A 136,513-nucleotide genomic window follows, 5' to 3' on the forward strand; every position below is an offset into this window, starting at 1 on the left:
TATTTATTTATTGTTGTAAATCAAATGTTCAGTACATAATCTTTGACATGAACTTCATGAACTTGCAGTGGCGGTTTTAGGGGTGGGGCCACAGGGGCACTGGTCCCACCTCTGATTTGAATGGCCCCAGAAGTGCCCCTGTTCCAATTTTAGCACAAAGCATGTTAAAGATGCACAATGTAGGCTTGATGGCCAAAAATGGTACTGTAACTAGATCAAAATACAGGTAGCCCCCAGGTTACGACGTACTTGACTTACGTGATTTCGAATGTTAGTCTCGTTTGTTTTTTCTTTCTTTTTCTATAATGTTGACTTTTGTTGTTTGATGCTTGCTTTTATCTTAGCACAGGAAGCGTATAGCAGGTCGTACGAATGGTACGCGAGTAAGAGTGCATTTACACACAAAGAGCAACGTATTTGCACACACGAAGAAGAGTGCATGGGCACACATGAGGAAGAACACATTTGCTCCCACAAAGAAACCGTGCAGCCGAGTGAGAGAGAGAGGGGAAAGATTACAGCTGAAATTATTGGTTGTGAAGCATCCATAGAGAGAACACCTGAATATAACACCTTTTGTACTGGTTATTGTGTGTTTTCAATTGTGGTCGAATACATGAGGCGAATTTATGTGAATGTTTTTGATGATGTGCGGACGCTAACTGATACATGCTAATCGTTTGTGTGGATTATTATTGCGGTATCAGCAGGTAGTTATAAACGCAACTCTGAATTGCTGTCATTGAAGATGAATTGATTTAATTTAATTTTCATTTTAGATTAATTCCGTAAGTGTTGATGTCATGAGCAGTTGAATAAAGTCAGCAAATCACAAGGTCTAGCTAGGACTTCGTTCCAACATCTTGGCGAGGACAGTACAAAGATGTACAATACATGTTTTTGGATAGTTGTTTTGAGATGGGGGTACTTAGGGGTATTAAAGGGTTAATTACGACTTACGCGGAAATTCGGGTTACGCCGCCAGCATAGGAACGGAACGGAACATGTTACCCGGGGACTACCTGTATTGACTAGCACAAAATGCCCTCCCCGTTCGGGTTGCCAGAATACCGCTTCACATTGGAGAACCTCCAGGAAAAGAAGTGGCAAGCGACGAGTTCTCTGCAGAAGGTATATCTTTTTTTTAATTTTCATGCAAGATGTTTTCAATGTAATAATGGTGTAGCGGATTATGTCGTTGAGTCTCGTAGCTCGCTGAGTAAAGTTCGTGTTGCCGTGTTCGGCCGCTCGTGTCTCATCACTCTGTTAACTCTGGAGTTGCTGTGCCGGAAACGCGCTCGACAACAAAGTTATCCCCCCGGAACACAACATGCCCCACACAAGTTCCCGAGGTGAATTCTGTTAAGAAGTCGTGGTCACTACAATGGCACCATTTAGTAATGATACGAGGTCCAAGTTAATTTATGTCAACGTGACCGAAGTGAGGGAGGTAGGGCTACTTTTCTCAGTGTAGAATTACACTGGCAGAAGAAATATATCATTTGGTAATGCATTGGCAGCATTCACAAAGAAGATTTAATTCCTCCAACCAGTTAAATTTCCATTACCGACTCAATATATACACTCATAAACACTTTAGCTTTGCCCCGGTCAGTGGCTCCACATGCTAAATAACGTAGCACAACCACGCCAAATGAATGCAGATCCTTGTTTTGCTTGAGTGGTAGACATAATCCAGACAGTTTGTCAAAGTTGGCACAGCCTTTGTTTGTGTAATTGCAGCAAAAGGCGGACATACACCATATTAATTTTTGAAAATGTTTTTAAGGTGTCTCCATTATTTTGTCCAACCCCTGTACATCGCAATACAGTATATCGCAAACTCCCAAAAATCACAATGTAAGTTTTTTCCAATATTGTTCTTGCCTGGCACGGCCAGACTGTTCTCCCTGTGTTTTTCAAACACTGAGAGTATAGTCTGGGACCCAGCCCATTAACGGCCTCTCAGGCAAGTACAAAATCAATCGACAAATCAGATTCGTTTATTTGCGTGACATGTTCTTAACGAGCAACGTCACTCTTCCGCGTCGGAAGTCGTCTCCACAACAACACAGATGGCGAACAGGAGAGCCGAGAATATGTTCCAGTCCACGGTAAAATCAGTTTTAAATTACCAAAAACACATCGACACAAGTCATTGACAACAGTCTGTCTCGCGCTAGCCATGTTGAATAAACTCCGCTCTCCTTGTATGTTTACTTCCACGTGCAAGTCCCTCGTCCCGCCCGTCGCTGATTGGTCCACTCCGCTGTCTGTTTGCTGTGGCTTGCTCCGCTCTGGAAATTTTATCTGCTTAATGGTGGCCAGACTCAATAGCTGGAAAAGCGTTGAGTCTGGAGTACCAGGCTAATATTGTTCAGCCCTAATATGGTTCAAATTTTCAACATTCGCATTACAAAAGACACAATTATTTACATCAAAACCAAATATCAGTCTTTAAGAAATCCTTTGTTGGATAAATTTCGTTCAAGATTTTGAATTGAACTTCTTTTGCTTTGGGAGGCATCGGAAATGACACATACAGTATATGGCGAAAAACACACCGGGGACTTGAAGCTCCGCTCTGAGACCCCCACTTTAGCCAACTTTCAAAATTGTCCGATATGCATGTGTGATACATCATTGTAAAGCTTAAAATCTCAATTTTCTGGGGGAAGAAAATTTTTGAACAGGAGGGCATATAAAAAAATGTTTTTAAACAGCAAAAGCCTATCTGGAGGTGAGAGGACGCGACAGCAGAATTACAGATGCCATGACTTTAACGAGATATGATCGAGTACTTACCTTGTTTCGATCCAAAAACTCCTTGTATAATGTATCACTGAGTGTCAAGACACAGCTGTGAATGGCCACAGCTGGATTTTTGGGGGATTTTATGGGTGAAACATGGTAACATAACAAGGGTCGCGATGCAGAAATCGCAGACATCGAGGAGTAATTGAGATTTTCTTTTTCATATATTTACCCTTTGAAACATTTTTTTTTTTCAATTTTTCTTTGTTTGGATCGATTATTTATCATCTAACATACCGGAGAAATTGCGACGGTTGCCAAAAAAAAAAAAAAAAAAATACAATTAAGCAATAGTTATGAGGTAGAGATCTGTGACTTTTTTACAGACGCCACTTTTTTCATTGTGACATAATTTGTTTAAAAGTTTAAAATATGTGAGTGAATAATTTTTTAAAGTCTTTTTTTTTTAAACAAAAAATGAGACATCAATTGATGATTCTAAGCTAAAAAAGACAGACATTTTGAATAATAAATATAATTGCTGAGCTTCTTTTTATGGCTGGGTTGAAACGAAAGCGGTTGAGCAACGTCTGTAAACGGGGGATTTCAGGGTAAAACGGACAAATTGAAAATAGTTCGGGGACTTCATGCGCCACGAATCTGCTATGGCAGCATATAGACATATTGTTCTATCAAACACAACAGTTGTTTTGGCTTTAAATACAGCAGTTTCTTTTAAAGAGGGTGCAAGAGCAGAACCTGCTTTTTCAGCCTTGTCTGTGATTTCAGCCATATATTGCGTATATTTTTTAACATACGAAAGAGTATGTTTGTCCCTCTGCAGTTTCCGTCCCGGGCCATAGTGACGTAGTGGTCTGGGTCCACCATATTGTCTCTGATACAGCAGAAATCTCACATCAGAACGTACATACCGGCGACGGTCTGAAATCTGACCATTTGGATTGACAACTCATCTTCAAGGGAAACATTTCGTTCGTCTCACTGACCACGGGGGTAAATATCTCAAATATATTGCTGATGATATAATATAGTGTACAGTGATGGCTAAAACAAATTAGCTTCACCGATTGCTAAAGCTAAGATACTAACGTCAAGGGTCCGCCCAACACGGATGAGTTAGCTGCACTCTCTGCTAGCAGTAAATCCAGCCAACTACGGCAAACATTTCGCAGTCCATTATATTGTTTTTTTCTGTACGAATAGTCTTAGCAAACAGCAGAAAATAAAGCAACATTAAAACCAAACACACGGAGGAGATGATGCAGTAGATTGGTTTTTAATTCAATATTGATTTTCTCATTGACTGACTCCGTGGATGTTGTCCAATTTTTGGTGATGAACATACAGCACCTAATTGTTTGTTGTCTGAAATGATGATTTTGAGATTAAGTATACATGCAAACGACATTGTTTTAACGTAATAGGTCATGATTCTGATTCATATAGGCTAAGCTTGTCAAGTATTATATGTAACTGCAGGCAAAGGGCCATTATAATATGACAACACATTTCCTATCATTTGCCAAATAATATCATAGTCCTTGAATGACATGAGACATCCCAGAATCAAATGTGTTCAACTAGGGAATGGGGTCGACAACGTTTTCCACACAGAGCCATTTGGACCGGTTTCTCACACGAAAAAATGTACTGTGAGCAACTATACAACTTCTTAGTAAAACAAGAAAATTGTATTTCTCCAGAAATTGCAATGGTAGCTTTGCTGTGATGGTTACTATACCAGGTCACTTCCTGTTGATTTTGAGGCAACTCGGACTTTCTGTAAGTATCTGGTCACTTTTTGTTGATATTAGAGCATTTGGGGTCACTTCCTGTACATATTGGGTAATTTCGTGTTGACATAGGGATTTCAGGGTCGGACCCTAATTTGCCCCAATGGGTTGGCAGCGCCTTGCATGGCAGCAGCACTATTGGTGTGTGAATGTGTGCGTGAAAGGGTAAATATGTGCTAATGTAAAGTGTGTAAGGCGTGTAATGTAAGGCATGGTAAACATGTAGATGAATGTGATATATAAGTGATCTCTATTTACCATCCTGTTGATTTTGAGGCATTCCAGGGTCGCATCCCGTTGATTTTGAGGAATTACAGGTTCACATCCTGTAAATATTGGATCACTTCCTGTCGATTTTCACGCATTTTGGGGTAGCTTCCTATTGATATCGGGTCACTTAAGTTGGAAATCAATAGGAGTGAACGGTGCTTGTGCCACTGAACTGAATGGGGAATACGGCCATTGGAAATGAATGGGAAATTTTGGTCATTAGTAATGAATGGGTATGTTTGGGCAATTTTCTTTCTAATTTTAATTTTTTTTTTTTTTTAGTAAAACCGATAAAATTTTTGTGCCCCTTAGCGTCCTGAATTTTTGTACAAATTTTGTTAAATAAGTTTGAAATGATGTGATTTGGACAAAAACTGTAGGACAAATAGCGTTTTAAATGTCACTTTTTTGTCAAAAAACAGCCTTTCTGGGAGAACAATCTATTTGGGGTATCAAACAAAAGACAGCCCGCGTCGCATGACAATTCTGGTTGTTTTGGTATATGAACGGTGTCTTTTGGTCAAATAGTTTTGGCTGGGTGGTGTGCCGAAGAAATGCCATTGAGGGGGAAAAAAGGAATTTTATAGATCAAGGGTCCGCAACCTGCGGCTCCAGGTGGCTCTTTTATCTTTTTGCTCTGGGTCTTTGTGTCGATAGCAGTTAATTTTCAGTGCCATTGACAATGCTGGATGCCCAATAATCCTTCCCATGTGAATTTTAATGCATTTGTCACTAGTAGACATCCAATCTATTTGGAGTGGGTGAGTGGCCTCCCACTTCAAATGGATTGGACGTCTAAAAAACTATCAATGGCAGGGACTGAGTCTATCGTGGATGCTTTGACACAAGAAATAAGCTAGTTATAACTTCATTTTAACGGCAATGCATTGACTTTGATGGGAATGTCGCTCCTACCAACATGGCCACCCTGAAGCCATGCTGGTATGGGCGGTGAAAGGGCTTTTCATGCGTCTAGCCGTCTACCATGAATTGAAATGAGTTTATCACTAGTAGACTTCCAATCAATTTCAAATGAATTGGATATCTTTCACTTAGGATGGCAAACAATGAGTAACCAGTAGAGTTTTCAAACCTACAGTAATTGTAAATTTGATAATACAAAAAAAATAAACTATTTGGCCCTCAAAGGCAAACTATAGATAAACACAAAATTGTGTGTTTTTTTGTTGTTGTTGCAGTTCATTAAACGTTAGATGTCAAAGGGCTCTTGTGGCTCCTGGTATTTTATTTTTTGGTGGAAGATGCTCAAAATGGCTCTTTGAGTATCTAAGGTTGCTGACCCGGTATTGACAGTAGCTTTTGTATTACATGCAAAGCTATCATCAAAAACACTACAGGTAGTCCTCGGGTTATGAACGAGTTCTGTTCCTATGCTGGCGACGTAAACCGAATTTCCGCGTAAATTGGAATTAACTCTTTGAATACCCCAAAATAACTATCCAAAAAGTACCTAAGTATTGTTTTTTTAGTTAGTGATGGAGAATACACTGCCCTCTGGTAGTAGCGTTAGGTCTGGACCTACCACCTTATATGACTGAGAAGCAGACTCAGAAGTCCGACTGCATAAAGGATAGCTGCGCTCTGGTTTGGCCCACATAAGGCTGTAAGTTGTTTCAGCTAATATGTTTGTGTATACATTTGTAATGAAGTTTACAGCTACAGTTTGTGGAGTTACGTGTGAGCGATTTGCTAAGAGAATTGTAAAAACGTTAGCATTCGTAGCATTTAAAACAGCCAAATTAGGCTATATTTCCTACTAAATTTACACATTGATCAGACTCTATAGACATTGAAACACCAATTGTTTTGGGTCACGTGTTTTATTTTTAAAATGCGTGTGGTCGTTTAAAAAGCACAATTGCCTTGTTTGTTATCTGTAAAGCTGAACAACTTAACATATAGTGAGGACAGAACACATCTTATTAATAAAGTAAAAAATAAGAAATAAGATACTGTTAGGTACAATAAGGAACACTTTATGACCCCCCCCCCCAGGGGACTAGCTGTATATGGTTGTATTGTTTGTTTTGCTTGCATTTATGCTAAACACGAACATGGTTTAGCAGGCCAAAAAAACATTCTGTCTTCTTATTAAGTTTTTGGAGAAAACAAAATTTCACTTCTCCATGCAACAAATTACCCAAAATGTAACATTCAAATGTAATAAATTGAAAGCGCAAGCTTTGACGTTAAAAAAAGGTAAACCACAGTCAGCAGACACACCTACAGCGTCTGAGACCTGACTGCAACCTTATTTTGTTCCATTTCGAAACTTATAATTAGTGACAATGTGACAATACATCTAATGGTGATAGCTCGATAATTTGCATCCCAAAAGGTTATCGATCGACTCGTGCCAAGAATCAATGTGTCGTTTTAAAAAGGAACCAACAGGTTGCTGCCAAAAATTTCTGCTAGAATAGTGTCTGTTAACCCATTGGCTGCCATGGACCACGCTAGACGTCCAGCTCATTTTAACCGGGAGGGTTGCGAATGACTATGGGTCACTTCCTGTTTATTATGAGAACATCCCAGGTCACTTCCTGTTAATTAACTTAAAATCAACAGGAAGCAACCCGTAAATGCCCCCAAATCAACAGGCAGTGATTAAAAAATTACCCAAAATGTTCTCATTGACGGTCATAAACGTCCATTCTATTTCAACTGGGAGGGATTGGCACGCACCCTCCCACTTCAAACAGGTTGGAAGTCTATTAGTGATAAACCCATTTCAATTCACAGCAGAAGGATGAAAAGAGCTTGTTTTTCTATTTATTAGTTGTATTGTGGGATATTTTAGGATTTCCTTACCCATGTATGTATGATAATTGTTGCATCGTCACATCGTGAGATAATTGTTATCGCGAGGCTTATATCGCAAATTGTATTGTATCGTGAGGTGCCCAGAGGTTCCCGTAACCACCAAACACTGCCACGTTGCAGGCTATCGACACATAAAATAAGAAAATGTCACGAATTGTGAAAAAATAAACTGTTACGCAATTTGGGCTCATGCTCGTCTCGTCACAAGAAAACTGGCATTCGTCACGTTATGTTTTAGTCTCCCAGCTCATTTTCGTCTCGTCATCGTCATTAAAAAAAAAAAAAAAATTGTTGGTCGATGAAATGTTTTCGTTCTGGTCATCGTTGAGATAAACAGCGATGAAATATTTTGATTAGATACTACCTCGTCATAGCACTCAGTTTTTATTCACGAATTGTTCATCATGTCTACTTTTTTAATACGGTTTGTACAATGTCTGGGGGTCGCTGTCAATCACAAGAATTAATAAAGTACAACTAGCAGTAGTAGTTGCAGTGAGAGGCTCAGCTAGATGAGGAAATAACAAAAGCACAAATCATGAGTAAATAATGATTTTTTTTTTTCTTTCAAGCAACGACCACCTGCCCCTGGTGCCCCCTCCCTTGTCCTCTAGTAACCCCTTCCCCATTCCCCTTCCCTTTTTCAATCAAACCCTACATCCCCAACCCTCCCTTAAACCCATCCTTTTCGGCTGCTGAGAGAACCCTCCACCCACTCTGCCAAGCTGTCGGACATGTCAGGACCTGTGCCAAGCCGGGCCAGGGTGTACAATGAGGTCAACACTCACCGGCCGAGGGAGTACTGGGACTACGAATCCCACGTAGTGGAATGGGGGTAAAGTGCTTGTTGTTGATTTCATTGCATTTTTTGCATTTTGCGTTCAGATTTTCAACCCTTTATGATCTATTCGCAGCAACCAAGATGACTTTCAGCTGGTGCGAAAGCTAGGCCGTGGCAAGTATAGTGAAGTCTTTGAGGCAATCAACATCACCAATAATGAGAAGATTGTCGTGAAGATCCTCAAGGTAAATAAATCCAGAAAAAGATGTTGATCATTGATTTTAGCTACCCCTGTTGTTTGGGATTCTGAACATTTAAAGCAACTCTTGGTAACTTTTCAACCTTGATAAAATACTTTCATAAAATTTGCTGTCGACTAACAAGTACCGGTAGTTGAATGACACCTTTTTTATATCCTGACGGGGTCTGTATCGCTTTCACCGGCACTAATTAACTTTGAGGAGGGTTGCAGGAACCATTCCAAACAGAAAAACTAAAAATGTGCTGACTGCTTTACGGCATACGTCACTTCCCCAGATGGCAGAGCAACAAAAGAGACAAAAAGTTTTGTCCGAGGAGACAAAAAAAAGAAAAAGGGATGTTATCAGGATAAAAGGACACTCAAGAATAAACTCGCTCATGGGGGGGTCGGAGGCTCGGTGGGGGAATGCGGTACAAAATCAAATGTTTCAACATCGTCATATAGGATTTTTTGCCACAGCTGGATTCATTACCTCATGGAAAATGGTCTTCCTAGGTCTTCCTTAAGGCAAAACACTACCGTTTTTGTCCACCTGCGTCGCTTAAATTAAAGTGTTGTTTTAAGTCAAAATAAAATACAGTAGTGTGCAAATGTTTGGTCACCATTTTTCATGTCGCTACTTAAAAAAATATCTGTTTGTGCTCACGTGTGGTGCTACTTCACATTGTAAATAAATATACAGGTGGTCCCCGGGTTACGACGTACCTGACTTACATGATATCAACTTTACAACGCAGGAGTCTCGTCCGTCATCTTTCCTCCATTTTTTTTTTTTTAACAATGTTGACTTTTGTTTTGTGAGTCATGCTTTTATTTTGGTGTAGAGCAGGTAGTACTTCCGCATGCAAGTAAGAGAGCATGTACACATGAAGAAGAACGTATTTGCACACACAATGAAGAGTGCATTTGCTAACACAAAGTCGTGTGAGAGAGAGGAAAGATTACAGCTGCATGCCTGCGCGCACATTTGTTGCATCCACAAAGGCAACACCTGTATATAACATCTTTTTATTTTGCGTTTTCAATTGTGGTTGAATACTTGGCGCAAGTATGAGATTGTTTCTTATGTTGTGCGGATACTAACTGATACATGCTAATCATTTGTGTAGATTTTTATTGCTGTATCAGCAACTAGTTATAAACGTAACTTTAAATTGCTGTTATTAAAGATGAAACTCATTTAATTTCATTTTTTATTTTAGTTTTATTCTGTAAGTGTTGATGTCATGAGCAGCTAGCTGAACAAAGTTGGCGAACCACATGAACGTCTGACATCGTCATTCCGGAGTTGAGCTTGCTAGGACTTAGCTCCAACATCTTGGCGAGGACACTACAATGATGTATAAATACATGATTTGGATCGCTATTTTGAGATTTAGAGGGTATTTAGGGGTACTTAAAGGGTTGATTCTGACTTAAGCAGAAATTCGGGTTACCTCGCCAGTGTAGGAACGGAACTCGTTCGTAACCTGGGGGACTACCTATATAGCGAAGTTTAACAATCAGCAATGATCGTATTTCTGGTATTTTGTTTTTGTGTGAACATATGCTCGACATTGTTAACAGCACACTACTATATTACCGTATTTTTCGCACTATAAGGCGCACCTATAAGCCTTATATTTTCTCAAAAGCCGAAAGTGCCCCTTATAATCGACCCACTTAATATATGGACCAATATTAGTTAATTTTTATAGTTTTAAAATAGGCCATTCATTGAAGGTGCCCCTTATATTCCGTTGATTTTTATAGAGCAGAAAATACTGTAATTGCCAGACTTTCTGGTCTGAAGTAGAGGTCGACCGATATGGGATTTTCAATGCTGCTACCGGTGTCTAAGAATATTTTCAGCTGATTGCCGATATCCAAAGCCTATTCTGTAAACCGATATTTGAGGCCTATATAATTTTTTTAAAGGCACGTAGATTATGAAAGGCAGTTTTAAAAAAAAGTTGGTGTAGTAAAAGCCTACACCATAGCGACGAGAGTGCCACCTCTATCTTTACAATGTGACTGCCATTACCACTCCCATCTTAAATGGATTGGACGTGTGTCACTGGCAAAGGCAGCTATTAACTGTTTTGTTTTGCAATACTGATGCTATTTAATTGTTAAATATAGATGATAGTCTTTCTTTCCCCATTAAGTGACATCTAAGTAATATTACACAACATGCATTCTTATAAAATGCATGTAAACTATTATAATTAACCAGTCTGTCTATACTACCATTATTAAACAAGATGTACAGTGCCTTGCAAAAGTATTCGGCCCCCTTGAATCTTGCAACCTTTCGCCACATTTCAGGCTTCAAACATAAAGATATGAAATTTAATTTTTTTGTCAAGAATCAACAACAAGTGGGACACAATCGTGAAGTGGAACAACATTTATTGGATAATTTAAACTTTTTAACAAATAAAAAACTGAAAAGTGAGGCGTGCAATATTATTCAGCCCCTTTACTTTCAGTGCAGCTAACTCACTCCAGAAGTTCAGTGAGGATCTCTGAATGATCCAATGTTGTCCTAAATGACCGGTGATGATAAATAGAATCCACCTGTGTGTAATCAAGTCTCCGTATAAATGCACCTGCTCTGTGATAGTCTCAGGGTTCTGTTTAAAGTGCAGAGAGCATTATGAAAACCAAGGAACACACCAGGCAGGTCCGAGATACTGTTGTGGAGAAGTTTAAAGCCGGATTTGGATACAAAAAGATTTCCCAAGCTTTAAACATCTCAAGGAGCACTGTGCAAGCCATCATATTGAAATGGAAGGAGCATCAGACCACTGCAAATCTACCAAGACCCGGCCGTCCTTCCAAACTTTCTTCTCAAACAAGGAGAAAACTGATCAGAGATGCAGCCAAGAGGCCCATGATCACTCTGGATGAACTGCAGAGATCTACAGCTGAAGTGGGAGAGTCTGTCCATAGGACAGCAATCAGTCGTACACTGCACAAATCTGGCCTTTATGGAAGAGTGGCAAGAAGAAAGCCATTTCTCAAAGATATCCATAAAAAGTCTCGTTTAAAGAAAGCCATTTCTCAAAGATATCCATAAAAAGTCTCATTTAAAGTTTGCCACAAGCCACCTGGGAGACACACCAAACATGTGGAAGAAGGTGCTCTGGTCAGATGAAACCAAAATTGAACTTTTTGGCCACAATGCAAAACGATATATTTGGCGTAAAGGCAACACAGCTCATCACCCTGAACACACCATCCCCACTGTCAAACATGGTGGTGGCAGCATAATGGTTTGGGCCTGCTTTTCTTCAGCAGGGACAGGGAAGATGGTTAAAATTGACGGGAAGATGGATGCAGCCAAATACAGGAACATTCTGGAAGAAAACCTGTTGGTATCTGCACAAGACCTGAGACTGGGACGGAGATTAATCTTCCAACAGGACAATGATCCAAAACATAAAGCCAAATCTACAATGGAATGGTTAAAAAATAAACGTATCCAGGTGTTAGAATGGCCAAGTCAAAGGCCAGACCTGAATCCAATCGAGAATCTGTGGAAAGAGCTGAAGACTGCTGTTCACAAACACTCTCCATCCAACCTCACTGAGCTCGAGCTGTTTTGCAAGGAAGAATGGGCAAGAATGTCAGTCTCTCGATGTGCAAAACTGATAGAAACATACCCCAAGCGACTTGCAGCTGTAATTGGAGCAAAAGGTGGCGCTACAAAGTATTAACGCAAGGGGGCCGAATAATATTGCACGCCCCACTTTTCTGTTTTTTATTTGTTAAAAAAGTTTAAATTATCCAATAAATGTTGTTCCACTTCACGATTGTGTCCCACTTGTTGTTGATTCTTGACAAAAAATTAAAATTTTATATCTTTATGTTTGAAGCCTGAAATGTGGCGAAAGGTTGCAAGGTTCAAGGGGGCCGAATACTTTTGCAAGGCACTGTATGTAACCTTCATTTCACCAGCTAGCCATGCTAAGCCATTGCTAACGCGAATGCTCTGCTAATGGGCTCCTACCGTCAGTCAGCCGCAGCCGCAGTTGCCATGCAGTTGCCTGGTCAAATTTTTTTTTAATCGGACGATATTGGAAAACAGTCCTTAGATCGGCCGGCCTCTAGTCTGAATGCCATGTCTCCTTGCTGCAATGTTATGGTTTCATCTTAAAGTCATATTTTCATGGACAATTGTAGCAGCTAAACAGAGAATCCCACAAAACCATGTTGACTGTCCTTGAGCCTTCTCGCGAGTTGTCAATCCCATGAGAGTTACTAGGGATGTCTCCGGCTTGATCACATGATCGGAAATTGGGCCGGATCACGTCATTTTTTGAAGATCGGAATCGGGTGAAATAGATCGGGGGGGTTTTCAATGTATTTTTAAGTATTAACCCAGTTGCTGCCATTAATAGCGATAGACGCACGATCAGTTTTGATTAGAGGTTTTGGCAGTGATCGTTTGATCAGATTGGATTGATTGGAACTTTATCATCGTCAATGGCAGTGTATGAATTTAGGGCTACAAGTAACGAAATAATCCAGAGATACGATTAGAGATGTCTCCGATCTGATCATGTGATCAGAAATCAGGCCTGATCACGTCATTTTTAGAAGATCAGAGTCAAGTGAAAAAGTTTGGGTTTTTAAGAATACATTTTTTTTATTTAGGGCAACAGAATGAATTAGAATGTCGTTTAAAAAAAGTGTGTTTTTTACTATGCAACATTTTTGGAAGATGGTGGAAAAAGAAAGTGGAAAGATTTCTTTTTAATGGCTACAAAGCAACAAAATAATCAAGATGGACAATGATATTGTCAGAAGAAACAAAAACATGTAACAAATTATTAAATGGATGAATTGTCTTCGTATCTGATCGGTACGCGGTATCGGCAGATCGTCAAAATCTGGTGACTCCTACTCTGGTGCAAAAATATGTGATCGGGACCCTACTGATTACTCCTGTTTTTTTTTTTTTTTTCAATGCAACCATTTTATCAAATTTATTTACTATTGATATTGATCACATGTCTATCATGACGTGTAGTTGACTTGCGTAGCTACGACTTGCATGACGTATTAGGGTTTTCATGAATGCACTTGACTATGTTTGACTAGTCAGTGTGGATTGAATGTGATTTTTTTTTTTTCCATTGACCAAACCGTTATCCGAATCGGGGACAACATGTCATGCATGCCAAACCGAGGCATGTAATCTGTACAGACCATGGATTACTTTGTCATCCATTAGGCCACATTTTAGCTGTAGTTTGATTCCACAAACATTCACTAAATTTATGTCCCATCAGCCTGTGAAGAAAAAGAAAATAAAGCGGGAGATCAAGATTTTGGAGAATCTACGAGGAGGCCCTAATATCATCTCCCTTATAGACATTGTGAAGGACCCTGTGGTGAGTGTACAATTTTTGATGAATTACAAATGGCACAGTAAGAGTCAAATCAATTATACTGTGGACCTATTATCTTGTCACCATGTATTGGTGCTGATGCTGCTCATTTTTACACTTAGATTTCTTTTTTAAAAAAAAATGCAATTATTGACAAACTACAATAGCTCCCAGGTCCCTTTGCCATCACATAGCCACGCCTTAGTGAAATGTATTAATTCACTGGACGAAGTTCCAGGCAATAGCTTTATGTTCTCGGTGTCTTTTTGAGCTCCTCAACCTGTTATGTTTAAAGTGATTGGAGTAATGGAGGACTGCAACTGCCTAATGAAAGGTCTTTCTAAAACCAGATAGAAAATAAATGGATAAATATCTTGATTAATTGCAAAATAATGCTTTTATTATTTTTTTCCCTGCTATTCTTTAATCCAGCTCAGCAGATTGGACATGCAGACTGGTAAATCTCAGTGTCTTTGTAGGTTGGAACAGTTTTGCGGATATTGAGGCAAATCAGGCTATTATTTTGCTTGTGGGTTCATACGGTTCCGCTAAAATTTGCCAAAAACCTAACCCTATTTCTAATGGAAGAAATTCCCATTCATTTCCAATGGCCTTATTTGCAATTCATTTCAATGGTACAAAAACTTCCATTCACGTCTACTAATTTCCAACCCAGACCAGAAAAAATCTACATTGTCACACCCAAAAACATATCTCTATTAGTGGTTGTGATCTTTAACCAAAACTTCCCATTAAAACCCATTTACCTTCAACTGGCCATGCCACTGGCTTTCATGTATAACCATTCCAATGACGGCCATAAACATTCATGCCAATGAGGCCCATGTTTGTCAATTCCATTGACAGCCATGTACTGTATGTCGAGGCCATTGATGCCGATGAACGTCAATTCTATCAACGGGGTGACCCAAAATGCCCCTTAATCAACAGGAAGTGACCCCAAAATGCCTCTATCAACAGGTGACCCGATATAACAGGAAGTGACCCCAAAATGCCTCTATCAACAAGCGACCCGATATACCAACTATCAGAGCAAAGCTGCCATTGAAATTTCTCCATAAATTGCATTTTTTAGTGTGATGTAAATCACTTTGTGCTGAAATTTGACTTGCCTTGTTTTTCAGTCTCGTACACCTGCCTTGGTTTTTGAACATGTTAACAACACTGACTTCAAGGTGAGGAATTTATTTTAATTAGTGATATATTGCTCTAGTTCAGTCCTTCTCAATTAGTGGGGTGCAAGGTGATGCCGGGGGGCGAATGTGACCTCGGGGAAAAACTTTTTTTGCTGTACTAAATTAAAGTGTAATTGCACATCTGCTCATTGGGTGGCAGTAGCGCTCTCATTATTTAGTAGAGTAGAGTTTTAGCAGTATTTTATAACCAAACGAGCAAAGAGCAGCCGATAAGTGCTTTGACGAGGAAAAATGGCGAAACTTATGTAGCGTTTGACTTCACTTTTAATACAGCTTTAAATGCAGCAGACCATAATGTTTACTTTGTCAAAAATGTTCACAACGGACATTATGATGCCAAATCAATTAAGACGTAACTTAAAGACATTAGACCCCAATCACATAGATAAGGCACTTGATTTTTTTTTTCTGCGAAAACATGCCGAATATTGCCAATAATCGTCCCGCTTTGTGAGTGTTGCATCAGTAAACCAGCAAGCACTGTTAGCTTTATATAAGGTGGCATACCAAGTTGCTCAGTGCAAAATAACCCCACCATAGCACAGCTGATACTGCCTGCAGCAAAATTAAATACTGTCCCTCTGTCCAATGACACTGCTTTTTTTGCCCTATTATTTTTTTTCTCTGACAAATTGTTTGCCATATTGGCATATTGTACTCTGAGTTAATGTTGCTAATACATTAGAAATTATTATCTGATGATATTCGATTTTTTTCAGTATCAAATGGTAAAAAAAAATGTACCTTAAGAGTATATGTTTACAGTTTTGAAGTGACTTTTTATTTTTTAATTCGGTCATATTGATGCACTTTGTCTTTTCTGGTACAAACAAAACAATTTTAATAAAGTTATACTTTATTGTAAGTTGATCCATATGACTTTTTCCTTTAATTTTAACAAGGACACAATGTTGTGCAGAGGTGTACTTTCATAATAAGTACAGTGACAGCAGAGAGTTGGGGGGGGAGGGGGGCGCGAAACGTTTTTGTCTTCCTATGGGGCGTAATAGAAAATAATTGAGAAGCACTGCTCTAGTCATACAGTCATTAACCTGTTTTATATGAGTGGCACTGATGACTTTGTTTTGATTCCCAGCAATTGTACCAAACTTTGACCGATTATGACATCCGGTTCTATATGTATGAGATCCTTAAGGTGAGTGAACCTTAAATTGTCTGCTCCAAACAAACCTCTAGGCTCTGTTTTCTTTCTAGATGATCCGTTGTGAAAATTGATTTGTAGCTCTTTTCAATAGGCCCTGGACTATTGTCACAGTATGGGAATCATGCATAGAGATGTCAAGCCACATAATGTGATGATTGATCATGAGCACCGCAAGGTGAGTTCTTAAACACCTTGCAACCGATGTATTTCTTAGAATATTTTTTTGAGGGGGGGGGTCCTGAAAAGTTGGTAATGGATCGTTTTGCAGGTGCAAGGCTTCCATTGGGTTTCCCACAGTTCCTTGAAAATTCTTAAAAGGCATTGGATTATTTTCAAAATAAGCCTTAATTGGCATTAACATGTCTAAAATCCAATTTTCAAAAATTGTAAAAATGTGAACACATAACTACAATCAGTTACTTAAACAAATTGTGTTTATCATCCTAAATATGATTACTTGTCACCATACTCAAGTTTCAAGTGCACTGAAAAGTCACTATCATTGCACTGCTAATGCCACAAGATTGTCACATGAATCTCATTAAGTAAAAATGTTCTCAGACATCTGTCTCATTCTAAGTACTGCATATGAAATATTTGCAGTTACATTATATTATATTTTTGCATTGTTACATCAAGATCTATGCACAAACTGTCATTTGCACACATCATATCAAGTCAGCCATCTGCCGCATCCTCTGAGTACTTTAAATTGTCATATATGCACTGTTATATTACCACTACATCTCCACTTGCTGCTAGTCACTTATTCACTATAATCCCAATCGGTGTACACTTTAAACTGTGTTTTCATATTGGCCATATTGTACTTTAAAAAAAAAAAAAAAAATTATGTGGTGCAATTTAGGGTGAAGCTTTAAATCTCATTGTATTCTGTGCCATGACAATAAAGGCTTTGTATTTTGTTTTATTTTATTCTATTCTAGTCTACATTTAAAACTAGGGCTGTCAAACGATTAAAAATTTTAATCGAGTTAATCACAGCTTAAAAATTAATTAATTGTAATTAGCGGTTTGCCGATCCGCAAAGACAATCGACAACTGGGTCGTCATGTCAAATAATCCAGGCTAGTTATGTGTGATTTTCCGCTTCGAAGACTTTGAAACATCACTCGGTTCGGGTTAGCATGTCGGCTAGCTGTCACGTCTTCTGGTTTGTTTACATTCTCCGAAGCTGGGGAAGGGAAATGAGTGACATAAGCCGATTTAGGTGTCATAAAATATCGTTCGGGAGGTGCGACAGTAAAGGTGAAGCGAACAGTTTTGACCATTATGGAGTAATTTTGCCATGTTGTCCTGAATAAATGCATTTTTATTATTTCATATTCCATTCAGCACAAGACTGTTATTTGTCATGACCATGCCATTTATTTAGCATAAAAAAAAAAAAACTTGGATAAAAAGAAAATCCTGTAAAAATATTGAAGTAAAGAGACAGAAACAATGACATCTCATTGTATTCTGTGCCATGACAATAAAGGCTTTGTATTTTGTTTTATTTTATTCTATTCTAGTCTACATTTAAAACTAGGGCTGTCAAACGATTAAAATTTTTAATCGAGTTAATCACAGCTTAAAAATTAATTAATTGTAATTAGCGGTTTGCCGATCCGCAAAGACAATCGACAACTGGGTCGTCATGTCAAATAATCCAGGCTAGTTATGTGTGATTTTCCGCTTCGAAGACTTTGAAACATCACTCGGTTCGGGTTAGCATGTCGGCTAGCTGTCACGTCTTCTGGTTTGTTTACACTCTCCGAAGCTGGGGAAGGGAAATGAGTGACATAAGCCGATTTAGGTGTCATAAAATATCGTTCGGGAGGTGCGACAGTAAAGGTGAAGCGAACAGTTTTGACCATTATGGAGTAATTTTGCCATGTTGTCCTGAATAAATGCATTTTTATTATTTCATATTCCATTCAGCACAAGACTGTTATTTGTCATGACCATGCCATTTATTTAGCATAAAAAAAAAACTTGGATAAAAAGAAAATCCTGTAAAAATATTGAAGTAAAGAGACAGAAACAATGACATTTTGCCGCTCTCTTCGTCGCGTTTTCCTCGTTGTGAATAGTTCCCTCTCGACGGGCTGACTGGTCCTTCTCAAGCCCTTTATATAGCTATTGGGGAAAAATACTTGGATAAAAACAATATCCTGTAAAAATATTGGAGTAGAGAGACTGAAACAATGACATTTTGCGGCACTCTTCGTTGCGTTTTCCTCGTTCTGAATAATTCCCCCTCAATTGGCTGAATAGTAAAACCGATGAGCCCAGTCTACCGCTGACGTCATCCACCTGTTGGGGACGCTAAAGCCCTATAATGGTAGGCGTGGCTAACCGGCAGATTAAAAGACTAATTTCTCGTCATCTGCGCTTTGCTGAATTGTTGTATATAGTCGAATCGTCTCAAAATATGATTCTAATTCACATAATAATGCCATTTAAGACTTTTTTTCTCGTGTCGTATGCTTTTTAAGTGTTTTGTAGACGAGCAGTAGTATTTTATAGTCTATCCTTTGACTCACTGGAAGCCAGTGTAGCGATTTTTAAAGGGATCCACGGATAGAATGACTTGCAGTTCTATAAAGATTAATGTTATAGTAATTTTATATTAAAACCCCCTCTTAATGTTTTCATTTTCATAAAATTTGTAAAATTTTCAATCAAAAGTAGAGTTAATATAATAATAAGAATAAGAATAACAACAATAAGAATAGAGTGACCAAAGTCTGAGTAAGTTTTATGTGTATTTTGCATAGCTATTTTGATTGGCAATGCCAATTCTCTTTGCATAGTTGTTTAACTGTGTGAGAATAGGGCCTCATTAATACAGATTGAAGTGGCTTTCTTTTTGTGAATTTTTTTTTTTTTTTTTTGAGAGATAGGAATATTATTTTTGTTGCGCTTTTACTAAATGATACTTATGTTTGTTGTGAAGGAGTTGCCGAAGCTTTTTCCAATAAACGGCGCGGTCCAATGAACGCCTGTGTCCACTCGCCTTTATAACATACATATCTCTGTACATATCTTACCCAAAATACAACAAGAGACACATAATTGCCACTAAAAGAAAGTAAACTTACAGAAATATGTGTGGAGCACAAATAGCACTGCAACAGCCTAAACGTCTCACAACTACTAATTCTCCCACTAGTAGGAGGAATAACATTAGTATGGAACGGCGCTGCCCCCAAGCGGCTGGTGGCATTCTCTTCACTCTCAATGTGCATAAACGGCGTCGTTGTAATCTGTTTGAGGCAATGCGTGAGCGATCATTCCGTGCATGTGTTAATTGCGTCAAATATTTTAACGTGATTAATTAAAAAATTAATTACCGTCCGTTAACGCGATAAATTTGACAGTCTATTTAAAACTCATCCTATCTATGGTTTCTGGGAGCGATATGGCGCCAATTTTGTTGGTTCTTATGAGATCTCACACAAGCGTAACTGAACAGTTGCTGTCAAAAATTATGTGAGAATCATGTCATGATTTTTCTGTACTGGTAGATGACAACATTAATTTAGACAGTTTGTTGTAGCAGCCTAAGTTGAAGTAGCCGACAGATTACTGACCTCTGGCAACCTGGATGCAGACACAGAACTGAACACACAGAATCAACTTTTACAGGCTGACAATCGGGTTTTTAAGATGGCAAAATATATTGACAATAATACAGAAAATCTGTCTGTCATGATAGTTGAAAGCAGAGGTCAAGTCTATGCAGAGGTTTACATAAACTGTGCAAAAAGACAACACTTTTTTCTCAGTGTCTTGAGTTGGTTCAGAATTAACCTCTCCTGTTGCAGATCATTTAGAAATACCAAAATTAATTTATTTTGCTAAGTGGCACAATAATTAGAGAATATTTTAGATAATTTGTAAAATCGCTTTCTTCAAGGTCTAAAATTTTCATCTTTTTCCTTTGTATTTGGCAGCGATGCCTTTCAACTGCATGACTTGGTCAGTACTCTGCTGGAATTCTGACTGATGTAACTAAGTTTGTTGTTTGCCTTGTTATCACACGCCTGTTCAGATCCCGGCTTTGTAATGGCCACACCAAGACACTGACTTTGTTGTCCTTAAGTGACTTGAAGACTCATTCAGCGTTTAGCTTCCTTTTTGGTCATCGTAAAGGTCCTGAAACAGGACAGTTTTTTTTCTGATTTAACTTCAGTTGGTGAGGAAAAATGTGTGAGGTGTCTTTTTACTGAGTTTGTGTAAATTTAGGATTTCTACTATATATTAATTTGCCCTGCCCTAATTTAGCAATATTGGATTAGAATAAAAAAAGATCAAATCACTTTTTGTCAATGGTGGGCAATGCTCAGTTTCCCACCAATTTTAAAAAAGTATTGTTTTAGCAAATGTATAACTGATATGTTTTATGTGTTTCTATGTGACAGAATATCACATTGACCGTTCACTGTATCTGTCTGTAGTTACGCCTTATTGACTGGGGCCTGGCAGAATTTTACCACCCAGGACAGGAGTACAACGTCAGGGTTGCCTCACGCTACTTTAAAGGACCAGAGCTCTTAGTGGACTATCAGGTACAGTTGGCATTGTTATGGTGTGCATTTAGATCCTTTTTTCTAAATTCTTTTGCATATTATCTTAATAACTTCCATAATTTCCTAATTCTACAGCACACCTTTTTAAAAACAGCCCAAACTTCTCAAAATTTTAGAAAAAAGAAAAAGAATTTATCTATGGTGCCACATACGTTCATGTCTTGGGATGGGATATTTACCTAGAGAAATATTACAAAGGAGCGTTTGACTGATCAAAAATATATTTATTGACCATATTAACGTCATTATGCCAGGTGCATCCTTGTCCTCCGCGTATAGCTGCCTGCAGAGGGAGCCACACACCACATGTCCCATTTATCTTTCTCAGTCTGAAATAGTAAACACCTATTAAAAATTATAAAATAAAATGCACTTGACTCGCTACCCCATGGTAGGCTAATTTGATTAGGTGACCCTCTGTCAAAGCACCTACAGCGAGCCTTAAACTGTTCTTCTGTAATGACATAAAGCATTGGAAAGAGCCTTTGTCATAAATGAAGTCCTCTGAGTGCATGTTAAAAATGGCTAATACGGTGTACGCATAGCATCGCTATAGCAAACAGTGGATGTCCATCATTTTACAATTTTTCTTTTGTTCCGATACATAGTAGGTTAACATCTTAATTTGAGGTGGCGTGGAAACCAGGTCGAAATGACTCTTTAGGTGTTAAAGGTTGCTGACCCCTGGGTTAAGCAATGATCCAATTAAATTGATCAAAACTCCAAAAATGTATATCGCCTTTTAGATATGCCATTTTGTTGGAAAGAATGATTTTCATTTAATTTTCTGAAATGTTTCAGAAAAAAATTGTCAAAAAATTAAAGGTAAACCTTTGTCTTAAATTCATACTGTATATAATATTTAGGGATGTACTGAAAGCAAAATTCTTGGCCAAAACAAAAAACTGAATATTGGAAACACTTGGCTCAAAACCGAAAGGCTGAAAAATACACATGCATATAATTCTTTATTTATTTATTACTTATTTTATTTCATTGTTTTCCGATCAATGCCCTTTGCCTTGCATTGGTTCTACAACCCTGGAGGCTCGAGAAATTTAGTTTCAAAGTTGCCGATTATAAAATCCATGGGAGGGTGCATTCCCCGTGTTCTGTTTGATGTTGTGGCAAACTCTGAACGCATCCAGAGGTGCTGTCGTCGTCATAGCATTCTGTTCGGTAGACGTAGACACACATGTCACGGCTGATGAAACCTTGATAAATGAGCTTTGGTTTGGGACACTCCAAAAACGGGTCTCACGGTTCCAATTTCTAAGTTTTGCACAGTACTGTATATTTTTATTATATTATGTATATACAGGATATACTGTATGTATATATTTTCCCCAAGTGGAAGCTTCCATGATCCTAATAAATTTAATAGTTAAAAAAAAAAAATACAGTACTGTGCAAAAGTTTTAGGCAGGTGTCCTGCCTAAAACTTTTGCACAGTACTGTATGTCTGTGTGATACTGTAGCTCACAACAAAAACAAAAAACTATTTCGTTCTCGCTGATTCCGTTCTAGTCTTGTAAAGCTCTTTACAAGGCTATTACAATCTCTCCTACTTTTAAAAATAAGACTCGATGGAATCGATTGAAAGCCAGGTGAATGGGCCAAGTCCTAGTGGAGACGAAGCCAAGCAAAGTCGCTCCCAGACAGATTAAACGGCGACTTGCAAAGAGGGTGTGGAAGTTGCAGAAAAAAAGTGAGACGAAAAGAGGGAGTAGTCGTGCCATAAGAGCATTGTACTAAACCACAGCAGATGCTCATGTACGCATTTAAATATTACTTAATTGTATACTGTTTGCTTGATTAAACTCCAAACCACTCTCGCATGGACTCAAATGCACTTTACTCGATGTGACGCGGAATAGAAAGCAACTTCAGGACGAGCGTGTAGCAGCAATGAAGCAAATTTTATTTTCCTTCATTTAATAATTTATATATTTCTTTGACACCCCCGAAAACCTCCAAACAGCAGACATGTCGGATGTTAGCCAATAGCGTTAGCGCGTCGTGTTCTGATTGCGTCATCCCAAGAAGGTTACGGTTGCTCACACTATTCGGTGGTAAACTTTCGGTCTTTTAACCGAAAACAGAAATGCAATTTTAGCTATTTTCGGCCGAAAGTTTTCGGTGCCAAGTTTTTGGTCACATCTCTAATAATACTGTATTAAACTGATTGGAGGCCCTTGAACTGAATTCTGGGAAGTTTTGTATTATCTTCAAATATCATGTCAGTATCCTAAGAACCCATATTGTTTTGTCATGTAATTAGTGATGTAAAACCCCTAATTAAATGATGTAACATGGTCTACTTTGATTTGTTAGAATCTAATGGATGATTTGTTTAAGTGGATTCTTACATTGGCAAATGTATGTTTGTTTATGGATATTATATGCATGTGTTAGATTATTCATATAACTACGCTCAGAGCTACAGTAAGATTGGCATCTCTGTGTTTCAGATGTATGACTACAGCCTAGACATGTGGAGTTTGGGTTGTATGCTGGCAAGCATGATCTTCAGGAAAGAGCCTTTCTTCCACGGCCACGACAACTATGACCAGGTAATCACAATTTTGAGAGTAACCCATATGGTGAAGTAAAGTGTCATGAGGCATTACAGTTAGGGCTGCAGCTAGATATAAGTAATCGATTAATCTATGGATGAATTAGTTCTATTAATCGGATAAAAAACATTTAATGCGTTGCAGAATAATTTGAGGAGATGTAAAATAAGGGAACAATTGTGGATGCTTGCATTAACATTTATGTTGACCTGCACATCCATTGGCGCGAAGATTGCACGTTCATAAGAGCATTAAATGTGAATACAAAATATAAATGTTTCTTCTATACAGAATTGCACTTTCATATCACAAGAGCAATAAATGCATTTCCAAATAAATTAAAATACCTGAGCTTAGCATCAAATGGTATTAAAAAAAAAATGACAAAAAATTGGAGTTTTAATCTCTAATTAATCAAGTTGATGTGTAATTTTAGATTTTAGAAATCTGCAGCTTAAATGCAATAAAATACATTTTTTCCCACAATTCTCTTAATCGTTCAAATGCATATTTCAACTCAAAAAGTCTAAATATGCCTCTAAATTAAATTACAAATGCCAAAACAAAATATTAACTCAAACAAAAAACTTCTGCTTCAGCTGGATTCAGCCTAGATAAGAAATCTCTCTAGTGAAATTTAAAAAATATCTTCTCAACACCTTACATGGGTTTAATATTGTATTATATTTACCTAATGTGGGTTACATCTAATATTTGCTATAAATATCTGTTCTTCCATTTGTCGTCCTTTAGTTGGTGAGAATAGCCAAGGTTTTGGGAACAGAAGACCTATACGACTACGTTGACAAGTACAACATTGAGCTAGAACCTCGCTTCAATGATATACTTGGAAGGTGAGGTGTTATTGAAGTCAGTAGACAAATTCCTCATCTCTGTAAATTTCCCTTTGAAAAAGAGTATTATTAATCTTAGGCTACATTCAGACCATTGGTCGTAAAGCACAAATCCACATTTTTGTGATACCTGATCTTTTTGTGTGGCCTTTCGGACTGCGTTTTATTTTTCTTCCTGTGAAAACAGAAAAAATCCTTCAAGACACGTGCTGGACAAACCAGCTCGCATGTGGAAATTTCACGAACAGCCAAAACATGCTGGATTAATTTAGGCATGTGCCGGTTACCTTTTTCAAGGTTTACCGTGGTATGAAAACGTCACGGTTGCACTTATGCTACATTACGTGCAGCTGCTGTGACGCATACACACTCACTCCCCTGCAGTGTTGGTTTCATCAACAATGATGATAACGAAAATATTTTGTCGACGAGCACTTTTTTTCATCACGATTACGTAACGATGATGAGCTAAAAACGTGGCTCGGAAGACTATAACATAACAAGACGATTGCCAGTTTTTGTCTGAAGAGATGAAAATGTGATAGTTTTTCATATATTCACAATGCGTGACACTTTCATATTGTCCATGGAATGCGTCAGCTTGCATAGTAGCAGTGTTAGGGTCATGCCACTAATGTGAGATGTGCTGTGCCGCTCCCTCACTTTATTCACAGGAGTTGAGGATGTGTCTCAAGTTAGGATGAGCTCCATCTTGCTTGTTTGGACACACTGTAAGATTTGTTTTCTTAGCTTGACAAGACGGAATATGCAATGCTGCTTTAGGCTTTAAAGGTCTGTGCTGAGTGATTCTCAGGCGCTAAATGTAACTCGTCCCGTTAGCATAGCATTCGCGTTAGCATTAGCTTCAGCATGGCGAGCCTCCTCTTAAAACACTGTCCAGTCTAAAGCAGAGTCATTTGGCTTTTCTGGTCAGTAGAAGTCTGGAGGACAGCCATTTGGTGAAATGGCATTCATTAGATGCTCTTTAGGAAGCTAATTGCTCTGGCTAGACTCTAAGCATAGCCAAAAAAACTAGTGTTGCACTAATACTATTTTTGGCCCAGATACCTGGCTGTGCAGTATCTGCCGATACCATACCGATAACACTTTGTGTGAAATATATATATGGCGAAAAACACCCAGGTGACTTGAAGTTCCGCTCCGAGACCCCTAATTTTTCCATATTTCAAAACTGTCCAATATGCACGTGTGATACATCATTGGAAAGCTTAAAATGTCAATTTTCTGGGGGAAGAAACATTTTGAACAGGAGGGCATTTAAAAAAACAACTTTTTTTAAAACAGCAAAACCCTAACTGGAGGTGAGAGCAAACGCCATGATTTTAACGAGATATTATCCGTACTTGCCTTGTTTCGATCCAAAAACTCCAAATGTAGCATGTATCATTGAGTGTCAAGACACAGATGTGAATGTCCACAGCTGGATTTTGGGGGGATTTTATGGTGGAAACATGGTAATATAACAAGGGTCGCGATTCAGAAATAGCAGACATCAAGGAGTAATCGAGATTTTCATTTTCATATATTTACCCTTTTAAATGTTTTTTTTTTTTCAATTTTTCTTTGTTTGGATCGATTATTTATCATCTAACATACTGGGGAAAATGTGACAGTAACGAAAAAAATACAATTTAGCGATAGTTATGAGGTAGATATCCGTTACTTTTTTACAGACACCAATTTTTTCATTGTGACTTAATTTGTTGTAAAAATTTTTAAAATATGCGATTGAATAAGTTAATTGAATGAGTTTTTTTTTTAAAATGAAATATTAGACATCAATGAATGATTCCAAGCTAAAAATGACAGACATTTTGAATAATAAATATGATTACTTCTTTTCATGGCTGGGTTGAAACAAAAGCGGTTGCGCGACGTCTGTAAACGGGGCTTTCCGGGGTAAAACGGACAAATTAAAAATAGTTCGGGGGCTTATGCGCCATGAATCTGCTGTGGCAGCATATAGATATATTGTTCTATCAAAGACAACAGTTATTTTGGCTTAAAATACAGCAGTTTCTTTTAAAGAGGAGTGCAAGAGCAGAAACTGCTTTTTTAGTCTAGTCTGTGTTTTCCGCCATATGTATATTCAAAGTGAATCCAGTAGAACCTGTTTTTGCATACCTGGTATGGGTGAAAATAGTTAAATCTTTGGCTCTCAAAGGCCAAAATAGTGCTAAATTCATGAAATTAAAACATGTATCATACAAGCCCAACAGTGAAAAAGTAAAAATACAATGAATGAACTAAATTAACTTTTTAAAACCCTCAGTACATGCTCTTAAAGACCAAACAGTACAACTTTCATGAAATGATAAGTAATAATAATTGACCACAGCATACTGTCTCTCAATTAGCCGCCCTCTTTGTGCACCAGCAGCAACATACACTTAACCCCCTGGCTAAGCTTACTTTTACAGCACTTTTGAATAGGCTTGCCACCCGTCCTTCGAAATAAGGAATCGTTCCAAATTGGGAATTACAAATTGTGTTCCATATTGAACCAATACGGAATATACCGTAATTTCTGGACTATTGGGCGATTACAAGCCTCACCCAGTACATTTTTAAAGGAAAAACCATTTTGTACATACATAAGCCTCTCCTGTCTATAAGCCACGTGTGCCCACTTAGTAACATGAGATATTGACAAAGAAAGAGTTTTCAAAATTTTAATCACACACCTTAACTTTTCGTTCCAAACAGCGCCAGCAAACACGGCAGTTATATAGCAGCGGCATGGAAGTTACATAGCATCAGCACGGCGGTACAGCCCTAATTGGGCTGGTTATTAAAAACATAAAAGTCTTTGTTAGCAATCTTCATCTTCCTCCTGTGCACTCAAACCATGGAAGTCTTCACCCTCAGTGTTGGATATGAGGAGTCTCAGATACACTTTGCCACGCACCTACTCAGTCTCTCCTTCGCTGTCGCCTTCAATGTCTCCCATAATGAGGCAAATTCACTCCTGAGCCCGTGACGTCCTCCTCGTCACGCAGCAGACTGGCCCCTTGAAACCCGTTGGTGATGGCGGACTTCTTTCACACCGCTTCACGCTGCCAGACTCCCCCGTCATACCTGTGCAATAGCTGCTCTTCGCATGAGGCGAGTCTTGGCAAACGATCTCCCGCCGCGAGTCATCAAAACTTCCCATACAACTCGGATGGCCAATTAAATTTTTTCTAGCGTTTTCCATGATGCAGATCTGCCAATTCTACTCATGCACAAAGACGAGGGTCCGCCACCTCTATTCATGCACAACGTACAAAGTTAAACCACCGGTAATAGTGCAAACTAGCGTCTTCCTCGACACTTATATTCCACGTGTCTCGCTCCCACATTCCATGCTCAAGCGCCCCGGGCTACCGTCAGAAAAATGCACAAATTGGCCGGATCATTGCACACACCGCAGGATCCAAAATGAGGGGAAAAAGTAGCGGCTTGTAGTCCGGAAATTACGGTATATACCTGTAAATAGATACATTTCTATGCATTTTGGGAGTTTGCGGATGTCCCTTTTTTTCATCCCCTGTACGGCTTTGGGCGGGAGGGGGGAGTCCCTTATTTCTATTTCTGAAAGGTGGCAACCCTACTTTGGAAACAGGTCTCAAATCACTGTGGCATTTCTTTCAGTAAAAAATAATAAAAGTAAAGTAGATGTAGTCAACTGACCAGAGATTGTTGCTCCGGTCTCCTCCGCCTTCCTCTGGATAGCAGTCCTGCTGTTGCAGCCTCAAACTCTTAGTGTTCGTTCACATTTTTCGTCATCAAATGTTTCATCAGGTTCGAGGTATTGAAACTGGCCGATTTAACTGCACCTTTCAACTTTCAGGCCACAAATCTTACATGCAGTTATTGTACTGGAAGAAGATTATAAACTGAAATATGTCCTGACCGCCGACATTTTACTCTCGTAGTTTGTTTTTCCCTATATAAGAAAAAGCTGCCCCGCCATTGGTTGAGAGCGGCTTATTGCGCTATTGGGCTCTCATTGGTCTAGAGCAGGCCAATAGCGACAGCTGCTTGGCATGCAAAGTGGTCACGTGTCATCACACAACACAGAGACAGAGTTTAGTAAGCATCAGGAGGAAAAAAGGCTGTGGTCAAATGTTATAATACTGGACCGATAAATGTAATCAGCGCCCTCTTTCAGGCCGGATCACCCTCCCGCCAATACTGGTATCGGTATCGGTGCATCTTTTAAAAAAAACAACACCCTTTGACAAACCAAACAGCAGACGCGAACAACCAATGGTGGACAAAGGTGGAGAAAATATCTTTTGCTCTTGATACTATTATGAAACTATCAGGATTAGAAAATTTTGGCTCGAATAATTTTAACTCAAAATTGCCCCCAAAAGGTTTCTCAGCATAGGGATACGTGACATTTTAAAGTGCGAATGCATGTTATATCAAAGACACATTCTGTTCACCTACAAGTCGCATTTGTATTTGCAAATTGAATGGCTACACAAAAAATGTGAAATAACAAAAAATCCAAACCATTGACTAAGTTCCTGTTTTCCCAAACGGGTAACATTTTCTATCAATTGTGTGTGACGGTATTTTAATATGTAGCATTTTTCTTGTTTTGTGTGTCCTTTAGACATTCTCGTAAGAGGTGGGAACGGTTTGTCCACAGTGAAAACCAGCATCTGGTCAGCCCAGAAGCTCTGGATTTCCTCGATAAGCTGTTGCGCTACGATCACCAAGCCCGGCTGACTGCCCGTGAGGCCATGGATCACCCGTACTTCTGTAAGTGCTCACATGCAGTAAAGAGAATTTGAAAAGTCATGGAAATTGTAAGCCTATTGCTCTAAGGGTTGCCTCTAAACCGTCACGTATACATTGGATTTAGTACAGGGCTGATGATACAGGTTTCTTTTCTGCGTATACGTTTTTTATAGTTCGTCATCTACCATTCAAAATTGATCAAGATTTATTTCCAAAGCACTCCCAAGTTTCAGTCCCATGTTTTATCAACTTTGTTGACTGCATGCTCTCCTTGCCAAATCTCTTATGTTGGAACACACAAACCTCTTTGCCACAATAAGGTATTGTCTAAGAGAGGAGAAATGATCATAAGGTGGCATTATACTACACAAGACTCGGGCTTTCAATGAATCATACAAGAATCGGGATGCTCAGGTCATGTCAACTCCAATTAACGGGTGCGTTTCTTGATCCGTGTCAGCAGTCAACCAGTCGCTCGGATCCCTCACGACCTGGAAGTTATTATTATTTTTTTTTATCATGCTATCATGCTACCTTTGGAGCACCGCAACAGAGTTGTTAGTATACCTGCCAATGGGGCAATTCCACTCCGTGCCTACAAAAAAGAAATTCCGCTTAAAAAAATAAAAACAACTATGTAATAGAATTTTTTTTAAAAGCATGGTGCCTGTGCAACCTGCCCATGATTAGGGTTGGAATTTGTGAGGTGGGTGCACTATACACCAACTGTCACAAGGGGTACTGATGAGTAAAATGAATTAAGCTTGCCATGTTTCAATGGGAATTGCAGCATAAAGGCATTTTCAATATACAGTGGGGAGAAGTATTTGATACACTGCCGATTTTGCTGGTTTTCCCACTTGCAAGCCATGTAGAGGTCTGTAATTTGTATCATAAATTCTCTTCAACTATGAGGGACGGAATCTAATACAAAAATCCAGAAAATAATGTATAATTTTTAAATAATAAATTTGTATTTAACTGCATGAAATACGTATTTGATACATTACCAACTAGTAAATATTTCGGCTCTTAGTTCTTTTTTTAAGAACCCCTCCTGTTCTCCACTCATTACCGCAAGTAACTGCACCTGTTTGAACTTGTTACCTGTATTAAAGACACCTGTTCGCATGCTCAAACAAACTCCAACCTCTCCACAATGGCCAAGACCAAAGAGCTGTGTAAGGACATCAGGGATAAAATAATAGACCTGCACAAGGCTGGGATGGGCTACAGGAAAATAAGCAAGCAGCTTGGTGAGAAGGTAACAACTGTTGGAGCGATTATTAGAAAATGGAAGAAGCTCAAGTTGACGGTCAATCTGCCTCGTTCTGGGGCTCCATGCAAGATCTCACCTCGTGGGGCATCATTGATCATGAGGAAGGTGAGGGATCAGCCCAGAACTACACGGCAGGACCTGGCCAATGACCTGAAGAGAGCTGGAACCACAGTCTCGAAGAAAACCATCGGAAACACATTACGCCGTCATGGATTGAAATCCTACAGCGCACGCAAGGTTGAGTACAACCCCAAGAACACCATCCCAACCGTGAAAGATGGAGGAGGAAACATCGTTTTTTGGGACTGCTTCTCTGCCAAGGGTACAGGACGACTGCACTGTATTGAGGGGAGGAGGGATGGGGCTATGTTTCGCCAAATCTTGGCTGACAACCTCCTTCCTTCAGTGAGAGCCCTGAAGATGGGTCGTGGCTGGGTCTTCCAGCATGACAACGACCCAAAGCACACAGCCAAGGCAACTAAAGAGTGGCTCCGTAAGAAGCATCTTAAGGTCCTGGAGTGGCCTAGCCAGTCACCAGATCTGAACCTGATAGAAAATCTATGGAGAGAGCTGAAAGTCCGTGTTGCCCGGCAGCAGCCCCGAAACCTGAAGGCTCTGGAGAAGATCTGCATGGAGGAGAGGGCCAAAATCCCTGCTGCAGTGTGTGCAAACCTTGTCAAGGACTACAGGAAACGTTTGGTATCTGTAATAGCAAAAAAAGATTTCTGTACCAAATATTAGTTCGATTTTTGTGATGTATCAAATACTTATTTCATGCAATTAAATGCAAATTTATTATTTAAAAATCATTCACCGTGATTTTCTGTTTTTTTGTATTAGATTCCGTCCCCGACAGTTGAAAAGAACTTATGATACAAATTACAGACCTCTACATGCTTTGCAAGTGGGAAAACCAGCAAAATCGGCAGTGTATCAAATACTTGTTCTCCCCACTGTATGTTTAATTTATTCTTTAATATACTGGTAGTCCCATGGTTATGATGTACTCAATTTACGTGATTTCGACTTTACGAGGACAAAGTGTCATCCGCCATTTTGTCTCCAGTCTGGGTTTTTTTGTTCATGTTTTAGTCGCGTAAACAGTACCATATTGTACCTCCAAGTATCTTATTTTTTACTTTATTAATATGACGTGTTCTGTCCTCACTATACATGAAGTTGTTCAGTTTGACATACCGAAAACAAGGCAATTGTGGTTTTTGAAGCTTTTTACTTCCTTCACTTTTGACAATTTGTAAAGCTGTAATACACACTCCTGTCTAATGACTAATGTTCAAAATGACCGATTTTAACAATAAAAGACTTGCAGCCTAATTTGCCTAACAAAAATCCGATAGTTTAAATGCTGTGAATGCTAATGAATTTTCAATTCTCATAGCTAACTCCACAAACTGTAACTCTAATCTTAATTTCAAATACATACACAAAAATATATTAGCTGAAACAACGTACAACTTAATGCCTTATGTGGACCAAACCAGAGAGTAGCTGTCCTTTATCCATGTTAGACGAGTTTGCTCCTCAGTCATACAACACAGTCCAGTCAGACCCAACGCTGTCACTAGAGGGCAGTGTATCCTCCATCATTAAACAATATACAATACTTTTTGACATTTTGGGGGAGCTATTTTGAGATTTAGGGGTACTTACAGGGTTAATTCCGATTTACACGGAAATTTGGGTTACGTCGCCAGCGTAGGAACGGAACTCGTTCATAACCCAGGGACTACCTGTACTGTTACGACTTGGATAAAATGTTTTCTTAAACTTAGTATTTTTTATGTTGTTCCTAAACGTATCATGCCACACACAGCTGGGGATAAAGATGACGTGGTACATTGGTCTTTTGTTTTGGAGTATTCTTTGCTGTGTTATTTAACAAAACGCTAGAAAACCATAGCTGAAGTTTGGCGTCATTCTTTGGGGCGCTACAAATTTAAGCATTTAGCTCTAATGTTGTTATAATAACCAGTCCGGATAGGTTCATGTAGTGTTTGGCAACCCAGACTTTCTAAATCTTGTAGTGGCCGCATGTTTAGATATCTGGCACGAGAATGTGGGACGATTCTCATGTAGTCATTCAAGCTATTGGATTTCAATGCCCAGAACATTGTATAGTGTATTGCTCCCCTTAGTGAGGAACATAAACAGACGATTTTCGAGTATTTTAGCATGGGTTAATAGAAATAAATGTTTGTATTTTTCTTTTTTGTAGTCCCTATTGTAAAGGACCAGTCTCGTGGTGTAGCTGGAGTCGCCAATCTACCCGGTGGGAACCCGGCTGTTAGCACAGCCAGCATTATCACTGGTGAGGACTAACAACCCCCCCCCCCCCCCCCCCCCAAATATTGCTGTCATTAAATATGAATTTCAGCGCTTATCACAATCCTGTAAGTATATACACTTAGTGGGCACTTTATTAGCTAAACTTTGCTAGTGCCAAGATCCCTTTGCCTTCAAACCTGACTTAATCCTTTGGGGCATAGATTCAGCCAGGTACTTAAAACATTCCACATAGTTTGTTCCAATTTGACATGATAGCCTCACGCAGTTGTTACAAATTTGTCGGTTGAACATCCTTGATGTGAATCTCCCGTTCCGCCACATCCCATAGGAGCTTAATTTAATTGGGATCTGGTGACTTTGGAGGCAAACCCTGAGTACAGGGAACTCATTGTCATGTTCAAGAAACCAGTCTGAGATGATTGTAGCTTTATGACATGAGGGGCTATTCTTCTGAAAGTAGCCATCAGAAAATGGGTACTGTTGTCATAAAGGGATGGACATTAGGGCTGCAACTAATGATTATTTGTATAATCAATTAATCAGACAATTAAACGATTAATCGATTATTGGATAAATGTCACTTTTTTCAAGTACTTTCACGATTTAACTTGAAGTTGTTGTAAGTAACAATGAAGACAATGGATGTCTATTTCCTTTGAAAATATTTTATTAGAGCTTCCTGATTTAACAGGAGTCTACAACTGTACTGTTTTAAATACATAAAGCTTAAATCAGACAAGTCATGTTCATTAAAAAAGAAAAGTGCTGCTGATTGACTTTGTTTTTTTTGCCCTGATCTAAATTGTGTCAATGATTCATTAAATTTCTTTAAAAAATAACTGAACAACAAAATGGAATAATGAGGAGGCAGACTGTAATTAATTAGTTTTCTTTATCAAACAGTTGTTCATAGATACAATTCAAATCCAATTTTAAAGCACACTTTCTTGTATGACAATTTACAGTTTGAATGGGAGTTTGTGTTGAAAGGAGACTCTAAGCCAGGGGTGGCCAACCCTGGTCTTCGAGAACCGCAATCCAGCTTGTTTTCCATGTCTCCCTCCTCCCTCCCACCTGAATCAAATTATCAGGATTGTTATCAGGCAACTGCAGAGCTTGCTGATGAGCTGATCATTTGATTCAGGTGTGTTAAAGGAGGGAGACTTGTTGGCCACCCCTGCCCTAAGCTGTTATACTGTATATGTGGTTTCTTGATAAAAAGAAATGAGACAACTATCTAACAATAACTCAAGTGCGAATATGCTTCTCCAAAGCAATACAAACGGACACTTAAGGCATTGAATAGCAACATTGCTAACTAGCTCAGTGCTCCGTGCTAAGTAGTAACGTCTCATCAACAAAGAATACAAACAATAAAATTGGCTTCATTTACTGACCTCTGACGGAGGCACACTGGATCTAAAAACACAAATGAAAATCTAACTCTCGACCCTTCGTAATATTATTGATTCAGCATCCCAACCTTAGTGTAGCAGTGAACTCTCTCTCGCTAACTCTTATCACGGGCGTACACACGCAGCCTCACAATACACACAAACAAGGAACCAAAATGCTGGGGAAAAAACGATTATCAAATTCGTTGGCAACAAATGTATTAATCGATTTTAATCGACTAGTTGTTGCAGCCTTAATGGACATGGTCTGTGACAATACTTTGGTAGGATATGACGTTTGGTACTAAGGGGGCTCAAGTGTGCCAAGAAAATATCCCCCGTTAGGGTTAAACATTAATATAGAAAATCACTCAGGAGAGGCATGGTCCTTTTGGGGAGCTCTTACCACTGGTATTAAGACATGTCATTGCATAAAATCTGAATTTGTTAAACACAAGTCCACAACTCCCCACCATTACACTACCAACTAAAGATGCAACAATACTCGGTTTTATATTGAACCGTTCGATACGCCCGCTTTGATTCAAAACGCAAAAACATTCGATCCAGATGAAAAGCTCCCAAAATGAATTTTCCGAATTTATTTTTGTCGTCTCTCTCGCTAAAATGTCCGGCGCAGCTTTGTCTTGAAAAAACAAACTCTGCTGCTAGAAGCCCACCTCCTCCCCCAAACTGCATGAAAGGTTAGAGCTACAGTGTATCACAAAAGTGAGTACATCCCTCGCATTTCTGCAGATATTTAAGTATATCTTTTCATGGGACAACACTGACAAAATGACACTTTGACACAATGAAAAGTAGTCTGTGAGCAGCTTATATAATAGAGTTAATTTATTTTGCCCTCAAAATATAGCCATTAATATTCAATGCTTTAATTAACCCCTGGCAACAAAAGTGAGTACACCCCTTAGTGAAAGTTGTCAATATTAATATACAACATGTCAACTGTCAATATTTTGTGTGGCCACCACTTAATCCAGAACTGCCTTTACTCTCCGGGGCATGGAGTTGACCAGAGCTTTACAGGTTGCCAATGGAATGCTCTTCTACTCTTCCAAGACGACGTTGCGGAGCTGCTGGATATTTGAGACTTTGCGCACCTCCGCCTTCTGCTTTAGGATCCCCCAAAGATGTTCTATTGGGTTCAAGTCTGGAGAAATGCTTGGCCAGTCCATCACCTTTCCCCTCAGCCTCTTCAGTAAAGCAGTGGTCATCTTGGAGGTGTGTTTGGGGTCATTCTTATGCTGGAACACTGCCCTGTGACCCAGTTTCTGTAGGGAGGGGATCATGCGCTGCTGCAGTATTTCACAGTACATGTTGGGAATTCATGTTTCCCTCAATGGAATGTAACTCTCCAACACCTGCAGCACTCATGCAGCCCCAGACCATGACATTCCCACCGCCATGCTTGACTGTAGGCATTAGACACTTATCTTTGTACTCCTCACCTGGTCGCCGCCACACATGCTTGAGACCATCGGAACCAAACAAATTAATTTTCGTCTCATCAGACCATAGGACATGGTTCCAGTAATCCATGTGCTTTGTTGACATGTCTTCAGCAAACTGTTTGTGGGCTTTCTTGTGTACCGTCTTCAGAAGAGGCTTCCTCCTGGGGTGACAGCCATGCACACCAATTTGATGTAGAGTGCGGCGTATGGTCTGAGCACTAACAGGCTGACCCCCCCACCTCTTCAATCTCCGCAGCAATGCTGACAGCACTCCTGCGACGATCTTTCAAAGAAAGCATTTGGATATGATGCTCAGCATACGCGCTCAGCTTCTTTGGACGTCCGACCCGAGGCCTGTTCTGAGTGGACCCTGCACTTTTAAAACGCTGGATGATCCTAACCACTGTGCTGCAGCTCAATTTCAGGGTGTTGGCAATCTTCTTGTTGCCTTGGCCATCTTCATGTAGCTCAACAATTCGTCGTTTGGATCCTCAGAAAGTTCTTTGCCATGTGGTGTCATGTTGGAACTTTCAGTGACCAGTATGAGAGTGTGAGAGCTGCACTACAAATTTGAACACACCTGCTCCCTATGCACACCTGGACCTAGTAACACTAATGAGTCACATGCCATTTTGGAGGGAAAATGACGAGCAGTACTGAATTTGGACATTTAGGGATGTAGTTTCTAAGGGGTGTACTCACTTTTGTTGCGAGGGGTTTAGATATTAATGGCTATATTTTGAGTTATTTTTAGGGGAAAATAAATTAACTCTATTATATAAGCAGCACACAGACTTTTTCATTGTGTCAAAGTGTCATTTTGTCAATGTTGTCCCACGAGAAGATATACTTAAATACTGCAGAAATGCGAGGGGTGTACTCACTTTTGTGATACACTGTATGGCGCACGAGGATCATTGCTCGTGAGGAAAGTCAGTAACATAAGGAGGCGGTTTGCCAGCTTCTGTATCTTACAGATCCATTGTTTGGCAACATTTTGGGTGAGCTGATATGCTATCCCCACTCGTACATATTGAATAAATATTGTCTTTCCGGATACAAACAACAAAGACCGCCAATATATCGTTGCCAACTTGGCTGCAACGCATAATCTTGGTTTGACAACAGACCGATTAAGACCGTGGGTCACCGAGCGCTAACTCACGGTTACATGATGAACAATGAGTGGCAAATTAAGAGCGTTGTACTTCAAACTTGTCCTGTTTATGAAAGTCGATTGTCAAATGCTGGTGTTGTGCAGTAATGAACAGACGTTACTTCTGTAGCGTTTGTTAACTTTCTTTTTAATGCCAGACAACACTCGTGCGCACACACTAGATATCATTAAATAGCAACCTAGATGTGCTACGTTACATCCCACGCCATTGACAGCGTGAACCCAGAGTGATAATGGGACACGTACACGTACATATACCGGTACTACATCGATGAATGAAAAACCGCTATGACTGAATGGAAGTTAAGCAGGTAAAATCAATCCGTACCAGTGAATGTAGATAATGCTGCAAATATTGTTAATTCAGTACTTAACACAGATGGACTCGGATCACAAATAGGATGTTTGTATTTTTGCCTTTCGTATCTTGAAATTTCTTTCGTAACAAGAGGCAATATTTTCCAGTTGAGGCGTGTCCTAACATGAAAGTTCTGTATCTACAGATGTTCGTAAGTAGAGGTACCGCTGTATTGTGTCCCAACTTGTTCGGAATCCAGTTTGTATGTCAACAAAGCTTCTCCTACAACTGTGGCCCATGTCCTTCAGGTGTCTCTGCCTTGCCAGCTTCTACTGCCCTGGGCCCACTCACCGGTTCGCCTGTCCTGTCTGCCGCCACCAATGCTCTGAGCTCCCCAGTGCCCACTGCTGCCGGAGCCCCTCAGTGACACGCTCAGGTGCAACTCTACCAGCTCTTTCTCCATCCAACCTCTGTGTGGCCAAGCCTCATCAAAACTTGAGTGTTTATTTGAAAAGTATGTTCTTCCTTTTCTCTTCCTCTTTTTAGTTGAACATTCATATGACATCTGAAATGAATGTCTTGCGTGGATGAAATAAAGGGAGTCCTCGGGTTACTATGTCCTCGACATAAAGTCCCCTGCACCATAGTTACTGCTTAGCCAGCACACAGTGCTTGGCTGCGTTTGTGTGTCGGGAGTATCTTTGACTTTTTCGCTCACCTTTTTTCATATTATAGCCCGGAAAGAAGAAAGGCGGGTCTTCAATGTTCAGCCAAAAGAATAGCATTTACCATGGAAACGAAGCTCCACATCACATAATGATATGAGAAGGAGAGACGCTGGTAAAGATATGCTGCGTTCAGACCAAAGTTTAACCGTCGCACAAAAACGCCTTGCTCATCGCCAAATGCAGTTTTATGTTCACACAAAAGGTTCACAAAACCTAAAAATAAGGACAGTAATGTAAATGACTCGGACAGCATGTATGCTTTAGGTTGCAATGTTGATGTGTTGAGTGCTGTTTTTTAGGCTGTCCCTAAACGCACCATGTGTCAGACTGTAGTGTGAGAGGGAGGAGCGGAAGAATTGGTTTTGTTGGCTACGGCCAATGTTCCCTCTAAGCTGCGTGCGTGCGCAATCGCGCACTGCTAGCGCATGCTCAGCGCACAAGATAAAATCTATGCAGCGCACAATAATTAACAAAAACGTATCATAGTGTCACTAGGACTACTGTCCGCGCCGCAGTGATGTGTCAGCGCGACACTCCTATTGGTGCGTTCGATACGGCAGCATGACGCTCCCATTGGTGGGTTACTACTCCATGATTGTATATAGTAGTGAGGTGGGGGGGTGAGGTGAGGTGGGTGCGGGGAAAAATAAAGAGTAAAAAGTCAGCTAGACTGTTTTATTGAAGCAACATTCCGCTGCCAGTTATTGCAAGTGTCACAGTATTAATGAATATCTAATAATAGAACTGATATAATCTAGTTAATTAGGCAAAATTGTTTTCTGTACCATTTTCCAATGTAACTCAATGAGCAACAGGTGTCTAGCCAATAATACGATAGTTCACTTACGCTACGCAGCCAATCATAGCAGTGACCTATTGTGCATATGTGCCCTGACCAAACATGCCATGCAGGTTAGTTAGCTAACAACAGTGCAGCAGAGTTAAGAGACACAAATGCTAACCCCTTATAATGGTGAAAGGATCAGGCAGCGATACTGCACTCATCAAGCCAAAGTATAAAAAAAAAAAAAAAAGCAGTTCTTTTAAGATGGAATGGCTGTCGGAGTATGTGCAAATAGAAAAACAAACAGTGAAACTTTTTTTAAGCCTGTCCTGTATAGCTTAGACACGGACAATAGGAATCTTCAGTGTCCTTATTGTATGAACAGTTTTAATGTGGGAGTTTGATATACTGTACTCCCATTTTGGTCGTTCATTATGTTTTATTTATTAACTCAACCATGTCACAACTGCTCCTTACCCAGGCCAAAGCAGGACTTTTCTTTTGGTTAAAGCAGGACTCTCACATATAACGTAGTACACATCTCACGAACAACAAGATTTTTGTCTTTTTCATTTTAAGTGGGCCAACTCAATTACATTAAAAGTAAACTAATGAAAATATCTGCTGTAATTTCATTATTTTAACAAGCTATGTAACTTGCTATAATCCAAGGTTTTGAACAGGCGTAAGACTGGTGTGTGGCCCAGCGTACACATCTGATGTTGCTCACAGTGGTCCTCAGTGTGCTCAGGGAGCTTGTGTGTCTGCTCTGACACATGAAAAATTAGAGGGAACATTGGCTACAGCCTAGTACAACCCCTAGCAAAAAGTATGGAATCACCAGTCTCAGACGAGCACTCACTCAGACATTTTATCATGTAGAACAAACTCAGATAAAAGCTTGAAAAAATAATGAATTAGTTCAAAAGTGCAACTCTTTGGCATTCAGAAACAATAAAAGAAATGAATAAAACATCGTGGTGGTCAGTAAATGTTACTTTTATAGAGCAAGTGGAGGGAAATAAATAATCACTCCATTCTGAAGAAAAAATATGGCATCACTCCGTTTTAAGTAGAAGATACAGACACACCCAGTCAATTTCCTTTCCTTAATTGGGCCCCTACCACAGATTAGATCTGCTCGTTCGTCAGCAGTTAAAAACAGTGCAGTTATCACACCTTGGAGGGCTGCTGGACCAAGTGGATTCACAAGAATCATGGCTCCAACTTGAGACCAAGAAGAGGTATATCAAACTTCTTGAAGAAGGTAACGCTACACGTATGGTTGCCAAAGATGTGGGCTTTTCACAGTCATCTGTATCAAAAATCTGGATCAAGTACAAACAGCATGGCAAGGTTGTTAAAGTTAAGCATACTGGTAGACATCCAAACGTCATGACAAACAACTAAAGGCCATATGTCTTGAAAACAAGATGTACAACAAGACAAATGAAGAAATGGGAGGAAGCTGGAATCAAGGTATGTGACAGAACTGTGTAAAATTGCCTAAAGGAAATGGGATTTTCATACAGGAAAGCTAAAAGGAAACCATTATTGACACTTAAACAGAAAAGAACGACTGCAATGGGCTCAGGAGAGGCAATCATGGACTGTGAATGACTGGATGAAGGTTATTTTCAGTGATGAGTCAAAAATCTGCATTGGACAAGTTGATGATGCTGGAACTTTTGTTTGGTGCCAGTGAGATTAACAAAGATGACTGCCTGAAGAAAACATCAAAATTCCCTCGGTCCTTGATGATATGGGGCTGCATGTCAGGCAAAGTCACTGGAGAGATGGCTGTGACTAAATCTTCATTAAATGCACAAGTTTACATTGAAATTTTAGACAGCTTTCTTATCCCTTCAATTGAAAATGTCATTTTCCACGATGACAATGCATGCCACAGAGCTAAAACTCTTAAAGCATTCCTTGGAGAAAGACTCATCCAGTCAATGTCATGGCCCGCAAACAGCCCAGATCTCAACCCTATTGAAAACCTGTGGTGCAAATTGGAAAACAAAAGTGGTCCACAGCAAGGCTCTGACCTGCAAGGATGATTTGGCAACTGCACTCAAAGAGAGTTGGCACCAAATTGATGAAGAATACTCATCAAGTCCATGCCTCAGAGACTGCAAGCTGTCATGAAAGCCAGAGATGGTGCCTTCATACTAGAGATGTGTTTTGATTGCTATTTCTTTGTTTGTTTCTCATGATTGCATATATTTTTCCTCTGAATGGATTGATTGTATATTTCCCTGCACTTGCTCTATAGAAGTAACATTTACTGACCACCACAATGTTGTTTTAATTCATTTCTTGTTTCTGAATGCGAAGGAGTTGCACTTTTGAACTAATTCATTATTTTTCTGAATGCGAAGGAGTTGCACTTTTGAACTAATTCATTATTTTTCCAGCTTTTTATCTGAGTTTGTTCTACATAATAAAATGTCTGAGTGAGAGTCCGTCCGAGACTGGTGATTCCAAACTTTTTGCTAAGGGTTGTATAGTTGTGTTCTTTGCTTTCAGTCGCAAATAAACCAATGAAAACCTTAACTCTCCGTCCACTTCTTAGCAGTAATGGTAGGTACAGTATATTTTTGATTTTATTGTATTTTATTCATACTAAATATTTTGACGTAAATTTTTACTTTAACAGTGAAATCTGATTTACGTGGAAATTCTGGTCACGTCACCAGCGTCACTAGTTCGTAACTCGTGGACTCCCTATAATTATATTCCTGTCTACAAATGCACTCACGCATTCAAGGAGGAAGCGGTGTTATCCATGGTTATGTCTAGTTTTTGTTAGGATGATGTAGTACTTTAAGAAGTACATTGGCAGAAGGCAAACGAGCGGTATTCACCATCAGGACCAAAAGAATCAAATCTCGAATAATGCCTCGCTTCCAATAACTAGCAACACTTTGAGTGACCGGTGCTGTATTGGTCTCCAGATGTTTGACAGGAACGCTCGATTAGTCCTACAAAAGCATTGAGTCATACTCGCTAAAACATTTGAGACCAAACCATCCCATTGTTGAACGACCTCACACAGACACTCGCACACTGTTCTGGACTGCTAGATGCAGCCCGTTCGTCGGGAGTAAGTAATAGATGCTGCTTTCTAGTTCCTTGAAGTATTTCAAGACGTAACCAAAGTTTACCCTATTCATTGGAGAGAAGAATGGAACAAAACCTGGTTTGAGTTCTCAATTAAAGGTCTTTAAACACCGGGGGTGTTTTTTTTTTTTTTTTTAATTTTCTCGTTCTTCATGCAAATCATTTGCTCATTAACTGTGGTGAAAGAAGAACAGTAAAAGTTTGAATCACGGCCAAGAAAACTTCCTCTAGAAGGAGTTGTGAATTTTTGATGATGTGGAGTTGCTAGTTGAGACAAACAAATGGAGTGAATGCTTTAGAGCCCTTTGTACTGCACAGACTACCCAAAGTACTTTTGGGCATTGGAGAAAATATTACAGTAATATGGTGGTGCAAATGTATAGCTAAAAATGTGTATTGCCATTTTCAGAAGTTCTTATGCATGGCAGGTGAGTGGGTTGCATTAATGTTTGTGGCCACGCCCCCGATGTGTGAAAACCTTTATGGGTTAAGGCTGAAAATGTGAGTATTCATAGCAGTTTATTCCAATAATCATTCATGGCACGTGAGTGAAATGCTGTTAAATTTTGAGTAAAACTCGGCAGTTCAGTGAAGTGTCAGCGTGGCTCTGTGATGGCATAGTTTGACGTTCACCAACTTGTTCAAGTCAAAAATGCTGAATAGCACTTGAAGGAGGTTATTCTCCCATGTTCTTGTGCCACAGTTTGAAAGTAACTTTCTGATCCTGTTGTACATCTTTTGTAAACATGAAAATGCAAATAAATCAAAGTGTGTACATTGAGTCCCTACACCACTGTATATATTTTTATGTCCTTATGTAGAAGACTAGTATTTGAAAATATTTGTGTAAATAAACAGTTTTATTTATCAGGAACCTGGTGGTGTTGTCATCTTGGAGATCGATGTCCAATGTGCAGAGCTTGCATTTACAAAACTGCTGGACGTTTTTTCCTGCGTAATCCAGAGGTGGATAAAGTAGCCAAAGAGTTTACTCAAATAGTCATACAAAATTTTACTCAGGTACAAGTAAGAATACTCAAGTAATGAGTAACATTGTGAGTAACTGCTTACAATGTCTATTTATTTATTTATTCATTTATTTTCTTAACACAACTTCATCTATATGAACTGTTATTATTATACTGTACTATATAGATAGCCTCACTGGTCCCCATTTTTTGCACCAGACCGGTGGGATATAGGCCTTTTTCCCACAGACTGGCAATGTATGGCAGAAAATGGCAGTAAACATAAAATAACACGACCGGCCTAAAAACGATCATTAAGTGCAGAGAAAATGTAAATCACCATATGCTGAATCAACCTTTTTTGGCGTTATATTTGCGCCATTATTCTGAGTGAGCAATGACAGATTTTTAGCACATAAAATAATATTGAGCTAAGAAAAAATCTACTCTGAGCTCCATAATTGTGGTTTTATCTAGCGCTGTCCTGACTAGTTGAGAATCACAGACGCTCTGTAGGCAACCGGGAAAAGCGGCACAAAGCCAAAAATGTGCACCAGAGTGGCCAAAACATTGACTTATTTCAACAAAACAAAGGAGGCTACACTGTTGTGTCCCGTCTCTTTAATGCCAAGCTTGGCTGCACGTCGGCCATGAATGAACACGTAAAGCGCCGTCACCCAGTTGTAATTTTGGAGGCAACAGGAGACAACAAGCTGGCAGATCGTAAGTCCATCTAACTTACAACATGTTTTATTGAAGTTTCTAAGCCTGTCGCGATATGCAATGAGTCCATTTATTGCACGGTAAATAAAAATGAGGGCGCTAATTTTCACGGCTGCGCTTAATGCCGCGTGCGTGCATGCGTGCATACATTTGTGCGTGCGTGATGATAGCATATGAGACTCCAGTTCTCTTCACAGATGTTTATTGGTCATCAACACGCATTAGAGTTAAAGTTCAGACATACAAAATAAGGAAAGTGAAAGTGAATCCATACCGAGTTTGGGGCGGATCCATTTTATGAAATTGGGCCAGAATATTTATAACATCTGGCCCATGTCCATTCCAGTTATATTTTGCTATCTGGAAATCTGAACTACGTCTGGCCCAGTGCTGTCCCAGATTGGGTATGATATGTGCCATATCTCGGCCATACATTAATGTCGTGTCTGCTACTTTGGACCAGTTCTGGCCCCAAACTTTTTGCTGATCCGGCAAGTGAATCCATACCAAATTTGGTGCAGATCCGTTTCAAGCAATTGTGCAGAAATTTGCAGTATATCTGGCCCTTGTCCGCTCCAGTTATATTTTGCCAGCTGGCAATCTGTACTACATGTGGCCCATTGCTGGCCCAGACTGGGTATAATGTGTGCCGTATCCCGGCCATACATAAAGCGGAAGTTCACAATTTTTTTTACATTAGGCTTAATCTTTGAGTTAGCTGGGGTTACTTAGTTGGTGGTGTTGATTTCAACAAATTTCGTTTCACTTGCAAGGTATTTGTTACTTTCAGGGCTCCGGAGTGGCTAAGCTAGCCCGAGTCAATGGCACCATTATAGCATGCCAAAGCAAAACAACATATGCACACATGAAAATCATCGATGACCCATGCAATCAATAGTGTTGGCTATGTTTTCAGGATAAAGTTATGAAAATTTACCATTGCATGTCAATAATTGCAGTATGAAGAGCAACATTTGTAATCCAAAAGCTCTGCAGAGGAGCAGGGCGGAGTGATATCACATCGTTTGATTTTTTTTTGTCGTAGCCAGCAACAAGTGACCAGTTTATATTTTTTCACGTTCTTCATAGGGAATTTGTGGAAACTTTCCTTTGCCCGTTTCTTCTGTTTCCACAGCCTCTAAATGCACATTTCGTCATGTTGCCGGTCGTCAGTTTACTCTGCAAACTGATGCTGCATTCAAGGATGAGGGGAAGTCAGTTTCCAACCTCTGATCTGGAAAAATATCATTTGTACGCCTGTACGATTTGATCGCTTATGAGAAGTTAGGTTAACTGGTGGTCAAAATGTCTTTTGAAGGCCAAAATAAAAAAAACTGTGGCGATCAGCCATCTTTGCTGTTGACATTCACTTGGAATGCTTTAAGGTCGCAACTGGTATCCTCCGAGCAGGATAAGTCCGACTTCCCACCTTCCTCGAATGCAGCGTAAGAACAAGTGACCGAAGCACTCCTCTTTATTGGGGTCGTATTACACATCTAAAAAAATAGTTCTGCAGAATGAAATGAATTATGGCAGTTTGGTGTGACATTGTTTTGGCCACATGGGTGTTTTCTATGTTTTGAATTTATTTGGCTATGTTGTATCGTTTTTTTAATGGCATGCTATAATGGTGCCATTGACTCGTGCTAGCTTAGCCACTCCGGAGCATTGTAACTAACAAATACCTTGCAAACGAAACAGAATTTGTTGAAATCAACTCCACCAACTAACTAAACCCCTGCTAACTCGAAGATCAAGGTTAATGTGAAAAATCCTGAACTTCCGCTTTAATGTCGTGTCTGCTACATTGGACCAGTTCTGGCCCAAAACTGTTTGCAGATCTGGCAAATGCATGTTGAGTTTGGCCCATTGTTCAAATAGTCACTGGGACGGATCCGTTTCACGAAATTGTGCCGAAATTTGCAGTATATCTGACACATGTCCGCTGCAGTTATATTTTGCTATCTGGGAGGTATCTGTCAGCATCTCTGGCAAAAATAAAGTCAATATGTAGAATATAGAGGGAAAATGTAATGATTCTAGTGAAGCCCATAGTAGAGGAGTAAGTGTAGTGGTTCTTCTGCAAAAATCTACTCAAGTAAAAGTCAAAAGTATTGTGTGGTAAAACTGCTCTAAGATGTATATTTTTTTCAAAAGGATCAAATAAATGTAACCGAGTGAATGTAACGTGTTACTACCCACTTCTGCAAGTACCACAAATAAAATATACGGAATGATTAAAATAATCCCACTAAAAATAAAAAAAGGAAAAAATTGAAATCCAGCCAAAATTAAATGTGCTCCTTTGTTTATTGTGGGTCCAATTTGAAAATTTTCCTTGTTTTAACAGTCCCCTACTAATTGAGTGGCAACTCTTTGGTATTCTGCTGGCGGATTCCTTTGTCTGATGAAGTCACAGCACTCTGCACTGTTGCGAAACCTAGACCAAAGCACATGACAATACATCAGCATCTCGGTATGGTGTTATCAATTTACAAGACTGAAGGAAACACCTGTTAAAACGCAGCTCCTCGTCTATCTCTTCCAGTGTCTTGCATTTGGTCTCTGGTAGCATGAAGTAGAAGAAAACTGCAGCGATAATTGAAGTTATCCCATACATTAGGAAAGTCCCTGAAAGACCTATTGCATCTGGTGATATAAAATAAACAAACCAATGTTTACTGACCTTCATGAAGCCAAGCCATGAAGCAAATATTTAGCATGTCAGTTTTCAAAAATTGCAAGCACATCAGCCACTTTGAAAACATCGAAATTAGGATAAAAAGCAAGGCACAACCTGGACTGCTGCCTAGCCAGTCATAGAGGTGGTAACGTTTAAAGTCTGAGTTATGCTACTGTGTTGCGGTGACGGTGAAGCGACTAAGGCGTCAATGAACATTCGATAGTTCTGTGGCGTTGCTCTGTAATTCACCGCCAAGGCACAAGACGGGGACTCTTTACGACTTCTAGTTTTCTTCCGGTTACACAGCTCTGCTAAAATGCTAACGGAGATAAAACACTTGAATGTCAATTTTCAGCTCATCAACATTGGACAACAAATGTTGAGTCTCAGGTGACGCAGAACACTGTTTCGGAGGCGGTCTGTCGGACTGTTGATGCCGTGACATTACGAATTTTAGCCTCGGGTGGAAACCAGCAAGCTGTGGTGGCTAGCTTCAAACTGGCGTCGAGCACCGTGTCCAGCGTTTTATCCGAGGTCCGCAAAGAACTGTGGACAGCCCTCCAGCTCGATTTGTTTTTACGTGTCCTACAACCAGCCAGTGGGAAGCCAAAGCAGATTTCTGGCGGCTTTGAAACTTCCCAAACCCCGTTGTAAGCCTTGATGTTAAGCATGTTATCATAAAAGCACTGAGGCACTCTCAATCAGTGATGATGTATCAAGTATGTGAACTGTCTAGTTTAAAATTAAACATCAAAACGACTCTTGAGACCAAACCTGTGCTTTATTCTTCATATACTTGAAGTGTGACACGTAAATAAGTCACAGACTCACAGCAAACATATGTACACTACACAATAAATGATAAAGTGAACCAACCAAAAATACAAAAGGGATAAAAAGCTGGCAGTTTTAGGCCCACTGGGTCACCGCTTCGTGTGGCTATTCGATCCCGAACACACACACACACTTGTCTCGGTGGTTTTTCCATTTTTTGATGCAATTGCTGTCTGACTTCCAGCCCCGTATTTTCAGCAATATCCTCCCACGAATTGCTTGCCATTTTCAATCTTCATAATGTCTTGACGAGACATTGTAGAAGTTGTTGTACTCGCTCTTCGTTGATACTCTTGTCATCTTGGTCCATTTTTGCGTGTAGCAAAATAATGTTTGACAATGGCAGTGATTTCGCGCTGAACCAGAAACAAGAGTCATAAGTGGACCAATCACAGTCCATTTCCACAATGTCACATGCGTTGACGCGAAGTCAGAAATTTGTGAAGGAACACGAAAGGCTACGGCGGAGGGTCGTAAATCTGGTCTGCCTTGACGGCGCAAGTCTGCCGCAGTAGCATAACTTGGCCTTAAACGTTTTACGTTTGCTTCGTTTAAATTGGGACGGTAGGGAAATAACACTACCAACTTTTCAGCAACCTTACTTGCGTTATAAGTTAGTCATGTGAAAAAACTAGGACACCACATTAAAATATTCAGTTCTTTATTATGGAATGTTCACATCATTTTCTGATCTTGTTTTTCTTTATCTCTGAAAAAGTCATTTAATTGCAGGTAAACAACAAAAATTAACATTGTTTTACTCGTTAAACCAAATATATAAACAAAAATGCATATTCTGAGAAAAAAGTTAGGACACCCTACCACCTAATGGCAAGTGTTACCCCCTTTGACTGAAATGACTTCATTGAAACACTTTTTTTCGCCATCTACCTGTCTTTAAAATCGGTCTGAGAAAGTTTGCCCCACGCCTCAACGCAGAATATTTTCAGCTGTGAGATGTTTGAGGGCTTTCTTGCATGTACAGCCCGTTTCAAGTCACCCTACAGCATCTCAATGGGATTAAGATCTGGGCTTTGACTCGGCCATTCCAGGGATTTCCATTTCTTCGTTTTCAGCCAGTCCTTGGTGGAATTACTGGTATGTTTTGGGTCACTGTCATGTTGCAGGGTCCAGTTTCGCATCAGCTTTAATTTTTTCACGGATCATCTCACCTGTTCCTCAAGCACCCTCTGATACACGATAGAATTAATGGTGGATTCTATGATGGTGAGCTGGCCAGTTCCTGCTGTAGCCAAGCATCCCCAAACCATGACACTTCCACCTCCATGCTTCACAGTTGGTATGAGGATCTTTTCCTGGAATGCTGTATTGGGTTTACACCAAACAAGTCCTCTGTTGTTGTGTCCAAACAATTCAATTTTAGATTAACCTGTCCAAAGAACATGATTCTAGAACTTCTGGTCTTTGTCTACATTCACTCTGGCAAACTTCAGTCTGGCCTTCATGTTCATCTTGGAGAGCAAATGATTCCTCCTTGTCACCTCCCATCAAAGTTAAACTTGTGAAGTCTCTTTCTGATTGTAGAGGCATGCACTTTCACATCAATAGTAGCAAGAGCCTGCTGTAGGTCCTGTGATGATGTTTTAGGGTTTTTTGACACTTCTTTTAGCATCTTGCGGTCTGCTCTCGGGGTGAACTTGCTTGGATGGCCAGACCTGGGCATGTTGGCAGTTGTTTTGAATGTCTTCCAATTGTAGACTATTTTCCGGACAGTGGAATGGCTGATTTTATATATATTTTTTTTAGATCTTTTGAAATTCCTTACTAGACTCAAAAGCGCCTGCAATCTTCTTTCTGAAGGCCTCAGACAGCTCCTCTGATCTCACCATGGTGTTTTCTCTCACTTCAACAGTCAGGGGCACACCAAACTAAATGTGGATTTAAACAAGGCAAGGCTGCACGGTGGCTGAGTGGTTAGCACGTCTGCCTCACAGTTCTGAGATCAAGGGTTCAATCCCGGGCTTCGGCCTTCCTGTGTGGAGTTTGCATGTTCTACGCGTGCCTGCGTGGGTTTTCTACGGGAACTCCGGTTTCCTCCCACATCCCAAAAACATGCGTGGTAGGCTGATTGAACACTCTAAATTGTCTGTAGGTACGAGTGTGTGCGTGAATGTGCTCTGCGATTGGCTGGCAACCAGTTCAAGGTGTACCCTGCCTACTGCCCGTAGTTAGCCGGGATAGGCTCCAGCGCCTCCGCGACCCTCGTGAGGAAAAGCGGCATGGAAAACGAACGAATGAATGAATGAATGAATAAATAAATAAGGTACGCCTTCTTCAAAACACTGGGTAATGATGTTCTAATCATGATGTGATACCCCTGTGTGTGATTTTAACCATTTTAAGCGGGATTGAATGTGGGGGGGTCCTAATTATTCCTCAACAGAAATTGCATTTTACAGAAAGTTAAAAAATAATAAAAATAAATAATAAAAATATTTTTCAGTTTCATTTGTTTAGTTCTATTACTTGAATACCTCAAGATTTTGATATTTTCCATATGACAAAATATGTTTTAGAAAACACACAGGCTTCCACGGGGTGTCCTAATTTTTTTCATATGACTGTAGTGTATATAGGTAATTTAGATTGTCTTCCTATATGTTTTAAGGATAGAATTGACCCTAACATTATTAAGTGAATTATTTTCATTATGTTCAGACTTACATTTACACCTTTTCACTTGGTGAATATGCCGGTCTTTTTTTTTTTTTCCCCAAATGCACGATTGATTAGCTGATGACTTGACCCACCCCCGCCAACACACACACACACTCAAACAGCACCAACAGAAATACAGAGGTGAGAACAAGTATTTGATACACTGCCAACGGGAAAACCCATTGGCAGTGTATCAAATACTTGTTCTCCCCACTGTATATGTTGACAACATGCTGCCTCTTCCGCCCCCTTCGATGAGGAGGGATATTTGAAGTTTTTTTCAGGCAACATCAGTCACTTTAAGTAAGGTGAAAAAACGTCATTGTTGTGGAGGTGGGAAACACACCACAAATTTTGCTACTGAAAGGCCAACCTACATCAGAGTTACCATAACATTAGACTGTGTGAACAACTGTGAGAAATGTAGTGAACCGAGGTATACCCCCTACTCCCCAATTTTCATTTTTATTTATGTGGTCCTAAAGCAGCCCAAAAGCTTTCATTTTTTGTTGAGTTTGGCTGTGCTTGTGGACAAAAGCTGTAGTGTTTTACCTGAAGGAAGACTTCATTTTAAATTATTTTCTTTATTCCCCAAGAATTTTTTTTTCAGTTATATTTATTTATTTAGACAATGTAGAGTGGTCTTAATACAAATATATACAGTGCTGCTCGAAAGTTTGTGAACCCCACAGCGATGGTCAGATTTTTTGTAAAAAAAACTAAAATAACCTTATTAAATGTTAAGTTATACCCAAATCCACAATACTGACATTCCAAATAATGGACTGAAACAAAAGAAATAGTTATATTGTCATTCTTTATTTAACAAAAGTGGTTGATTTAAGAAAAACTCCGATATCATGTGTGCAAAAGTATGTGAACCCCTTCAGTTAATAGGATATTGCGCCTCCTTTTGCAGAGATTACCTCAACCAAACGGTTTCTGTAGTGACTAATCAGCCTCTCACATCTACTTTGGGGGATTTTTGCCCATTCTTCCTTGCAGAACGCAGTCAGTTGAGAGAGGTTTGATGGGCGTCTGGCATGAACTGCTCGCTTCAGGTCGCGCCACAGCATTTCAATGGGATTTAGGTCAGGACTTTGACTGGGCCAGTCCAGAACACGAATCTTCTTCTTTTTCAGCCATTCCTTGGTTGTATTGCTGGAATGCTTTGGATCATTATCATGTTGCATGATCCACCTTCTGCCAAGCTTTAACTTCAAAACAGATGGCGTCAGGTTATGTTCTAGGATTTGACAATATTCCTCAGAATTCATGATTCCCTGGACTATGTGGAGTTGTCCAGGTCCTGAGGATGAAAAGCAAGCCCAGATCTTGACATTCCCACCTCCATGCTTCACTGTTGGGAGAAGGTTCTTTTGGTGGTATGCAGTGTTGACTTTTCGCCAGACATGGCGGTTTTGGTTGTGACCAAACAGTTCAATTTTGCACCTACATCAGTTGATGAAAACTCTTTTTAATTTAGTCTCGACAACACAACTGTTAAAAAAACAAAAAAAAACTACTGAATTGATTGATTAGGAAATCAGGTTGAAATAATAGAAAATTCCAAAATGTTGAGGGGGTTCACAAACTTTTGAGCAGCACTGTATATATTTTAAATTCCCAGATAATTAAGAGATTATTAACCAGTTTGTATTCGTTGTGTATGTTTATATAATTCATGTTCGAATATTGCAATTTAAATTTGCTAATAAAATCTAGACATTTATTCTGGAAGTTTTCAAAAATGTTTCTTTAACAGTTTTTGAAAACAAAGGTTTGAATGGAACGGTGTATCAGCTGAACCAGTACTTATGAAAGTGAAAGTCAATCCAGATTTTTTCTGAATTGATCATTTAGCCTTTCAATTAATTAATTATATTCGTGAGAAATGTAGCCCTGACCTCCGTTCACCCAATCTGTTTGGTCTTTCTAATGTTCCATCCCCAACAAAAAAGTGTACATGCAGGTTATGGTGTTATATTGTCTCTACCAATGTTGAGATCAAACATACGCCCTTGGGGAAGCGCAGCATGAGGTTTCTTCCCCAGTACCGAGTTCTTCCCCCACTCCATAGCAATTTGGTGCCCCCTCCACTAGATTATGCCTTAGGGAACTGCCTAGCTCATGTATGCTGAGGGCTGGCACTGCAGTGTATTCATAGCTGCCTGTTTTGTTCAAATACCCAATAGTGAGAATTTGTCCTTTTCGTCCATTTATTTGTTTTCATCTTACTGATTTAATGTGATTTTTGTTTGATTTTGTGTTATGTCTATTTTATAATTGTGTCTTATTATCATGTGATGTTAAGTACTTTGAATTACCTTGTGTTACATTATGCTCCACAAATAAATTTGCCACGCCAATGTTAAACAAAAATGTATAGTACATAATCTTCTGTCGTCAATTTACTCACATTTTGTTATCCGAATGTCAACTGCTGGCTCAAAAGGTTCATTATTTTGCCATCAAAATGAAGAGCATTTAATTGTTCTGATTTTTACTTTGCTTCTGGTATAGATAACCGATCATGTTTTTCCCCCTTTATGAAACAAGTAATTTCCTGACTGGTATGGCAGCTTACTTAAAATGTCCAGGAACGTGAAGGCAACCAAAAGGTGGGCAATCCAGTTGAAGCAGGTGGTAAAAGCGAATGCTCGTCCTCTCAAGGCAGCAGGAAATATTTCACTGAGGAGGAGCCAGGTCACTGCAGCGAACAATGAGATTCTGTGCTTAGAAGACGTAGGTAGGTCCTGACCAGAAGTATTTAGCAAATGAAGGAGTATGATTTTTGATATTTTGAGCTATGCAGCAGAGACGTTTAGCTTCAGGACGTTTCACAAAAATATGGCATTCACCATTATGAAATGCAGTAGGCCTATAGACATTTTATGCAAGATATCTTCTTTGCATACTTTTTTCAACATACTTTAGAGACCATGGTAGAGGAGAACGACAGTGGTTGTCACACTATGGTTAGGTTCATACCGCAGGTTTTAATGCACAAATCCAATTTTTTCGTGTTTTTCCGACTCGAGTGAGGCATTAACTTGACGGTCTGAATGTGACAAGTCACATAGAAGTTGACCATTTCAAATCCAATCTAGGTCACTTTCGTTTGTGGTTAAAATCTGATCTGGCTCACAATTTTCCAGAATGTGGCTGCGGTTTGAACTGTCAAGTACCCCAAATCGGAATTCATGCAGCAATTACTGTATGTCAGCAAAGAGCGAGAGAGAGAGGGTACTACGGTAGCGATGGAGCTATGCATGAACATCAGCGTCTAACTTGAATGCGGATTTTAGGGAAGAGGCGGGGCTGAGAACAGTCATAAAAAAATAAAATGGGGGGGGGTGGAATAAGCCTGAGAATGCTCTGTTTCCTTTCTTTGCTTCAAATGAGCAATATTTCAAGATTGCTTACACGGCCGAGTCAGGGCAAACCATCAGTATGTGTTTGCGTCATCTGTGTGCGTGCTATCAATCCATATAAATATTGGATATAAGCCTAAATGGGGATTATTTATGTCTGTCTTTCGTGTCCTATTTTTGGAAATCAAAATATGATATATGATCATCCTAGAATGACGTTGAGCCAGCATGTGTAGTCATTTGTTTTGATGCTCCTGAGCTCAGCACATCTCGGACTTCGATTTAGTGCGCATGCATAATACTTGAACGGGATCAACGGACTAAGGCAGTCTGAACGGCACGCAAAAAAAAAAAAAAAAACGACAAAAAATCAGAACTGTGCATTAAGACTTACGGTATTAATCTAGCCTTTGTCTCGACCACTAGAAGGCGGTGTTTCACGATATCTATTGAAATGATCAGCATTGTGCAATGAATAAATTATAGCTGAAGAGTGGCATCACTTTGAGGTATGAGGCAATTACTTTTTGAAGTTTGATTTCTGAATTTTTAGGTTTTCACTCGGGATGTCCCTGATCCGATCACGTGATCGGGCCATTTTTTTGGTGGATCTGAATCGGGTGTGAAAAAAATAAACACAGTGAGGAAAATAAGTATTTGAACACCCTGCGATGTTCTCCTGGTCATCCTCTCCTTAATACAGTGCATTCGTCCCGTCCCATATACAGAAAAACACCTCCAAACCCTGATGCTACCACCCCCATGCTTCACAGTAGGGATGGTGTTCTTGGGATGGTACTCATCATTACTTTTCCTCCAAACACTATGAATGGAACTAAGACCAAAAAGTTTCATTATGATCTCATATGACCACATGATTCCTCTGGATCATCCAAATGGTCATTAGCAAACTTGAAATAGGTTTGGACATGTGCCTGTTTAAGCATGAGAACCTTCCGTACCATGCATGATTTTAAACCATGACATCTTAGTGTATTACCAACAGTAACCTTGGAAATAGTGGTCCCAGCTCCTCTTGTGTAGTTCTTGGCTGATTCCTCACCATTCTTAGGATCACCGAGACCCTACCAGGTAGATCTTACATAGAGCCTAGGCCTGAACGATATATCGTTTAAACATCGCCATCGCAATGTGCGCATGCGCAATAGTCCCATCGCAAGGACGTGCGATAGTTTTTTCATTTCATTTTTTCAAATCCACAAACGTTTGTTTTGAGGAAGGAGAGAGAAGGAGAGCACACAGCTGCTTTCCCTCCAGCAAGTCATCGGCTCCTCCCCCTCCCCCCACGGCAGCGGAGTGGAGGGAGGAGGGGCCGAACAGCAGAGCGGAGGGAGGAGGGGCCGTTCTCAAAGTGAAAGCAACACGTTGAAGCAAGGAAACGAGGCAAGACCGTCTCCAAAAGGAGTTTTGGAAGTATTTTGGCAAGAAAAAGACTATAAGGGACAAAAAACAGCCCTGTCGACAGTGCCTTGCCATGGTTGCATCAACAAGAAGTAATCTGTCGAACATGTGGGACCATTTAAAACGCAGGTATCTATGCATTCCTGCTAAGACCTTCCCATCAGAGGCTTTTTAGTACAGGTGGGAACATTGTTACGTGCCAACGTTCTTGTCTCAAGCCTGCAATAGTGGATAAACTAGTAGTCTTGGCCAAAAACCTGAGACCCAGTTGAGAATTGCTGAGCAAGGAAGGTGGACGATATGCAGACAAATACATAACACAGCTGGAGGAATGTCTTTTCTTCTTTTTATTCATGTGACAGCTATCAGGAAGGCAGGAAATTTGGTTCTGTTATTCATCAGTTATTTGCAGTTATTCAGGTCAATTATTTACAAGTTCAATTGAGTTTCTGTTTCTTTTATATTTATTGTAAATCGTATTTTTCAAATAACTATATATAGTACTGCTGCACATAAAGTTTTGACACTTAATATTTTTGTTTAAATGTTTTTACAACTTTGTTGCCGTTTTGCAGTTTTATATTGTAATATTTTGTGTAAACAGCTCAGGGGACTAATGCACTTGCACTTTTATTAGTCAGATTTAATATTTAAGTTCAAATATGTTGACAACTTTGTTGTTTTACTGAGGTTTTTTATTTATTGTTATAGTTTGTGAACAACTCTTTTATTTGTCATATTTAATATTTTTGTTCAAATATGTTTACAACTTTGTTGTTATTTTACAGAAGTTTTTATTTATTGTTATATTTTGTCAAAAACTTAGGGGACTAATGCACCTGCTCTTTTATTTATCATTTAATGTATTTGCTGCTGTTGAAGTGTAAAATATTGTGTTCAATAAATGATCTATTTTGTGCAGACATGGCTTCCTGGATCCCTTTATAAAGCAATCTTCATCATTCACAAATGAAACGGTATTATATGAATACACTGTGGTCACGGTGTGTCAAGTAAAGTATTTCCAAACAGCTATTCAAGTCATCTAGTGAAAATTTCTTTAAAAAAGATAAAAAAAAAATATATATAATATCGCAATATAATATCGCAATATATTGCAAACCTCAAAAAAATTGCAACAATAGTTTTTTCCAATATCGTTCAGGCCTAATAGAGCCCCAGTCCAAGGGAGATTGACAGTCATGTTTAGCTTCCTCCATTTTCTAATAATTTCCGCGGTTTGGCCGGGGGGCCGAATTCCTTCATGCGCCAACAGTGGATCTTATTTCACCAATCAGCTTGGCAATTGCTTCGTAAACCTGTCCAGTCTTGTAGAGGTCAACAATTCTGTCTCTGGTGTCTTTGGACAGCCCTTTGGTCTTAACCATGTTAGAAATTGGAGTCTTCTGGTTGTATGGGGTGGACAGGTCTTTATATGCAGCTTAATGCCTCAAACAGATCAAAAAGTCAGACTCAAAAAGTCCACCTCCACTCATTCGTTTAACTTTTTCAAGGTATCTAACAGGTCTTTGACGCTCACAATTCTAGATAATAGACAGGTGTTCAAATACTTATTTACATCACTATAATGCAAGTACAGTGCCCTCCATAATTATTGGCACCCCTGGTTAAGATGTGTTTTTTAGCTTCTAATATTTTTTTTTAAAATTCAAATAATATGAAACCTTAATGGAAACAAAGAGAAAAATCCAACCCAACCACGGTCCCAGTTGAAGCTTGGGACCATGTGCTTTGGTCAGATGAGACCAAGATTGAGCTTTTTGGCAAAAAACACTCTAAGTGGGTCTGGCGTGCCACGAAAGATGCGCATGCTGAAAAGCTGCTGTGAAGTATGGGGGTGGGTCAGTGATGCTGTGGGGCTGTTTCGCTTCCAAAGGCCCTGGGAACCTTGCATGGCATCATGAATGCTTTGAAATACCAGGACAGTTTAAATCAAAATCTGTTGCCCTCTGCCCGAAAGCTGAAGATGGGTCGTCACTGGGTCTTTCAGCAAGACAATGACCCTAAACATATGGCCAAATCTACACAGAAATGGTTCACCAGACACAAAATCAAGCTCCTCCCATGGCCATCTCAGTCCCCAGACCTTGTTTTGTTGGTAAAAAGGGGGTTGTACAAAGTATTAACACCAGGGGTGCTAATAATTGTGACACACATTATTTGATGTCAAATAATTATTTCTTTATATGGGATTTTTTCCCCACTGAATAAATGCACTTGCATTGAAGGTTGGATTTTTCTCTTTTTTTCCATTAAGGTCCCATATTATTTGAATTAAAAAAATATATATTAGAAGCTAAAAAACACATCTTAACCAGGGGTGCCAATAATTATGGAGGGCACTGTAAATAAAAAAAATCATACGCTGCAATTTCTGGATTTTTTTCCCTTTAGATTCTCATAGTGGACAAGCACCTACCATGAAAATTTCAAACCTGTCCATCATTTCTAAAAGGGAGAACTTGCAAAATCGCAAGATGTTCAAATACTTATTTTTCTCACTGTATGTACACCAAGAAATAATCATAATCTGCCTGTGACTCCTTCAGTCCTTTTTCATCAGTCTGACTTATCTACTGGAGTGAGAGGGGCACAGTATGTTTATTAATTTTTTTTCATAATTAATTTAAAGTATTGATTTTATTTTATAGATTATGAGATAGATTAGATGTATTCTATTATTTAGTAACTAATAAGTGTATTTTTTGCTGCTACGAATTTTGAAAACATGTTTTACTGTTTAGCATAAGATAAAATGTGAAAAACCATTATTAGTCACACTGTGGGGAAATGCAAACTACAACTATCAATACTATTAGCTATAAATGTTTACATTGTGGAAATAATAGCTTTAAACTGTAGCACATGCAAACTGACTTTGAAGAAAACTAAAACAACTCTGTAAATTAGTCGAGTCTACTCATTAAATTTCTCTCTTTGTTAATCACTCTCTTTACACACGCGTCCATGAGCGCGCATACGCACGCACACGAAACATTGCGTCAACGCCTTTTAACGTACCCGCTTTTGCTGATGCTGTACAGGGTTTTGCGTGAATAAACATGTCAGTTATTCTTCCAAATTTTGGCACATTTGTCACATTTTTCACCCTTATAATATTTTGCTTCTGAAGCTTTTTTGGCAGTGAATTAGCACTATTTTACATTCAATTGGACTCTCAACGTTATCAAAAAGTGCTAACTAGACAAGTTACATCATAACCATACATGTGCAACACGAATAAGGCCTAAATAAATGCTTAACGGCACGGTGAAGACGTTAACACAGAGAGAGTGGCGTGCAGTTGAACTGTGTGCAGATACATGGAAGGATGTGTCTGAGGAGAACTTTTCATCATGTCCGTCCATGATCAAACTTAAGTAAATATTCTTTTCTTTATAGAAAGTTTGTAGTGTTTACTTTGGAACCGCTGCATTAGTGGCCATTTTTAACATTACACGCATGCGCAGAATTGCGAAGTTGCCATTTCTGATGGGGTGCAAAGTCAGACAGAACACCGGCTTTTCAGCCGCGTCTCTGCACCTCCCTCTCACTCATTTCTGTCTCAGTTGTTCGGGCGGCAGGCCGAGCGGAGCACAGAGATACTTCATTGGACTAACAAAAATTGGACCAACGAATGGGTCGCGTGCCACGGCCGAGAAACTTTTTAGAAATTATTATTAAACAGTGTCACCAGCCCAAAGATGTGTGTCGGCCCAGCGGGAAGTGCCGGGTAGGTCCAATGCCCAGTCACCTCTGGTGACAACCCTACAATCAGGATGGTTGTTGCTCATGTCAAATCCAACCCAAGTTTTAAGCTTCGTTGTAATAAATGAATAACTATTCTAAGACGTGTTGATAGAAAGATGAAATACTAAATATTGCGACAACCAACTCTGTTCTCCTCCTCTCCAAGCTTGCATTTCCAATAAGATAATTAATGGTAGTGAATTGAAGCGAAGTCCATGTTTAGCAAAGATAATGGCGCGTCACATTTTCAAAAGTATGTTTTGAAGAACCATTGTGTAAGCAGCTAGCCCTCGAAGCGAAATGAGTTGTCAGATAAAGATGATGTGGCTGCTGAGCACAAAATTGAGGGAGCTATGTATAATGCAATTAGTCACTGCTCCGCAGGTAGGATGTGAATCGGAAGAGAAAGTCTGTAACGTGTTAGAGTTAAGTATTAAAGAGCATTCAGGTACATATATTATTGAAGTGATGGCTAGGTTTAGTATGCAAGAAGGAAACTTATAGGGGACGGATAGTTTAAGGACTTGTTCAAAAGGATGGAAATGGCTGGAATAAACACTTCCTTCCAGAGAAGGCAAAAATATAGATGAACGGTGGAGGCTAGGGCTGCAGCTATCGATTATTTTAGTAGTCGATTAATCAATGAACTAGTTCGAATAATCGAGTAATCAGATAAGGAACATGAAAAATTAAAATACCTGAGCTGAGCCTCAAACGGCATGAAAAAAAAAGAAAAGGATCTATGTACAACAAAAGAACAATTGGCTAACTGACATAGCAAAAGTTTGCTTGCTTAAATGCTATAAAACGGTAAGTTGTTTTTTTTTTTAATGCTCTTAACAAATGGTTCAGACACATGTTCCCACAAAAAACGGCTAAATATACCTATAAACTAAATTACGAATGCATTAAAAAAACATTAGCTCAAACAAAAACTTGGCTTGTGTTGGTCTTAACATGCAGGAGCTCGACTCAGCCATGTGAAATAAGGCAGACTCGATGACAGTGTATCCACCCAAATCAATAAAACTAAATGCAAACACTTTCAAAATAAACCATTGGAACGCCACTTTAATTAAACGAATACTCGAAGCAGCAAAATTTAATTCGAATCATTTTTTTCTAATCAAATACTCGAGTTAATCGATTAATCGTTGCACCACTAGTGGAGGCCAAAGCATGCAGGTGGAATTACAGTTTGTGATGGTTAGGTTAACTTTAATAGCAGTGCATTACCCCATTTTTGGTATCCTGGGTCTTCACTGGGTACCGGAACTCGGTATCAAATTGGTACCGGTTACCTAAGCAACCAGTGGTAACTGGACTGAATCAAAATTTTGATGCGTTTTTTTTTACACATCAATCCCTGGCCAGCATGGAAGGAAGCACCTCCCAGGTGCGGGGACACCATGGTGCTGCTCCCGGCCGACAACGGACCTTCAGTAGAACTGGAGCATCTGATGCCGGCTGCTACTCAACAAGACACACTTGCCTGTGTGGCCTGCCAGGTGCATTGTGCCGTTGTTTGCATTTGTTTCACCTAAACCAGGGGTCGACAACCCGTGTTTTGAGAGCCGCATACGGCCCTTTAGCGCTGCCCTAGTGGCTCCCTGGAGCGTTTCAAAAATGGAAAAAATATGTGGGGAGGGAAATATTTTTTTTAACATGGTTTCTGTAGGAGGACAAATATTAAACAATTTTAACGTTTTCCAATGCTGTAAAAATGTGTAGAATAAATATTACATGTCAACATTTCTGTCAACGAAGATTTGCGTCATAGCCTGCGACGCACGTTTCTATTCTTTCTAAACCGGAGGCTATATGATGGGACATGGATTCCAAAGAGGAAAAGAGAAAAAAAAAACTGAGGAGAATAGAGGATTCAACGTTTCTTGGGCCGAATCAATTGCATTCATTGCCAATGCGGAGGGATTTTCTGAATGTTTGCTCTGTAGCGAGAAGTTGTCAAATCACAAAAGAAGTCATGTGGAAAGACATTTGCAAGGAAGGCATACTACTTTTGCAGCTGAGTACCCAGTAAGTGTGATTGCATCACTTCGGGAGAAATTATAGGAGTGCAAAAACAGATTTAAAAAGTGGACTGCTTCTCCAAACTCCACTATTGCTTCAAGTTTTGTTGCAACCAGGGATAAATAAAGCGTGGAAAACCGTTCATAGATGGTGACTGGTAAATGAAAGAGTCATTCATTAACATAACAGAACACCAATTTGCAGACTTCAAAAACAAAACCGAGATAATACAGAAAATTAAATACCGTACATGCCTCTCGCACTAAGAAAGTGAAGGAAAGGGGCATAAAAATGGCAGGCAACCTCACCAATCAGCAAATCAAGTAAATTAATTCAGAGGCAGCATACTCTGTGATGAGTCGTGTGATGTGATCAATATTGAACACTCATCGCTTTTATGCAGCTACGTGAACTCCGATTATATAATTTACCTTTTCAAAGGGGTGCCGTTTTATTTTTTATAAATACAGGCTGCGTTTTGTTGCACTATGTTTGTTGCCCAGATAAGGGACACGTTATGCACATTTTATTTGAAATTTTTTTTTCAAATCTTCAAAATACAAATGACATCAAAATTTGGAATTCTTCATTTCAAACCTTTCATTTTTTCAAAGCAATTAAACTTAATTCATTATTATTGTAATGAAGTTACACTTGAGGCAGTATCGGACAACAACAAGTAGTCACGAGGTGCGTCATTCTTTATAGAATGCACTGCAAGGCAAATAAACATTTTAACATGAAGGCTCATTATGTATTTATAGCCAACTTAGTCATTTTGATAGTAGGCTAATATACTGTAGATACATAACAACATGTGTTGCCTTCATTATAATGCTTCTATAAGGCTTTTAATTTTTTGTGGCTCCAGACATTTGTTTTCTTTTTTTGTTATTTTGCCCGAATATGGCTCTTTCAACATTTTGGGTTGCCGACCCCTGACAAAGCCCAAATAACTATAACACGCGAGAGACGATGCAAATAGCTTGATGGCGAAGTAAATAATGCTGCAATGGCACGCCGAGTTCTTATATAGTTGTAGAGGTGGGCCAGAACGCATCAGAAACGTCTAGGTGACATCAACCTATCCCCTTTTTAGACCCGCCCAAAAAATCCTGGTAGCTCTGACGCAGAAAAACAGTTTCTTGCTATAACTCCAGAGACAAAAATAGTTAGTAGATTGGTTTGTATTAAAAGGACAATGAGGATGGAACTGCCAAGCAAGAGAGCTGAAGGTGATAAGGAAAGACCTGAGGGAAGATGCCATTAGAGAGAAGGATGCAGGAGATTACATGGAACAACCTGATGCTGAATGGAGGCTGCAGGACAAATTTCATATTTTTGTGAGACTGCTGCAAGTCCTAATTTTCTTTTCATTTCAATCCATTATTGTGGCGTATAAAGGCAAAATTCTTAAAAGTCTCTGCAAAAATACCTCTGGACCCAACAATAAATTACAGTATATACACTACAATATGCTATATATTTCACGCAGTACATTTTCAATCGAGCAGTTTCAAAAGCCTAATGGTTTTAATGCTGATATTGTGTAAAGTGGTGCCTTGAGATACGACTGATTACTATGCGTGTTTTCCCCCTAGCACTGTTAGGTCCTTTTTAAACGGACCAGAGTTCCTTTTCTCAGATAGTCCGCTTCGTTTTGTCAATGTGAACGCGCACCCGAACCCTGCTACGTTTGTGAATGCAAGCGGACCAAGGTGCGCTACTGCTACATTCTGTGCAGCGTCACACCACGCTGCCTACCCTCTGCTTCGAGGGAGCTACTTCCTCTTCTAAATTTGTCCAATTAGTTGTGCTATTTCTTCCACGTAATGCTACTTGGAATGTTCTGTTAGCGCAGTTTGAATCATGAACCTAAGTCATTTGCAATTGTTGTTGCGAAGTAGCTCTCCAACCAGACCCTGGTCATCTCGGTCTAATGCAGTACTTCTCAAATAGTGGGGCGCGACCCCTTAGAACATACTTTTTTGCTGTGCTAGAATAAAGTGTAATTGCAGATCCTCTTAGTCGGTGGCAGCGGCGATCTCATTTTCCAAGTGTGTGCTGTATTTCTGAACCAAACAAGAGCACATGGCAAAGAGTACTGGAGATATAAAGAGCTAAGACAAGGAAATATGACAAAGCGTATGTAGCGTTTGGCTTTTGGCTTTGACTTTTAATACAGTGGAAGACCAGGAAAGACCAGTCTGTTTACTGTGTCTAAAAATGTTTGCAGCTGACAGCAGGAAGCTAAAACAATTAAGACGCCACTTAAGTATATTCGAACCCAATCACATTGATAAGTCGCTTGATTTTCTTTCCGCGAAAACGTGCTGAATATGGCCAACAATCGTCCTGCTTAGTCAATGTTACATTAGTAAACCAGCGAGCACTGTTAGCATCATATAAAGCGGCATGCTAAGTTGCTCAGTGCAAAATAACCCCACACCATTGCAAAGGAGCTGATACTGCCTGCAGCAAAAATAAAAAATGTGCCTCTGTCCAGTGACACAATGTCGTTTTTGTTCTTTTTTTGTGGGGGGAGGGGGCATATTGTCCTCACGAGAGAATGTTGCTAATCAATTAGAATTTATTATTATACATTGATTTTATTTTATTTTATTTTTCAGTATCAAATGGCCAACAAAATGTACCGTGAGTGTATTTTTAAGGTTTGGATGTGACTTTTTTTTTTTTTTAAATTCAGGCACAATGACGCGCTTTAAGTATTTTCTGTTACAAACAAAACAATGTTAGTAAAGTTATACCATAGACTTTAAAATGATATTGACGGGACATGGGGTGCAGGGCCTATTAATAGGGGGCCTGCATTGTTGGCGTGGCCGTCAAAGCTGAACGGGTGGAGTCACAGACAAAGAGCTTTTTTCGGTGAAAATATTCTGAGATATTCTTTATAGATATGGACATAAAACAGTCTTCATTCTTAGTTTAAAGCTAAAGCTAAAGCTAAAAAAAATCTGTGCAGTTAGCATTTATTCTACGTAAATATGCCGAAGTACGTTGCTAGTCTATCAGTCAATGTGGCGGCGGCCATACGTAAACAGAGCTTTTCCCGTGAAATTTCTTGTGAATAAATGCTTAAATCCCTGAATTTTTTATAGATATGGACGTAAAATAGTCTCGATTCTTGGTTAAAAGCAAAAAATCATGCAGGTAGCATTTATTTTATGTAATATTGCGAAGTATAATGCCAATGCTGTTGCGGCTAATTTCTCCCATTGATTTTTTTTCACAACTTTTCAAATTTCATGCATGGTACGAATAATTACTAATCCTCCAACAAATCATTGCTGAGACAATCCATCCTGTTTGTATGCGGTACAGCTTTCGTACTTTTTCAACATACATCCGACTTTGGATCGCTGCATGTGTCGCTGCGACCGACTGCGAATAACTGAAGCGGATTGTGGGATGACCCCGTACTTGAAGGCATGGTGCTCTGAAGGTCGAATCTGACCCGTCAATATCATTATGAGGTCTATGGTTATACTTTATTGTAAGTTTATCGATATTTATTTTTATCGCCTTTAATTTAAAAAATAACACAATGTCATGCAGAGGTTTTCTCATAATAATAATAATTCTGTAGACAAATGATACCATTTGCCGTGGCAGCAATAAGCTGAGGGTGGGGGACGCGGAACATTTACTTCTTCCTGGGGGGGGCAAAACAGAAAAAAATGGAAAAGCACGGGTCAAATGTTAAAGTGTCGTATGATTACTTTTATAGGTAAGCTTCATAGTGGAAATATTTTTTGGCACAAGCAAGTAGTGGTGGTGGTGATATTAAAATGAATTCAATTAAGTGTTATTTATAAAAGACATATTTAAAAAAATACACGCAATGATAAGAGGGTTTTAAGTTATGAGGGTAGTCACGGAACAAATTAAAGTTGTATCTTAAGGCACCACTGTATATTAAAGCAATGCATAGAGCAGAACCACTGTGCATTGTCGATTCTGAGTATAAGTCAAGGTGAGTATACAAACATGGGCCAAATCCGATGGAGTATGCAGTGACCGCTCCCATCATGCATATGAGAATGATCCAGTTGAAAACTTTTTCCCGAATGCTGGGAGAAGGTTCCTTAGCAGGTTCCAGAGGTCCTTCTGTTTTGTGTCCAAAAACTAGTGCATCAGCACCTTGCAGTTTGTTGTTCTCATTAAGAGATGTGTCATTTCCAAATGTTAAATGAAGTTGACTTGTTTTGTTGCCATTTGGACTACAAGGGCCAACAGCATCCTTCAGTGAATGTCCACTGAGAATTCCGATGCATATTAAACAAAAAGCCATGACACAGCAACCACTAATAAGCAAAGGCCTCCTACCAATTTTGTCAGAATAGACCATGGAGGTGAGAGTGGCGATGACTTTGACAGTTCCAATTCCAACAGATGCTAGCACTGCAGAGCTGTCAGTCTGAAACCCTGCAGAATGAAATATTGTGGAGGCATAGAAGAGAACATTTGGCTGGCCTGTGAACTGCTGGAAAAGCACCAGTCCCAACCCGATGATTGTGCGGGTCCTCATATTGTCTTTACGTCGGAATAGGTACGTAATATCGTACTGTACCTTCTTGCCTCCCTTGCTGCTTTTAGAGCAGGCTTCGTCTTGGTTTTCCATCGTATCCATCGGGGCTCCTTCAGAAGAAAAACATCGTTCCTCGGAGTTTGATGGAAGGAACCATATAGAGACAAGTTGACTCAAGGTTGGGACAATAGCTAAGCCAAACATCCACTTCCAACCCATTTGTATGTCAAACAAAATATAGTTCATGGTGTATGCGATGAGAATGCCCACAGTGATCCCGGCTTCATACAGCGTTACCAAAAAGCCCCTGCGCTCAGGAGTTACCAGCTCCGACACAAAGATGCAGCAGGACATGGAGGACTGGCACATGGCGAATCCCACAGTGAACCTGCCCAACAATAGTGATGGGTAGGAGCTGATAAGCAGCATGAGACTTCCAGTTAGCATAAGGACATTACTAAGCAGGATGGACTTTCTGCACCCATAACGGTCGATTAAGCCTCCTCCAACCACAGAGGCGAACAGGGCTCCGATCAACAAGGAGCTGACAAGTGCCTCTTGTTGTATGCAGGTGAGTCCAAACTCAGCCTTGAGCTGCAGCAAACCACCAGAGATGATGCCCAGCTCGTAACCGAACACCAGACCTCCCAGTGAGGATACGGCACTGGCCAAATGGAGGGTAGAGCAACCTGCGATGAAGGAGAAATTTGAAAAAAGGTTAACATTAGACAAAGTATTCAAGGTCAACATTTTTAAGACCGTTTATATAATTTATATACATACAGTATATACACTGTACTGTATATACTGTATATAATAATGTCGCTCTCACCCATCGTGGGGTGGTATGAGTGTCATCCTCAAGCTCGAGTCCCCTACCAGAGGCTTGGGAATATGAGGGTTCTGCACAGTTTCTTAGCTGTTCCTAGGACTGCACTCTTCTGGACTGAGGCTTCAGATATTGTTCCTGGGAGCCATTCTCCCAATTTCGGGGTTACGACCCAGAGTGCTCCCACTGCCACCGGAACCACAGTAGCCTTCACCTTCAACATCCACTTCAACTGCTTGAACAGCAGCCCTGGAGCTGTTTTTCAGTCTGGAAACTAAAGTCTCACAGAACCTTGACCTTGTTCTTCTCAGCCACCCTCCGTGGCGTGGACCTTTGGGATCTGGGCACTTCTATTCCATACTGGTTACAGATGTTCTTATTTACTGTTCCAACCACTTGGTTGTGCCTCTCCGTATCCAATATATACTGTATATTTATAATAACAGTGTATCACAAAAGTCAGTACACCTCTCGCATTTCTGCAGATATTTAAGTATAACTTTTCATGGGACAACGATGACAAAATGACACTTTGACACAATGAAAAGTCTGTGTGCAGCTTAATAATAGAGTAAATGTATTTTCCCCTCAAAATAACTCAAAATATAGCCATTGATATCTAAACTCCTGGCAACTAAAGTGAGTACACCCCTTGGAAACTAGATCTCTAAATGTCCAAATTGAGTACTGCTTGTCATTTTCCCTCCAAAATGTCATGTGACTCGTTAGCGTTATGAGGTCCAGGTGTGCATAAGGAGCAGGTGTGTTCAAATTTGTAGTGCAGCTCTCAGGCTCTCTCATACTGGTCACTGAAAATTCCAACATGGCACCACATGGCAAAGAACTCTCTGAGGATCTTAAAAGACGTATTGTTACGCTACATGAAGATGACCAAGGCCACAAGAATCTTGCCAACACCCTGAAACTGAGCTGCAGCACAGTGGCTAAGATCATCCAGTGTTTTAAAAGAGCAGGGCCCACTCAGAACAGGCTGAACAGAACAGGCTGGTCGTCCAAAGAAGCCGAGCGCACGTGCTCAGCGTCACATCCAAATGCTTTCTTTGAAAGATCGTCGCAGGAGTGCTGTCAGCATTGCTGCAGAGATTGAAGAGGTGGGGGGGGGGGGGGGGGGTCAGCCTGTTAGTGCTCAGACCATACGCAGCACTCTGCATCAAATTGGTGTGCATGGCTGTCACCCCGGGAGGAAGCCTCTTCTGAAGACGGTACACAAGAAAGCCTGCAAACAGTTTGCTGAAGACATGTCAACAAAGCACATGGAAGACTGGAACCATGTCCTATGGTCTGATTAGAAGAAGATTAATTTGTTTGGTTCCGATGGTATGAAGCATGTGTGGCGGCGACCAGGTAAAGAGTACAAAGATAAGTGTGTCATGCATATATTTCCTGTAAGCCGCAACCAAGAGTGCTTGTGCATAACAGTGGAGATCCTGGAAGTGGCAACAGTTTTGACAGGTAGAAATGTCATGAAAAAAACAGATCGCGCGCCTCTTTGACTGGGGGTACCTCGCAGGCACTTTTCGGGGTTTAATATTCCTCAACGCATTTTTACATATTCATGTTCGGTCGGCATTGAGTTTGGAGGGGCTAGCCCCGCAGTTGGCTGATCAGAGACAATGCGGGAGACAAGCTCTGTAAAAAACGCACATCTCCGTGTCATCTGCAATGGGAGGACCACAAATGGGCACTGAATTGAAGCATATTATTGCGACCTAGTTTGTAGGTTCAAGAAAAATGTTTGAAAAAGAAGAGTGGGAATGCCACGCTGTGAACGTCCTTTTCCATTGTTTACGATGTCGTCATGCCACACTAAAAATGGCGACGGCATGACGTCACTTCCTTACTATCTGATTGTTGAACGGAGACATGCTGATTCAAACAAGTACAGCGTCAGCAAAAGCGGATATGTCATCAGGCGGCGGCGCCATGCTTCATTTGCGTGCATGCATGCGTGCGTGCTCGTGTACGTGTCTGTGTAAAGAAAGAGTGGTTCACATAAAGAGAGAAATTAATTAGTAGACTCTAATTTACAGTGTTGCTTTAGTTTTCTGCAAAGTCAGTTTGCATGTGCTACAGCTTCTAGCTATTATTTCCACAATGTTTAAAATTAGCATAATATAGCTAGTAATATTTTTGGTTGTAGTTTGCATTTGTAGTTGTACATTTCTCCACGGTGGGACTAATGATAGTTTATCACAATTATCTTATGCTAAGCTGTTAAGCGTGTTTTTAAAATTTGTAGCAGCAAAAAATACATTTATTAATTAATAATGAAATAAATTATTTAAAGATGAATAAACATCCTGTGCCCCTCTTTATCCTTTAGATAAGCCAGACTGATAAAAAAGGAGTGAAGGAGTCACAGGCAGATTATGATTATTTATAAAAACATTGGTGTATGTACAGTGAGGAACAAAAGTATTTGCACCCCTTGTGATTTTGCAAGTTCACCTACTTAGAAAATAGGTAGGGTCTGAAAGCATTTCCATAGAAGCATTTCAACTCATATAGACATAATCTGTGTGTGACTCGTTACAGGAGTGCTGTCAGCATTGCTGCAGATTGAAGAGGTGGGGGGGTCAGCCTGTTAGTGCTCAAATCATACGCTGCACTCTACATCAAATTGGTGTGCATGGCTGTCACCCCAGGAGGAAGCCTCTTCTGAAGACGGTACACAAGAAAGCCCGCAAACAGTTTGCTGAAGACATGTCAACAAAGCACATGGATTACTGGAACCATGTCCTATGGTCTGATGAGACGAAGATTAATTTGTTTGGTTCCGATGGTCTCAAGCATGTGTGGCGGCAACCAGGTGAGGAGTACGAAGATAAGTGAGTCAAGCCAACAGTCAAGCACGGCGGTGGAAATGTCATAGTCTGGGGCTGCATGAGTGCTGCAGGTGTTGGAGAGTTACATTCCATTGAGGGAAACATGAACTCCGACATGTACTGTGAAATACTGCAGCAGAGCATGATCCCCTCCCTCCAGAAACTGGGTCCAGCATGACAATGACCCCCAAACACACCTCCAAGATGACCACTGCTTTACTGAAGAGGCTGAGGGTAAAGGTGATGGACTGGCCAAGCATGTCTCCAGATTTGAACCCAATAGAACATTTTTGGGGGATCCTCAAGCAGAAGGTGGAGGTGCGCAAAGTCTCAAATATCCGGCAGCTCCGCAACGTCGTCATGGAGGAGTGGAAGAGCATTCCGGTTGCAACCTGTGAAGCTCTGGTCAACTCCATGCCCAAGAGAGTAAAGGCAGTTTTGGATAATAGTGGTGGCCACACAAAATATTGACATTTTGTATGTTAATATTGACAACTTTCACTGAGGAGAGTACTCACTTTTGTTGCCAGGGGTCTAGATATTCATGGCTATATTTTGAGTTCTTTTGAGGGGTAAATGAATTAACTCTATTATATAAGCTGCACAGACTACTTTTCATTGTGTCAAAGTGTCATTTTGTCAGTGTTTCCCATAAAAAGATATACTTAAATATCTGCAGAAATGCTAGGGGTGTACTTACTTTTGTGATACACAGTAGTAGATTGTTTTCTTCGTGGAGATGCGTGTATGGCAGCCTGGCTGTTTTTTTTTTTTTTTTTTATGTGGGGTTTTGACAGTTGTCGTCATATTTTTGGGATCAAAGCACCGTTCCGGCCACGAATCTTTTACTGGAATGGCGTACCGGACTGTTCCGGCCCACTTTCCCTCCTGGGTTTACATCAATTTGATTTTATTTGAGACATAGAATCATCATTAAAACATGAATTTCGCAAATGAACTTTAAAATGGAGAGAGAGAGAAAGAGAGAGACAGAGACAGAGACAGAGAGAGACAGACAGACAGACAGACAGACAGACAGACAGACAGAGATTGCTTACCCATTGCTATCCAGTTAGAAATACTGTCCAGCCATGTCACATAGGTCCTGCTTCGGTCCAAGACATCATTATCTGTGAAACAAATGCATCAATTTTTATTCCCACTCAAAGGAAATCTCCAACCCTGGCTTTCCTGGACTGGCACCCACAGGGAGACAGAATCCTGCTGACATGAGACGGAGCCCACAACAGTGTAGGGCAGCTGTGTCACTATGACAACCCCCTTGTTTGATTGCTGTGATTTCATTACTGGGTCCACTTGAAATAAGCACAACAAAATGCAAGGCAAACACTTAGCCTTCTTATATTGAAACATTACATAAACACGTATCATGCCTGTCCTTAGTGCATTGACATTACCACATACTACTCCAGATAGTGTGGAAATTCCATGCTTTTTAGGAGCCTGGACTAAAAAAATTAATTATGTTTAAAATAAAATGAAAAGAGGTACATACAGTGTACATTACTTCAGTTGATGGCTTAACGAGAGAACTCTGATTTAATTAGCAAATCTCATTCAAAAAAGAAATGCCTTTGTGGAAATATGAATATACAATGCCAACTCTGATGGATTTCTGGATGTTGTGTACATAAATAAAAACAGAATGCAACGATTTGCCAATCATGTTCAACTTATATTGAATTGATACCCTACAGGGTAGTGGTGTGTGATATGGAAAAAAAAATCTCATCTCGTTTTGGGCCATTTCATATTATTATTTTATTTTTATTTTTTGTGTGTGTGTGTGAAATATTTATTGTCTTCATCATCGGTATCATTGACAGTTACAAAATGTGATATGTTTTGCCCGAAGGAAGAAAGAACCGACAACAATTATGACAGCTTTTTTCCCACTCACTTTATTTTTAAATTGGTATTAAACTGACTTGCCACAAATAACATTGCATAACACGCCAGGCTACATACATGCACTATAATGGTATCTAAAGACTAAAAACGTTGCAGACCCATGTCTTATAGTCAAGTCGCCTAGCACATTTGAATTCATCCAGCGATCTACACTGCAAATGTATAACTTCTTAATCAGACTATTTTTCCTTCATTTCAGTCATTTTCACCATCTTGTTTTGAGTGTTAAAGACTAGTTAACAGATTAATGCATCAGATTATTCCACTTACTTTAAGTAAATATTAATATTTGCTCTTATTACACTCATACATGTAAAAAGTTGGTCATTTCTCACCTACCCCCCCCCCCCCCCACCCCACCCCCAAAAAAATGTTTAATGATGTTTTGAACAAGGTTTGGTCTTAATATTGGTAGGGATGATATAACAGCAAAACCTGCATGTACACTTTTTGCTGGGGGCGGGACATTAATAAGACCAAAGATATTTGGTGAATGGGGGTCAGGGCTACTTTTCTCACCTATATGAACCTAATTAATTGATAGGCTAAATGATAAATGCAAAATAAATCTGTACTGACCTATACTAACTTTCACATTGCAAATTCATAACGTCTGAATCTGATATTTTTTGTTAAATCTAGTCAAATAATTTTCTCCATCTTTTTTTGAGTGTTAAAGGCTGGTTAACAGATTAATGCGCCATATTATTCCACTTACTTTAAGTAAATATTACTATTTGTTCGTATTGAGCCCATACATCTAAAAGTTGGTCATTTTTCACCTAAATCAAGAAGGAAAAAAAATTCAAATTATGTTTTGAACAATAATATTTTCTTTAAGATTAAATATATAAAATTTTTGCTTAAAATAAGTCTGTCAAGCTTATTTTCAGCAAGCTGTTTTTCTTATTTCAAGAAACCTCAGTGAGTAAAATGGACTTGAAGCACTGTAGCAGTTGCAAAATTAGTGCAGTGTTCCCCACCTCCACAAGATTGATGTCTTTTTACAATACTTACAGTAGCTGCTGCTGGCGGAAAAAAACTTCTAATATCCCTTGTCTTTGAAGGGGGCGGTGGAGGCGGCATGTTGTAATTCTGTCGGGCTGTGAATGGGTGTGTGTGTGTGTGGGGAGGTCAAGTCATCAGCCAATTAAACGTGTTTTTGAGGGGGGGAAATGGACTGGCACATTCAGCGAGTGAAAGGGGGTCAGTGTAAGTCTGAACATAATCAAAGTACTGTAATTCACTTAATAATGGTAGGATCAATTCTATCCTTACAACATAAAGGAAGACAATCTAAATGACCTATATACAGTGCTGCTCAAAAGTTTGTGAACCCCCTCAACATTTTGGAATTTTCTATTATTTCAACCTGATTTCCTAATCAATCAATTCAGTAGTTTTTTTTTGTTTTTTTAACAGTTGTGTTGTCGAGACTAAATTAAAAAGAGTTTTCATCAACTGATGTAGGTGCAAAATTGAACTGTTTGGTCACAACCAAAACCGCCATGTCTGGCGAAAAGTCAACACTGCATACCACCAAAAGAACCTTCTCCCAACAGTGAAGCATGGAGGTGGGAATGTCAAGATCTGGGCTTGCTTTTCATCCTCAGGACCTGGACAACTCCACATAGTCCAGGGAATCATGAATTCTGAGGAATATTGTCAAATCCTAGAACATAACCTGACGCCATCTGTTTTGAAGTTAAAGCTTGGCAGAAGGTGGATCATGCAACATGATAATGATCCAAAGCATTCCAGCAATACAACCAAGGAATGGCTGAAAAAGAAGAAGATTCGTGTTCTGGACTGGCCCAGTCAAAGTCCTGACCTAAATCCCATTGAAATGCTGTGGCGGGACCTGAAGCCAGCAGTTCATGCCAGACGCCCATCAAACCTCTCTCAACTGACTGCGTTCTGCAAGGAAGAATGGGCAAAAATCCCCCAAAGTAGATGTGAGAGGCTGATTAGTCACTACAGAAACCGTTTGGTTGAGGTAATCTCTGCAAAAGGAGGCGCAATATCCTATTAACTGAAGGGGTTCACATACTTTTGCACACATGATATCTGAGTTTTTCTTAAATCAACCACTTTTGTTAAATAAAGAATGACAATATAACTATTTCTTTTGTTTCAGTCCATTATTTGGAATGTCAGTATTGTGGATTTGGGTATAACTTAACATTTAATAAGGTTATTTTAGTTTTTTTTACAAAAAATCTGACCATCGCTGTGGGGTTCACAAACTTTCGAGCAGCACTGTAACTGAAGTCATTATATAATGCAAATAAGTTTGCTTAAAAGTTGGTGGGGATAATTTGAGCATCCTGAAAAGTTGGTAGTGTTATGTCCCTACCGCCCCTATGCAAACCTACGCCCTTGGTTTTGAACAATATCTATTCTTGAATTAAAAACATTTCTGACAAACAAGCTTTTTTAAAGATTAAATATATTAACCTATTGCTTAATATAAGTCTGCTAAGCTTATTTTCAGCTAGCTATTTGACTTATTTCAAAATATTTGAGTAAAATTTAATCGAAGCACTGGCAGATAGTATCACTTATTTCTAGTAGATTTACATTGAAAACAAGAGAATTTAACAAGTTTTAAGGAGTTGGGTCAAACTCCTCTAGACTTGACCCCTCCAGAGTGATCCTCATTATTCGCATCTGTCGTAGATACTGCCAGGCTGCTTCTTTTGGAGCTCTGAATCCTATTCTGAGCAGAGAAGCCAGAGAAGCTGGGAAGTTGAAATAAGCAGCACTATCATCAACTGCAGTCTCAACTCCAGTATGTTCTAAAGAAATAAAGATTGACTTTTATTGTCTCATCAATAAGGTTGGGGGACTTGTTCACATTCATATTGAATAGACTAGTGTTTTTCAACTGGTGTGCCGCAGGAAATCGTCAGGTGTGGCCATCCAATATCGCTTTCTTTTTTTTCAATAACTTATAACATTATTAGGGTGGCCCCTGACAAAATTTTGAAGGACACTCAGCCTTGTTAACAGCATGCGGACGTCATCGGGCAGAGTTGCAGTTGGAAGGAACGATTAGGTGAGGGCGAGCGAGTTAATGCGCGTGTCACGTTTAAGAACTGCTCAGATTTCTAGCCATCAGCCACCTTGCTGTCCACGACAAGGTGTTGGAATATAACGAAAGGGGAGGATTGACAATTGTCACATATGGGTAAAATGGAAAGGATCTGTCATGTATACTTGACGGGTCTAATCAAAATGATGTATAGTAGACATGCTGATCTCCACATTGTCGAGGACAGCAAGGTGCCTGATAGCTATAATTCTGAGTAGTTCTTGAACGCAAGACGAGCAATTACCTCACTCTCCCACAGGCGACCAAAAACCTTCTCTGAGACACACACGGAAGTCGTGGTGACACTGTGGCAGTTATCGATAATAGGCCTGAACGATATATCGTTTAAACATCGCCATCGCGATGTGCGCATGCGCAATAGTCCCATCGCAAGGACGTGCGATAGTTTTTTCATTTCACTTTTTTTAATCCACTAACGTTTGTTTTGAGGAAGGAGCAGGAAGGACAGCCTCTCATTCCCTCCAACTCGCAGTCATCGGCTCCTCCCCCTCCCCTGCTACAGCGGAGTGGAGGGAGGAGGGGCCGAACAGCAGAGCGGAGGGAGGAGGGGCCGTTTTCAAAGTGAAAGCAAGCAACACGTTGAATAGGGAAGACTGTCTCCAAAAGGAGTTTTGGAAGTATTTTGGCTATCGACAAGATTATAAGGAACAAAAAACAGCCCTGTTGACAGTGCCTCGCCGTGGTTGCCTCAACAAGAAGTAATCCGTCGAACATATGGGACCATTTAAAACGCAGGTATCTATGCATTTCTGCTACGAGCCTCCCATCAGAGGCTTTTTAGTCCAGGTGGGAACATTGCTACGTGCCAACGTTCTTGTCTCAAGCCTGCAATGGTGGATAAACTAGTAGTCTTGGCCAAAAACCTATGAGACCCAGTTGAGAATTGCTGAGCAAGGAAGGTGGACGATATGCAGACAAATACATAACACAGCTGCAGGAATGTCTTTTCTTTTTACTCATGTGACAGTTATCAGGAAGGAAGGAAATTTGGGAGTTAAAATGGTTCTGTTATTCATCACAGTTATTTGCAGTTATTCAGTTCAATTATTTACAAGCTGAATTGAGTTTGTTTCTTTTATATTTAAATTAATTGTAAATCGTATTTTTCAAATAACTATAGTACAGCTGCACATAAAGTTTTGATACTTAATATTTTTGTTTAAATATTTTTAAAACTTTGTTGCAGTTTTACAGTTTTATATTGTTATATTTTGTGCAAACAACTCAGGGGATTAATGCACTTGCACTTTTATTTGACAGATTTAATATTTAAGTTCAAATATGTTGACAACTTTATTGTTGTTTTACTAAGGTTTTTATTTATTGTTATAGTTTGTGAACAACTCTTATTTGTCATATTTAATATTTTTGTTCAAATATGTTTACAACTTTTGTTATTTTACAGAAGTTTTTATTTATTGTTATATTTTGTCAAAAACTTGGGGGACGAATGCACCTGCTCTTTTATTTGTCATGTAATATATTTGCTGCTGTTGAAGTGTCAAATATTGTGTTCAATAAATTATCTATTTTGAGCAGACATGGCTTCCTGGATCCCTTCATACAGCAATCTTAATCATTCACTAATGAAACGGTATTATATGAATACACTGTGGTCACGGTGTGTCATGCAAAGTATTTCCAAACAGCTATTCAAGTCATCTAGTGAACATTTCTTTAAAAAAAAAAATATATATATATATATATATTTTTTTTTTAAATTATTATTATTTTTTTTTAAATTTATTACTATCGCAATATAATATCGCAATATATTGCACACCCCAAAAAAATCGCAACAATAGTTTTTTCCAATATCGTTCAGGCCTAATCGATAAGTTTTTAAAAATGACAATTTCGAAATCAAAACTGAGCCCTGGACAAGATTCTGACTCAAATGAAGGCCCTAATATATAATAAAATAATAATTGTCACCTTAACTTATAAAAACTGGCGAACAGAGGTCGGAGGAGGAGTATTGTCAAGCCAGTTCACAGATGTGAACACCATGCCCATATTTTTCAATCATTTTCATCTTCATTTCAATGGTAAGTGTCACCTTTTTTTTCACCACCTACACTAACCTTCTTGGAACCCGTGTTGAGTACTCTCACTAGAAAATCCGCCATGCGTCTTGTGGCAAAACAAAGAAACTGCAGCGCTGTCATAAATCGTTGTATTTCGAGCATAAGGCCGGCTGTAGAAACAAACGGCGAGTCAAATTTTACGTCAGATGTCGAAAAGATCGTGTGTCAAGGTACCACTGTATATCCAAATACAGGCTAATAATCACGATGGTAGTTGAACAACGAGTGATTCCGGAATCAAAATACAAAATAATAATAATAATGCCAAATAGAGACGTCCCGATCCAATCACGTGATCAGAAATCGGACCGATCACGCTATTTTTCAGAGGATCGGAATTGTGTGAAAAGGATCCAGTTTTTAATTTTAAAAATATATTTATGTTTATCTGCTTCACAGCACCAAACCCTCCCTCCTGCTAAGCAGTGCGGCCAAACTGTTCAGTGCAGCTTGCGTTTGGTACATTAAGTTAACGATGATTGACGGGGTTTTTTGTCGCTTCGATCGTGCCAGAGAAGCTCGGTAGCTCTACAATCAAAGGCACAAATGTATCAGTCATCGTTAAACATGCAGCCCAGTTATAGACAAGTTTCCGAGGTACTTCCGCTTTACCGCTTTCTGCTCGCGACTTACGTTTTACGCTTTCTCTAACCAGAGGAACAGTGGTGCTAGAGTGGCATCACTCATCAAAATCCCTTAAAAAAGACAATTTGGAAATACCGCATCCATCTGCCATCGTCACGACTTGGAAGGACAACATGTTCATGAAGGCAGATGTGTAAACAAGCCCGTGCCTCCATAACGACCGAGTGTTTATGTAACCACGTTGCCTTTGTGTTATGGAAGGTATGTTCTTCCTATCCCTGCATTTTCATGTGACCGATGCTCCAAAAATAATAAAGCTAAAATCTTGCGTATGAAACGACTTGTCTTTGATATTGTTATCACAATGATGTTTGTAATTATGATGATCTTTAATAATATTTACTACAACTACTGTACTACTGTGGCTGCAACACATGCTTTCTGCTGCTAGCCTGTTGCTAATCAGTACGTGTAGCATGGCACAATTGTGTTCAATTTGACTACAATTCTGTGTTTTTGCGTCACAGCTGACATACCATTAGCTTTGCTAATTCTAGTTAATAGATAAAGAAATGGAAAACACTCATCTACAGAGTATCACAAAAGTGAGTACACCCCTCGCATTTCTGCAGATATTTAAGTATATCTTTTCGTGGCACAACTCTGACAAAATGACACTTTGACACAATGAAAAGTAGTCTGTGCAGCTTATATAATAGAGTTCATTTATTTTCCCCTCAAAATAAAGCCATTAATATCTAAACCCCTGGCAACAAAAGTGGGTACACACCTTAGTGAAAGTTGTCAATAGTAACATACAACATGTCAACTGTCAATATTTTGTGTGGCCATCACTATTATCCAGAACTGCCTTTACTCTCCTGTAGGGATGGGAATTGATAGGATTTTTACGATTCCGATTCCATTATCGATATTGCTTAACGATTCGATTCTTTATCGATTCTCTTATCGATTCTAATTTGGGAAAAAAGAAGAACAAACGTTTTGATTGGCATCGAGTTTGTTTAATCAGAAGTCACAACCTTACAAACACACAACGAGATCAAAAGAGGCCCAAAGCCTCAATGTTAACTGTGGCAATAAGTGGCAAATACACAAGAATGTGTAACATTTTACTGAAACATTTATCTAATAGAAATAAAAAATATTGGTATATATATATATATATATAGGCAGATAGGTTTTTGTTCTGCCTTTGGCAATATGTGTTAAAGCAGGGGTCCCCAAACTTTTTCCTGTGAGGGCCACATAACTTTTCCCTTCTCTGATGAGGGGCCGGGGTCAGTTTGTTACAGAAAAAGTGTAACGATTGCAGAAGTGCATAAATGTAAAAAATTATTGTTTTTCAGAAAGCCACAATCAAATAACCCTTTCTGGATTCTTTATAATAATAATAATAATAATTAATAATAAAAACACTATTAATCAAATAGATAATAACCAAATAACCCTCTCTGAATTCTTCAAGGAAAAGGCCAGAAAATAAATAACACGATTGAGAAAAAAAAAAAAAAATTTCAAAATGGCCGGACCAAATGTGGAGGCGGGCCATATTTGGGCCGCGGGCCGCAGTTTGAGGACCACTGGAGCGCGCATACACCCAAAGAAGAAATGGCGCATCCAAGTGAGTGAGAGAGGGAAACACTTCTACGAGCCTACGTTCTTTGTTAATGTTAATATCTACAGAGGCAACGCCTGTATGTATCATCTTTTGTGTTGTTGTTGTTGTGTTTCCACTCGCGATCGGACACTTAAGTCCAGTTGTGTAGTGGTTTGAACGATGTGCTAATGCTAGCGAACGAATGCTAACCATACTGTTATCAGCAGCTAATCATCGCTGATTTACTTTGATGCAAACCTGTTTGTTATTGGGGACGAAATTGATTTGTTTCATTTCTATTCTTAGTTTCACTCTTCAAGTGATGGTTGAATAAAGTCAGCAAATTATACCAACGTCTTCTGCATCGTCATTTGGGAGTTTAGCTAACTGTATAGCCGGGACTTTGTACTGTGAAGACACACTTTCAAGCGTTTGAACCTACGTGCTGTCATTGTTATGTTTATGGCTGCAATGCTCGTGCTTACCCGTCGTAACCTTTCATTTTCACACTCTTTCCTGGTGAAGTGTAGTCAAACTTTGGAGCGAGTGGTTCTTGGCGCCATGCTAGTTTGATGCATTTGGACAACAAGACAGTCACGACGCAATATGCGTCTTCAGGACTCGTTAAAGGGATCGTTAAGGCTTTTTCATTGTGATGTCGAGGCCTCGAAACACTCGGAACCGGTTCCGAATTGGAATCGGATTTCGATTCCCATCCCTACTCTCCTGGGCATGGGGTTGACCAGAGCTTTACAGGTTGCCACTGGAATGCTCTTCCACTCCTCCATGACGACGTTGCGGAGCTGCCGGATATTTGCGCACCTCTACCTTCCGCTTGAGGATCCCCCAAAGATGTTCTTTTGGGTTCAAGTCTGGAGAAATGCTTGGCCAGTCCATCACCTTTACCCTCAGCCTCTTCAGCAAAGCAGTGGTCATCTTTGAGGTGTGTTTAGGGTCATTGTCATGCTGGAACACTGCCCTATGACCCGGTGTCTGGAGGGAGGGGATCATGCGCTGCTGCAGTATTTCACAGTACATGTTGGAGTTCATGTTTCCGTCAGTGGAATGTAACTCTCCAACACCTGCAGCACTCATGCAGCCCCATACCATGACATTCCCACCGCCATGCTTGACTGTAGGCATGACACACTTATCTTTGTACTCCTCACGTGGTCGCCGCCACATATGCTTGAGACCATCGGAACCAAACAAATTAACCTTTGTCTCATCAGACCATAGGACATGGTTCCAGTCATCCATGTGCTTTGTTGACATGTCTTCAGCAAGCTGTTTGCTGGCTTCAGAAGAGGCTTCCTCCTGGGGTGACAGCCATGCACACCAATTTGATGTAGAGTGCGGCGTATGGTCTCAGCACTAACAGTCTGACCCCCCCACCTCTTCAATCTCTGCAGCAATGCTGACAGCATTCCTCCGACGATCATTCAAAGAAAGCATTTGCGCACAGCTTCTTTGGACGACCGACCCGAGGCCTGTTCTGAGTGGACCCTGCTCTTTTAAAACCCTGGATGATCTTAGCCACTGTGCTGCAGCTCAGTTTCAGGGTATTGGCAATCTTCTTGTGGCCTTGGCCATCTTCATGTAGCGCAACAATACATCTTTTAAGATCCTCAGATAGTTCTTTGCCATGTGGTGCCATGTTGGAACTTTCAGTGACCAGTATGAGAGAGTGTGAGAGCTGCACTACAAATTTGAACGCACCTGCTCCCTATGCACACCTGGACCTTGTAACATTAATGAGTCACATGACATTTTGGATTCAAAATGACAAGTAGTACTCAATTTGGACATTTAGGGATGTGCATTTTATTCATAGGGGTGTACTCACTTTTGTTGCCAGGGGTTTAGATATTAATGGCTATATTTTGAGGTATTTTGAGGGGAAAATAACTCTATTATGTAAGCTGCACACAGACTACTTTTCATTGTGTCAAAGTGTCATTTTGTCAGTGTTGTCCCATGAAAAGATGTACTTAAATATCTTCAGAAATGCGAGGGGTGTGCTCACTTTTATACATGGGCTTCTTACCCTAAATGCATAAATGCAAGTGCTACATGTTTTTGTTCGTTTGTTTACAGGCGGATAACTCTGTTAGGCCTCACAACAACCCTTACTGTACATTGATGGACAAACAGTACCTGTATATCGAGACTACGTTCATTCTACTTTGATGATCGAAAGCTCGACTTATGCTCCACCTTCGTTAAGATTTTTCTAATAATTTTATAAAAATTGTGATTTATTGACCTGTTTTGCACCCGCACCAATTATTTTAAATAAAACAAGAAATGGATTGCAATGCATTAAAAATGAATGATATACTATTTGTGTTTATATGTACATGTCTGATGAGCTCATAATACCTTAACTATAATCTAACCGGATGAAAAATACCTTGTAGTATTTCCTTGTACTGTAACAAAAAAATTTGTGTCAGCCCTTATGCATTCGGCAACTGTAGTATTAGTTGTAATTTTGCCTCATTTTGGTGACTCAATTGGCCGGCATATCAATCTACAACCTCATGGTAACACAGGCTGCGCAGCTTGTTAGAATTTTGGCAACGAACGATCAACGGAGTGAAAAGAACAAACACACAACGCAGAAAGTCTTGAAACTTCATCTACGTCGTGCTGAATCCATTTTTGGAGATTCTGTGGGTCCTCTGGTTTGATTTTGCAGTTTTAACATTGTCTAGACACAGCTTACTTCAACCACCCTTCATCTTGTTTTGTCTAAACCTGAAGTTGTAGCAGAAAATATCAAAGCGCCGCCCATGTTTCGCTCAGGAAAATTGTTTATCAATGCTGTGTGGCAACTCATTGTGTAAATGAGAGACTGTTCTCAGCAGCGTGAGCGTCAAAGCTTGAAATGATTTAAGTGGACTCACTCAATGAAGTATTTAATAAAGACAAGCATATTTCTACATTATTTTTGTTTTATGAAGGCAGCATGGTGGGACAGTAACATATTTGGAACTTTGGTTTAAAAGAAAAAAACTTTTTTTTCGGTGTCTGATCGGGATTCGGTATCGGCAGATTCCCAAAATTAGGTGACTCGGACTCTGGTGCAATAATATGTGATCGGGACATCCCTAGTGTCAAAATGAAACCTAACTGACATGGTTGTCATAAATCGGATTGATATCAACACCGTTCTTCTTGTGCAGCGTAATAAGTAGGGATGGGAATCGAAATCCGATTCCAATTCCGAACCGGTTCCGAGTGTTTCGAGGCCTCGACATCACAATGAAAAAGCCTTAACGATCCTGTTAACGATCCCTAAAAACACATATTGCGTCGTGACGTGTCTTGTTGTCCAGACGCATCAAACTAGCATGGTGCCAAGAACCACTCGCTCCAAAGTTTGGCAACACTTCATCGGGAAAAGGGGTGAAAATGAAAGGTTACGATAGTTTAGCACGAGCATTGCCACCGTAAACAAAACAATGACAGCACGTAGGTTCGAACGCTCGAAAGTGTGTCTTCACTTCACGAGAAAAAATAACAACAAAGCGACTTGCAGTCATTGCTAGGTGGAGATAACTGCATCGGGAGGGAATAGACTTCACTGTCCTCACCGAGACGCTCAGGCTCAGTCCTGGCTATACAGCTAACTAAACTCCCAAATGACGATGCAGAAGACGTTGGTATAATTTGCTGACTTTATTCAACCATCACTTGAAACTAAAAATAGAAATGAAACAAATCAGTTTGGTCCCCAATAACAAACAGGTTTGCATCAATGTAAATCAGCGATGATTAGCTGCTAACACAGTCATAACAAACAGTTAGCATGCGTTCGCTAGCATTAGCACATCGTTTAAACCACTACACAACTGGATTTAAGTGTCCGATCGCGAGTGGAAACACACAACAACAACACAGAAGATGATACATACAGGCGTTGCCTCTGTAGATATTTTACAAACATTAACAAAGAACGTAGGCTCGTGGCAGTGTTTCCCTTTCCCACTAACTCGCTTGGATACAGCATTTCTTCTTCACGTGAGCGCAAGGGCGCCACCACTTGAGTGTGAAAGCGCCATAAAAACTAAAAGGCATGCATTTCAATATACTGGTAAATAAAAACAGGGGTCCCCAAACTACGGCCCGTGGCTCCATATTTGGTCCGGCTCCCTGAACAATTCCAAAGAGCATTTTGAATTTTTTTTTGTTTTTTTCTCCCTCAGTAGTGTTATTTATTTCCTGGCCTTTTTCAGTGAATAACTCAGAGAGGGTTATTTGGTTATTATCTATTTAATTAATAGTGCTATTATTATTTATTATTATTGTATTATATTATTATTTTTATTTAATTTACTTTTGTTCCGTGAAGAATCCACAGAGGGTTATTTGATTGAGGCTTTGTGAAAAACAATAATTCTCCTGCAATCGTCACACTTTTTCTGTTACAAACTGACCCTGGCCTCTCATCAGAGAAGAGAAAAGTTATGTGGCCCTCACAGGAAAAAGTTTGGGGACCCCTGCTTTAACACATATTGCCTAAGGCAGAACAACGACCTATATGCCAATATATACCAATATTTTTTATTTCTTTTAGAAAAATGTTTCAGTAAAATGTTACACATTCTTGTGCATTTGCCACTTATTGCCACAGTTAACATTGAGGCTTTGGGCCTCTTTTGACCTCGTTGTGAGTTTGTAAGGTTGTGACTTCTGATTAAACAAACTCGATGCCAATCAAAATGTTTGTTCTTCTTTTTCCCGAAATTAGAATCGATAAGAGAATCGATAAAGAATTGAATCGTTAAGCAATATCGATAATGGAATCGCAATCGTAAAAATCCTATCAATTCCCATCCCTAGTAATAAGTGGTCCAAAGTTGACGAATGGCTCCTCCTTCTCAATAAAAGTAGGCGATGTTCATTTTGATTTTGAGCTGCCTTCGTTTCTCCTACTCGGAAATCATCACCTGCCTATCCGGAACAGCTGTCATCGTCAGGGCCGGCTTGTTTTGTTGCGTCATGTAACCCTGCATATTATGTGCCACTTGGATTGGGTGTGTTTAGTTAGGCTGTCTTTTTTGGAATGGTTGATTTCCAGTGAGAAATGCAGAATTAACTGCTTGGTTCTGCCATTTGCAATATTTACAGAACATAAGAATGTCTTCTAACGTAGCCAAAGGAAGAGTTTGAGCTAATCTGATCGGAATTTGCTAGCGGTGTCGACTCCAAAATTGGCTGTCGGCATATCTTCGGACTCGATACTGTCAGAACTGGAAGCATCTCCTGCCACATTTCTCTTGCCAATTTCCTCTCCCTTCTTGGTAAAATCTTTTGAAAACAGCACTCCATTTTTTTTTCATTGCCACTGTACCGTGATTGATATCCCGCTGTTTCATATGTTCCAACCGACGAGGCGCAGTTGAATTTTACCTCAGTTAATACAGTGCTTCGTGTAACGTTTATGTTTGAGCCCGCATTTTATTGGCTACGCCGCCAATCGGAAGCCCTATTGGAGGCATACGGAGACTGTAAATCGTCAGCTCTAAAATAACTAACAATTTATTGTGAGCTAAAAAGATGGGGATCAGGACATCATTTTATAAATCTGTGCTCGCACTCGTGCTCCCATTCTTTTTCTCGACTGGCAACAAAATATTTTTAGTCACAAATGCGAGCAAAACGCTCGCTCTGTACAGCCCTGCTTTGGATACCGCCAAAAAAACACCAATATGTTTATTAGATTATCATCATTCATAAGGTAGTGGCCAGGCTCAAAGGACATAAATCTGTGTCAGTTCACAAGCAAGCTCTTCAGAAGCCTGATAATGATTCTAATTATTTGATTCAGATGTGATGGAGAAAGGACACCTGGAAAACAGGCTGGATAGCTGCTCTTGAGCCAGGGGCATCAATAGACCTAATACAATACTGGGGCACATCGGGGCACTGGCGAGCGAGCATTTTTTTTTTTTTTAGCACTTATTATCTGGTCTTTGAAAAAGAAAAAAACCCAGATAGTGATATTCTGTTTGTTTGTTTTTTTTGAATGGGATTTCTTCAGTGCGCCGCACAGTCCGAACCGTTTGACCGATCGGCACCATTCAAATATCGAAACGACCGGAATTTTCACGCGACGCAGGGAATTTTTCGAACAAAAATTTTCTGTATGCCCGTAAACGGCGATTTTTGCCGATTTTTGAAAAAAGAAAAAAAAAATTTCACATAATTGGGACATCCAAAGTTCCGGGATGGTGAGGGGCATAAAAATTGACGGTTCCCCGGAAATTTTCCAAAAACTTTGCCATTAATTTTTAATTTCCAATGGAATTGACATTGCATTGATGCCATTGACGGCCATGTATGTCGAATCTATTGTTGCCAATGTACTTGGTTTCATTGACATATATGTAAGTCAATGCCATCGACGGCCATGGACGTCTAAATTTCCCATTCATTTTCAAAGGGAAAAAAATTGATGTCGCCAAATCAACAGGAAATGACCAGATATCAATAGGTGTCCCCCAAATGTCCCAGATTCCATTGATGCATATGGAAGTCGATGCCCAAATGTCCCCAAATGACCTGATATGACAGGGACACGCCCCCCAAATGTCCCCAAATGACCTGATAGGACTGGGACACGCCCCCCAAATGTACCCAAATGACCTGATATGACTAGGACCCCCCCCCCCCCCAAAAGTCCCCAAATGACCGGATATGACTAGGACACGCCCCCTAAATCTCCCCAAATGACCTGATATGACCAGGACACGCCCCTCAAATGTTCCCAAATTACCTGATATGACCAGGACTCGCCCCCCTAATGCCCCCAAATGACCTGATATGACCAGGACACGCCCCCCAAATGTTTCCAAATGACCTGATATTACCAGGACACACCTCCCAAATGACTTGATATGATCAGGACACGTCACCCAAATGTCCCAAAATGACCAGATATTACCAGGACATGCCCCCCAAATGCCCCCACATCAACAGGAAGTGACCTTATACTGTCCCCAAACATGCCTGGGCAGGGCTAAAATCTGTATCTCCACACAGCAAAGACCCAGAGAAATTTCTCCAGAAATGGCATTTTCTAGTCTATCATAAAAAGTCAGAAATAGCACTTTAAACTATACATCATCAAACCAAAATACATGTTTCTGCAAGTGACTTTTTTTTTTTTCCAGCCATCAGTATTTAAAATCAAAATTGGGACATCCCTTGTTGATAGTCAATTCACCTCTGCTCATGCTTCCTGACTTCCACCTCTCCTTCACCTCTTCATGCACTCTGCTGCTCTACTTTGACTGGATAGAAATGGGGATATATCACTGTAACTGTTATGCAATTAATCAGTGTTGCTCAACTGGTAGGTTGTGGACTAATGAGAGACAGAGAGAACGAAAAGTGGTACAGTGGTACCGCTACATACAAAGTTAATTCGTTCCAGGACCTTGTTTGTAAGTCGAAATGGTCATTGTCGAGCAGGATTTTCCCTTAAGAATACATTATAATTCCATTAATTCGTTCCACAGCCTAAAAAAACCTCCACTATCTCCTTAATAAATACTGCTGTTACTATTACAAATGGCAGTTACACATAGCAAAACAAATAAATTGTAAATAAAAATCAGAATAATAAAATAATAATAATATTTCATGTAATAATGTAACGAATCAGGTTCTAATGTGGCGGTAAAGAGTAAAGTTGAACCATTTTAATTCACAATTCATGGGAATAGGCAACCAAACAAACATCAACACAGAGGTAAAAAAAAACAAAAAACAACAAGGATGGGCAGTTTATCTGACACTAGCCTGTGAATTCAGTGGGGAGTTGTCATTTGCACCGTCGACTGTATGATTAGCCTTGATGCTGCATTCACGTGTTGTTGAAATGATTAAAAAATGAATCTACCTCATAGTGTCTATAAAAAGCGCCACAGTCACTCAACTTGTGATGTATCGTCAGAGCATTAAAATAGGCTACTCGTCTTTGTAGCAGCCATGTTTTTATCCCACATCACGATTTGACAACACATCAGAATGATTTTCGAACTTGGGAACTCAGATCTCACAACACACATAAATGCAGCACATCACAGCCAAAATTAATATTAAGGATCCATGTGCAAATAGTGTATATGGAGTGAATAGAGTAATATGACCATATTGAATAGGCTCATTCTGTAGATTATGCGAAGTAGATTTAAAACTCCAAAGTATTTTATTTATTTATTTATTTATTTTTTTTAACCGGCAAAATTTGTACTGGGCATGTGCCCCAGTGAAATATGTCTGGTGACACCTATGCCTTGAGCATCAGACTCGGGGACCGCTGCCCTATGTTCATCTCATGTCAACAAAACCTAATGGCGCCCCTGGTTCTAGCCATCATTCTTTATAACTGAGCACTACTTCTTGGCGACTGAATAATGTCAAGGGCTACTACTTTTGTTTAATGTACAAACAATTCTGAAGCTGATTCAGATTAAACTACTTGGCAAAAACAGGTTTCACTGCAAATAATGATTATTTTCACTAATAGACATGCTTTTGGAACTTCGTGACAGTGGTGAATGTGCACCATTTTTGCAATACTCAGCATAGTGTATAAGTAAGGTCTAAAGCTATAGGTCTTATAACTTCGTATTTTTGATACAATTATATTAATTTCTAATATTGTAACAAGTTTAAATACTACAGTTAAAACGATCATGCAAAAAAGAAAGTAAGAAAAAAAAAATCATGCATGCAGGCAAAAAAAAAAAAAAAAAAAAAAAGGATCCAATAAAAGGATGAGGATCTGGATAAAAGGTTAAAAGGTACAAGCATAGGTGAAAGTGGCTAGCATTTCTTGCCGGAACTCCCTGACATAAAAGTTGGCACGGAGCCAAGTTTTTTTTTTTTCTCAAACAAACTTCCTCAACCAACCGACATGCAAAAACTGGCAAAGTTATACATATAACACACAATGAAACACATGCATGCACAGGTTTTACACATGCATCAGGCTACTGCATTACACTTAAAAAGGCATAAATGAGAAACTTATTTTCATTCAAAATTGTATTTTTTCAATGATTTGCAAAATTCCATCTAAAATGCCCTCTAATTTTTATTTTCCCTCATTTCCTTAAATCTAAATGAAAAACCTCGATTTTAACTATTTAAGAACATAGAATGTACATTAAAATCGAGCACTGACATTGACTTATCTTTTTTGAAAGAGTAAAGATATATGTAACATACTTTCACAAAAATAAATACGAATGACTCATATTATGCACAGTGAAGATAACGCAAACATTGACATTTTTAAAATTATAAATATGTAGCCTAACATAAATGAACAAAAATAAGTCCAAAATGCACATTAACATGGAAAATGTTCTGAACCTCCCAGTCAGAGCAAATAAAATAATATAAACCGCTTCAACTCTTTGATGATGATACTTTTTTATTTCGAGCATGCACACACAAAAGAAACAAAAAACATACAATATAATTCAACAAAAATAATTGTACTCGAAAGGGAGTGGGAAGAAGAAAAAAACTTATTTTGTCCCACCCCTGATCTCATTGTCCGGCATCCTTACTTGTGGGATACTCATGTCCACACAATGAAAAGAAGAAAAAAGGAAAAACAGACAAAAACAACTAAACCAACAGACAACCAACTAATGTTGGCTCATTCCCAAAAATTACAATATTTACACCAACTGACATAAACAGCAACACACATTGTCAGCAAATGTCATTATATTGTGACCAGACCATATTTTTATACAGCGATTTAAATTTTTGCATATTCTGACACTGCTTGAAATGATTGTCTAAATTGTTCCAGAGTTTCACTCCACATACAGACACACGAAAACGTTTGCAAGTGGTTCGAAATCTTGGCAACATAAAATCTCCAGAGCCTCGCAGACTATGGATATTCTCACGAACCTTAAATAGGTTTTGTAAATTTTGGGGCAGTAATTCATTTTTTGCTTTAAATAGCATTATAGCTGTATGATAGTTTACAAGATCTTTGATTTTTAATAGTTTTGAGAGAGCAAATAAACGGTTGGTGTGATCGAGAAACCCAACCTTATGTATGATTCGTACCGCACGTTTCTGCAATGTGACTAATGAATTGATGGTAGATTTGTAAGTGTTTCCCCACACTTCAATGCAATATGTGAAATATGGGAGCACTAGAGAACAGTACAAAGTGCGGAGTGCACTGTCATCAAGGTATGATTTCACTTTGTTTATTAGTGACAGGCTTTTGGAGATCTTGGTTTTGATATGTCTGATGTGGGGTTTCCATGATAATTTACTATCTACAATAACTCCTAGAAATTTGAATTCATTTACATTCCCGATTGGGACCCCATCAATCTTTATTTGTAGTTCTGCGTTATATTTTAGGTTACTAAATATCATTACCTTTGTCTTATTTAAGTTAAGTGATAATTTATTTATATCCATCCACCTCTTTAATTTACTTAATTCCTCATTAACGGTAGTTACCAATTCATTTTGGTTTTCACTACTATAGAATATGTTTGTGTCATCTGCAAAAAGTATAAATTTCAATAACTGAGATACAGTATATATATCGTTGATATAAATATTAAATAATTTTGGTCCCAAAACAGACCCCTGAGGGACCCCATGAGAGATACTGAGATGTTCTGATGACCATTTCCCCATTTTCACATATTGTACCCTTCCTGTTAAATAACTTCTCAACCACTCCCCAGCAACCCCCCTGATACCATACAGATGTAGTTTCTTGAGTAAAATTGTGTGATCAATTGTGTCAAAAGCTTTCTTTAGATCAATAAAAATTCCAACTGCATGTTTTTTTTCATCCAATGCATTTGTGATTTCTTCTACTGCATCTGTAATTGCCATTGAGGTGGTTGTTTTTGTTCTAAATCCATACTGGCCCTGGTTAATTATGTTATGTTTATCAAGAAAATTATTAAATCGGCAGGTAAATAGTTTTTCCAAGATTTTAGAAAATTGTGGTAATAGTGATATTGGTCTATAATTTGTGTAACTGTGTTTACTGTCATTTTTGTGTATTGGAATTACTTTAGCAATTTTCATTTTGTTTGGAAATTGACCCGATTGAAATGATAAATTACAAATATAAGTGAGGGGCGTTGCTATACTATGTATAACTTTTTTAACAATAAACATGTCAATATCGTGACAGTCGGTGGACAGCTTGCTCTTGCACTTCAATGCAGTATTTATCACCTCCTGCTCACTGGTGGCATAGAGAAAGATTGAATTCTGATTCCGTTTAATTCTTTTATAATAGTGGTCGGGGTCCTGGTCCGGAATACCTGCAGCCAATTCTGAACCGATTTTTACAAAGAAACTATTAAAGCTGTTAACAACTTTTTTCATATCATAATTTATACCATTCTTTTCAATGAAGTGGTCAGGATATGTTGCCTTGGTAGATCCTTGTTTGATTAATTTGTTCAATATGTTCCATGTGCCTTTTATATTATTTTTATTTTCATATAATTGTTTGTTGTAGTATAGCTTTTTACTAGTTCTTATTATAGCTGTTAATTTGTTCTTATAAATCTTATATTTCAGTTCAGCTTCTTTGGTTTTTAACTTGATAAACAACTTGTATAAATAATTTTTCTTTTTGCAGGCGTTGATTATTCCTTTTGTCAACCAAGGGCATTTGAATTCCCTTTTCTTTGTACTGCTTCCTTCAACAGGACAGTGCGTATTATAAAGAGAAGTAAATTTCTCTAGGAACTTATCATATGCACTGTCCACATTTGATTCCCTAAATACAGTAGTCCAATCCTGGACCATCAAACTGTTATTGAATGCGTTAATATTTTCTTCGCTTCTTTTCCGTTGATATACCACTTCACTATCCTTACTTTTCCAGATATCACAATCAAATAAGGTAAAAACCGGTAAATGATCTGTAATATCACATATGAGCAAGCCACTGACTATCTGATTTCCCAAGTTGTTAGTAAAGATATTGTCGATAATTGTAGCACTGTGTGATGTAATCCTACTTGGTTTAGTTATTGTTGGGTAAAGAGACATACTATACATTGTATCCAAAAAATCGTCTATTGCTGCCAGTTTGCTTGGATTTAATAAATCAATATTAAAATCTCCACAGATGAATAATGTTTTTTGCTTAATAGTGGAAAACAATTGGCCCATCCATTCAGTGAAGGATTCAATACATGAACCTGGTGATCGATAGATACAGCTGACAATTATATTTTTCTTTTTTTCATTGTAGATCTCTATTGTCAAACATTCCATGCACCCATCCAGTGTTCTTGACATATCTGTTAATACCATACATTTAATTGATTTATGTATATATAGGGCAACTCCACCACCAGTTTTCTTTTCTCTATTTATGTATTTTAATTCATAATCATCCATAAGAAAATCAATACCTTTATCAATATTAAACCACGTTTCTGTGATAGCAATTATGCTGAAGGGGTGTGTAAATTGTTGCAGATAGTCTTTGATAGAGCTGAAATTTTTGTACATGCTTCTGCTGTTGAAATGTATAATTGACAGTTTGCCCATTGAGTTGATATGATTTTCATACAGATGCCGTGTAAAATAATTACAATTGGTAACAGTAGAAGAAAAAAAATGATTGTCAGGATCAATTTCTATATTAGGGTCTGTTTTGTTGGACTCGTTGGATTCAAAGGCCTCAAGTTCTATTTGTTTGTGCTGAAGGGTTCGCAGTAGTGTATCAATATCGCTCTTATTCCTGAGTAGAGTTCGTGTGTTTGATGTATCGTTCATAGTCAATGTATGCAGAGATGGTACCTGGTCTTGATAGGTATCAGTACTTTTCAAGCTCTTCAATATCTCGCACCATCAGCACTTTTGCTTCCTCAGGCGTTCCGTTCAATTTAATGTATATTTTACAATTGACTACCCACGTGTGTTGAATTTTGCGTTGCTTTTTAAGATATCTTGCCTTTTTGGCGATATCAGCATTCTTCCGTGTTAAGTGATCGTTCATATATACGTCGGTACCTTTTAACTTGCGACCTTGTTTCAGCAGCATTGTCTTGTTTTTTTGACTGATAAATCTCATGATGATGGCTGGCGGTCTGTCATTCCTCATCGGCAACGAGTGGCACGCTTCGATGTGCTCCAAGTCCAACGTTATTCCCTTGCTCCGAAGGAAAGATGCCACTTGTTGCTCCACCGAGTTTTCCTCCTGCTGGCTGGGTTCCACGTCGTCCGTGGCCACCGCACGCGCGTAAGTGCGCGGTCGGATCTTGATGCCGGTGATAACCACGTCGTTTTTACGGGCACTTTGCTCCAGCTCGTCCACTCGCCTCTCCAGCTGAGTGATGCGCCGATCTTTTTCCGCATTTTGGATGCGAAGTTGTTTGACCTCTTCCAGCAGCCCCAGAAGTTGTCTTTGCTGTACTCCGATCGCAGTCACCTCTTCAATCAAGGAAGTAAGAGAATGTTTTATGTCCTCAAACTCCTCTGGTGTCGGACCTTTTTTCGGCGGCATTGCGTTGTAAACGGTGTGGTCAAGGTGTCGCTTGTTGCGTGCGGCTAGGCGAGAATAGCCAGCAAGCTAGGAATGCTAGTTGGCTGGAAACGATCCCAGTTCTTTCCTCCTCTTGCCTTTGTTTGAGATTGTTTTCCAACGGGCAGCGTTCTAAACAATTTTCAGGCTCTTTCAACAAGCATGAAGCTCGTTCTTAGCGAAGCCATTCGCCCCTCTGAGTATCCCACGCAGCCATTCGCTCTCTTTCCTTTTTCTTAAAGATGTGATCAGTTTTCCATTGCATTGCCCTTTTTTATCGCATTGATTCCACAAGCTTGATCTTTTGCCCTTTGTATTTGTTGTTAAAAAATGTGCATTTGTACCAATTAGAGCCAACTTCCCATGCTGATCACATGTCGGTCTGCCAGCCAATTGAATGGACAACTGAGTCAAAGGTGGTTTTCTTGCGTGCATGTGCACTTAAATGCGACTCATCAGACTAAATACATTGGATGCTGGGCAGAGCTCCGTGGAATGAATAAATAACGTTGCAAATGGATTACACTACGCAATCATTTTATTATGCTTGTTGCTAACACTTGTGCATGGAAATCTGACATTAGTAGATTGTTTTCTTCTTGGAGATGCGTGTGCGGCAGCCTGGCAGTTTTTGTTTTTTTTTTTACCATGGAGATTTGAAAGGCAATCAAAGGCCGTTGGAAGGGGCTCTCCAAAGAGGAAAGGGTTAGTTATCGACGGCATTATATTTGATTGTTTTGGTGACGGAGTTGTTGGCTGAGGCCACCCATCCAGCCTGTCAGCTGCTTCTCTAGCAGTTATGGAAAAGATTTTTCCAATCCTCTCCTTATAAATGGTGATTCAAAAATTGCACGTGATACATTACACCCCCCCCCCCCCCTTGCACCGAGAGTAATCAGCTATCGACTACTATTCCTGTTGATCATGCCTTTCGGTAAAAGCGAATGGAAAGAAAAAAATTGCCAAAATTGTTTGTTTTTCAATGACAAAAAGTAAAACTCAATGCCAAAATTGACAATGTTTCTTTCGTGTGTGTTTTTCAATGAAGTAAAGTAAAAGTCAATCACAAAATATACTTTTATATTTTTATTTATTTATTTCTATTTATTTAGTCATTCATTTTGTTTTTTATTTTGGCACTCCTGTGATTCCATGGTTTTTTAACTAAAAATATGGGTATTGGAAAGCAGGAAAGCAGCATGGCACTTATTGTTGTCAGAAGCAGAATATTTGTAATGTACTGTATGTAGTGTGAATTTTTTTTAAGTAGGTCATTTTATTGGGCAAAGTCAGTCATTGTAAGGTCGCGGGTTAAGTAATATGCCATTATTTTTCTGGAGGACAATATGAATGTCAAAGAAGATGATTTGACACCACCAAAAATGTGGACCTATTTGTGAATCTTTATTTTGGCTGGTAAGAGGTCAAGGGTTGTGCTTAGTTAGGTCAAAGGTCAAGTTGTCGGGTGTAATGTCAAGTACGTCATAAACATTCTGTACTGATAAATTGTTAAAACGAATAAAAACTGACTGACATATAGCTTAAAACATTCAGATTTCAATATAATTCCTCATTATTTGGATCAAAAAATGTAATGGGGTTTCTCTTTGTGCCAATGGGCCAATTTTTAGTGCACTTTTCCCCTTATAAGTTTTTTCCTGTTTGGAATTTTGAAGGCCTCTCCGTGAGTCATCACCTTATCGTGGTGGAGGAGTTTGCGTGTCCCAATGATCCTAGGAGCTATGTTGCCTGGAGCTTTATGCCCCTGGCAGGGTCACCCATGGCAAACAGGTCTTAGGTGAGGGACCAGACAAAGCATGACTCCAAAGACCCCTTATGATGATAAACACAAATGGAGTCAGTTTTCCGAGGACCCCCTCTGGAGCCAGGCCTGGAGGTGGGGCTCGAAGGCAAGCGTCTGGTGGCTGGGCCTGTTCCCATGGGGCTCAGCCGGGAACAGCCCGAAAAGTAAACGTGGGTCCTCCTTCCCATGGGCTGAAGGAGTCCGGTGCGTAGGGAGTTGGGCGGCAGCCAAAGGCGGGGGCCTTGGCGGTCTGGGAGAATACTTCACAGACCTCCTCAATTCCACCAACACACCTTCCTTTGAGGAAGCACTGTTCATAATTTTTATGGACAGAATTTCTAGGGGCAGCCGAAGCGTTGAGGGGGTCCGGTTTGGTGACCTCAGCATTGCATCTCTACTTTTTGCAGATGACGTGGTGTTGTTGGCTTCATCAAGCCGTGACCTCCAACTCTCACCGGAGTGGTTCGCAGACAAGTGTGAAGTGGTTGGGATGAAGATCAGCATCTCCAAATCCTAGACCATGGTCCTCAGTCGGAAAAGGGTGGAGTGCCCTCTCCGGGTTGGGGATGAGATCCTTCCCCAGGTGGAGGAGTTCAAGTATCTTGGGGTCTTGTTCACGAGTGAGGGTAGGAGGGAGCGGGAGATCGACAGGCGGATCGGTGCAGCATCTGAAGTAATGAGGGCTCTGCACCGATCCATAGTGGTGAAGAAAGAGCTGAGCCGGAGGGCGAAGCTCTCGATTTATCAGTCAACCTATGTTCCTACCCTCACCTATGGTCATGAGCTGTGGGTCGTGACCGAAAGAACAAAATCCCGGATACAAGCGGCCGAAATGAGTTTCCTCCGCAGGGTGTCCGGGCTCTCCCTTAGAGGTAGGGTGAGAAACTCGGTCATCTGGGAGGGACTCGGCGTCAAGCCGCTACTCCTCTGCGTTGAGAGGAGCCAGCCTAGGTGGCTCGCGCATCTGGTTCGTATGCCTCCTGGACGCCTCCCTGGAGAGGTGTTCCGGGCATGTCCCACTGGCGGGAGGCCCCGGGGACGACCCAGAACATGCTGGAGAGACTATGTCTCTAGGCTGGCCTGGGAACGCCTTGGGATCCCACCGGAGGAGCTGGTTTAAGTGGCTGGGGAGAGGGAAGTCTGGGCATCCCAGTTAAAGCTGCTGCCCCTGTGACCCGACCCCAGAGCAAGCGGAAGATGATGGATGGATAGAATTTTGAAGGTGGGTTGCTGGATGGATGAGTGTCTGGCTGGAGTGATGGATTTATTAGCAGACTCAATGTCCAAATCAGAACACAGCACAAGCAAGACATTTAAAAAAAAAAAAAAAAAAAAAAAAAAAAAGTGGACTACAGTAAACAGCACTGGGTCTTCTAGCGACCCACTTTTAAAAGGCACATATACCAGTTCTTCCAAAGCCGTGACAAGTAGTGTTTAAAACTGCAAAATGATAGTCTGGCACAACACAATCACATTTTTAGAACCATTCAGACGACTAATAAAATTAAACATCAGTATCCTTAAAACAGCCTGGAGTATATTCACCCGAGCAGCTACAAACACATGTGAAGCACTGCTCCATCTGGGCCTTTTTAACAAGATTCTCAGACAGTCGTTATATGCCACTTGTAGTCTCTGAAAGCTTGCTTTGTTATAATTTGGCCACAGATGCGCAGTGTACAGGGGTCCACAATAGGCCTTAAATAGGACCACTTTGACCTCATCAGAGCACTGACCAAATTTACAACAAAGAACATTAGCTTGGACATAGAGAACAACACTGTTGAAATATGTCCTCATTGTCAGTCAGTGTGTCGGTGATCATATGACCGAGATATTTCATCTGACCGCAGGACTTTACCACTTAACCTGAAAACTTAAAAGTCAGAGAAGGCCATCCTTTGTCCTCATTTGTCCTCACGATCATAACGACACTCTAAGCATCATTATATTTTATATCATGTAACTCCCCGCACCTGGAACACACAGAGAGCAGATGCTGGAGACCAGCTGAACTTGGGCTGAGGAAGCACACAGTCGTCTGCATTAAGATGGTTCACCACCAACCCTCCAGCCAAGCAGCCAGTTTATCACCTACTTAACTGTTTTGACAGATCATTCATATAAAAATTGAAATAAGTAGTAACATCATTGTGTCAGTCTGCCTTGTAGGATTCAAGCATAAATTAGTGAAAGAAAACTAAAAATTTTTCCAAGTGCCTAACAACCAAGTTCTAATGGATGAGACATCTATTTAAAGTGTTTAAGGTTTATCATTAAAAAGATGAAAACCGTTGAGTCAATGGTTTTACAAAAATGGCAATGTTCGTGTCATTGAAAATGTAAATACAGTGAGCCAAATAAGTATTTAGTCAACCGCTAATTGTGCAAGTTCTCCTACTTGAAAAGATTAGAGAGGCCTGTAATTGTCAACATGGGTAGACCTCAAACATGAGAGACAGAATGTGGAAAAAAAACAGAAAATCACATTGTTTGATTTGAAGAATTTATTTCCAAATTAGAGAGGAAAATATGTATTTGGTCACCTACAAACAAGCATGATTTTTGGCTGTCAAAGAGGTCTAACTTCTTCTAACGAGGTCTAACGAGGCTCCACTTGTTACCTGTATTAATGGCACCTGTTTTAACTCATTATCGGTATAAAAGACACAACTTCAGTCAGTCACACTCCAAACTCCACAATGGCCAAGACCAAAGAGCTGTCAAAGGACACCAGAGACAATATTGTAGACCTGCACCAGGCTGTGAAGACTGAATCTGCAATTGCTAAAATGCTTGGTGTAAAGAAATCAACTGTGGGAGCAATTATTAGAAAATGGAAGACATACAACACCACTGATAATCTCCCTTGATCTGGGGCTCCATGCAAGATCTCACCCCGTGGCGTCAAAATGATAACAAGAACAATGAGCAAAAATCCCAGAACCACACAGGGGAACCTAGTGAATGACATACAGAAAGCTGGGACCACAGTAACAAAGGCTACTATCAGTAACACAATGCACTGCCAGGGACTCAAATGCTGCACTGCCAGACGTGTCCCCTTGCTGAAGAAAGTACACGTCCAGGCCCGTCTGCGGCTCGCTAGAGAGCATTTGGATGATCCAGAAGAGGACTGGAAGAATGTGTTTATGGTCAGATAAAACCAAAATAGAACTTTTTGGCAGAAACACAGCTTCTCGTGTTTGGAGGAGAAAGAATACTGAATTGCATCCAAAGAACACCATACCCACTGTGAAGCATGGGGGTGGAAACATCATGCTTTGGAGCTGTTTTTCTGCAAAGGGACCAGGACGACTGATCTGTGTAAAGGAAAGAATGAATGGGGCCATGTAACGAGAGATTTTGAGTGAAAATCTCCTTCCATCAGCAAGACCATTGAAGATGAGACGAGGCTGGGTCTTTCAGCATGACAATGATCCCAAACACGCAGCCAGGGCAACAAAGGAGTGGCTTCGTTAGAAGCATTTCAAGGTCCTGGAGTGGCCTAGCCAGTCTCCAGATCGCAGCCAAATGGAAAATTTGTGGAGGGAGTTGAAAGTCCGTATTGCCCAATGGCAGCCCAAAAACGTCACTGCTCTACAGGAGATCTGCATGGAGGAATGGGCCAAAATACCAGCAACAGTGTGTGAAAAGCTTGTGAAGAGTTACAGAAAACGTTTGGCTGCCGATATTGCCAACAAAGGGCACATAACAATGTATTGAGGTGAACTTTTGGTATTGACCAAATACTTATTTTCCACCATGATTTGCAGATAAATTCTTTATAAATCAAACAATGTGATTTTTTCCCCCACATTCTGTCTCTCATGGTTGAGGTTTACCCATGATGACAATTACAGGTCTCTCTAATATTTTCAAGTGGGAGAACTTGCACAAGTGGTTGAGTAAATACTTAATTTCCCCACTGTACATCGAAACTCATTTAGTAGCTTGATCCGTCTCACAGGAACTTCATTTGTTAATGTCACGTCTAACCCACATGACTATAACTCAAGTGGAATGGTGTTTAATAAGCGACTTGCCTAGTTCTTCTCCTAGCTATTAAGTGGAAATTTTGTTTAGGTAACAGCAGCTTTCTCCGCGCGCGCGCGCGCACCCACTCACACATATGCACGCACATTTATTACTCTCACACACGTATGTGCTGCAACTGTAATAAGTGCAACGTTTTCACAAAGTACAGTAGTCTGTATTTTTCTGACATACTGTACTGCTATACTAGGACAATATCAACTTAGCAGACGTTACTTCTGGTGCTTGGGGAAGTTTACGCTACGTGGCAGCAGGCGCACCAAGTTACAAAAAGAGGAGACAACGGATTTTCCGGAAAAATAAATAGACGTGACGTCGTCCCCCACACAAGAAACACACCCGCACATACATTCGGCACTAGTGGTGCACGCTACAAATGTACTCCATCTAAATAACTCTTGTTTCCCTTCGAATGTGGTGCAGAGTGGAGTTTTGTTTCCTTACCTCCCCGTGGGCTGTTCCGACTTCTGGAATTCGATATCCTTCCCGTCTTCTACAACTTAGGTTGTGGCAAAAGATCTGCTATTTCATTTATGAGGCGTGTTTGTCTTAAATGAGCGGACGACATTCGTAAATACCCTTGGGCTGTTAACCTGTGCGAACCCGGTCCCATTTGTCATTGAAGGAAAATTAAGGAATCATTTTGTAGTTTATATTGAAATACCGCCACATAGCGGCTACGAGCAGGTAATGTTTGAGTATTTTATTTCTCCGACTCTCGCCCCTCACCCACGCAAATTCGTTATTTTTTGTTTTTGCAGTGTCTGCATTGTGACAACTCTTACTTGGGTAATATTATTTTGAGTTACTTGAGTAAATTTTATGGCCACTCTACCCACTTCTGGGTATTTGTAATCCACAGTTGTAGAATAAGTCTTAGTCAATCAAATGTGTTACTACCATTTTAATTACTATACTATTTTCCATCATTTGGGAAATTTTTGTTGTGTGCCAAAGAGCTTGACTACAACAGCAAATATACATTAACTACAGTCCCTGACAAAAGTCTTGTCGCTTATCCATTCTGTAGAAACAATTGCTAATAACCTTTTAATTTTTCAATTGGTTTCAGATATGGCTCATATGAAAGCTTAGACCCTCACAAATGATGTTGAATGTAAAAAAATATATTTGTTTCACTGAAAAAAGATTTATCATTTAATGAAGACATAAAGGTCAAATTTTGGCAAGACAAAAGTTTTGTTGCCTACAGAAAGTAGTGTGAAAATTGGACAAAAAAATGTACTTCAAATACAAAAATATGTTACATAACATATGCGAATTAAGCAGTGGTGATCAGACTTCAGACTATTCATCTCTTACGGTGCAGACAATTAAAAAACCGTGTGGCATTTGCCAAAGCCAACAGCCTGTCAAAAGGATGGACGCTGGAAAAGTGGCAAAAGGTAGATTTTTCAGATGAATCTTCCATTGAATTACACCACAGTCGCCGCAAATATTGCAGGAAACCTACTGGAGCCCGCATGGATCCGAGATTCACTCAGAAAACAGTGAAGTTTGGTGGTGGCAAAATCATGGTCTGGGGTGACATCCAGTATGGGGGTGTGCGAGAGATCTGCAGGGTGGAAGGCAACATAAATAGTCTGAAGTATCAACAAATCTTAGCTGCCTCTTACATTCCTAACCATAAAAAGGGACAAGTTCTGCAGCAGGATGGTGCTCTATCGCATACTTCAATCTCTACCTCAAGGCAAAAAAGATCAAGATCCTGCAGGACTGGCCAGCCCAGTCACCAGACGTGAACATCATTGAGCATGTCTGGGGTAGGATGAAAGAGGAAGCATAGACGATGAAACCCAAGAATGTTGATGAACTCTGGGAGGCATGCAAGACTGCTTTCTCCGATGTTCCTGATGACTTCATCAATAAGTTGTATGAATCCTTGCCGAACCGCATGGATGCAGTCCTTCAAGCCCATGGAAGTCATACAAAATATTAAAGGGCAACTGAAGACCTTTCCGGATTTTGGTGTAATTTCATGAATATAAACTTGGGACAAGTTCGTCAAAACAACCATGACATTATCAACACGTAATTGTAAGGATAATTTGCGTTTTTTTAGTTTTTTTGCACTCCGTTAATGGTTCCTTCGCAAACCCGGAAGTGTGACGTAGGCAATAGAAGACTACCCACAGCTAGCATAGCAGCAACAACGATGTCAGTGATATTTCCACCAAAGGTAACCATTCAGGATCGCTCTTTCGTGACGCTACCGATGACAAAGGCTCCCAGGAAAGATGAACTACAATTAATCCCTACATGTTTGAACCTGAGGCGTCAGATGACGGCGATTTACTTGACACAGCAGATGGCGTTATGACGCCAATTGACAGCTCGACACTTCACGAACAGGAGAGTGAGTGGTAAGTCCAGCATCGTGATTTTTTTATTAGAATGCGATCATTACATGGTTGTATATTTTTCCATGCTCTACACATAGCTAAAACTGGATATTAGGTAATGGGACAGCTCCTACCGATCTAAATATGATAAAGCTAGCCCAAATGTGGCTAAATGAATGCTCTACACATAGCTAAAACTAGATATTAGGTAATTGGACAGCTCCTACCAATCTAAATATGATAAAGCTAGCCCAAATGTGGCTAAATGAATGCTCTACACATAGCTAAAACTGGATATTAGGTAATGGGACAGCTCCTACCGATCTAAATATGATAAAGCTAGCCCAAATGTGGCTAAATGAATGATATGTTATTGATATTTCAAAATAAATGACAAAACCATTTTATTTTCCAGGTGTTGCTGTAAACCGTCAAGTAATTACCCTTCCAAGAGTATGCCTGTGTCATCAGGAGATCCCAGACGTGAGAGCCAAACTTGAGGAGGCTGAAGCACTGACAGGGGCATGAATTACATTAAAAAAATAAAACCATAAATTGTTAACAACATTGACACATTTTGTTGACTGCTTAATGTATTCTATTGGTATATAATATATTGTAATTATATTACATTCTGAAAAAAATATTCAATAGGCCACAATAATAAATGATACCAGATTTATGTTGAATCAGCACTAGCTTTCGTTGTCAGATTGTGACACAACATATGTTATCCAAGCACACAATGGCACACATCAAAGAACATAATTTTAGTAAGCAACACAAAGTTAGGATAGCAATGGACTAGCGCAACATTGAAAAATGATAATGGCAGTGGGAAATATGTATTTACTCTTTTCTGTAGCATGAAGTGTTCTCTATACAAAGATAATGCATTATCATTAAAATATGAAGGTAACTTGATTTTTCTTTTTAAAAATGTGTACTGTATATATGACTAGTTTATGATTTCATGCCATCAAAATTTGCTACATTTATTTCTCCTAAATCATCGTCATCTGATGTCGCAGACGGAAGAAATTCAGCATCTGGCAGGCCTCATAGGATCTCTTCAGTCGTCATCGCTTGACACCGCATCACTTCGGTCATCATATGACTCGACCCACTCTCTCTTGATTTTGGGAAACTGGGAGGCAACTGACTTGCAACGCTTTTTTTTATCGTGTTGAGGGTTTCCGCCACTTAATTTTTTATGTTTGGCTTCCTGGAGAAAAAAAAAAAAATCACAGCAGCATGAAAATATTGGATGAATCCTAATTTTAATTTAAAAATAATTTCTTGGTGATCAAATAATAATGCCCCAGTCATAGCAGCATCTATTTGATGCTATTTTTCCCTCTTCAAATAGGCAGACCTTGATGTTGAAGTATAAAAAACAACGAGCCAAGGACCTATTTGGTGCTGGGGACATTTGAATTTACATAACACCTATTGATATAGTAATAAAATCACACGAGTAGACGACATGTCAGCCAACCTATCTACTTATGACAGGCCAACAGCAAAAAAAAAAAAAATAAAAAAAAATGTCGCACTTCAACAAACAGGCAGTAGGAGTCCCCCTCGTTTATCAAAAAAAGCCATTAATGTTCTACTTACGTCTTTGTAAAACCAAGGTTGCATTGTTGTAGGTTTTCAAAGCTGTCGTGGCTGAAATGATGAAAACAATGAGCCGATTGGGGACCTGTATGCATGCTAACAAAAACGGTCCAAACCTTTGCAGGAGAAGTTTTTTTGGGACCACTCCCAGAGTCTCGAATCTTCCTGTGAGTAATTCATCGCTACACATCGAGATGGCATGACGAATCCCGCGAGTAAAACCCAGAAAATGTTTGCAATATGTGGCGAGGATAGCGTGGTGCTATATTTCCGCGTTCAGAGTGGTGGCGAGGCTTCCTGGAAGTTACGTCATGAGGTAGGGGTTGGCAGGACGGCGCGTCCCTCGTTGCTATGGTGTTGCTATGGGCATAACTCAAAAACTACGCGGTCAATTATTATTATTATTTTTTTTTTATGTGACTTTTTGAGAGAGCGAATGGCGCATTTAATACAATTCAACTGAGTAAAACACTTAAGAGCGAAATCTGAAAAGCTCTTCAGTTGCCCTTTAAATTTGGCTCTCACAGCACCACTATGTTATGTAACGTATTTTTGTATTTGAAGTAAATTTTTTGTTCAATTCTCACACTACTCTCTGTAGGCGACAAATCTTCTGTCTTGCCAAAATTAGACCTTTATGTCTTCATTAAATGATAAATCTTTTTTCAATGAATTTTTTGTACATTCAACATCATCTGGGAGGGTCTTAGCTTTTATATGAGCCATTTTCGAAACCAATTGAATAATTAGAAGTCAGGTTATTAGCAATTGTTTTTACAAAATCGAAAAGCAACAAGACTTTTGTCAGGGACTGTATGAAACCACTATCGTACTTTTAATGAGGATAACAAAGACAGTGGTTTTCGGCATAGGCGAAGTTTGACTTTTATGGCAGGGGGGGCAAAACATGTTGATGACCCCGAAACGCAGTGTCAGCAATGAAATTAACTTACAAGATATATGCTCGGATAGTAGCTTAGCCCATGCTCGTACATACAGGCATCCCAGCTGTGAGTGTGCGTGTGTGAGCGCACGTGTTTTTCTGTCTAACCTAGTGGAGAAGTAGACACCGCATCCATTTGACTGAATATTCCAGCCAGGAACATTCATAATTATATGTTGAAAATGAGCGTTTTTTGTTTCCCGTCATTTTTTTAGGGTTAATGTCTTTAGTGGAGTAAACGGAAATTCATTTTGGCAGTGCTCTGCGGCGTTTCATGTTCCACAGCTTCAATCCTTGGTTCTCGCTCGTAATTGTTGTCGCTTTTGAAAGGTTAAGTTTGAAAAAATTATGTATAGCCATCTTGCCTCTTCAATCCTTGGGTGGTTTTGGCAAAGCAAAGCAAGTGACCGTCTAAGGTGCTAGTCACATGATGTGTTTGCAAAATAATTTTGACACATTATAAAAACAGATTTTTTTGTTCTTTTCATTTATTTTTGTTGTTTCTTTTATTTACAACATTTTACCGGCAAAGCGTTAATTTTAAATTAATATATTGGAAAGTGAATTATATGCAGTGACATTTTAGGCCACCCCCCTTAATCTCCGTGTATGGTTTGGGGCCCAGCCAAAGTATGCTTTTCAGTTACTTACATTTGTTATCAAACAACAATGCGAAATTGATATTATGATATTGTAACGCTCAATGACAGTGGAGTTGCATCTTATATTATCTTTACAAAGCGGTGACAAGAAAAGAGCAACTGGATGACGCTTTCAGCATTGTGGAGGATGAAGGAGTCAGGGAGGTTGTGGCCAAACTTGATCCTTTTGCTAGTCAGTAGAGTCAGTTCTTCATACAAGGGAATCATAGTCAGTTCATAGTTGACATTTAGTTATCCATCAGTTAAGTATCCATCATCTGTTATTCAGCTTGTCAGTGAGTGTAGTAGTCAGTTAATTCATTGGTGTCAATCAGAGTTAGTCAGTTCATTGTTTGGCCAACAAACAAACAATAAATTATTATTGATGGTAGCTTTGCATGTAATGCAAAAACAACCAAATGTTATTCCTATTCCTGGCATGTCTTCGGCGTGCAGCACAGCCCAAACCGTTTGGCCTATCGACACCGTTCGAATACCGAAATGACTGGAATTCCCTGGATGCAGGGAATCTTTCAAACGATTAAAAAAAAAAAATTTAACATTCGCACCAAAACACGGGTCTTAAAAAAAAAAAAAAAATCAACAATTTCAGGAAGGTATGGGGTATAGAAGTTGTATACATAATTTGCCAAAAATTTACAGTTCCCCCAGAATCCGTCCAAAACTTTTCTATTCCATTCCATTTACGTCTTTCCATTCATTTCTAATGGCCAAAATTTCCCTTTCATTTTCAATGGCAGAAAAACCTTTGTGGTTGTGATTATGGACCAAAAATGTACCATTACAGCGCATTGACGCCCAAGTAAGTCGATGCCATTGACAGCCATGCACATCCTTGCTAATGACGGTGATGTATGCTATTGACATCCATGTATCTCGATTCAATTGATGCCAGTGTACTAGGATTCCTTTCATGGCCATGTACATCTTTGCCATTGACGGCCATGTACGTCCATACCATTGACGGCCATATATGTTGATTCTATTGATGCCAATGTACTTGGATTACACTGACGCATTTGTTACTGGATGCCATTGACGGCCATGTATGTCAGAATATCAACAGGAAATGACCTGATATGAACAGAAAGTGACCATATAATGTAATTAAATCAATAGGAAGAGACTGGATATCCACAGGAAATAACCCTGAAATGTCACCAAATCAACAGGAAGTGAAGTGACCTGAAATCAACAGAACGTGACCCCAACGGGATTACCTGCGAGAGCAAAGCTACCATCGCAATTTCTCCAAAAATTGCATTTTCTAGTTATTATATAAAATATCAGTCAGTTATAAATGCTAAAATACATAGCATTTAGATTAAAAGTACGCATGTAAACCATACGTGCATTGGGGTTTTGTGAGTCACATTAGTGATGATCAGCCATTATACAATGGAATTAATTCACCAAGGAGTAATACTGTCATTTCTGTATGTGAGGAGGACTATAGTGATGTCCGCATGAACATTGGTTAATATATGCTCTTAATTGTTTTATTTGTTGCTCACTCGGCTGAGGTCATTTGTAACTCTTTGTTACTGAACACAGGCGGAAGTGTTTTTTTAAGACTTTGTCAGGCATGAACTTCCATAAAAAATTCATGACTGTGTCAGTTGAGTCACCTTGCTCACGACAGTCCAGTGTGTCATGTTTTTATATCCTAATGCCATACTGATTCTTTCATTCCGTTTATATTCCTTCCAACTAGATGGAGCTGGCACATAAGAGTAAGACATTTCAGGTTTGGGAACATTTTGAGCTTATTACTCATAACAAGGTGTGTACTTATGCAATTTATCTTGTAGACATAAAGGCTGTTCATCTCATGCATATGATATTATGGTAAAGGCGAAAGGCATGCTGTGCTCCGAAGCGATAATGTACAACAATAATACATCATCAACGTGCAGACATTAATGAGCAGTAAAAAATCAAACGTTTCTTATTATCAACATCGTCATATGCTATTGTTTAGCCACAACTGGATTAATTACCTAATTACTATTCATCCTTCACACAGCCACTGGAAACAGATATGTCATTTAATGCATCTGCAGGTGACTGGGAAATAAGTATGTTACGACACTGTGTGCTGGCCTTCGTTGGAAACGCAGTCTCCCTTAAGGCAAAACACTACCGCCTTTGTCCACCTGTGTCGCTAAAATCTACCAAAACTGAAAGGGTACCTAGTGTTGCTTTTGAAAAATTGTTTAATAAATTCATTCATTCATTCATTCATTCATTCATTCATTCATTCATTCATTCATTCATTCATTCATTTATTTATCTATTTTACTTTATTTAACTTTCTTTTTACTTACATTTATTGTGTGATTGTAATTTCTGATGTATGATTCATGGCTATTCTGTAGGCTTGTCTGTTGTGTTTGAATTTAGACAACAGCGTACCATGCCACTTATGTTCTATATGAGGATGCATAAAAAAATGCAGTGCGCTGTTCTTGCTGGGGAGGAATGATTCAGGAAACTAAAAAGTGTAGGCTAGCAGAAATTGTGGACCATGTTATATTGCACTGTATGCATTACGCAGCAGAAAGAGAGTGTTTGGGAGTTGCACAGCGTGAATGGTCTCTGGGGTGAAGGTAGAAGAAGACGCTGTTAAGTGTGTCAGGAAAGCATGTTTTAAATTCTTGAAAGATGTGAAGTATTTTTTTTCATTAACAACAATGATACATTTTCAATTCTAAAAGCAATAACATTCAAACATACATATAAGGCATAAGGCACATTGAAACAGCATCACAGAAGAAGCAATTATAAATACTTAAGATACAAGAAAATAACATATATATGGCGGAAAACACAGACAAGGCTGAAAATGCAGTTTCTGCTCTTGCACCCCTCTTTAAAATAAACTGCTGTATTTTAAGCCAAAAGAACTGTTGTGCTTGATAGAACAATATGTCTATATGCTGCCATAGCAGATTCATGGTGCACTAAGCCTCCGAACTATTTTTAATTTGCCCGTTTTACCTTGAAAACCCCCATTTCCAGACATCGCGCAACCGCTTTTGTTTCCACCTAGCCATAAAAAGAAGTAATTATATTTATTATTCAAAATGTCTGTCATTTTTAGCTTAGAATCATTAATTAATGTCTAAATTTTAATTGGAAAAAAAAAAAAGACTAAAAAATTATTCACTAGCATATTTTAAACTTTTAAACAAATTACGTCACAATGAAAAATTGGATATCTACCTCATAACTATCGCTTAATTGTATTTTTTTTGTTACTGTTGCATTTTCCTCGATATGTTAGATGATAAATAATCGATCCAAACAAAAAAAAAAAAAAAAAGAAAAATAACGTTTAAAAGGGTAACTACAGTTGTGGTCAAAAGCTTACATACCCTTGTGAAGAACATAATGTCATGGCTCTCTTGAGTTTCCAGTTATTTCTACAACTCTGATTTTTCTCTGATAGAGTGATTGGAACAGATACTTCTTTGTCACAAAAAACATTCATGAAGTTTGGTTCTTTTATGACTTTATTATGGGTGAAGAGAAAAAAGTGATCAAATCTGCTGGGTCAAAAATATACATACAGCAGCGCTAATATTTGGTAACATGTCCCTTGGCCATTTTCACTTCAATTAGGCGCTTTTGGTAGCCATCCACAAGCTTCTGGCAAGCTTCTGGTTGAATCTTTGACCACTCCTCTTGACAGAATTGGTGCAGTTCAGTTAAATTTGATGGCTTTCTGACATGGACTTGTTTCTTCAGCATTGTCCACAAGTTCTCAATGGGGTTTAAGTCAGGACTTTGGGAAGGCCATTCGAAAACCTTAATTCTAGCCTGATTTAGCCATTCCATTACCACTTTTGATGTGTGTTTGGGGTCATTGTCCTGTTGGAACACCCAACTGCGCCCAAGACCCAATCTTCGGGCTGATGACATTAGGTTATCTTGAAGAATTTGAAGGTAATCCTTCTTCTTCATTATCCCATTTACTCTCTGTAAAGCACCAGTTCCATTGGCAGCAAAATAGCCCCACAGCATAATACTACCACCCCCGTGCTTGACGGTAGGCATGGTGTACTTAGGGTTAAAGGCCTCACCGTTCCTCCTCCAAACATTTTGCTGGGCATTGTAGCCAAACAGCTCGATTTTTGTTTCGTCTGACCACAGAACTTTCCTCCAGAAGGTCTTATCTTTGTCCATGTGATCAGCAGCAAACTTCAGTCGAGCCTTAAGGTGTCGATTTTGGAGCAAGGGCTTCCTTCTTGCACGGCAGCCTCTCAGTCCATGGAGATGCAAAACACGCTTGACTGTGGACACTGACACCTGTGTTCCAGCAGCTTCTAATTCTTGGCAGATCTGCTTTGTGGTGATTCTCGGTTGAATCTTCACCCTCCTGACCAATTTTCTCTCAGCAGCAGGTGATAGCTTGCGTTTTCTTCCTGATCGTGGCAGTGACAAAACAGTGCCATGCACTTTATACTTACAAACAATTGTTTGCACTGTTGCTCTTGGGACCTGCAGCTGCTTTGAAATGGCTCCAAGTAACTTTCCTGACTTGTTCAAGTCAATGATTCGCTTTTTCAGATCCATGTATGTATATTTTTGACCCAGCAGATTTGATCACTTTTTCTGTTAACCCATAATAAAGTCATAAAAGAACTAAACTTCATGAATGTTTTTTGTGACAAAGAAGTGTCAGTTCCAATCACTCTATCGGAGAAAAATCAGAGTTGTAGAAATAACTGGAAACTCAAGAGAGCCATGACATTATGTTCTTCACAAGTGTATGTAAACTTTTGACCACAACTGTATATGAAAAAGAAAATCTCAACCACTCCTTGTTGTCTGCGATTTCTGCATCGTGACCCTTATTATATCACCATGTTTCACCCATAAAATCCCCCAAAAATCCGGCTGTGGCCATTCACAGCTGTGTCTTGACACTCGGTGATACATGCTACATGGAGTTTTTGGATCGAAACAAGATAAGAACGTGATAATATCTCGTTAAAACCGTGGCGTCTTTAATTCTGCTCTCGCGTGTTCTCACCTCCAATTCGGGTTTTTCTGTTTAAATTTTCTTTTTCTTTTTTTTAAAATGCCTTTCTGTTCAAAATATTTGTTCCGCCAGAAAATTGAGATTTTAACCTTTCCAATGACGTATCACACGTGCATATCGGACAATTTTGAAATTTGGCCAAATTGGGGGTCTCAGAGCGGAACTTCAAGTCACCTGAGTGTTTTCTGCCATAAATAAATAAATAAATGAATATAATTTTAATAAATATCTAAAAAAAAAGAAGATTTTTTTTAACCCCTATACTAGTCGTCTAGTAGTCATTAAAGAAGCCATCATCAGTATATGCACTGAGCAGAACCTTTGCTTTTCCATATCCATTAACTTTAAGGATTTGAGGTGATTTTCTGTTAAGTTTTTCAAAGACTGCAAAAATGGGTTTGGTCTTTCTCCATTTGGAACAGTGGATGAAATATTTCTCCAACAATAATAGGTTGTTTTACATAAGTTCCTCTACACAGTCTTTCAAAACGAGACGAAAAAAAAAAATGTCTTCCTTAGTAAAGAGAGCAGAATAAACAATATTGGTTGATAACCAGTCTTGAAATTCCTTTCAAAAAGCTCTCGTCAGCACACATTCAAAAAAAGAGATGAGCCATTGTTTCAATACCTTGTTCACAGAAATTACAGTTATTATGCTCAATATTATATCTCAATCTCAACATCTCATTGGATGGATAAATGTTATTCAAAATTTTAAAGTGAACCACTTTTACTTTTGGGTTGACTGGGTATTTTATATATAAAGTTCTAATTTTCTTAAAGCATAACATTTGTGATAATATGTCGACTGACAACTAGTTCAATGACACCTTTTTTTATATCTTGAGGGGGTCTTTCACTTTCACTGGCACTAATTAACTTTGAGGAAAGTGGCAGGAACCCTGCCACATAAAAACAAACAAACAAAAAAACTGCAAATGTGCTGACTGCTTTATGGCATACGTCACTTACCCCTTTCCCCATTCATTATAAAGACGATGCGAACGCTTTCGTGTGATTGCTGTAAAGATGGCAGCGCAACGAATGGACAAAAAGTTTTGTCTCAGGAGGAAAAAAAAGGAAGGCTACCAGGATATACATGATAAACATTGGCCCGGCTTTCACTCGCTGGCGTGACACCGGCCCCCAATCGAACTTGTCAGCGCTGACGAGTTTAGGTGAGGGGTGGGGGCTAGCCACACTAAGCCACACGGTTGCTAACTGTAATATGCTATTGTTTAGCCACCACTGGATTCATTACCTTTTTACTGTTCATCCTTCACACAGCCGCTGGAAACAGAAATGTTGTTTATTCCATCTGCAGGCGACCGAAAAATTTATAGATTGATGATTTTACGACACTGTACGGGTGTGCTCTGGTCCTCATGGGAAACGCAGTCTTCTTTAAGGCAAAACACTACCGCTTTTGTCCACCGGCGTCACTAAAATCGACCAAAACTGAAAAGTTACCAAGTGTTGCTTTAATGTTCAGTTGGTAAATGGTATTATATAGCGCTTTTCCACCTTTCAAGGCGCTCAAAGCGCTTTACACTATATTGCCATCTACCTACTGGTGACGCAGCACCAGGAGCAATGTGGGGTTCAGTATCTTGAGAAAATAGCTGAATGACCGAGTTCCTGTTTGATAGTACAGGGTAGAGTGTATCAGTCAGAGACAGGGGTAAAGATTAGTTATTTATCTGTGATAAAAGATCATCATTTTTGGATATAAGAACATTTAGGTCAGTTATATAAAATTGTTGTCCGTGTTTTGAACCATCTGTTATCACTTTATTGAATTTGACCAGTGTACAATTTATACCATATTACAAACAAAACTTTACATGAGACAGCCAATTCCCTTGGTCACCGAATAGATGACTGATGGACCAGATATTTTTTTCCATCCAATATTGCAGAAAGACAGATTTTCCATTACAGAGCACACATCTGTTGTTCCGCAATGGGGTGCAATACAGACTAAAATTGGGTCTGTGGTTCAATGTCCAACATATCAGATCTTGTTTATGGAATGAAGATTATTGATAATCGTTCAATTTTGAAGTCACACGAAAGATGCTAAAATGATGTATAAATCATAAGGGTGCTCCACATTTGTACAGTAGGTGGCGGTAGGCACCAAAACGTTGCTTACAGTCCGCCATTTCTCAAAAGAAGTACAACATCCAGAAAAAACATGGCAAGTAACAACGTGATAGCGAAACCCGAACTCCTTAAAACTGCAGAGTTACTAAAGCAAGGCGCAGAAGCGCGAATATATCGGACTGTGTTCCTAGGGAGGCCGACCATCGTGAAAGAAAGGTTCCTGAAGCGTTACAGACATCCACTGTTGGACGAAAAATTAACACACCGTCGGACAGTGCAAGAGGTTCGTTCTATTCTACGCTGTCGGAGAGTAGGCAAGTACAGAACGGCAAGATCACTTCAAGGGCTTCACTATATAGAACACTCTTAATGTATGATGTGGTAAAGTTTCAACAAAATCTATCAATGCGAAGTGGTCGTTTTACCATGCGGAAAATAGGCTCCGAGGAGGAGAAGGGGAGTGCTGTCGTCCATCTTGTTGTGCTTACTAAAAGCATTAAGAAATCAAATATAACTTCTTTTACTTTCTTATTTAATGATGTAGTCAAGTTTCAGGAAAATCTGACGGTGCGAACTTAGTGTTTTTAGCGTACGATAATTACAGAGTGCAGTACCGCATTGAAAGCTTTTCCCTGCCGCCAGTAGGTGTCAGACGTGCATTAGAGATGAAAAGATGGTGTTCTATGGAGGTAGATTTGTGTCTTTATTATTCAATCCAAAAAAAAGTTGCTTCGATCAAATAAAAAGTTGCTTCAATCAAAATATATACTTTCAATCGAAGAAAACGTCACTTCAATCAAAAAAAATGTGTTTGAATGCAAAAATAAATTTGAAACTCAAAAAAATATATTTGAAAACTTTTTCTTTGATTGAATTTTATTTTTTTGCTCAAAGTCAAGTTTTTTTTAATTGAAACACCATTTTTGATTGAAGTCATGTAATTTTCCGTTTGGACCACATTTTGGCTAGGACATTTGTGTCTTTATTATTCAATCAAAAAATAAATTGCTTCAAACAAAAAAATATATATTTTCAAAAGAAAAATCACTTCAATCAAATTTTTTTAAAAAATCAATCGTAGAAAAAAAGGTTTGAATGTGAAAAAATATTTGAGACTCAGAAATTCGCATTTGAACACTTTATTTTTCATTCAAACTGTTTTCTTTGATTGAAGCAATCCTTTTTGTGTTTGAGCCATATTAGGGGTAGGACATTTGTGTCAAAATCATTCAATCGCAATAAAAGTTGCTTTAATCAAAAAACTATTTTTAATCAAAGAAAAAAATCATTTGCAAAAACTTTTTTTTTTTAATATATATTTTTTATTTGAAATATATATATATTTTTTTATTGAAGTGTCACTTTTTTTGAAAAGCAAAAAGTTTTAAACTTATTTTTTTCAAAGTGGAAAAAGTTTTGAACAGACTTTTTTTTTTTGAAGTGGAAAAAGTTTTGAAGGCACTTTTTTTCGATTGAATCATTTTGACCCAAAGATTCTCCTTCAATGCTAGTTCCGGTGTGTTTGATTGGCAGGTAGCTGAGCCAATGACATAAAAGTATGAAGCAAGCATAATGGCCACCAGGGCTCCATCCAGCCATCGGAGTCTGTTGGAGTCTAAGCCGAATATAGGGCACCGGTACGGGCGTGTGACATCGGCATTTCACCGGAGTACCCGCAACGGTACGGTGCCCTGTCGTGGCACACTGGTCGGACCCCGATATCACCCCCCAGGCACGGAGGCCGGCTGTCGAGTGGACGCCCCGCGAATGACACGGCACTCATTCAAAGCTGAAGCGATGGGACTGCCGGCGTGGACGCCGGCGACTCGCCGGTAGTCCACTCGCTTACTGGGCAGGCTAGTGTCGGGCCACTCGCCGACCACTCCCGTACCGGCGCGTCGCGGACACTCCGGTTGGAACCAATTGCCAACCGTCACGTCAGGGCAGCGGGTGAAGTTCGCCGTATTAAATCACATTAAGCAACAGGGCACCGTACTCCGGTGAAATGCCGATGTCACACGCCCGTACCGGTGCCCTATATTCGGCTTAGAATCCAACAGACTCCGATGGCTGGATGGAGCCCTGGTGGCCATTATGCTTGCTTCATACTTTTATGTCATTGGCTCAGCTACCTGCGAATCAAACACACCGGAACTAGCGTTGAAGGAGAATCTTTGTGTCAAAATGATTCAATCGAAAAAAAGTGCCTTCAAAACTTTTTCCACTTCAAAAAAAAAAAAGTGTGTTCAAAACTTTTTCCACTTTGAAAAAAATAAGTTTAAAACTTTTTGCTTTTCAAAAAAAGTGACACTTCAATAAAAAAAAAAATATATATTTCAAATAAAAAATATATTAAAAAAAAAAAAGTTTTTGCAAATGATTTTTTTCTTTGATTAAAAATAGTTTTTTGATTAAAGCAACTTTTATTGCGATTGAATGATTTTGACACAAATGTCCTACCCTTAATATGGCTCAAACACAAAAAGGATTGCTTCAATCAAAGAAAACAGTTTGAATGAAAAATAAAGTGTTCAAATGCGAATTTCTGAGTCTCAAATATTTTTTCACATTCAAACCTTTTTTTCTACGATTGATTTTTTAAAAAAAATTGATTGAAGTGATTTTTCTTTTGAAAATATATATTTTTTTGTTTGAAGCAATTTATTTTTTGATTGAATAATAAAGACACAAATGTCCTAGCCAAAATGTGGTCCAAACGGAAAATTACATGACTTCAATCAAAAATGGTGTTTCAATTAAAAAAAACTTGACTTTGATCAAAAAAATAAAATTCAATCAAAGAAAAATAGTTTTCAAATATATTTTTTTGAGTTTCAAATTTATTTTTGCATTCAAACACATTTTTTTTGATTGAAGTGACGTTTTCTTCGATTGAAAGTATATATTTTGATTGAAGCAACTTTTTATTTGATCGAAGCAACTTTTTTTTTGATTGAATAATAAAGACACAAATCTACCTCCATAGTGTTCGGGGGAGAATACAGTGAACCAAATACGACAGCATTACAATAGAGGAAAGTGTTTTTGGAGATGGAGAGGACGGGCCACTGACCTTACATAGTTAAAAACCAACATTTTTTTTGGTTTTCCAACACATTTTCAAACACTTGGTGTCAATGTATTATTCTTTCCAAGCCATAGCCATTCATAATATTTGTAAACATTTTTATTCTTTTGGGGGGGGTGTAACTTACCTATCATTACCAGGGGTCGACAGTGTAACCCGGAAGACGATGTTCTTCCTCAACAAGACGAACAAGACCCTGCTGCAGCTGCATACTTTGAATTAATAATAATAAAGAAGAACATCCTCTTCCAGGTCAGGGCTCATTGTAAAAGCGAACGTCATGGAAAACACATATTGGACGTATATTGTTTTTCGACTTCAGTTCAATAAAGAGATATTGGGCAAAATGGATTAATGCTCGTTTTTCGTTATTGAATTAGCATTTTTTTAATTGGGAAGCGTGAGACAATTTCTCATTGTTTGTTAACACTCATATAAACTAAACTAAACAAACAAAAAAAGAATCTGGGCTCGTTTTATGTTTTCCAAAATTAGAAGGAAAAACGAATGGCCAAAAGGTACACGGTCCCAAGACACATGTTCATCTGTTGCCTGGTGTAATGTCACCCTCTAGATGTCAGTATGTGAGCTCTATGTTGGTAGGGCACTTTTGACGTTGCATCTACAGTGGGGCAAATAAGTATTCAGTCAACCACCAATTGTGCAAGTTCTCCTACTTGAAAAGATTAGAGAGGCCTATAATTGTCAACATTTAACACTTGACCTGACAACTTGAAGTCAGGGAAGACCATCCGTTTGTCCTCATTTGTCCTCACGATCATAACGACACTCTAAGCATCATTATATTTTATAACATGTAACTCCCCGTACCTGGAACACACAGAGAGCAGCTGCTAGAGACCAGCTGAACTTGGGTTAAGAAGCACACGGTCATCTGCATTAAGATGGTTCACCACCAACCCACCAGCCAAACAGCCAGTTTTTCACCTAATTTACTGTTTTGATAGATCATTCATATAAAAATTGAAATATGTAGTGACATCATTGTGTCAGTCAGCCTTGTAGGATTCAAGCATACAAATAATATTACAGTTGCCGAATGCAGAAGGGTTGACACAGATTTTGTTGTTATAAGGAAATACTACAAGGTATTTTTCATCTGGTTAGGTTATAATTATGGTATTTTGAGCTCATCACACGTGTACATACAGTGTGGCAAATAGGTATTTAGTCGACCACCAATTGTGCAAGTTCTACTTGAAAAAATTAGAGAGGCCTGTAATTGTCTACATGGGTAAACCTCAACCATGAGAGACAGAATGTGGACAAAAGGACAAAAAACAGAAAATCACATTGTTTGATTTTTAACAAATTTATTTCCATATTAGAGTGGAAAATAAGTATTTGGTCACCTACAAACAAGCAAGATTTCTGGCTGTCAAAGAGGTCTAACTTCTTCTTAAGGCCCAAGTACACCGCATGCGTGATCGTTGCGGTTCCGGTCCGACTCCGGTAAAAAATGGTGCCGGAGCCAATCCGTTCCCATTATATCCTATTGTTCAACGTATATCGGCCGCGTCAGTGCTCCGGATTGACTGCGAACCACCTCCGGCGTGCCGCATGCCTGCCGGATGGTATAGGCTATTTTCTATTTTTGCCGGACACGCATCCGACAAAATGGGCGGAGCTGGGCCTGACGTCAAAAGCCCAGGTGCCTAATCACGGTTGAAACATGAGCGAAGATGGATGATGAGCGCTTCATCATGGAGGTGGAAAGTCACAAAGTGATATACGATGCAGCAGATCGTTACTATAAGGACACCATTAAAAGCGAAACTGCAGAGTGTCCTATTATGTGTGTTTTTCTGGCAATGATATCAAACACACGACGTGCTAAGCAAAAAAAAAAAAAAAAAAAAGCAGCGTATCTGGAAGTGGTTCCACTGCAGAAATTCTCGTGCCCCGCGCACAAGCAATTTTGGTTTGTATACAGAGTCGAGGGGGAAAAGTACGAAAGAGAAAAAAGAGACACCCACAAGTTTCGACCTGGTGGTCTATTCAAGACGTTTCTCTTTCTTTCCTACATTTCACTTGACTCTTAATAGAAAAAACAAGTTTGCGCTGGGCACATGAATCTGCAGTGTTGAGACACCAATTCCAAGTACGCTGTTTTTTTAGTTCGTGTCGTATATAATTCGCTATCCATTTTATAAATATGACAGATTATTTATCAGTTGTTTATAACAGCTCTATGAGATGTTATGTGCCATAAATTTCAAATGTGCACAAAGATATAAACGCACCGACACAACCAAGGGCAAAATAGCCCCCCTTCCCTCCACACACGGAGCCCTGATCTCAACATGATGCAGTCAATCTGGAATTAAGAGACAGACACAACTAAAATATTGTAGCGTCGCCGGTGTTGTGCCGACCGGGGCTGTCATCGGTGGGTTAATTTATGCACCAACGCGGGGCTGTCATTGGTGTGCTGGTGCACCAGCCCGACGCTCCGATTGGTGGACTAGATAGCGTCAGTGTAAATACAGTGGGGAGAACAAGTATTTGATACACTGACAATTGGCAGTGTATCAAATACTTGTTCTCCCCACTGTAGTTGTTGTTTTTGCATTGGTGAGGTGGCGGGAAGTGGGGTGTTGTTTTCGCGGCCAAACTTCCGCTTAGCAAACGTTACAATATCAATATGCAAGGGAAAAAATGTGCTCTCTCTCTGCTTCTCTGATGAGTACATTCTACAGACTCCGTGTGTTTTTCGTTGTTTTAAATGGCACATTATCGCGCGCGATCACGCGAGAGCTCACGGGGGGGACGAGGTTGGCGGACCACAGCCGTGCAGCAGCCGGTATGATTTGCCTGTTTTTGACGGACTGCGTGGCACGCAGGCAACACTGAACCGGACCGGAACCGCAACGATCACGCATGCAGTGTACTTGGGCCTTCACGAGGTCTAACGAGGCTCCACTCGTTACCTGTATTAATGGCACCTGTTTTAACTCATTATCGGTATAAAAGACACCTGTCCACACCCTGTCAGTCACACTCCAAACTCCACTATGACCAAGACCAAAGAGCTGTCGAAGGACACCAGAGACAAAATTGTAGACCTGCACCAGGCTGGGAAGACTGAATCTGCAATAGGTAAAATGCTTGGTGTAAAGAAATCAACTGTGGGCGCAATTATTAGAAAATGGAAGACATACAAGACCACTGATAATCTCCCTCGATCTGGGGATCCATGCAAGATCTCACCCCGTGGTGTCAAAATGACAGCACGAACGGCGAGCAAAAATCCCAGAACCACACGGGGGGACCTAGTGAATGGCCTACAGAGAGCTGGGACCACAGTAACAAAGGCTACTATCAGTAACACAATGCGCCGCCAGGGACTCAAATCCTGCACTGCCAGACGTGTCCCCTTGCTGAAGAAAGTACACGTCCAGGCCCGTCTGCGGTTCGCTAGAGGCATTTGGATGATCCAGAAGAGGACTGGGAGAATGTGTTATGGCCAGATGAAACCAAAATAGAACTTTTTGGTTGAAACAAAGGTTCTCGTGTTTGGGGGAAAAAGAATAATGAATTGCATCCGAAGAACACCATACCCACTATGAAGCATTCTCGCAGTCAGCGTGATGTCACGATGATGTCATCTCGCATAGCAACTAGGGTTGTTCCGATCAGGTTTTTTTGCTCCCGATCCGATGCTGATCGTTTTAGTTTGAGTATCTGCCGATCCCGATACTTCCCGATCCGATTGCTTTTTTTTGCTCCCGATTCAATTCCAATCATTGCCGATAATTTTTCCCGATCATATACATTTTGGCAATGCATTAAGAAAAAATGAATAAAACTCGGATGAATATATACATTCAACATACAGTACATAAGTACTGTATTTGTTTATTATGACAAGAAATCCTCAAGATGGCATTTACATTATTAACATTCTTTCTGTGAGGGGGATCCACGGATAGAAAGACTCGTGACTTTGTATATTGTGACTAAATATTGCTATCTAGTGTATTTGTTGAGCTTTCAGTAAATGATACTGTAGCCATGCCCAAATGCATGATGGGAAGTGGAACCATGACTGTGCGTAGTGCTACCAATTGATATATCTTCTATGCTTTGGGAAATAACATAAGGTGTTAAGAAGAAGATCAATTGCTACCTTGCCTTCCCACATTGCTTCGCATGATATTTCTAATCGTGGGAAGAGGGATTGTAAGGCTTTAGCCAATTAAAAAAAGTCTCAAAGGCTGCCATAATTCACTCTACTCATTTTGCTGCCTTTTATCTCTCTATATAGGTAAAACGGCGTCATTACAGATTGAGCGCGACAATGCTTGAGTGGATCGTGCAGTGCATGCATTAATTGCGTTAAATATTTTAACGTGATACATTTTTTAAAAAATTAATTACCGCCGTTATCAAGATAAATTTAATTACCCTACCTTAAGCCTCAACTAAAGACTCTGGATGAGTGTAACATATTGTCTGTAACGTTAAATACAATTAGAAAACGATTTAATGAAGAAAAAAAAATGTGTGTATATATATATACACAGTGCCTTGCAAAAGTATTCGGCCCCCTTGAACCTTGCAACCTTTCGCCACATTTCAGGCTTCAAACATAAAGATACAAAATTTTAATTTTTTTGTCAAGAATCAACAACAAGTGGGACACAGTCGTGAAGTGGAACAAAATTTATTGGATAATTTAAACTTTTTTAACAAATAAAAAACTGAAAAGTGGGGCGTGCAATATTATTCGTCCCCCTTGCGTTAATACTTTGTAGCGCCACCTTTTGCTCCAATTACAGCTGCAAGTCGCTTGGGGTATGTTTCTATCAGTTTTGCACATCTTCCTTGCAAAACAGCTCGAACTCAGTGAGGTTGGATGGAGAGTGTTTGTGAACAGCAGTCTTCAGCTCTTTCCACAGATTCTCGATTGGATTCAGGTCTGGACTTTGACTTGGCCATTCTAACACCTGGATACGTTTATTTTTTAACCATTCCATTGTAGATTTGGCTTTATGTTTTGGATCATTGTCCTGTTGGAAGATAAATCTCCGTCCCAGTCTCGGGTCTTGTGCAGATACCAACAGGTTTTCTTCCAGAACGTTCCTGTATTTGGCTGCATCTATCTTTCCGTCAATTTTAACCATCTTCCCTGTCCCTGCTGAAGAAAAGCAGGACCAAACCATGATGCTGCCACCACCATGTTTGACAGTGGGGATGGTGTGTTCAGGGTGATGAGCTGTGTTGCTTTTACGCCAAACATATCGTTTTGCATTGTGGCCCAAAAGTTCAATTTTGGTTTCATCTGACCAGAGCACCTTCTTCCACATGTTTGGTGTCTCCCAGGTGGCTTGTGGCAAACTTTAAACGAGACTTTTTATGGATATCTTTGAGAAATGGCTTTCTTCTTGCCACTCTTCCATAAAGGCCAGATTTGTGCAGTGTACGACTGATTGTTGTCCTATGGACAGACTCTCCCACCTCAGCTGTAGATCTCTGCAGTTCATCCAGAGTGATCATGGGCCTCTTGGCTGCATCTCTGATCAGTTTTCTCCTTGTTTGAGAAGAAAGTTTGGAAGGACGGCCGGGTCTTGGTAGATTTGCAGTGGTCTGATGCTCCTTCCATTTCAATATGATGGCTTGCACATAGGCATGTGCCGGTATGAGATTTTGACGGTACGATAACCGTCAGCAAAAATACCGCGGTTTCACGGTATTACGGTATTGTAATTATATGGTATGGGTTAAAAAAAAAAAAAAAATTCCACCAAACAGGATTTTTTTATTTTTCAGAACATATTTTAAATTTGAACATCAACATGAATATGTTAAGATAAATAACAAAAAATAAAATAAAACATTTTAAATAAATTAACATAAATAGAACTTAAACCTACAGCCACAGCTCAAATAGCTCAACATTATTTAGAACAAGAAAAGTAAACAAACTTCAACATTACATTGTATATTATATATATATATATATATATACATATATATACACACATGAATATGTTAAAATAAATAACAAATAAAATATTTTGAATAAATTAACATAAGTAGAACTTAAACCTACAGCCACAGCTCAAGCAGCTCAACATTATTTAGAACAAGAACAAAAATAATTATTTTCAGCAAAAATGTAAACAAAACTTCAACATTAAATCGAATATGCGGGCACTTCAACATTTCAGAGACTTGCTCATTTTTTCTCCATATTTCTCACTCAGTCAAAGTTATGGTGTAGAAAGGTGAGCATGTTCACCTTTTCTGGGTTAAGTTTGGAGCGGTGAGGTGAGAGGATATGTCCACTAGAACTGAAAACCCTCTCTGAGGGTACACTGGTGGCTGGGATGCAGAGATATTTTCTTGCTACATTGCCAAGGAGAGGCAGCTCTTCAGCATGAGCCTTCCACCATGCCAGTGGGTCAGCATCAGAAGATATGGGAGGGTGAGTCAAATACAGTTTAACCTCCATTCTCACTCTTTCCTTTGGGCAGGCATCTTCTGCGTCGCTGTCGATCTTTTGTTGTTTTGTTGATGTAATTTTTTTCAGCAAGCTAGACGGAGACTTGTTTTTCTTCTTAGTAGTAGTAGAAAAGCCAGTAGTGGTGGTGGAAGCACTGCTTCCCTGTTCTTCATCACCATTGGTGGCAGCAGGTAACGCTTGAGTTGGCACAGATGTTTTCTCTGGTAGCTGCACAGCCTCCTCAACAGTTGCCGATATTGTGTCATCTTTGTTTTCAGAGAAGTTGTCCTTAAAACGGGGATCAATAAAGCAAGCGATGTCTGTCACCTTCCTGACTTTTTCAGAGTAACGGTGTCGCAGATCATCTCTCATTATCTTTTTCATTTGTTGTGTTAGCGTGTCATCTCCCTCCTCCTCCTTCAGTAGGCCAGTGATGTGCTCCATAACAGGCTTCAAGGATGAGAGGGTAGTCTTTGTTTCAGAGCCCAGAAGATCAGTGAAGTCATTTAGAGGACCCAGAAGTTTGCAGAGTCTCTCCAAAGTCTGCACATCATTATCTTTTGGCATTAAATGCCACAAGCCTCTGTCAGAGGCAAGAACTGCACAGCAAGCCTGCTGCTTTTCCAGAAATCGCTCAATCATTCTGAACGTGGAGCCCCATCTTGTCAGAACATCATGAATGAGGGATTTTTCAGGAATTTTAAGGATTGCCTGATGCTTCTTCAGTTCTCTCTTTCTTTTCCAGCTGCGAGAGAATCCCTGTACGAGGTGCCTGCATGCTCGCACAGATGATTCAACTGGTTATGGCCAAAGCAGCCAAGCCAAACACAGGGTAACCCTTCAAATGCTTTCTTCATGTTGGTTGCATTGTCGGTTGTGATGCTTGATAAATGATCATCTCTGATGTCCCAGTCATGCAGCATGTTTTCAAAGCAATCCAAGATGTGGTCAGCCGTGTGGTCCTATGGGAAAAACATAGTTTCGAGGCAAAAGGACTTGCGTTCCCAAGATGGAGAAATGAAATGCACAGTGAAGCTCATGTATGGTTCCCCACTACCACTATTGCTAGTCCACACATCAGTCGTTGCAGAAAACCACACCCCTTTTGCCACTTCTTTCTTTACATAAGCCCTGACCTCTGTGTACATCTTCGGGATTTCATTCTTGGAGAAGAATTTTCTCGAAGGGACCTTGTAAAGCGGCACTGCTGTTTTCATCAGTTTCAAAAATCCGGGTTTATCTACAGTTTGAAAGGGCATCATGTCTTTTGCTATGAAATATGCCACAGCATTATTGAGGTCTTTTGCATATTTGGATGAAGGTGCATAGTTTTTCTGTTTTTGAAAGGTTTCCAGAACTGTTGGCTGATTTGGAGCTTTTGATGTTGATGGCCTGTTGCTGTCAGAGCTACTGCTGTCCTATAATGAGGAAAAAATAAAGAGAAAAAAATCAAATTAACCTGCATTTATAATGACTTTGGCAATATAGAATTGGACTTAAAACATTGTATGATAAAATTGGTTTTATGTAAAACAAATACTAATACTATATTACTACTATTAATATTAATTAGTTGAATATTAATGGGGAGCAAGAGTGTGTGTGTGACTCGTATCATTATTTACGAATTACACAGCCACAACACCCCCTAGCCGTCCACCCACCCCCTCTCAACACAGAAAGTCGCCAGAGAGAAAAAACACCACAGGCTGTATTATAAAAATTTCATTTTGAACATATGATTACAATGGCGAAAGAATTAAAGTTGCCAACATTCCCGAATTGTGCAGGGCAACCCGCAATTTAGGAAGTTCAGATTGGTTCCGTCGGTTTCGGCAGCGGTGGTACCACTCAGAACTTCCTATATTCCGGGTTGCCCCGACTCCCGCACAATCCGGGACTGTTGGCAAGTATCCTAGCGCGGAAACTTTACAAAAGTTGTGTAATGGTAGAGAGGAACCTGGTTAGCCGTCTTGGCATGCTAACTAGCCACAATATTAGCCTCGCTAACAAGGTAATTACGTATTTAGTATTTATATGTAGTTGGTATTTGTTTTACCATCGCCACACACTAAACACGCAGGAGAAAACTCTCGTAGCTGGTGGGAAACGTAAATGACAGCGTTTACTTACCTCCAATTTTGTATAAAGTGACATATGATGGTCACGTAAATGTGAAATCAAGTTTGAGGTGTTGCCTCCCTTTGCAGCCACCCTCCGCAAGCAAGTCTTGCACGTGGGATGTCCTTCCTCCTCTAATGCACAGCCGTCTGCTTCTTTTCGGTAGCGAAAATACTCCCATACAAGCGATTTTCTTTTTTTTTGACGGAGGAAAAAGCTCACCACCTTCAGCCATTGTTTCAACTCTAGTCTATAGCATAGAGTAGCGTCACTTACGGACATAACAACAACCGGAGAGGGAGGGGTGAGCGCTCCTGCTTCAGTTCTCGCTGCATTTTCTGGACATAAAATAGCAAATACCGTACTACGGTGTGACGGAAAATTTTAGTGGTTTTGAAACCGTGACGTTTTAATACCACGGTAAACCTTGTAACCGGTAACCGGCACATGTCTACTTGCACAGTGCTCCTTGAGATGTTTAAAGCTTGGGAAATCTTTTTGTATCCAAATCCAGCTTTAAACTTCTCCACAACAGTATCTCGGACCTGCCTGGTGTGTTCCTTGGTTTTCATAATGCTCTCTGCACTTTAAACAGAACCCTGAGACTATCACAGAGCAGGTGCATTTATACGGAGACTTGATTACACACAGGTGGATTCTATTTATCATCATCGGTCATTTAGGACAACACTGGATCATTCAGAGATCCTCACTGAACTTCTGGAGTGAGTTTGCTGCACTGAAAGTAAAGGGGCCGAATAATATTGCACGCCCCACTTTTCAGTTTTTTATTTGTTAAAAAAGTTTAAATTATCCAATAAATGTTGTTCCACTTCATGATTGTGTCCCACTTGTTGTTGATTCTTGAAAAAAAAAATTAAATTTCATATCTTTATGTTTGAAGCCTGAAATGTGGCGAAAGGTTGCAAGATTCAAGGGGGCCGAATACTTATGCAAGGCACTGTATATTAGGGCTGTCAAAATTATCGCGTTAACGAGCGGTAATTAATTTTTTAAATTAATCCCGTTAAAATATTTGACGCAATTAACGCACAAATGCCCTGCTCAAACAGATTAAAATGATAGCAGAGTGAAAGCTGTACATGTTGTGTTTTTCGGAGTTTTGCCGCCCTCTGCTGGCGCTTGGGTGCGACTAATTTTATAGCTTCAGCTCCCATGAGCATAGTATAAGTAATTATTGACATCAACAATGGCGGGCTACTAGTTTATTTTTTGATTGAAAATTTTACAAATTTTATTAAAACGAAAACATTAAGAGGGGTTTTAATATAAAATTTCTATAACTTGTACTAAAATGTATCTTTTAAGAACTACAAGTCTTTCTATCCATGGATCGCTTTAACAGAATGTTAATAATGGTAATGCCATCTTGTTGATTTATTGTTATAATAAACAAATACAGTACTTATGTATTGTATGTTGAATGTATATATCCATCTTGTGTCTTATCTTTCCATTCCAACAATAATTTACAGAAAAATATGGCATATTTTATAGATGGTTTGAATTGCGATTAATTGCGATTAATTATGATTAATTAATTTTTAAGCTGTAATTAACTCGATAAAAATTTTAATCGTTTGACACCCCTAATATACAGTGCCTTGCAAAAGTATTCGGCCCCCTTGAACCTTGCAACCTTTCGCCACATTTCAGGCTTCAATCATAAAGATATAAAATTTTAATTTTTTGTCAAGAATCAACAACAAGTGGGACACAATCGTGAAGTGGAACAAAATTTATTGGTTAATTTAAACTTTTTTAACAAATAAAAAAACTGAAAAGTGGGGCGTGCAATATTATTCGGCCCCCTTGCGTTAATACTTTGTAGCGCCACCTTTTGCTCCAATTACAGCTGCAAGTCGCTTGGGGTATGTTTCTATCAGTTTTGCACATCGAGAGACTGACATTCTTGCCCATTCTTCCTTGCAAAACAGCTCGAGCTCAGTGAGGTTGGATGGAGAGTGTTTGTGAACAGCAGTCTTCAGCTCTTTCCACAGATTCTCGATTGGATTCAGGTCTGGACTTTGACGTGGCCATTCTAACACCTGGATACGTTTATTTTTGAACCATTCCGTTGTAGATTTGGCTTTATGTTTTGATCATTGTCCTGTTGGAAGATAAATCTCTGTCCCAGTCGCAGGTCTTGTGCAGATACCAACAGGTTTTCTTCCAGAATGTTCCTGTATTTGGCTGCATCCATCTTCCCGTCAATTTTAACCATCTTCCCTGTCCCTGCTGAAGAAAAGCAGGCCCAAACCATGATGCTGCCACCACCATGTTTGACAGTGGGGATGGTGTGTTCAGGGTGATGAGCTGTGTTGCTTTTACGCCAAACATATCGTTTTGCATTGTGGCCAAAAAGTTCAATTTTGGTTTCATCTGACCAGAGCACCTTCTTCCACATGTTTGGTGTGTCTCCCAGGTGGCTTGTGGCAAACTTTAAATGAGACTTTTTATGGATATCTTTGAGAAATGGCTTTCTTCTTGCCACTCTTCCATAAAGGCCAGATTTGTGCAGTGTACGACTGATTGTTGTCCTATGGACAGACTCTCCCACCTCAGCTGTAGATCTCTGCAGTTCATCCAGAGTGATCATGGGCCTCTTGGCTGCATCTCTGATCAGTTTTCTCCTTGTTTGAGAAGAAAGTTTGGAAGGACGGCCGGGTCTTGGTAGATTTGCAGTGGTCTGATGCTCCTTCCATTTCAATATGATGGCTTGCACAGTGCTCCTTGAGATTTTTAAAGCTTGGGAAATCTTTTTGTATCCAAATCTGGCTTTAAACTTCTCCACAACAGTATCTCGGACCTGCCTGGTGTGTTCCTTGGTTTTCATAATGCTCTCTGCACTTTAAACAGAACCCTGAGACTATCACAGAGCAGGTGCATTTATACGGAGACTTGATTACACACAGGTGGATTCTATTTATCATCATCGGTCATTTAGGACAACATTGGATCATTCAGAGATCCTCACTGAACTTCTGGAGTGAGTTTGCTTCACTGAAAGGGGCTGAATAATATTGCACGCCCACTTTTCAGTTTTTTATTTGTTAAAAAAGTTTAAATTATCCAATAAATGTTGTTCCACTTCACGATTGTGTCCCACTTGTTGTTGATTCTTGACAAAAAAATTAAATTTCATATCTTTATGTTTGAAGCCTGAAATGTGGCGAAAGGCGGCAAGATTCAAGGGGGCCGAATACTTTTGCAAGGCACTGTAAATATATACATACATATATATATATATATATATATATATATATATATTGAAAAAAAGGCATGGCCGATATTTTTTTGCCGGTTCCGATACTTTGAAAATGACGTGATCGGACCGATGCCGATCGATCGGGACATCTCTAATAGCAATGTGTCATATTTGACCAGTTCTTTTTATGTTTATCTGAAATGCACGCGGCCGCTGATTCACAAATTCAATTCGAATTATTGCGTACAATAATTCATGAGAAGTGCACCCACAACACGGAAAAATACATGTGGATTTTGAAGTTATATTTGTGGATTAAAAAAATGCGTGAAAATCACGGAAATATTTGTGGATCTCGAAAATACATGTCAAAATCTTGGATATATTTGTGGATCTACAAAACCTATTTGTGAATCGCGGATGAATTTGTGAGAATATTTTTGAGACAAAAATCTCTCTCCATACTCTCCGTAGGGCATAAACACACCTCGTTCGCTCGCTCCCGCGTGAACTCGCGCAGCTTGATTACTGCTGCTCATTGATTGTCAGTATCTGAGAATCCACCTTACATTATAGTACAAGACGACATCTTTCTGAAACCAAATCTGAAATCCAATATGAAAAGAAAACGGAGAGAAAGTTTCCACCCCAGACAAAAAAAACCCGAGGTTTACTGTGAGGTGTGCTGATAGTGCCCACATATGCAGACAAGTAAGTTAGAAAAATGTAAACGCGTATTAAACTTATGGTATGAACATAATCTGTTAATTCATCAGCATGACTACGGAAAGAATAATATCGTCATAATGAGGTTCTAGCTTGAAAATAGTTAGCCATCATTGCCATCTCTTTTATTTTCAAATTGTTGCCACGACAACCGAGCTGGGGGAGACAGGAAAGCTTCGCCCACACACGGGGCTCTCCCACGGGCCCGCCTCCCCCCTGGAGACATACTTGGGAGTGATTATGGAATTGGAATGAGATTATTTGCACTAGAGTCATGTTTTTCACCATTTTGCTGTACTTTTCATTAAATCTACCTAGAGCTGAAAGGAATACTCAAGTAACTCGAGTAACTTGAGTTTAAAAATTGATCCGAGTAATTTTATCCACCTTGAGGAATCGTTTCATTTTGCCAGCTCTAAGCATCACGTTTCGCAGGGACTACTTTTAATGCGGGACAACGCGCTGTCGTCACATGCACAGAGGAAGAAGTAGCGGACAGTCGCTACAAACTATGCCAACGTTGCTACCAGCTACGCCCACATTATGCTAAGGTGATAGAATCTGATGTGTCTCATAGATATCACATGTATATGGAACTGGATGCGAAATGACAGACTCGCCGGCGTTAGTAAACAGCCACCATCTTAAAGCAGTAGACTTCTCGGCGCTAATAAATAAGATTACCGTTACTGTACCTTGCTAACATAATGTTAGCCCTGCGGAGGGCTAGGTTTCTATTAATTATGACTACTGTCGATGCGTGGCTAACGTGTCTTAAATACAGGCTTTATTCAATCTGTAAAAACACAGTGCTGTAGAGTGATGAGGGTGTACAATTTAGACTAAGAGGCCGTTTACATGGTGATTCTCCGAGAATACGAAAAATGTCAAATTTGCATTTATATGGTTCAGTCTCCATTCGAACAATGTCGCAATTGCACGTGAAAACGGTGTAGTATTCATGCCAGGCCCTAGGGGACAGTGCAGATTTACAAGGCGACAACCAATGATGCACTTTGACGCCAACAACCTCCTCAGCCTGGAAGACAACATACCCGCCCATTCCAGGCAGTGGCATTTTTCTTTTGCTCCAAAAGGCACAAAAATGGAAACATTTAACATATTTAAATTAAAAATATTATAAAAACAAAAAATTAAAGCCGAAGTTCCGCCATATTTGATGTTTTTAATGTTTATTAGCACCACGGCGCACGCCAAATGTGACATGTGCGAGTGCTGACGTTATCGGCGCGGGAGCTTTCCATTGTTATGGATGCGGAGCAAGCCCTCCCAAGCCCCCGCAATCGAAACCTCCCACTTTGGAGCCTGGATTCAATGGTTGGCGTCTTCGCCTTCCGTTATCGCCGACACCATATTAAGGCGAGGCTGTTCCGCAACACAGTCATTGCGTCTTGGTGTCGCAGAGTCGCCATGTAAACTGCCCCTAACTTAAAACATAACTAGAACTTAAAAATAGCTTAACACAAATGGAAATTCAATTGAAACACGTACGAAAATCACCTAACTTTTAAGTGTTATCAAGCGTAATGACATTTTTAGGTAAGAAACAAGATTAGGTAAAAAACAAGATATATATATATATATATATATATATATATTAAGGGTGTAACGGTTCATGTGTTCGTATTGAACCGTTTCAGTACTTGGCGTTCGGTTCGGAACGGAGGCATACCGAACGAGTTTCTGATGTAATGTAACCCTTACTTTTCAAGGCAGTGAGTCGATCGGGTTACAGTTTCTTTGTGTAGATTATATTTACTGTCTTCCCTACTATAATGAGGACCAACACGGTAGGACAGTAAGAAACGTCAACGGCGCAACAACGTGGCCGCCGCAAGAACGCAGCGAAACGCGGCCGTTAAAGTTAATCAGCGAATGCACACCAGTCGCAGTGGGGCCGTGTGTTGCATCCCAGAAGAGGCTCAACGCGATGCACGCGAAAACAACGGCAGAGTTTATTATTTGACACGAGACGCGGCCCTCCTGCGTCAATACTACTAGCTAGCAGACCGGAAGTCACTCGTGTAAAAATACGGTGGATCCGGTCGATTTTCAAACTAATATGCAATCGTAACCCACTTTTTGAGTCCATCAGATCTCTTGAGTGGTAGCTCGGGGCACAGTTGACTTGTCTTTGTTGATTTACAGTTGTCTTCTCTGCTATAATAATAACCAACACGGCCCCATATTCAATACAAAACCCTCCTACTACAACAAAACAAGTAGGAACTAATATTCACATAGGAACTAATGTTATACAACATAAAATATACATACAATATAAATGAATACTACATTACATTTGTAAAATACAAACACATAGTAAAATAAATAATAGCCCATTTAAATTGAAAAAAAATTGAAATGAGCTAAAACACCTATAATTAAATAATAACAATATACAGATCCTGCTTACACAAATAAATTTATTAATTTCTGTGTGGCGCTTTAACTTGAGAAAATCCACCAATAACGCTTTTGAAAACTGTTCATAAAAAAAAAAAAAAAAAAAATTCATTGAGGCATTTCATTTGCAAAATACATGTTAAAATCTTTGTCATTGGGATTGCTTTTCTCTTAAGCACAGGACTTCTTTTTTCTTCTTGCTTTCAGAAAGAAAGCTGACCAGTACGCGGGGTCTGAAAGGCAAATTGTTGTTGGATTATTATCTTTAAATTAGAGCTGAAACGAGTACTCGAGCAACTCGAGTAACTCGAGTTTAAAAACTGATTCGAGTAATTTTATTCACATCGAGTAATCGTTTATTTTGACAGCTCTAAGCATCACGTTTTGCTCGGACTACTTTTAATGCGGGACAACGCACTGTCACGTGCGGAGAGGAGGAAGGAAAAAAAAAAAACTTACTGCAGCCGACAGCCGCCACAAACGACGCCGACGCTGCTAAATACTAGCCCGCACGATGCTACGTTGTTAACAGGTAGCGTCTGACGCGTCTCATAGAGATCACATGTATGTTGAACTAGATGCGAAATGACAGACTCGGCTGCGTCTGGGCAGCGTTAGTAAACAGCCGCCATCTTAAAGCAGTAGAGCGCTAAGCGCTAATAAAGAGCGCTAAGCGCTAATAAATAAGATTAATGTTACTGTCGCTACTAGCTCACGTAACGTTAGCCCTGCGGAGGGCTAGGTTTCAATTAATTATGACCACTGTCGATGCGTGGCTAACGTGTCTTACATACAGGCTTTAACATAACATGGCATTGTGGAGTGATGAGGGTGTAAAATAAAAACTTAATCATGCTAACTATCAATTTTAGCTCAGTAGCACTCGTCTCTAATGTGCTCCAATACAGCCTGTATCATACATTTATTTTGAACACTGCAAAAACTCAAAATCCTATCAGGACTTACAGTTTAGACCAGACATGTCCAAAGACAGGCCCGGGGGCCAAATGCGGCCCATGGTCAAATTTCATCCGGCCCCCAGCCTCTGTCATAAAATCAATAACGTCTGGCCCGCGCAGACTTAATAAATTGGTCAGCAGTACTACTACCAGCATATGAAGTAGCTTACACACTAAATGCTGCTCCTCATTTACCCACTAAAAGGCAGCAGCACTCTAAGCAATAATACCCCGTGTGACCCTTTACTTCCAATTTTCTAAAATGTATCACATTTGATACACCTAAAATTTCATGACTTTGAGAGTAATTCAGAATTTTGACATTTCTTTTTGGAAAAAAAAAAAAAAAATCTGCAGATTCCATGAGAAATAAAAAACAGGATTTAGCTAGGGGTTATAAATATTAGAGTGCTTATTACACATATTCATTTTGACTAGAGATGACGCCGATATGGGCAAAAAAATGCGCATCGGTATCTGATCGGAACACGGGAAAAATTCCGATCCAGACCTCCGATCCAGTTTTCTTTTAAATTCCGGGTTTTCCAGCACACCGATATAAATAATCCAGTTTTTGCTTCGGTTTCCCTAAAATTCGGTCCGCATTTTACGGCACTCCTTCAACACATTACATTACCGTCTCCCAATTTACCGAGAGACTTTATCGGTAAAAATGTCAGCTGTGTGGGATCATTTCACCTTAAAGGACGACAAAGACGAAGAGGCAGACATATGCCGCAATAGTCAAGCGTGGTGGTAAAGCTGTAAGAAGTTTTAATACAACCAACCTAATCAAGCATTTAGCGACATACCACCACAAACAATATAAGCAGTATGTTAAGAAAACCGAAGACAAAAAGAAAGGTCCTACGCAACTAACACTGGCAGAAACTTTTGCTATGCGTGACAAACTGGCACTCAACAGTCCCAAAGCCCAGGGAATAACTAGAATCATTGCCGAAGAATTCATTCTGGATGACGAGCCATTACCTCTCGTGAGTAAAGACGCACCATCCAACACTTTTATGCTGCATTCCAGAGAAGGGGGAAGTCGGATTTATCCCACTCGGATGGTACCAGTTCCGACCTCAAAGCGTGGGATAAATCCGACTTCCCTCTTGTCTGGAATGCAGCATAAATGCTTGTCTAATAGATATCATAGAACTAGATGCAAAATGACAGACTCGACTGCGTTAGCAACATTGAAGTATTGAAAGCCAGATTCGTTAGTAAACAGCCGTCATCTTAAAGCAGAAGACTTCCCTAGTAGGCTGTTGTGAACCTTCCAAGCGAACCTAATTAACTTTTTATCTTAAATACTCCTAAATCGGCAAAATCTTGACTTGAATCTATCTACATGTCAAAAGTAGACAGAAGGGAAATTATGGAATAACGGGAGCAATTTTAACAACTTTAACAGTTGATTTGCAAAATTAAATTAATTGAATGTAGTTTAAAGCTGCTGATACAGAATGGGGACTTGAGTATTTCATTTACTGTTTTAAAATGTTAACTTGATACTGAAATAGTCATTTATTTAAACCTGAGAGGCTTTTTATACAATTTTTGTAACTAATGCACGAAACATTAAAAGCATCTAATAGCTTGGGAAGTTTGTGGGATTTTACACTGACAGTTTACAATATTATTTGCACGTTTTACTGACTGACTATGCCATTTCTGTTTGTTATTTAGAATGTTTGTCATTGAATAAACTGGTCAGTTTCTTGTTACCAATCATTGTGTGTTATTCAAACTCACCTAATTCAGCTGGCTAGTTGTTATCAAGTGTACTAAAACCCTTTTCAACATGAGTCTGACAACTAAGTAAGGAGGCTAAATAACTTTAAACTTTAATACATGCTCATATAGGCCGGTATCGGTATCGGCCAGTATCGGTATCGGATCGGAAGTGCAAAACAATATTGGTATCGGATCGGAAGTGCAAAAACCTGGATCGGGACATCCCAAATTTTGACATTTCTTTTTACAAATTTGAAAAAAAAGGTTTCATTAGGACCTTATTTTTCAAATTTTGGGATTCTCCGATAATTGTTTCATGTTGCAGGTCTTTAAGGGTTAAAGAGTTCAATGTGAGGCGATATTACCGAACAAGCCACGCTGACATGTACGGCAAGATTACAGGGAAGATAGGCAGCGAGAAATTGAAGCAACTTGAAGCTAGTTTAATTTCACAGCAGCAGTATTTCGCAAGAGCCCGTGAGTCAAATGAGACTGCCAAAAAGGCCAGTTGAGAGATTGTTGAAATTATTTATAAAAATAATTAAGCAAATGTAACACACTGAATGGTTTGCTGAAATGTGCTTAAATATATTGTTCTACGTAAAGGACGTCAGCCAAGGTCGGCCCCCCACATTTTTACCACACCAAATCTGGCCCCCTTCGCAAAAAGTTTGGACACCCCCGGTTTAGACTAACTTAAAACGTAACTAGAACTTAAAAATGGCTTGACACAAAGAGAAATTCAATTGAAACACGTGGGAAAAAAATCCCAACTTTTAAGTGATGTGTGTTATCAAGCGTAACGGCATTTTTAGGTAAGATATATATACACATATATATATATTTTTTAATAAGATCTAAAGGTTTTTTGAATGAAAGCAGTGAATTAGTCTTTTTTTTTTTAATTCTAGTTACATCTGAGATGCAATTGTTGGCTGTTTTCAACAGTGTACATCGGAAATAAAGACATTGATTGACTGAAAATGGTTCAAGATTAGATGAAATGTCTTGTTTTCTCATGTATATTTATAATTGCTCTTCACCTAAAAATATATTTGTTTTATCCGATTACTTGATTAATCGATAGAATTTTCAGTCGATTACTCGATTACTAAAATATTCGATAGCTGCAGCCCTACTTTAAATACGCGCTACTTTTTGAGCAGAATTCTAGCTTTGTATAGGCTACTGTTCCTATTGTTGAAAGCACAAAAGTGTGTAATAAACAACTAGCACATTTATATTTTGCATTTTGTTTTCTTACTGTACCGAAAATGAACCGAACCGTGACCTCAAAACCGAGGTACGTACCGAACCGAGATTTTTGTGTACCGTTACACCCCATATATATATATATATATATATTTTTTTTTATATAAGATCTAGAAGTTTTTTGAGTAAAAGTTGTGAATTTGTGTTTTTTTTCTAGTCACATCTGAGATGCAATTTTTGGCTGTTTTCAACAATGTACATCGAAAATAAAGACATTGTCTGAAAATGGTTCAATATCAGGGGAAATGTCTTTATAATTGCTCTTTATCTAAAAAAAAAAAAGTTTTATCCGATTACTCGATTAATCGATAGAATTTTCAGTCGAATACTCGAATACTAAAATATTCGAAAGCTGCAGCCCTAAATATACCTTAAAAAATGTTATTCATGTTATTCAAGCAAATGGTTATTCTACGTTATTATTGGGACTATTATTGGGGCACGTTGACCTGGGACACTGGTTTTGATAGTGAGTCCAGTGAACATCTGGGCCAGCGGCTAATTTCTTTTACTGTCTACCCTGATTACATACCAATTATATTATATACTACCAATTATTTACAAAATGTATGAATTGCAAATGTGACAAACGATTGCCATCAAGTTAAATCCACATATTAAGGCAATTCAGTTAAGCCTGACTATATGACTCCATTAAAATGCTTTTCATTCATCGCTAGATTAAACTATTTTTTTCAAATTTCTTTAGCTTTCGAGTCATACGTCACAACCAGCATTAACATTCTTCAAATGATCTCCTCTTAGGTCTATCAGCTCCTGTTGTTTACTTCGTGGACTACTCCTCCCACTGCATTTTCTTGGAGGAAATCGTAAATTCATCGACTGTGCGTGACCACATTGCGAATGCTCAGCTTCAGCTGTCTGGTTCCTCATGTCCTGAAATGAAGCTGGAGCATCTGGCTAAGAAGATAGGTCACATCCTGGCCAAAATGCACGATGAGGACGTTATCCACGGTGACTTGACCACCTCCAACATGCTGTTGAGAAGTCCACCGAAGGACGGCGAGTCAGACATTGTCCTCATTGACTTCGGTCTAAGTTACATCTCGGCTCTACCCGAGGATAAGGGGGTAGATTTGTATGTGCTGGAGAAAGCTTTCCTTAGTACTCATCCCAAATCTGAGGTACTCTTTGAGACGCTGCTTAAGAGCTACACAGCCTCATCTAAAAAATCCGGAACAGTCATTAAAAAGCTTGATGAAGTTCGTTTGAGAGGGAGAAAGCGCTCTATGGTGGGATAAAAGTTCTTAAACAGTGGACCTTATGTATTTTGCCATAAATTTACCATCAGTCATGATTTTTTTTTAATTAGGTCAAGAATGTGGATAAGAATTCAGTCATATGTATATTTTTAATGATGTAAAATGATGTGGTCAAATATTCAGTCAGTTGTTGGGAATTCGCTAATCTTGGTATGAGTTTTGGAGTGCCGTATTGGGCTGCAACTTACAAGTGCGTGTGTCCAATATATCACTGGCCCCAAAACCGATAACAATGTTCATGATAGCCACATTCTATATTTAAAAAACATATATACATTTTCTCTATAGTTGGTCATGGAAAGTCAAATAGAATCCAATGAAGATTTGTATGATATAAGAGTTCTTTAATAAGAAAATAATGTTAAAATCATGTCAAAATTCACAATTAAAATATTTGGACATGTTTTAACTTGCTGTGTGAGTACCGGTAATTTACTCATTTTTCTGAAGCTGCATGTTGCCAATTTACCTAATTATTGTACCAAGTCATCTGAGGTGAGAATGTCCTGATAACATCACGCCACAAACAGACCAATCACATTGTGATCACTTTCACAGAATGTGACAAGCCACACAGGGATTATAGTGGTGTTTGAAATGTGATGTGAATGAGCTAATTACCGTAATTTCCGTACTATAAGGCGCACCTAAAAGCCTTAATTTTTCTCAAAAGCAGACCGTGTGCTTTATATATGGATCAATAACGGTTCATTGTGGCATTACATTCCGTTTAGTGCAGCTCCATCTAGTGGATGCATAATGCAACCACAACTACTACTGCACCTTATAATGCGGTGTGCTTTTATATGAAAAAGGTTTTGAAATAGGACATTCATTGATGGTGCGTCTTATAGTATGGAGAAGTAGCTCTAGATTTACCGGCTGATCTACAGCCACAGCTGTTTGGCATTGAGAGGAGCTGGATGAGGTGGCTAGGGCACATGTAGAATGCCATTCTGGTGAGGTCCAGAGGACCACCCCTAAAACGCAGGAGACACTATCTCCTTGATTGCATGTGAGTGCCTTGGGATCCTTCTGTTTGAGCTGGACGGAGGTGAGTCTGAGTTTCACTGCTGGGGCTGCTGCCCTTATGACCTCATTTAGGGTAGAAGATGATGATTTGGCACAAGAACATTGGTGGATAGTGTAGAAGAAAGATGATTTCTTGATTTTCTTGATAGAAATCATCTTTTCATCATTTACCTGATAATCCATCTATCGCTTTATCCAAAGTCGGGTTGCTGGGGCAGCAGCTTCAGGAGGAAGGTCCAGACTTGCCCTCTCCCCAGCCACTTCATCCAGCTCCTCCAGGGGACTCCTGTGGCATCTCCAGGCCTGGTGTGAGAGTTCCGCCAGCGTGTCCAGGGTCAACCCTGAGCTTCCTCATCCCACTAGCGAGGTGTCCAAGGATCATCATAATCAGATGCCCGAGCCACTTCATCTGGCTTCTCTCGATACGGAGGAGCAGCACCTATTCTCCAAGCCCCTTCCGGATGACCGAACATCTCAACCTATCTGCGAGTCCGGACACCCTGTGGAGCAAACTTATTTCGGCTGCTTGCTTCCAGAATCTGTCTTCAGGTCAGCTCGTGACCATAGGTAAGGGGAGGAACGTAGACCAATCGATAGAGCGGCTCAGCTCCATCTTCACCTCGATGGATTGATACAGCGTACACATCACTGCAGACAACGGCGAACTTGCATATGGGGATACCGGGGATTTCTCTGGTGGGCTGGTGTGGGGAGAAAAAGGTAGGGTCTTAATTCTTAAAATAAGTACGGTTTGGTGTCACAGCACATCCGCTAACTGCGACCCTACGTTTTACACCTGCACAGGAAAGATAAGTATTTGCTGAAAAATATGTAGGAATTGGTGACTGTGGTCAAGCCAGCGGATCTTCGTGTTCCCGTGGTCAAATAACTGGACCCTAAAATTAGTGTGCACTCACGTAATCCAGGCATTACGGTAAATACATTCCGAGGGAGCAGCACGGCAGCCGACTTCTGTTGTGCTCCCGTGTATGGTCAAAAATCACAACCACACATTTTTCTTTCATTTAATATGAATGTAAAATTTGGATGTGCATAGCCGTCAATGGCATAGCCTTACTTGGGTGCCAGTTGAATGTCAGTGTGCTCTGATGGTAATTTTATAGTCAAAAATAACAGCCACACATTTTTCTGCCATTTAAAATGAATGGAAACTTTGGACGTGCATAGCTGTCAATGGCATGGATGTGCATGGCCTGCAAAAATGCCATATACCCCAAAAAATGCCACATACCAAAAAAAAATTTTTTTTTTAAATTATGCAACAAACCAAAATCCATTTTGCCACATACCAATAAAAATGCCACATGTCAAAATCCATTTTGCCACATGGCAATCTTTTGGTTCTCGCGGTCTCTCAGTCGATGGCGTTACAGTTCTCATTTTTGTGGCCCTTTAAATCCACACATCTTGAATAAACTCTGACCACGATTGGTGAATATTAGAAGTAGACCTCTCTGACTACTCCCATACTCAAAATTATGCATTTTTGCTGAACCAATATTTAGAAAAATGAATAACAAGTCCTCCATGTATACTTTGATCAGTTTACAGTTCTCATTTTTGTGCTTCTGTAAATCCACATTTTTGAAAAGGTTCTGGCCAAGGTTGGTGAATTTTAGAAGTGGACCTCTCTGACTGCTAACATACGCAAAATTGCATATTTACTAGACCAATATTTCCAAAAAATATTTAAATGTCCTACATGCAGGGGTTAATTTGTGTTGGATCCTGCCGGTACAAGATCTGGAACCTCTTGATTTTGGCCTCCCTGTGTTCCGGGACTTAATTGGGCTGATCCTGGCACCTCTCATATATAGAAAATAATGATAATATAAAAACATATCTAAAAAATGTATAACATAAAATAATAATATGCATAAATTCATTTACAGAACAAATCCACAAAAAATTCATGTTGTTTATAAAAATTAAACGTCATTTGTAGGAGTCGAAGATTTGTTGATGAACTGAAAAGCCGGCGCAACAAATCACGCCCCTGACATTAAAAACTTTCTAAATTTGAGGCATCTGGGGAGCAAGCAGCCAGGATCAAACGGTATTTCAACATGCCAAAAAGACAGTTGCATTTACTT

General features: G+C 39.6%; 3 protein-coding genes across 4 annotated transcripts; 2 read left to right on the forward strand and 1 right to left on the reverse strand.

Annotated features, from left to right (window-relative positions):
- Window positions 1-3,618: 3,618 nt before the first annotated feature.
- LOC130921947 (casein kinase II subunit alpha) lies at window positions 3,619-42,718 on the forward strand. 2 transcript variants are annotated; one of them, XM_057846335.1, is made up of 13 exons: window positions 3,619-3,768; window positions 8,255-8,517; window positions 8,597-8,708; window positions 14,005-14,106; window positions 15,249-15,299; window positions 16,417-16,476; window positions 16,577-16,660; window positions 20,952-21,062; window positions 23,555-23,656; window positions 24,413-24,513; window positions 29,141-29,289; window positions 32,784-32,876; window positions 37,504-42,718. In XM_057846335.1, exons 2-13 carry the CDS (start codon window positions 8,417-8,419, stop codon window positions 37,620-37,622), a joined length of 1,185 nt encoding a protein of 394 aa, XP_057702318.1. In that variant the 5' UTR covers window positions 3,619-3,768; window positions 8,255-8,416; the 3' UTR covers window positions 37,623-42,718. The 2 variants fall into 2 exon arrangements, with proteins under 2 accessions (XP_057702318.1, XP_057702319.1); XM_057846336.1 differs by lacking the exon at window positions 32,784-32,876.
- Window positions 42,719-45,588: 2,870 nt separating this feature from the next.
- On the reverse strand, window positions 45,589-97,879 carry slc2a10 (solute carrier family 2 member 10). The gene is made up of 6 exons (XM_057846886.1): window positions 97,754-97,879; window positions 69,601-69,672; window positions 64,327-65,556; window positions 52,305-52,427; window positions 46,035-46,170; window positions 45,589-45,961 (listed from the first exon to the last, which is right to left on the reverse strand). Exons 2-6 carry the CDS (start codon window positions 69,602-69,604, stop codon window positions 45,865-45,867), a joined length of 1,590 nt encoding a protein of 529 aa, XP_057702869.1. The 5' UTR covers window positions 69,605-69,672; window positions 97,754-97,879; the 3' UTR covers window positions 45,589-45,864.
- A 12,220-nt stretch (window positions 97,880-110,099) lies between these two features.
- On the forward strand, window positions 110,100-134,363 carry tp53rk (TP53 regulating kinase). The gene is made up of 2 exons (XM_057846888.1): window positions 110,100-110,364; window positions 132,850-134,363. Exons 1-2 carry the CDS (start codon window positions 110,142-110,144, stop codon window positions 133,344-133,346), a joined length of 720 nt encoding a protein of 239 aa, XP_057702871.1. The 5' UTR covers window positions 110,100-110,141; the 3' UTR covers window positions 133,347-134,363.
- The last annotated feature ends 2,150 nt before the right edge of the window (window positions 134,364-136,513 follow it).

The sequence above is a fragment of the Corythoichthys intestinalis genome, chromosome 9, assembly GCF_030265065.1.
Source record: "Corythoichthys intestinalis isolate RoL2023-P3 chromosome 9, ASM3026506v1, whole genome shotgun sequence".
Classification (NCBI taxonomy): Eukaryota; Metazoa; Chordata; class Actinopteri; order Syngnathiformes; family Syngnathidae; genus Corythoichthys; species Corythoichthys intestinalis.

What these genes read in the sequence shown, in the direction of transcription:
- slc2a10 (XM_057846886.1), bottom strand. An exon ending in CACGTTCCTGGACATTTTAA is followed by an intron (nt 46,171 to 52,304) that starts GTAAGCTGCCAT and finishes TTATATCACCAG; the next exon opens with ATGCAATAGGTCTTTCAGGG. An exon ending in GAGGAGCTGCGTTTTAACAG is followed by an intron (nt 45,962 to 46,034) that starts GTGTTTCCTTCA and finishes GCTTTGGTCTAG; the next exon opens with GTTTCGCAACAGTGCAGAGT.
- LOC130921947 (XM_057846335.1), top strand. Translation starts at nt 8,417, where the DNA reads ATGTCAGGACCTGTGCCAAGCCGGGCCAGGGTGTACAATGAGGTCAAC. An exon ending in TTGTCGTGAAGATCCTCAAG is followed by an intron (nt 8,709 to 14,004) that starts GTAAATAAATCC and finishes ATGTCCCATCAG; the next exon opens with CCTGTGAAGAAAAAGAAAAT. An exon ending in ATATGTATGAGATCCTTAAG is followed by an intron (nt 16,477 to 16,576) that starts GTGAGTGAACCT and finishes TCTTTTCAATAG; the next exon opens with GCCCTGGACTATTGTCACAG.
- tp53rk (XM_057846888.1), top strand. Translation starts at nt 110,142, where the DNA reads ATGGCAAGTAACAACGTGATAGCGAAACCCGAACTCCTTAAAACTGCA. An exon ending in TCTACGCTGTCGGAGAGTAG is followed by an intron (nt 110,365 to 132,849) that starts GCAAGTACAGAA and finishes ATCTCCTCTTAG; the next exon opens with GTCTATCAGCTCCTGTTGTT.